We start from the raw sequence: 144179 nt of genomic DNA, 5'->3' as shown, positions 1-144179 counted from the left end.
GCGGATCCATGTAGGGACCCTTCGGAAGTCCGAAGAAACACTTGTGATTGACCTTCCAGACCCTTGATGCAAAAATTATCTTAACACACAAATTAAACCATCTTGTTGTCAAATTGTAGTATAAATGCAAGTAGAGATCGTTCTAAACCGGGGATTAGGAGGGCTTGCTAAAACCTCTAAACTAACTCAAAGACATAAAAACAAAGTTAAAAACGTTTGAATAGACTCAAATGACTCAAAACAGATTCTAAAGATGCAAAACAACTTAAAAACAATCAAAATTGCCTAAAAACACTTACTGGGCAGATTTGACTCTAACACAACTTTGGAGGAAATTTGGGTTCTGACTTGAATCAAAACACTCAAAACACTAACGAAATAGAAATTTAACACTTTGAAACAACAAAGTAAAAGAGGGATTTTGGTTTTGACGAATTCGAAACAAACAAACAACTTATAAAATTAGACAGATTGTAAAGCGAATTTAAGAAATGAGATGATGGATGGATTAGTTAGAGGTCTGTTCTTCGCACATGACACACTTGTACATGAATTGATTTCCAATTGCTTTTCAATAAACTATGATGCTCAACACCCCAGATTAACCGTGATGCACAAATTAACCCTCAGATTTTCCTTTACTCATTGAATTGGATGAATGCATGCGACAACCCAAATCATTCTCTAAAAGTCCCCTATATGAATGCATAATAGAGATACAATCAGAGATCATTACGTTCAATGAAAATCATAAGTGTGGACGAGGCAATTATAACTATGAATGCATGATACAATTGCCAAAAATTCAATTAACGCGATTGTGATAAACAACCTTCACTACTCATGAATATAAACTTGTAATGATTAGGTGAAACTCATTTATATTCTAGCATCTAATTCATGCATGAAAACTAAGTATGCATCCTTAATAAACATACAAGAATCAGTTATGAATAAAATAGATAATTGAATTGCAATCGCAATTGGAAGAAATCAATTCAAATCTCAAGCATGTTCATGGCTTCAAACTTTCCTCTAACTAAATAGGGGTTTAGCCACTCATAATTGCAACAAAATTAGAAAATAACAAAATAGACATTGAAAGCAAGAACGAAGTACACCTAAAACGCTTCAAAGTTCCAAGCTTGAAACGCCAAGGACCTTTGTTTTCACCACCTTGTTGTAGCACAAGTGTCTAAGATGTGTATGGATATATGGATGGAATGGATTTGCACGGCATGGAAAATGGAAATGTATGGAGATGTGTTTGAATGTATGGATGAAATGGAATGGAGCTCAAGGCAAGGGACTTGTGTTTGTGAATGAAGCTCTTTTGATGGATCAAAATTTGTTCTTAGGAAGGGGAATGGTGGATGTATTTATAGACTAAGGAGAGGACCACTTCAATTCCTTGCATGTGTAGTTTGTATGGGTGTGTGATGTCCATGTTTCCCTTTACATTTGCACACACATGACCTCCATCATTTTAGCCACAAAACAAACACATTTTTTGCCATGTTTCTCCTTTACATTTACACACATGTTCTTCATCATTTTAGCCACAAATCAACCCATTTTCTGCCCATGTGTGTGTGTTTCCTTTGCCCATGTGTGTGTGTTTCCTTTGCCCATGTGTATGTGTTTTTCCTTTGCATTTGCACACACATGTTCTTCATTATTTCAGCCAACAATCCACCCATTTTCTTCCCATGCCAAGCCCTCCATGTCGTGCCTTTCTTGTTGTGTGTGTGCTGTCCATGTAGAGTGTGTGTTTGCCCTCCAACCTGTGCAGTTTGCATGTGTGTAGCTGTCCATGTTTCTTTTTTGCATGTGCATTTCCACTTGCTCCAAAGCCAAATGAGTGCAATCATAACCCCATTTGCTGCTGAGTGTTGATGACAAAGCAAAACACAAAACAAGTGTCTTTACTTTCTCATTTTATTAGCCAAATCTGCTTAGCCCTTTTCTGAACCTTTTAGTGTTACAATGCCCATAACTTCTTCTAGAAAAATGATATTAATAATCCGTAAATTTCTCCAGAAAATAGACATCCGTAGCTTTCCAAGAATATAAGGCTCATTCTCTCATTCATTCTAAGCTGTTCGTAACATGCTTCCAAAGTCAGCTAATCTGCACAGGCAGTTTTGACAAATTTGTTACTTAATATCTCACTTGTGCTACTTTTCTTTTCTTTGCTTGATAAATCACACAAAACACAAAAACATAGTAAATAGCTCAAAAATATAAGGAACTAACTAAGAAAAGACAAGTGAATTTTATGTAAAATATATATAAATATGAGCTTATCAACCCTCCAACAATTTGGGCAGGTGCAATGGAGAGGCTTGTTGCCTCCATGGATGTGCAGGCAGCAATGCTTATGACAAAGAAGAAGAAGAGGTTTTTAATTTTTGTTTTAAAAGACCTAGCCAAAACGACAACGTTTTTTAGCTTGGTCATTATGAAAAATTTAAAAACTAAAATATTTTTGTTTTCTCTACAAAGCCCAAGAACCCCGATCTTTTCCAATATCCCCAAATTATATTTAAGAACTCTCAGCCCCAATCGTCGCAACCTTCCAACTTTAAACCCAAGTTACCCTATTCCCCACCACCATTTGCCGTTCCACCGCTTTTAGCTGCCTAATTTAATTTCTTCCAAAGTCATAGAAGTTTTTTAATCCTAGACTCTAGTCCCAACTCCCAATTATAAGATATATGTTACATTAGCAAATTTTATCTTTGTAGAGTCACTAATTGCGTTATGTTGCTGAGGAGAATTTGTTGGTATTACCCTTAAGATTAATCTTGATTTATTCAATGAACCAAATTCAAAAGAAAATAGTGATTTGGAACCAAATTAGTCTAATATATATATATATATATTTGAGCTTTTATGTTGGGATCCCCCGATCTTGAAAACCTGGATCCGCCACTGCTCACAATGGGCTAACAATAATATAGTTCAAATTCACCTTTAGCAAGAATCGAACTTAAAACTCTCACTTATAAATGAAGTGGTTTGGGGTTCTACTGCCTTTGCCATTAATCTGACCCTACAAAAAAAAAAAAAAAAAAAAAAAAGCATCGTTAGAAACGCAGGAGTAGGATTATCTTCCCTTGTAATCCTTTCATTTCCTTCTCCTCTCTCACTCTCCTTTTGTAAGTTTCTCTCTATAAAAAAATCAACACAAGATGTTGACGTGGCTTAATCGTGACCTTTCAAATAAGAAAAAAAAGTAAGCAAGGAAAATTTAGAAGGAGAAAATCTTACTCCAGAAACTCAAGAGCGCAAACCCTGGCAGTAACCTTAGCAAGGGGAAGATATTTTTGTGGGTCTCGAATGCACAAAAATAACCACAAATTTTAATTATTATTATTGTTGTTTTTTTTTTCAGGACAGATTTTAATTATTTTGGATTCATATATTTTTGTATATATTTATTTGTGCATGCAAATTGGAGAAACAGAAATTGAATGCTCAAAGCAACAGATCGTATCGTAAGCTTCTGGCTTTCTCAGAGAATTTCCAACGGGGCTTCACATGCATATGCATTATCCACACGGTAATACGATTGAGTGCTATTTAACGCTGTAATCAAATTAATTATAGTTTAGAAACATAACAATTTGCATATGATGAACAAACTTTCTTTTAACAATTTACATGTGTGTGTATATACATATAAATTGATGCTGATACGTATTAACTTCAAATGTTTTAGAAATTGTCTATGATACTAGCAATTTTATTAAATTTTCAAAAATAAAATTTATAAAAAGAGAAAATATAACTGGTCGCTAAAGTTTTTTTGTGACAACCTGATTTTTCATTGCTAAAGAGATTGTGTTTGGGTTAATATTTGAACATTGGACCTAGATGAAGGAAAGCCTAGGGATGCCAACTAAAAGGGGACTTGCCCGAAGCCCAACACCAAACCCAGAGGCAAATTGAAGTCTTCTCAGCCAAAATGCAAGCCATGTGCTTACTATTGAAGTGACAAATGATGGAGATTAACCCACTACCAGCCAAAGAACACTTTCTAGTGGCATTCTAAGTAAAAAGCTGATGACTCACTACCCTTCAAATGCTTTCGGGCAAGAACAAAGTTACAGCAGTCAAGTTAATTTGCCTATAAAATTAGGAAAAGACCCCAGAGATAAGGACACTTAACCAATCAAACAAACAAACATACAAACTCTGCTCTCAAGTCAAATTTACATCCAAAAGCTGAAATCAACCCAGATTTAGTCCTTTTTAGTGACAAGCTATCTCTTGTCCAGTTTAAAGCTCTGTTATCTCCCTTAGTGGCATAGTATTGATTCCCTTGTGTAAACTTGTTTACCATCCATCCCTTTCTAGCATATAAACCCCTGTTAATTCAAAGAGAAGTGATTGCAAGAGGTTCAACCTTGACAGACAAGGTGAAATCCTGCCCGACACTCTTTGTTTGTTTTTCTAAATTTGCAGATCTATTACTTAATGCATTCTCCAGTATGTGTTCAAGTTATTTCACTTGTTTTCCTACTTTAAGAGTCTCATTTGTATGTGGATCAGGCTAGTTTAATGAATATGTTATCATTAAAAACAATGTAGGACCAAACAAATGACTTAAGGGGATCTGGACCCCTTTCATTCAAACATACAAGACTATTAACTAAAAGTCCTTGTTTACAAGGTAAGAAAAAGAACTTAATGTAGACTTAACCCATCTGCGACAATCCTTTGATATCAAGAAGTCCGAGTAACTTGGGGCACAAGTAATCCACTTAAAACACTCTTGTTCTACATCTGCTATACTGAGATAGTAGTGGCACACCTAGCACTCAGTTAGTTTTGATTGCGAGTCTTAAGGCCTACACCTAAGACCCCATAAAGGCACCTTTCAGAACTAACTTTGTCCTCTTCTTATAGCACATCAACAAGCAAGAGCCCGACTACACATTCAAAGTGTCAATCCCTTGGGGAGATGGCGAGAGCTCTCTTCGTCCTCTGCCTACTCTCTACTCATCGTCTAAGGTCGGGAGACCGAACCAGTTGGCTCCGACAGTGATTTGTCAGACTCATCATTTCTCAAATTTTGGTCTTAACCCCATCTAATAGAGGCTTGGCCAAGATTCCGAACAGAACCTCTCCCCTAATAGTGCACGTTTCTCTCCCCAAATAGTGCACGTTTACTTTTAAAAAATGAAGAAAAGAAGGAAACAACATTGCTTTTTTCTTCTCCTCTCTCTCTCTCTCTCTCTCTCTCTCTCTCTCTCTCTCTCTAAACAACATTGTTTTTTTCTTCTTCTCTCTCTCTCTCTCCCTCCCTCCCTCTCTCTCTCTCTCTCTTTAATGCCGCACATGTAAATAATGCAAGTAAGAGTACCTTTAAGTATTATTAGCATGTCTCTCTAATGCCGCACATGTAAATAATGCAAGTAAGAGTATGTTTAAGTACTATTGGGATGGCTCTGCCAGACTGCCACCGTGTTTGTATTATTGTAAGAATTTTAAACAAGGCAAAAACCGTGCAACAAAACCTTCTAGAATAGTGTTTATGGTACAAACCATATTCTTCAATAGTGTGCTATTAATCTAGTTCCTCATCTCACATCTTCAAAGTTAAATAAAGTTCTTCTATGTACAAGAAATTCGTTCTTTTTAATAGACCGTTAATATAGTGTTCGCGTCGCTAATATTGATAGATAATACATCAATAGCAAAATATATCAACGTTTCATTGACATGTTATAAACATTATGATTACAAAAGTCATCCTTTAACAAAAGAAAAGTCATCATTCATGTATATAATCTATATTTTAAGGAAGAAGGCCAAACTAATGAAACATTTAAGGAAAATTTATACGAACCAATCGATCTTATCTCTAAACCCAACTTAAAAATTTTGTTTACCAAACTTACAATTTTATCCTTAAATTAAATAAGAAAAACAAACTAAAATTCAAAATCCAGCTACCGGCATTAACATCACAACCCCTCCATTTGCTCCGACGAATCCAATCCAAGCTCCGGGGAGACTTATGCAACATCGTTGATTGAAAGCAACAATTCCTTTCCAAATCTTTTTATCGTTCTCCTCCTTCCTCTTCTCTTTACTTTTTATCGTTCTCCCACCATCCCTCTTTTCGATTTCCGACGACCCAACCAACTGCCAATGGTGTCTCCCATGACACAGTGACCACTGCTCTTTTCTCTTCATCCCATGGGTTGTTTTTTTTGTTTTTATGAAATTCTATATATCTACAGTCTATGGACCACGGTGTAATTGTTGAATTCCAACTCAGCATTACCTTTTGGCTATTAAACAAATCAAAAGAAAAAAAAAAGACAACATGATTATGTTTCTTCCTTGTTTTGGGGAGAAAAAAAAAGGGCACTTTGTCTAAAGTTATTTTCTTTGGCATATGTGAAAAGTGACAGGAATGGCTGCAGAAAAACATAGAGCAGCAAATAAAGAAAGGGAGAGAATTGGCTGTTGTGCTCCCACTTGTTGCATTTTGGTAATGAAAGAAACCGAGAGAGAAGCAGAAAAATAAAAGGCAGCAGCCCCATTTTGAAGAGAAGAAGAAGGTGATCTTTTCATTGGTTAGTAATCATCCACCAAAGTAGTTGTTGTTGTAATAGCTTTGAGCTATATGTATAGAGAAGAAATTATTCATTATATTTCTTCCTCTATTTGTTTCTTTGGTGTGTGAGAGCTATTTGGTGTATTGGGTTATTTGGGTTGTGAGATTGCCAACACTTTGTAAACTCCCATTTGGTTGATAGTGGATTATTGGGTGAGCTCATACTGCTCCGATGACGTACTCCAGTTACACTAACTATTGAGGAACCTCGTTAAAATCTTGATGTCTTTTGTATTTTGTTCTTGCATTTTCATTTGATAAATTTCCTGTGGTTTAGCTTGAGTTGGTTCCAACGGGTTTGGTGCTATCCCAGCACAACAGTAATTGGATACCTTGCCTATGAAGGAATCCCATGACATGTTCGTGTAAGAATTTGTTTGTAGCATTTTGCACATTCATCAAAAGGTCAGATTGGGAGGAGGTGAGTTTGACGCAGGAGAATAAGGGAAGAAGAACGCCGAAACTGTAATAATTCATTTTTCTGATTGGGTTTGGGTTCGGTGGTCGGTAATTTAACAATTTTCTCTCTACAGCCATTTTTTTTAGACAAATTTGTAAATATAAAATACACAAAAAATACTATTGGGTGTAGAATAAATAATTAGGTTAGATTAGGTTCGAATAAAATTATCCAACATTAATATACCAAAATGTGTTTCACGAGAAAATTTTATAAGACAATTTTTCTTTAAAAGAAAATTTAATGGTCGATAAATCAAATCAAATTTAAAATAACCCAAGTTGGAGTCACCTTTATTTACTTTCTTTTAATCGTTTAAAATGACAAACGACAAATCAAATTTCTAAACAAGGACAAAGCATCTTATATTTCGAATCAAAATGTTTAAATTAAAAATCATCAAGTTGAAATATGCAAGATGACTTGCAGTCACCTTTATTTATTTTCTTTTAATTGTTTAAAATGACAAACGACAAATCAAATTTGAAATAAGGTTTTTTTTTATCGCAAGTTATCCTTGAAACTGACCCGCACCATCAATATGGTCTCTGAAATTGAAAATCGATTAATGTAGTAGTTAAAAGTTAATGAGGGTCGCAAATCAATGTGGTCAAAAATTCTGTTATATGTTAATGTGTCACATAACTAGTTTCCACAAGTCTAATAAATATTGTCATAATGAATTAAAAATATTTAAATTATAAAACACAATTTTTTTTTTTATATAATTAAAAACTTAAAAAAAAAAGGGAAAAAGGGATTCATCTTCTTCTTTCCCCAAGAACGGAACTCGCAAACAAAAACAAAAAAACAAAAACAAAAACAAAACAAAAACAAAAAAAAAAAAAAAAAAAAAAAAACGCTTGCTTATATATACGAGCATTGAGCACTTGTGGGTATGAACAATCAATCTTAAGTTATAACAAATATGGCACTTACAACATTCTCCTCGCTCTCTCCCTCTTTGGTCTCAACTAGTACTAGGTATCAAAGATTAATCCATCTTCCAAAAGTTCTGCTTCAAAGAACAGTAGGAAAACAACCCTCCTTCCTTTATGTATCAATAAACTCATCACCGTCATCGAAGGTTATCAGTAATCCTCCGGCAGTGCAACGGCGATTCGCTCAATACCATCCGACCATTTGGGATTCCAAACTCATCGACACATTCACCACTCATTACACGGTACGTATACTTCGATCGTTTGCAAGTTGTCATGACTCATTCATACATGAACACATCTTGATCATTTTTTTTGTTGGCTTATTTGTTTTCATCCTTGCGCAGTATGAATTGCATGGGACGCGATTGGATCGTCTAAAGCAGAACGTTACTGAAACGTTGCTGGCAGCATCAACTAGTAGTACTCAAGGCACTACTAGCACTTTATCGATGTTAAAGCTTATCGACTCAATGCAGCGATTGGGAGTGGCCTATCATTTCGAAAAAGAAATCGAAGCAGTTTTAACTAGCCTTGGTTCTTCCAGTACTGCCAGTACATCAAGTGATCTTCACACCGTTGCCTTGCAGTTTCGGATATTACGAGAACATGGTATCCCTATTAGCCCAGGTAAAGCACATAAATTATTTTGTTGCTCACATTTAGTTTTAATTGTTTTCAAAGCGGCACTTAATTAATTGTGAGTTATGGTGACAAAATAATTGAGCAGATGTGTTTAACAAGTTTAAAGCCGGAAACGGAAGATTTGAGGATAGCTTAAGCAAGGACATTGAAGGACTTTTGAGCTTGTATGAAGCCTCACACCTTGGTATGCTTGGGGAAGAGCATGTTTTGGAGGAAGCCAAGAGTTTTAGTGCCAAAAGGTTGAGACAATTATTGGGAACATTGGAGGGTGAAGATGGTTTATTGAAGCAACTAGTTCAGCAATCAATGGAAACCCCCTTACATTGGAGGATGCCGAGGATAGAAGCTCGAAGTTATATTGATTTATACCAAAAGGACGATTCTAGGAACATCGATTTGCTTGAATTAGCCAAATTGGATTATAATCTTGTCCAATCAGTATATCAGAGGGAGATAAAGGAGCTATCAAGGCAAGAAATGTGAACTTTGTTTTCTATTTTTTTCGCAATTTGATTTTATTTTCACACATGGTGGAGGATAGGGTTTGCCCTACTTCCTTTTCTTATCTTCCCACCCCACTTATTTTGTCACCCACTATTAAAAGCAAAATCAATGCGATACTATCTCTACACCCACCTTCATTCCTAAAATAACCTTAATATTTTAAATTCCTAACAATAAATAAAAGATAAAATAACAATTATTTATTTTTTTGTTTGTTTCATCTGCTCATGATTTGTGGAAAAATCATGAATTGGGCCTAGTACTCCTTATCAATGGAAATTTTTTGGTGATACTAATGGAAAACTTGAGATCTCATTTTGTATCCCAGCTGGAGAAGGTTGTAGTGTGTTGGATTTGGACGAGAGAAGATGTCGCGTGCACGGTGTATGGAACAGGCGACACGTTCCAGTCGGGTTGCGTATATGGAGGAGTGGCGCTGGTCGCCTCTTTCCGGATCTGCAGAAGGCAACAAAATATTTAATTTGGAGTGGGTGGAGAAATAAAACATGGATAGCAGCACTCATAATATATATATATATATATATATATATATATATATATATATATATATATATATATATATATATATATATAATGCAACCTCATCCAAACATGTTGGCAAGATAACGACTGCATAAATAGTGCATAAATATACCGCGACCTAATATCCACACACGTTAGTAAAATAACAACCACATATATAGCACACTTAACGTAGGTTCGCCCCCGCCATTTTTTTTTCAATGTTCTGCTTAATTACAATCTTACGTTACAATGCTCAGTTTTTACATTGATGCAGGTGTTTAGTTAAATTAAACTAATTAAGACTTTATATCCAACAAATGCAGGTGGTGGACGGATTTGGATTTTGAACATAAGGCAAATTTTTCGAGAGACAGATTGATGGAGAACTATTTGTGGGCAATGGGAATCAATTATGAGCCCCAATTCTCGAATTGCAGGATTGGCCTCACCAAATTCGTTTGCATATTAACAGTAATTGATGACATGTACGATGTTTATGGATTTTTGGATGAACTTGAGCTGTTTACAGATGCAGTACATAGGTAAGTCATTAATTAAGCACCAAGATGTAATTTATCTTGGTAAAAAAAGTATTTAATGGATGCAATTATATATGTATAATGTGTGATTTGGTTTTTTGTTCCTCTGATTTATTTTTTCTTGTTTAATACAGGTGGAATATGGAGGACACGGAGGAGCTTCCCGAGTACATGAAGCCAATTTATACAGCCTTGCTCAACTTTGGGAATGAAGTAAATGATAACGTATTTAAAAACAACGGTTTAAGCGTCCTCCCCTATATTAAGAAAGAGGTAACTAGCAACAGAAATTGTAGCTGAGTTAATTGGTTAAGAACATCCTTTTTGTACTGGAGGTCGTATTAGACTTGTAGGTCATTGTTGCTAACTAAACAAAAACACTTGACTAGAGCGTGTAGGATAACCAGGGTACGTTTGGCAATAATAAATTAGCAGCATGCAAATTATAAAGATATTGGCTCTGTTATTCTATTTTTCCTATTTTCTTAATTTACGATTTATTTACTATTTTGTGTGTGCGCTTGCGCTTGCAGTGGGTAAATCTTTGTAATTCATATCTGGTAGAGGCACGATGGTTTTACTGTGGATACACACCAACCCTAGAAGAGTACTTAAAGAATGCATGGACTTCAGTGGGTGGTCCTGAGGCAATTCTCCATGCTTATTTGTTGTTGCAAGGACGCAACATAACAAAAAGCTCACTTGACTCCTTTAAGCATGGCTCTCAAATAATATATTGGTCATCTCTAATGACTCGGCTTAGTGATGATTTGGCCACTTCCAAGGTAAATATATACGTGTTATATCAGCTATATGTACATGAGTTGTTTGATAATTATTTTGTATTTTAGTTCTATTTTTTTTAATAAAAATTAAAATTAAAATGGTTATCAAACGGAAAATATGATAATTAGATTCTAATTTTTTTTTTTTTTTTTGGAATTAACTAAGGCTGAGGGTGAGAGAGGTGATGTGGCAAAATCTGTTGAGTGCTGCATGAAAGAAAGAGGCGTATCTGAAGAAGAAGCGCAGGACTACATAAACGAATTGATCTGCTATTCGTGGACGAAGATTAATGAGGAGAGTTCAAAAACTGCCATACCAAAATCAATTGTAAAACTGTCACTGAATATGGCTCGGACTGCTCACTCTATTTTCCAACATGGAGACGGTATTGGAACTTCAATTGGGGTCACCAAAGATCGTTTAATCTCTTTAATTTCTAATCCTATCCCTATCAACACTCACAATTAAGTGACAAAGATTAAATGATGCAATGTAAATAATTATTTGGTAAGTTCATGTGTTTTGTGTATTGATGTTGAGCTAATCTTATGGTTCTAAGTTCTCACTACCATTCTGTGTAGTGATATCAGACATGCAATCTCCACTATAATTTTTTTAAAAGCAAAACGATAATCGTTTTATTACAAGAACTGATATGAACATCAAAGAGAAAATTTTGGAACAAAATTAAAAGGTCTTCAATCCAAAGACCATGTCAACATAAGACACAAAGCCATTATTAAACGATTCATTCCTTGTATTAAATTAATCAATAAAAAAGAAAGATTAGCACATTGTATTAAATTAATCAAAGGAGTAAAAGAAAGATTAGCACTACTATTGTCTCGTATCGAAAGAGTAGTAAAGGGTTTCCGAGTCAGGAGATATGACGTAGCATAAAAGGGATGGATTAGTAAATTAATTTAGGGCCAAATTTTTTTCGTGATCCCTGTGGTGACACAATACTTTCAATGTGACACGCGTGGTGAAAAAGTTGTTAATTAAACCATAGTAGTGAGCTGTGAACACGGAAAATTCCTGAAACTAAAGAGACAAGAACAACGTGCACAAACAAATATTTGTATTTTGATGATTTTGGGTTACAATCTCTCTCAATTTTGATCCTCTGATTCGATCTCCGTAAGGCGTTGATTTGTGGATGTTTCGTTGATCCAAGGGCCGTCGAGGCTTGATCTTGGATGAATTGTTGGAAGTTTCTTCAAGGGGCGGTGGGCTTGATCTTTGAAGGTAGATTTGAGCGGATCTTCAAGGAGCCGTTGGGGCTTGATCTTGAGGATGAGTGTTTCTTCAAGGGCCGTTAAGGCTTGATCTTGAATAACGGTGATGAACGGATCTTCAAGGGGCTTTTGGGCTTGATCTTGAAGAACAGTGATGAACGGATCTTCAAGGGGCTTTTGGGCTTGATCTTGAAGAACAGTTTGGATGTATGGCTTTGTCGACGTTTGCTGATCCAAAGGGCCGTTAGGGCTTGATCTTAGGATGAGCGGATGATGAACGAATGAACACTTTCTTCAAGGGCCGTCGGGGCTTGATCTTGAATTGGTAGATAATTGTTGATTCAAAGGGCCGTTGGGGCTTGATCTTAGGATGAACGATGAACGAAGAACGAAGAACACTTTCTTCAAGGGCCGTCGGGGCTTGATCTTGAATTGGTGGATGATTGTTGATCCAAAGGGGGGCCGTTGGGGCTTGATCTTGGAAGAGCGGATGATGAATGAATGAACACTTTCTTCAAGGGCCGTCGGGGTTTGATCTTGAATTGGTGGATAATTGTTGATCCAAATGGCCGTTGGGGCTTGATCTTGGAAGAACGATGAACGAAGAACAAAGAGAGCTTTCTTGATTCTTCGGGAACCTGAATGCTTGAGGGCTTCGGAGTTTCAGAGCTTCAGAGCTTCAAGAATTTTGCATAATGATTTTGGTTCCCTTGAATGAATGAATTAGCCTTCTATTTATAGAAATTTCCAAGGCCTAATTTTGAATATAATATTCCAGATGAAATAAGTTGTTTCTGCCAGGTGTTGACACGTGTCATGTTTGATGACTTTTCCAACTTATTATGATTTTTTGTTTAGACACACGCTACGTGTAAAATTTATGTAATACATGAGCGTTGAAACTTTAATTTATCGGTTAACATTTATTTACCGAAATTTTGATGTCTACAAATGCCCCCACTTCAAGACGCGTTGTATACATGTGCTTGTCACGTGTAGGAGATGCGTTTTGAAGTCCCTTACTATAGATGTCGATCCAAGGGCCACCGAGGCTTGATCTTGAATTGGGCTGGAGATTTCTTCAAGGGCCGTTGAGGCTTGTTCTTGAACTTTTGTTTGAAATTTCTTCAAAGGCCGTCGAGGCTTGATCTTGAATTGGTGGAAGTTCTTCAAGGGCCGTTGAGGCTTGATCTTGAAGGTTGAAATTGGACCACAAGGAACTTCATGTGGTAGATGATATTTGGCTTTGGTAGTGGATGAATCGACACGTATTTGTTTTTGCGCTTTGTTGACTTTCCACAGCTTTGATCTTGAACTGGATTTGATTCAAGAGTGGTAGACACTTGATCTTGAATCGGACTTGTGATTTCCTCAAAGGCTGTCGAGGCTTGATCTTGAATTTGGCTGGAAGCTTCTTCAAGGGCTGTTAAGGCTTGATTCTTGAAGGTTGACTCGAACACATGGCAAGCAGGCACGAGGTGAAGGTGACGACTTGTTGCTTTGTTCAATCTTTCTAATTTATACCTGAGCAGTTTGGTCAATGGTATGATCTTCAAGATTGATGGGTTATTCTTCCAGTTGGTGACTTGATCTTTAAGGATTTGATTCAAGGGTGGTGAATCGGCACGTGCAGCCCACAACGCCTAGTAAGTCGACCCAAGAATTTGAGGGTCAAAACGAGTTCACCGTCCAAAGTGATTGCAACCCTGATGATATGAGATACTTTTGATTTTGAAAAAGTAGCGGATGACTCAGCACGTGCTTTGTTGCACTTGTCTCCACATGCTTCAAGGTATCATTTTCATTTCCTTTATCTGTTCCTCAGGCAGATGTGGCATCTTCTCGAGTTCTTCATCTCAGACTCTTTCTGCTGAGTTGACTGCGCATGCCGCATTTCCTTATTTGTTTTCCAGGCAGATGTGGCATCTTCTCGAGTTCCTCAGCTCGGACTCCTTCTGCTGAGTTGACTGTGCAGGCCGCATTCTTCTCTGCTTGTTCCTTCTGCACGTTGTCTCCACATGCTGCAAGGTATCATTTTCACTTGCCTTATCTGTTCTACAGGCAGATGTGGTAGCTTCTTTGGAAGTACAGCAGCAGTGGGAGACGAGTACTCGAGAGCAGTGCTAGGTAGGCAATCAGGGAAGGGTTCCAAGCAGTCGGTTCCTTACCCGAGTTTGAGTAGAGGTTCCGGCATATTGTTTTCTTTATCCTTGTCTTTGTAGGTAAGAACAAAGACAAAGGAAATGACAGGGAGAACGCCTGATATGAGATACTCTTGCTTTCTCCCCTGGTGATATGAGATACTTCTGTTTTGGTGTCATTTGTTTGCAGAGGTACCCCAAGGAATAAGGAACATTGAATGACTCGAGAGGCTTCGTTGGGAAAGCATTTTTGGAGATGAAGAAAGGCTCTGTATGTCTGCCTTACTATGGAGGGTGAAGGTGGACAGTTATAGGAAGTTCCTTAATACCTGTAGAGGTACTATTCTTTCACTCGTGTCGGCAACTAACGCGTGATTGAATAGTAAACTTCACGTGCTTTCTCCTTCACCGAAAATCTTCGACAAATTGCCCGTGATTTGAGCAAAGTTGAGTGTGCATATGACAGGTGTTGACGCGGCTGAAAAAGACTGGCGCCTCTTCGATATCTGGGATCAGCGCTTCGACAAATTACCCATGATTTCCGCAAAGCTAATTTTGCGTGTGATGGGTGCTGACAAGTCTGGAAAGGAAGATCGCCCGTGGTTTCCGAGCAAGCCCAGCTTTTGAGAAAGCTAGCACCTCTTCGATTTTTTGAATTGGCCTCTTCGAATTCTGAGCTCGCCTCTTCGATCTCTGAAATCTCGTCGAGTGCTGATTTTTTATAGAGGCACGCTGTTTGTTTCAAAGCACACTTGAATTTTCGCTTGTGAAAACTCCCTTCTTGCACTTCTAAGATCTTGATTTGTCCGATCTTTTCTTTCGTCAACACTTTGAAAATGTCTGGACCCTCCGACAGTCGTTTTGACTTGAATCTTGGTGAAGAGGCAGTCCCGCCTTCTCCAGACAACATATGGCGCCCATCCTTCATATCCCCTACTGGTCCTCTTACCGTTGGGGATTCGGTGGTGAAGAATGATATGACCGCTGCGGTGGTGGCCCGAAACCTTGTCACTCCCAGAGATAACAGACTACTTTCCAAACGGTCTGATGAGTTGGCTGTTAAGGATTCTCTGGCTCTCAGTGTGCAGTGTGCTGGTTTTGTGTCTAATATGGCTCAACGCCAATTTGCTCGAACCCATCAAGTTGAATCATTGGCGACTGAAGTGACGAGTCTCAAACAGGAGATTAGAGGGCTCAAGCAGGAGAATAAACAATTGCATAAACTCACACATAGCTATGCAACAAACATGAAGAGGAAGATTGACCAAATGCAGGAATCTGATGGTTAGATTTTACTTGATCATCAGAGGTTTGTGGGTTTGTTCCAGCAGCATTTGCCTTCGTCTTCTGGGGCTGTACAGCGTAATGAAGCTCCAAATGATCAACCTTCGGTGCCTCCTCCTCCTGGGGTTCCGCCGAGTGATGAAGCTTCAAACAGTCAACCTCCGGCGCCTCTTCTTCCTAGAGCTTTGCCGAGTGTTGAGGCGCCACCTGATCGTCCTTGAAGATTCCCTCTTGTAAATTTGATTTGATTGATTTTTTTTTTTTAGGTATGTATAATGCAAATTTATGTAAAATTTCCAAAAATAAAATGGACTTTTATTTCTCTTAATGCTTTTTTTTTTGCTGTATATATATATATATATATATATTATACACACACACATATCTATATATATATATACACATACATATATATATACATACATATATATATATATATATATTTTCACGTGGAGTGATCCACCATCCCAAAACCCATTTTCCCTTTGCTTTTTGCATGGTGCTAGCCACCAAGAATCCACCTTCTCTTTTTTTATTTTATTTTATTATTTTATTTTATTTTATTTTATTTTTTTCGTCTGCTTTCACATGGTGCTTGATCCACCATTCCCCTTTTTTCACGTGGTGCCAGATGCACCACCACCTCCTCTTTTTTTTTCTGTATAAATTTGGGTGATGGGTAGAGGAATTTGCAGGAAAGGAGCAAGGAGGCCGAAAAGATGGTGCTTCGAGCTTCACGACCGGCTAGTCGTTTGACGGCGATCTTTGAAGTTCTTTGTTATCATGGTGGTCATAATGACGAGCTCGAGGGAGGCCAGGAGCTGCAGTGAAAGGAGTCAATGCCGAGAGCGCAGAATGTAAGGCGTCGAGCTTCATGATCGGCTAGTCGTTTGACGGCGATCATTGAAGTTCTTCGTCGCTTGTGATCATGGTGGCCAGAATGCACTGCCGTTGCTGTTTTCCTGCGAAGATGAGGATGCACTGTTGCCTAAGGACGAGCCGACATGTTGCTGTGCCTTGTAGAGGAAAAGATGAAGTAGCTGCAGTCCCGCAACCCCCTTGCTTCGTTCATATTCGCCGTCAACCGTTTCACGCACACCATGCATGTGTCGCAGTTGCCGCCGCATTTTACCAGCAGAGTGGAGGGCACGGAAAGCTTTCATGGAGGGCAGGAGAGGAAGTGAGAGGTGGAAGAGAGTCACGGCGGAGAAGAGCTGCTGGTGGCACCAATGCTAAGGATGGTGCGGATTGTTGATGACAGCAGATGTGTAGCAGCTCAACCCTTTGAAGGCATACTGAAGGAAAAGATCTTGGAGTTGGAGTTGTCTCTGAAGCTGGACTTCTCCATTGCCTTCTTGTTCAGAGCGTGCGACGAGTTCTTGCAGGAAGTCCCGGCCTTGAAGTAGACGAGCTTGAGGTCGTCGGCAGATTGGAGGAGGATGTAGAGCTGGAGGAAGAGAGCGAGGAGACAGTGGGGGAAAAGCTGATGATGTTTTGAAGAAAAAGCTTGGACCTTTCTTGTTTGTTTCCGTTGCTTCTGCACTTTGTGGTACTCGACCCGACTCGAATCAGGCGAGATGAACGGGTTGAAGTGGTGGGTTTGGGGGGAGACGCGCCGAGAAGCTGGTGATCGCGCAGCTGCTGTGGTGGAGTCATAGCCCCTGGTGTGTCCGAGTTCCATGTGTTGCTGCCTCTTACCCTGTTGAGACAGCTCCAGCACACCAGAGTACTGACTGCTAAGCGGCTGCGAATTTTGACCGAGATCTGGAAGCATCCTGTGTGAGCTGCTACCATTTTCATTTCCTTCGAAACCCCACGAAGTGATTGGAGGTTGCAGAATGAGGGACTGGTTGAGTCGGAGTCGAAGCTTGAGTCGGAGTCTCTTCGCTGGGCAGAAAGAAAGGGAGAGCTGAGTGGTGATGAAGAGAAGACGATCTAGGAGGGCTTCGAACTGCTCCTTTCGTTCTTCCTGATCATCTCTTGCATTGTATCCAGGAACTCTCATGTAATTGTTGTACCATCTGGATTCTAGCTTGAGGTCCGTGAGCTCGCCGGACCTGGATTTGGGTGCCCTCTGGGTGCCCTTTGGGTGTCCCGAAGTTCCACAGAGACGGAGGGAGAGGGAGGAGAGATTCACGAGGGCGGTAGTGTTGTTGCGCCGTCATCGAGGTGGCTCTGGTACCGCGTTATGTGGGTGTGGGTTCGATCGGTGAGAGAGGGAGATCCGAGAGAGTGCGAGAGATGAGAGTTAGCTGAGAGGTCGGCAAAGGATTAGTTAGCATTTGGTCACCCATTCGCCGATCGAGTTGACATGTCAGCTGTAATGGGAAGTGGCAACATGCCTTCTGAATTGACGAGGTAGGCCTCTGCTCCGGTTCTCCAGTCATCACCCAGTCGCCATTCATCAGCGTCTCAAGCGCAGACTGGGTCTCTTGCGCTTCTGCTGAATCTGCTGTCGCTGCTTCTCGGCGAGCTCATCATCCACTGCTGCGGCGGCGGCTGCTGGTACTGCTGCTGTGGATCTGACGGAATTTGTTGTGGTACCAATCCTCCTGATGGTTACTGCATCATGGTGAAGAAAGGCGGGTGTTTGGGTATGGCGATAAAGGCGTCCTCGTGAAGGAAGAGGGAGGACTGCGGCGCGGTTTGGGAAAACCGATAACCTGAATCCCGAATTGGGTCTGAGAGAGCTGGGCATGGACTGATGCCTTTTGTTGCTGCTGGAGCTTGGTGTTGGGCCGAGACATATATATATATATATGTTTCCCCTTTTTTTTTTTTTTAATACATAATAACATATGTATTCTTTTTTTTTCTTTTTTTTTTTTAAGAAATTGTATCTCTTTTTTTTTTCTTTTTTTTTTCTTTCTTTTTTTTTCTAAATACATAATAACATATGTATTCAATTTTTTTTATTTTTTTTTCGAAGAAACTGTAATTTAATTTTGTACAAAGAAAATTGCAAATTTTCTTAACAAAATAAATTTGTAATAAAATTGACCTTCTTTAATAAAACATTTATTCTTTTTTATTTTGATGTGACTAAACTCGAAAAATTGAACATTCGAGCTACCTACGTACCCCTCCAAAGAAGAGATCAAGTCGTAACGTAGTGCAAATACATACATATTTTTTGGTATTTTCTTTTTGTGCCGTTTGCAGTTTAGGCTCGTGCAGGCAAGGAGCATTTGTTGTCGCCTTTTATGCTCGTGCAGACCAGGAGCTTAGTGCCATGCAGTTTAGGCTCGTGCAGGCGAGGAGCCTTGTGTCTTGCAGTTTAGGCTCTTGCAGACAAAGAGCTTTGTGTCTTGCAGTTTAGGCTTTTGCAGACAAGGAGCTTTGTGTCTGTCAAACAATCTTGGAGAGGTTTTCCTTGCAATTTTCATAGCAAGGAGTCTTGACCGAGTGATTGAAGAAGTCTTCAGGAAAGAAATCACGCATCGTGATGGGGATGGACGATCTATGTGTCGAAATTTCAATATCTTCAACACGTTCAAGTTGCTTTGAAGGTTGACAAGAGCTGCTTTGCCCCCTTTCCGATTGGCGGACTTGTGGATGAGACGTATGCTTCTTGTGCAATTTCTTAGGAGTGACTTGAGTCCATCCCTCAACTTTGCTTGTCTTGGAGGATGCCCCCAACGGTTGAAGTGAAAACTTTGAGTCGGAAGAGCCAAAAGTGATGGTGGTATAGTTTGACTTCACCACATCGTCAAGATCTAGCTCGATGATTCCTTTCTGAGCCAGCTTCATGATGAGATCTTTCAGCACGAAGCACTTTTTTGTCGGATGACTGATGAAGCGGTGGAATTTACAGTATCTTGGACTGTCGGTACGATTCATCTAAAGGGCCGTCGGGGCTTGATCTTGAATTGGTGGATAATTGTTGATCCAAAGGGCCGTTGGGGCTTGATCTTGGAAGAACGATGAACGAAGAACGAAGAGAGCTTTCTTGATTCTTCGGGAACCTGGATGCTTGAGGGCTTCGGAGTTTCAGAGCTTCAGAGCTTCAAGAAGTTTGCATAATGATTTTGGTTCCCTTGAATGAATGAATTAGCCTTCTATTTATAGAAATTTCCAAGGCCTAATTTTGAATATAATATTCCATATGAAATAAGTCGTTTCTGCCAGGTGTTGACACGTGTCCTGTTTGATGACTTTTCCAACTTATTTTGATTTTTTGTTTAGACACACGCTACGTGTAAAATTTATGTAATACATGAGCGTTGAAACTTTAATTTATCGGTCAACATTTATTTACCGAAATTTCGATGTCTACATAAGCCTTGTTAGCAATTGAGGTCCAATCCAAACTTCTGTTAGTCTTTCGTTAAATAAACTTATGTGACACCTATAAAACCATGTCAATGGTTAAGAGAAGAGGTGAATGTGAAGTCGCGCCTGATTTCTTAGGTATGATTTCGTTTGGAAATCCTAATACTTTTAATAAACTATTTTTTTTTTCATTGCCAACACGTCTTTAATCATGAGTTAGAGACTTAGTCTTATTTGAATTTTAATTCTTCTATCAATTTGTACCAATCTGCATATATGCCTTTCAATTTTGTCTTTAATTGGTAGTGTGGTTTGATGCAGGCCGTAGTCTTGCAGTACACAACCTTTCAATGCACCTTGGAGACCTCCTGGAATGACCTCTGCAATATCATCAAATGCTAAAAATACTTGGAGACCTTCTGGAATGGCCCTAATGCACAACATGCACAATCAACAGATGAAAAAGCACAATACCTTGCAAAAAAAATGATAATAATAATGATGAAGTGAAGGGAATTGATTTTGTTTTGTGAAAAACTAGATTATTTGTTTATGTTTTGGAAAACATTTTTAATGACTTTTTGTTATGATGAACCACACTATATTGTGAAAGAAATACTTTTGTCTTTGTTGTTATTTTTTATTTTTTATTTTTTGGGTTGGATATATGTTTTTGTCATTAGTGTGCAAAATACATTATGGTATAAGAAATGATGAAGTAATTTTTTATTTCGTGAATGGTTAATGTAAATTATATCCCTCTTTGTTTCAATTTGCTTTGTATACAGGAATCAGATACCAACTCACAAGAGAAACAAGTGTATGTCATAACTCGCTCAGAAAAAACACACATATACGGTATACCTAAGTCATGCTAGATGTCCATGGAATATGATGTAATTTGGATTGAAATGATGAATTTCACTCATCCACGTGATAGTCATATGAGTTTATTTAATGAAACACTAACGAAAGTTTGGATTTGGACTTCAATTGCTAACATGACTCACCACGGAGGTTTAATTAATAACTTTTTCATCACAAATGTCACATTGAAAATACCGGACCATCATAGGGACCAAGAAAAAAATTTGGCCTTAATTTAGCAAAGAACAAGGCAACAATCCTTATATCATGGCTGAATGAAACTAATTAAACTATTAGACAGTCGATGCGGTGGCAGATATGTAATAAGCTACACAAAACAGCCCATGAACAAAACACAAGATGCCTCCAATCGACAGAAAATGGTGGTGTGTGAAGCCACATGATGCTCTTGACTTGTGGTTTGACCAAGTCCCTATCACCAGCATGGACAATCCAACGGCCAAAATTATCCTACTCATCAACGACGCCCATATATATTTAGAACATAAAAATTAACAATTATTTTAATTTTAGTTTTTGGTATCTACACAAATTGAAATTACTGAAGACGAAATGATTATCAATTAACTCTTAAGCAATTAACCTAATCATTGATTATAGACATGTACCAAGTGAAGACGAGGCATGCCATTGAGAGTTGCTTGTTAGGAGGAGCCTTTTGGAGTTCATCCTGAGAACAAATGCAATTGCATCCACCAAGCAAGTTGGCAACAACATGTGCAAGAACCAAAAGTCCAGCTGCAGCTAACCCTAGCTTGAATGCTTCATGGCTTGGTTCTCTGCACTCAAAAATCCAGAGTCTCAAGTGTTTCACCTGTTGCAAGCAACAATATTATATATGAACAAAATATTTGAAATTAAACATTCCCTAAAATTGTGAGTATAGTGCTCAAAATGAACTTTAAAAGCGACGTTAAAGCATTCACTCATGCGCAACCGAGATCTTGTTTTTTACTACCATCCCGTATGACAATCATACTGAACAATCTCTCATAGAGGAGCCTGCCTCGCCATCTGTCACCACCCCCACATATGCCACAAGGACCTGGCTTCTCTGCCCTCCCGCTTCCCATACACTCTCATCCTCTTCTATTTGTGCGGTCACGGTTAAGTCATGTTAACATTTTATATTACTATTGTTTTTTGTCTTATTATCTTCATAAAAAATCAATATAAAATGTTGATGTAGCTTAACCGTGACCACACAAAATAGAAAAGAATGAAAATGTATGGAAAGTGGGAGGGCAGAGAAGCCAAGTCCATGCCACAAGGTGAATCTCTGTGTAATTTCGGAACCTTTTTTACTTTTTAAGTTTTAATAACAAAGGAGATTTTGGAACCATTGAAAATTTGGCTATTCACCAATAATTATTAGGGAACTTTAACGAAAAGCACCTGGTACTGTTCACTTTAACGAAAAACCACATTTTTACACTAAAAAGTCAATCATGGTACTATTCACTTTACCCTTTATTTTGTCCTTATCATTAAAACTCAAAGTTTTCAAGCCATTTTCATTAGTTTTCTATGCCCTCCTATGTACCAATAATTGCTTGGTCATCCAATATATTATCAGGTAGTGATTTTCACATTGTTTTTTAGTCTACACTTTTCTTTTCATTTTCGTATCCATTAGGGAGCTAATTCTCACACACTATTTTTAGCCGGGTAATGCTAGAGAAACTAAATTTCTAAACCAAATTTTATAAACCAAATGATGTGAATGTTGATGATTGTATTTTACTTAAGTGTTTATTAATATACGTGCTTATTTCTTATTGATGATAAATCATTTAGTTTACAAATTTAGTTCAAAATTTTGGTCTTTCTAGCATTACTCTTTTTGCCTCTCACAAGCCCCTCTTTATTTCCATTTAGTGGATTGAATAAATCAAACACAAATAACATATAAAATTAAACAAGGGTGTGTGAGCGGGGAAAATTGATGCTTTTATCATTTCTCTTTCATTAATCTTCATTGAATTGATTCCATCCAATAGTTGAATAGAAACTAGAAATGAAATGAGATGTCTGAGTGCAAAAATTATTTTCCATTAATAATTTTAGGACATTCACCAATTTTATTTTTTTCTGTCGAATTAGGACATTCATATTCATATTATCTATAGAAAGGCAGTAAAAATACTCCAAGTATTTTGACACAAGTCCTAAATTTAGGACATTCATGTTCATATACTCTATACTCTATAGTGACTCTTTAACTTTTCTGAAATTGGGGGGGTATTCCCTTTCATTTTAGGTCGGTAGGGGATTATTCCATTTTAGGATAGGAAGAAGCAATTGAATTTGAATCAGGAAAAGTTGGTCTCTGCAGGTGTGTATATGGGTCTTTACGATCCACTCAAATCTGCAAATTCATGTCCTACAGGATAGAGACTCTTTGGGTCATCTTGGGCCTACTTTCATATTCATCTGGACCCCGACCTGATGGACGTTACACTTCAATGGTCTCTCCAATTTTTTGTGGATATTCATAGGACGTGAATTTTTTTTTTTTTTTTTAACAAATGATATTATTTATATTAAGGCACTATTGAAGTCAATGTGGGGGCATTAGCATCCTTGATCCCAGTAGGTTTAAATTTATCCATTTGAAAATTTTTCTGACCCATATGGCTGCAAGCAGCATCAGATGAAATATTGGGCATCGAATATTGTATATAAGTAGCAGCATATGAAATATTATAGAATATCCATAATTTTCTATTAGTTAATTCCAAATTCCATTGGACATTGGATATAATTTTCCATTAGTTCATTAACTTAGTTCCATTAGTCAAACACTGAACAGAGCCGAATTAGGTGTTCTTTTTTTTTTTTTTTTTTTCTGCTTATAGTTTTGGTTGAGTCAGTGGATCTGATCAAACTTATATTATGTGGTTGAGTTAGTTCGTCTTGCTCAATTTTATCCAAACATGGAGCTCATACTTCTTGAAGATGAACTTAAAAATAATATTTCTGAAATGCGTTTACATAATGAATTTTCTATGTTGAAAGGAATTAGTAGTCTTTCACAAAAGTTGGAGGAGACAAAGAGGAATAGACATAGACCTGACAATTTCTTACACTACCCGTTAACACGACACAAAAATAACGGGTTTCAGGTCAACATGATAACTAATTGGGTCGTTATCTGGTCACACAAGAAGAACCCGTTAATAACGGGTCCTTAACAGGTTTACACAAAGGTGACAAGCGGGTAACCCGATTCGACAGGTTAAGAAAAAGTTATTTTGATGATTTTATGTTTCTAAACTACTAAAAAAACTTACTATAAAATATAGTAGCCATAGTGTATATGTATATATTATATATTATATATGTATTATTGTATTATTATTCTATATAAAATTAAAAAATTTAAGTTTTATTTATTTTTATAGTATACTATAGGGAAAGAGTGAGATTAAAAAAATATATAAAACACATTAAAAATAAAAGTAGCAAGTAATTAAAAAATACCAAACACATTACAAAATTATAATAATTAATTTATAAGTGCAAAAAATATGAAAAAATATGCAAACGCTCGTGATCGTATCCTCTAGCTTTGAGCCTGGGTATATCGTCGTTTGAATTTTTTAAAACCATACAAACTCTCATGAATAGTATTTTTAAGGGAGTTCAAAATAAATAAAATTCATGATTATTAATGTACAAGTCTGAAAAAAGTCCCCTTATTTTGCATATCTTTGAACATTTAATATTTTGCAGTAATGTACTAATGTTTTTTCATTAGGTTCTATTTTTGGAGTATGTAATACTGTCACAGCCCGTCCCAAATTATTTTATCGCCAGTGTGAAATGTCTATTTTGCCCTTGGACGTTGAGATGCGTCATGTGTTTTGAGTTTTGGATGTGGACCAAATAGGTTAGGTTCCTAAGTTTTTGGACCCAACTAGAACCAAATTTTTCCTAGTTTTGGTTGGTGACAAACTGGACCACACACTCACACACACACCCTTACTCGTTGACCTCTCTCTCTCCTCCCTCTCTCGGATTTTCTTACCATTTCTGTACAACCTATACGGACAACCATCAAAACCCTTTCAAACTTCACGGATCGAGGTTGTGATTGGTGTTTTTGGACTCCTTGCTAGCTTAGGAGTCAAATAGTGGTGGTGGTTGGACGTGAAAACCTCAAAAACCCGAGAACTAAGAATCTCATATTTTGAGTATTGTTCATGCAGTCGTGATCGTGGCCTTTTCTTCGAGTTTTAAGGTTCTAGGAAGCTTTAGGATGTCTTCACGAAGCTTGGGGAATAAAGTTGGAGTGTTTTAGACGTCGAGAAGCTTAGTTCAACGAGTTTCAAATTTGGCCAGATTATCGAGGTTTCTCCGGCGAGATTCCATGGATTTTAAGGCTTAAAATTGGTAAGGTTTTGTTCTACTCGTTGTAAGCTTCATTTTGGTTTAAGTTTCATGAATTTTGGTTGAGAAATGAAAAAGATATTGAGTTTTAAGATTTTCCAGTTTTCGGCGATCGCAGCGGCACCAGCGCTGGACTCCAACGAACTAAGGAAGAATAAGGAGAATATTCCATCAAAGTTGACGGAATATTCTAACGCCGTCAGGTAATTCTAACAGTATATGCTTATATTTAACGGAATATTCTCTAACGCCGTTAGGGAATCCATTTGGTGTGCCAAGCACGTGCCTGCGCGTGAGCCGCGTGTCTGGCCGTGCCTTGGCCAGCGTGTGAGAGCGCGTGGGTGGTCGGAAATTTTTTCTAAAAATATGTGGATGTTTCTGAGGTTGAGTAGGTCATTGTGGTTTATTCAAATACCCCATTTAAGCAATGTATGAGAAGTTATTTCCTAGTTTTGTATATGTGCTCTAAATAATGTTTATTTAGTTATTTCGCATATAGGTGAAACCTATCCTGAGGACGAGCGCCATCAATCGAGGCTCGGGGGTTACGACCCTTCGACATACCAATAAGTGGGCTTTTGGTTTTCCGTATATACCTATATACTTGAGATTTTTCCCAGAAAACAAATTTGAATAATTATACGTTTTGAAATGCCATGCAAAGTATCTGCCTATTTTATTTATGCATTAGTAGTTGCATATATTTATGATTGGTGCTGCGGACGCACATGTAAGTACCAGGTAAGTTCATAAATTAAAGATATGAGATTACTTCAGTTATGCGAGATATGATGTGATGTATTGAGAGCTCATAAACCTGCACCCCAGTGTTAGTGCTCCCGCCAGAGTTAGGGTACAATCCTTCACTTGATGTTCACCTCCCACACCATATGCTCACCTTGGATCCAAGTTAGGTGCACAGGCTTGTCGTACAAACCACTTTAGGTGGTTCCAACTAGTAAATGGCCGCCGATCATTCGCACAGCCTTCACGTGATCGTAGCACTAGAACATATTCATTTTACACCTAGTCTTGTCGTATAGACCACTTTAAATGGTTCCGACTCGTGTGCAAGATTTGATACGATTGGGATTGGTTATGAGCTATAGATTCAGCCATGCAAGTCACGTTAGGTGGATATGGCTGATATGATGTCTGGCATTGATACATTTTAATTGGATTACTTATAGCATTTCATTGAGATACTTTGGCATGGTATATTTCTATGAATTTTCATCCTAAGCATGATTTCTGATATAGCATATATTATATTTTCTAGGAAATTATACAGGTTTTACGGCGAGGTATTAGAATTTTTAAGAAATGAAATGATTTTGAAAAGCTTTATTTTTGCCCACTCACACTTTATGTTTTGCGCCCCTCCAGGTTTTAGGTAGAAGTGCTTTGGTGGCTCACTAGGATTTCAACGGTGGTTCTAACAAAACATCATAAATGTAGGATAACCCTTAGGTGTTGTATAATTAGTACTTGTCCTGCTTGACTGCATTTAGGCTATTTATGCTCTGGTTGTGTATTTCACACTTAATCTCGCATTAGCACTTTCTCCTAGCTAGTATTGCTGGTAACTTGGTCCTTATTTATTCGTATTTCTTTATGTTGAAGCACAAAACCGGAGGTCTTGGAACAACGTAAATCCGACTGTGAATCTGCAAGAAAGTAAAGGACACAAGATGTATCGTGGTTCACCCCAATGTTTGTGCTACGTCCACACTGATGTTGATTGTATTTTTCTGTATGAATGTATAGATTACAAGCGTGAGAGGGAGTCCCCCAGAGAAAAAGAGGGTTCGAGAGAGCTTTTCTGTAAGGATGAAAGCTCTGAATATGAGAGCCTCTGTTTAGGGATGTGAGGCTTGAGGATTGTGAGGGTGAGGAGTCCCTTTTATAGACTAATGGCTCCTCACTTATTACATATTTGCCCCTTCATTTATTACATAATTACATTTGAGTCTCGCTTCCGCAAATGAGCCTCATGAAAAATACTCAGGGGACTTAACCCATTATTCATGTATTAAGGTGCGAGCCCTTATTCTATAAAAGGGACTCCCTCACCATCATTAGAGAGCATCGCTGCCTGCTGAGCAACCGTCTCGCCGCGAGCATCACTCCTAACCCATCACTTATGTATTGTAGAGCGAGCCCTTATTCTATAAAAGGGACTCCCTCACCATCATTAGAGAGCATCGCCGCCTGCTGAGCAACCGTCTCACCGCGAGCCTCAACTCTAGCCCATCACTTATGTATTAAGGAGCGAACCTTTATTCTATAAAATGGACTCCCTCACTATCATTAGATAGCATCAAATCTAGCTTATCATTCATGTATTGAGGAGCGAGCCCTTATTCTATAAAAGGGACTCCCTCACCTTCAACGCCATAAGTCGAGCCAACCAAAGAAACATAAGCCACAAACCGAGCAGTCTCGCAACATGTGCTACTTCTAGTTGAGCATCATTTCAGATTGAGCACCGCCTCATATCAAGTATCAGTTCTAAACGACATCTAGTTACTTCGACCCACACATGGACTGAATTTCAAGTCTCCAGCCTGATAGTAATTTATAACGCACCACAAAGTAGCACACAATAATCCTATTAATTTTCCTTATTAACACTAAGATTTGTCAATTGTAGCATATGAAAATAAGGGTCTTTCCCGCAGAAGATTGTTTTATCCAAATACTTAAAAATGTCACAAAAACAGGGTGGCTGTCTCCACTGACCAGCCACCGAACAATAATTATTAAACTAACTTACACTTATCCAAATGCAACGAAATTTTATACTCATAAACTAGACACACAGTACGACAGTCTCACAAATTTTTGGGATTTTTGGAGTTGATTTTCTATTTAAATTAAATCGTACAAAAACAGTACAGAAACAGATTTTAAATAATACCAATAGATTTTAATTCACAAGTTAAGAAAACGAGTTAGGGGACATGTTATCCACCACCAAATAATCATGTAAGTATGTTATGTTTCATTCAAATCCCTTTTATTTCCGGATGAAGATGCTCAAGTTGGCTCACTGTTAGAACTCAACCTATTACTCTTTCTTACGTAGTATGTTAAGAGAATGGCGTTTTCAACTTAACTTAGTCCCTAGCATGCAATCTAGAATGGTGTGTTCATAGATTTAACAAGTAGAAATCATTAAGAATAAAAAGAGTTTGAGTCATCACAAGGCATCGTAAGTACTGGCGTTGTCTTACTTATCCTAGAAATCGGTTCACATGTTAACCACAATTAACAAGTGCTACTCTAGAACATATGTAGGTCCTCATTCAACAAGGGCAGGCAGACATATATTCATAGCATTAAAATCCTAAATATGCTCACTATGTATGCATCCATAGAAACACATAAAGAATTTATCAATGACATAAGTAGTGAAACAATTTTCATCCTTTCATAAAAGTCATTCAAACAAAATATCACAACATACTTACAATCATATTCGGGGCTTCAAAACAGCCCCTATCTACTAAAAATTAGTTACACATAATTATCAAATTAAACCAAAAGTAAAGCATGAGTTTGAGAAGACAAAACCAAGAAAAATAGAGTGGAGTTTTGCTCTCTGCCGTGCTTCTTTCTCTCTGCGCCCTGCCTCGCACCTCTGCTCTCTGTGCTCTATCACTTCCTCTTCTGCCCGTCAGTCTCTCCCTTTGCTTCTTTTATTTTTTTTTTATCTCTAACAGTTTTTTTTTTCTTTCGTTTCTGTTCTCTCCGTCTTCTCTCTTGTCCGAGTCTTTTTATTCATGTGAGCTGCCTTGCTGCAAGAGGCAGCTTTCCTTTTCTTTATTTTCTTCCACGCTGCCAAGCAGCTGTTATTCCGCACCTTTCACGTTCCCTGCACCTTGCTTCTGCTGCTTCTGCCCCCGTCCTCTTCCTTTTCTGCGCCTCACGTCAGTTCTCTTCTCTCCCTCACGCTGCCAAGGCAGCTTTTCTCTTCTTTTTTTTATATCTTTCTCCTGCAGTCCGAGTGCTCCCCTATTTCTTTTGCTTTTATGCTTCTTCTTCCATCCCATTATTCTTCTTTTCCTTTTCTTATTCCTTCCACTCTTCCTTTTATTCTTTCTTTTGTTTTGTTTTTGTATTCCTTCTTTTCTTTTTGCTGAGCCTCACACTGCAAGAGAATAACAAAAGTTCTTTTTCTGCTGCCCAAGGGCAGCTGCACTGCTCTTTTGCTTTCACATGCACGTTTTCTGCCTTTTGCTTTCATCGAAAACCTGCAAATGCAACCTCATAAAATAAACTGGCAGAAGGAATAAGAAATCATGGCCAACTTATAAAAAGAATGTTACACATTAATACTGAAGGTTAGAAATTAATGAAATACAAGACCCTTAACAAACTCAAAGAAATTAATGAAATACAAGACCCTTAACACAATGTAAGGTAAAATGCCACAATTTTAACACAAAAACATCACAAAGACTTTAGAAATGGATGATATAAATGCATGAAATATATGAGTGATCAAATACCCCCAAACTTACATTTTTGCTAGTCCTCGAGCAAAACAAAGAAAACATGAAAAAGTAATAACATGAAAAACATTAGTTTCCTCCTATGTGACCCTCATAGAATTTTATTCAAGAAAACAAATCATCAAGAACCATAGCTAGCATCAAGGAACTAACCCAAGTTCATCTTCCTTATTCAAATATTAGCAGTAATCTTTGAATCATCCTTGAAGTGTAGTGTGTGAGATAGCCATGCTAATGCAATTTCAAAATTTTTATATTTTTAAAATCATCATATGCAAACTAGCAACCTTCTCACGGGATATACACTCAATCACACATGTGTTTAGTTTAAATGGGTTTCGCTCAAAGAATCAAATGTGAAATTTCTACCATAAGCTTGCATAAAGATCTCATCTCCACAATCGTAATTGCAAAACTTAAATCAAGAGGACTTTTATTGGATGTAATGAGGTTTAGGGAGAGGGTTATTGAAATGAAAGAATAGGTAAACACAAGTTCCAAGCTACATTACAAGCAATTCTTTTTTTTAGATTTATAAGAACTCAACATTTCCAACGATTCTTTTAGCACCTCCAACCACACCCTTAAACTGAAACTTGAACAACTTTTTATTTTCTTTGTGTACAATCTTTCTTTTTCTTTTTTTTTTTTTTTTTTTTTTTTTTTTTTTTTTATATATACAAACATGAAATACCCCCACACTTATTCTTTTGCCAAACACCTTCAAAGTACTTCATAAACGTTTCTCATAAGACAATCTCGCATTGCTCGCTTGGAAAGGGTAAGGAAAAAAATGTTTCAGGTACAAGGGTAGACATATCTGGTGATAAGAAATAGAAAAGCTCAACATACACGGCTCAAATTGGCAATCTAATGATATCATTTTTCTTTGGGAACATTATTTGGGCCATAGTGGTAAACCTAATGCCTCTATCATTTCCAAATTCATGCAATCAATGACAAACATTTCGAAAGATCGTTACGCAAGTTCTAGAGATTTATCTCACATAAGTTCATCACACATGAAAGAATAGGAGTGTATGAAAAATGCACACACTTTCAATAGGCTCAAAAACTCACATAGGATGTATATGGTCACTAAATTCACATATGAAGCTTTAAGTCATGCTTTAGTTTCACATCAACAAGGCTATGTGCATTTGGTTTTTCAAAGATGATCAAACATGTACAAAACTAACAAGAGAATTATGAATTTCACAAAACACATGTTAACTAAGTTCTTGATGATCATGGTTCAAATTTGATCCAATTATATCATTGGGTCGGGAAACTAACAAAAATCTAATTTAAAACAATAAGGGAAACAAGACAATATTTTTGGATTTTTAAATTTTCCGATTTTTTAAAATTTTTTTTTTTATTTTTTTAAAAGAAAACAAAACTAATTAAGAAAACAAAAAGCAACAACATGGAAACAAATGAAACTTGTTCGTAGTTGAAGGTACAAAAAATTTCAATTTGGTCATTTTTTATACTCTTTACCCCCAAACTTAAACCGGACATTGTCCCCAATGTCAGAAAACACTATAATGCAAATAAAAATAAAATAAATAAATAATAAGAAACAAAATAAAGCAATTGGACTGAAAACTTCCCTAGTTTGCAGTAAAACCAAGCGATGACCCCCCAAGCTAAAATTCTGCAATCAACTTCAAAGGTGGAAATAACCAAAAGTTCCTGCAAAGAAAAGAAATAATTCAGTTAAGTAACGCAAAATGTAAATTAAGAAATTGCAAACGAAAAATTGAAAATCACGATAAAAGACAATGAAAAGAACTAATAAGTGATCATTGGTCGTGCTTGTTGACTTTCCACAGCTTTCCTCTTGAACGGGGTGACACTTAGCTTTTTACTTGCAAGTGATGATTTGATGATATTGTACGGCGAAGCTTTGCTCTTTGGTGATGTTGCAGTTCCTTATTTGTTCTCCAAGCAGATGTGGCAGCTTCTCTAGTTCTTCATCTCAGACTCCTTCTGCTGGGATGATTGTGCAAGCTGCATTCTTCTCTGCTTGTTTCTTCGGCACATTGTCTCCACATGCTGCTGGTATCATTTTCGCTTGCCTTATCTGTTCTTCAGGTAGATGTGGCAGCTTCTTTGGAAGTACATCAGCAGTGGAAGACGAGTACTCGAGAGCAATTTCTCCATGTCCTGCAGGTTAGAACAAAGACAAGGAAAAGAACATGGAGAATGCATGATATGAGATACTCTTGCTTTCAACCTTTATGATATGAAATACTTTTGCTCTGGATGGGTTGTTTGCAGGGGTATCCCAGGGAATGAGGAATACAGAGTGACTCGAGAGGGTTCTTTGGGAATGCATTCTCGGAGATGAAGAAGTGCTGAGAGGGTGTGCCTTTGCTGTGGAAGGCGAAGGTAGATACTTATAGGACTTTTCTTCACAACCGGAACTATTCCCTCACTCATTGTCGGCAGCCGGTGGATGGATGAATAGTACAAATTACGCGCTTTCTGACAAAGCAGCCCGTAATTTCTGCAAAGCTGCCAGTTGCATGTGACGAGTGACAACACGTCTGGACAATTTGATCTTTTGAAATCCGGGGTTCGGCTCGTGGTTTCTGAGCAAGCCCATTTTTTGAGAAATGAAACGCCTCTTTTGAGAAAAGAATCCGGCTTTTGAGAAATGAGCCCCGACTCTTCGATTTGCGAGAGGACGCCTCTCTGAGGAGCGCCTCTTTGATTTCTTCTTTTTATAGAGGCGTTAATTTTGTTCCACAACACACTTGAGCTCCCTCCTGTAAACACTCCCTCCTTGCACTTCCAAAATCTTAATCAGCCCGACTCTCTTCTTTCTTCACCACCTCTGAAAAATGTCTGGCCCTTCCGATCGTCGTTTTGACTTGAACATTGGTGAAGAGGCAGCTCCGCCTTCACCAGACAACATATGGCGCCCATCTTTCATATCCCCTACCGGTCCCCTTACCGTGGGGGATTCGATGATGAAAAATGACATGACCGCCGCGGTGGTGGCCCGGAACCTTGTCACCCCCAGAGATAACAGACTGCTCGCTAGACGGTCTGATGAATTGGCGGTTAAGGAGTCTCTGGCTCTTAGCGTGCAGTGTGCGGGTTCTGTGTCCAACATGGCCCAACGCCTATTTGCTCGAACCCGTCACGTTGAATCGTTGGTGGCTGAAATACAGAGTCTCAAAGATGAGGTTAGAGGACTCAAGCATGAAAATAAACAATTGCACAAGCTTGCACACAATTATGCCACAAACATGAAGAGGAAAATTGACCAGCTGCAGGAAAATGATGGTCAGATTTTACTTGATCACCGGAGGTTTGTGGGCTTGTTCCAACCGCATCTGCCTTCGTCTTCTGGGGCTATACCTCGTAGTGAAGCTCCAAATGATCAACCTCTGATGCCTCCTCCTTCTGTGGCCCCGCCGACTGCTGAAGCTCCGCCGACTACTGAAGTTCCTCCTAAGCAGCCTATGTGAAGACTCCCTCTTGTATTTATCTGCTTAATGTTCCTTTTTTTTTTTTATGAATGTACAAGTACTTTGCAAGAAGTTGTGGTAGAGATTGCAACATCATTACCTGCATAACGGAACAAAAGTAGGACTTAAACACACAAACCAGAAAACAAGAGAAAAACAGAACAAGAACATTTAAAATTATTCAAAATAAAGATGAAAGATAAAAAGCTTGGGTTGCCTCCCAAGAAGCGCTTTCTTTAACGTCTTGCAGCCGGACGATGCCTCCAGTAATCATCCAAAGGGAACTGGTTCTTGGAGAGGTACAACCTCCACATCATGCTCGGCAAAAGGCTCGTAATATGGCTTGAGTCTATGCCCATTCACTTTGAACACGTTTACGGTCTTCGTACTTCGGATTTCCACTGCACCATGAGGAAAAATATTAGTTACAACAAATGGACCAATCCATCGAGAACGAAGCTTACCTGGAAATAATCGAAGGCGAGAATTAAATAGAAGAACTTTCTGTCCAATGACAAAGTTCTTCCCTAAGATCATCTTATCATGAAATGCCTTTGATTTCTCCTTGTATATTCGACTTGACTCGTACGCATCATTCCGGATTTCGTCTAACTCATTTAATTGAAGCTTCCTTTGCTTCCCGGCAACACTCATGTCCATGTTGTAGGCTTTGATCGCCCAATAAGCTTTGTGCTCTAACTCTACTGGAAGACGGCATGGTTTCCCATAAATTAACCGAAATGGGGACATTCCAATAGGAGTCTTATAGGCAGTCCTATAAGCCCACAATGCATCGTTCAAGCGCATGCTCCAATCCTTCCTACTAGGACTCACAGTTTTCTCCAAAATTTGCTTCACCTCACGATTTGATACTTCTGCTTGACCGCTAGTTTGCGGATGATAAGGTGTAGACACCTTATGTGTGACATTGTACTTCCTAAGCAACGCTTCAAATGTTCGATTGCAAAAATGACTCCCTCCATCGCTAATGATTGCTCTAGGTATTCCAAATCTTGCAAAGATGTTACTCTTAATAAAATCTGAAACAACTTTTGAATCATTAGTTTTGGTGGCTTTTGCTTCCACCCATTTAGAAACATAATCCACAGCCAATAAAATGTACAGAAAACCATTTGAAGATGGAAAAGGTCCCATGAAATCAATGCCCCACACATCAAAGATCTCAACAACCAAAATAGGGGTTTGTGGCATTTGATTTCTTGGGCCCAAGTTACCTGTTCGTTGACAACGATCACATGTTGCACAAAACTCATACGCATCCCTAAACAGACTCGGCCAATAAAATCCACTCTCTAGCACCTTAAGTGCTGTCCTCTTTGCTCCAAAATGGCCACCACATGCATAAGAATGACAAAAAGTTAGAATAGATTTAAACTCAGATTCGGGGACACACCTTCTAATTAATTGATCAGTGCAATATTTCCACAAATAAGGATCATCCCACTCGTAGTATTTGGCGGTTTTGACAAGCTTATCTTTCTGAGCACGTGTAAAATCATCCGGAATCTTTTTGATGACCTTGTAATTGATAATATCTGCATACCAAGGGTCAGTAATCTTTAATGAAAACAATTGCTCATCCGGAAAACTCTCACTTAAAGGGATGAGATCTTCCTCTGTGTTTGAATGCACAAATCGGCTAAGATGATCTGCTACAACATTCTCACTCCCTTTTTTATCCTTGATCTCTAAGTCAAACTCTTGAAGTAGAAGTATCCATCGAATGAGTCGAGGTTTTGCATCCTTTTTTGTGAGTAGATACTTTAATGCTGCATGGTCAGAAAACACAATAATTTTAGTCCCAATCAGATAAGATCGAAATTTTTCTAAAGCGAATACAACAGCTAAAAACTCCTTCTCTGTTGTTGAATAATTCAACTGGGCATCATTAAGTGTCCGGGATGCATAATAAATGACATGAGGCACTTTGTTGACACGTTGCCCTAGAACTGCTCCGACTGCATAGTCTGAAGCATCGCACATCAACTCAAAAGGTAAACTCCAATCTGGTGGCATGATCACAGGAGCTGTGGATAACAACTCCTTAAGCTTGTTGAATGCTACCACACACTCTTTATTCATATCAAATGATACATCCTTTTGAAGCAAACGACACAACGGTCTAGAAATCTTTGAGAAGTCCTTCATAAACCTGCGGTAAAAACCTGCATGTCCCAGAAAAGAACGAACCTCCCTGACAGTAGTAGGGAGAGGTAAAGAACTAACAAGTTCTGCTTTAGACTTATCCACTTCAATTCCCTTTTCAGATATGATATGCCCTAGAACTAATCCATGAGAAACCATGAAATGACATTTTTCCCAATTTAAGACCAGATTAGTTTCTTGGCAACGTTTTAAAACTAGGGACAGATTATGTAGACATGTATCAAAAGAATCACCATAAACAGAAAAATCATCCATGAACACTTCAATTATTTTCTCAATCATATCAGAAAAGATACTCACCATACACCTTTGAAATGTGGCAGGTGCGTTGCAAAGTCCAAACGGCATCCTTCGATATGCAAATGTACCAAATGGACATGTGAAAGTCGTCTTTTCTTGATCCTCTGGAGCAACTGCAATTTGATTATATCCAGAATAGCCATCAAGAAAACAATAATGAGAATGACCAGCTAACCTTTCTAACATTTGATCAATGAATGGGACTGGAAAATGATCCTTGCGTGTGGTGTTGTTTATCTTCCGATAGTCTGTACAAACTCTCCAACTATTTTGCACACGTGTAGGCACTAGCTCATTAGCTTCATTCTTAACAACTGTGACTCCTGATCGCTTTGGAACTACGTGAACAGGGCTCACCCACTTGCTGTCTGAAATAGGATATATGATGCCAACATCAAGAAGTTTGATAACCTCTTTCTTGACGACCTCCATCATGAGAGGGTTTAAACGCCGTTGAGCTTCCCTTGTTGGTTTTGCACCTTCCTCCAACAGAATCTTATGCATACATGTAGCTGGATTTATACCTTTGATATCTGTAATGCTCCAAGCTATCGCAGTTTTATGATCCTTCAGTACCCGGATCAGTTTCTCCATCTCCTCTGCTGTGAGTTGTGATGATATGATGACTGGTAATGTTTCTTCCTCTCCCAAAAATGCATACTTCAAATATTCAGGAATCGATTTAAGCTCTAATTTTGGTGCCTGAATCACAGAAGGAAGATTTTTTTTGTTAGAAATAGGAAGAGAAATAAAATAGGCAGAAGATTTACCGTGAATTGGTGAAAGAGACTCAAGATCTGCCATAGTCTGAATTAATTCTTCATCAATGTGCTCGAAAGTATTAAGCTTTTCATGTGTAATGCTATGCACTAACACCTTTTCTAAATTACCTTGTCCCACACTTTCATTAAAACAATCCTGCACAAAATAGTCAAACGCATCAATAGAGAAACAAGATTCAAAATCATTAGGGTACCTCATAGCATCGAAGATTCTGAATTTGACAATTTCTCCATCAATTTCCATGGTCAAGGTACCATCATAGACGTCAATCTTTGTACGTGCCGTTCTAAGGAATGGTCTTCCCAATATAAGAGGAAGTGCAGTAGGCATAGGGTCATGTTCCATCTCAAGAACAAAAAAATCAGCAGGAAAAATAAGCTCATTCACTTGCACAAGTACATCCTCCAATAAGCCTTTCGGATATCTATTTGAACGGTCTGCCAACTGGATTATTACCTTTGTTTCCTTCAACTCTCCAAGGTTCAATGATTCATACACTGAATATGGCATCAGATTGATGGATGCCCCCAAATCACACAATGCTCTCCCAAACTCTTTCCCTCCAATTACACATGGAATGGTAAAGCTACCGGCATCCTTCAACTTTGGTGGTAGCTTCCTTTGCAAAACAGCTGATGCTTCCTCACTTAATGCCACAGTTTCTTGATCATTGAATCTCCTCTTGTTTGTACAAAGCTCTTTAAGGAACTTTGCATACTTGGGCACTTGTTTTATGGCATCTAAAAGAGGTAAGTTCACTTGGACTTTTCGGAAAGTATCCAAGATTTCCTTATCAGTTTGCTCTTTCTTTGACTTCATAAACCTGCGAGGGAAAGGAATAGGGACACATGAGTTAAATGAATTTTGAATTTCTTTTCTTACAGTATTAGAATTTTTTTTATTTAATTCAACTGCTTTAGAAGACTTTTCAATTTCTGTTGAAGCTTCATCTTGCTCAAGATTTTTGGTTTGTAACTCCCCTTGTTGCATCCTTGGATGCTCAAAAACTTCTTTTCCACTCCTTAAAGTCATAGCATTTAACTGCTCCGCATTTGGATTGGTCACAGTTTGGCTTGGTAACCTTCCTGGTTGGTGTTGTTGCCCCATCAAACTTGCTAACTGACTCATTTGGCGCTCAAGGTTTTCAATTGCTTTGTCTGTTTTCTGTTGATGAGATTGAGTAGAGTTAGCTAAAGAAGCAATTAAATCCTCAAGAGACTTACTTGGAGCTTGTTGTTGTTGAGGCTGAAATGGTGCATGTGGTCTTGCTTGAAAGAAGCCAGGTGGACGGTTATAATTGTTAGGAACAGATTGTCCATTGTCTTGATTGTTCCATTTTAAGTGTGGATGATCGCGCCATCCTGCATTATAGTTGTTGGAATATGGATCATACTTTTGCCTTTGTTGCCCTTGAAATCCTCCTAATGCATTAGCTTGCTCAAGACCACCTTGATCCATCAACGAAGGGCACATGTCCGTGACATGTCCCATCATTGAACATACACCACACACTTGTTTTGGAGCCACAATAACCTGTTGCACAAGATTAGTCAAGTTAGCTAATTGTAATTCAATACTAGAATTAGCACTTACCTCGTTAACTTTCTTAAAAGGTAGCTCATCTCTCCCTCCAAATTGTCGTGTGTTGCCAGCAATGTTCTTTAATAATGCCTTAGCATTTATTGGTGTCTTGTCCATGAATGCTCCTCCACTGGCTGCATCAAGCATTATACGATCAGTACCACATAATCCTTCATAAAAATACTGTATTAAAAGATGCTCTGAAATTTGATGATTAGGACAAGATGCAACCAAATGTGTGAATCGCTCATAGTAATCTCCAAAGGGCTCTCCATGTTGTTGTCGGATTGCACATATGTCTTTCCTTATGCTTGCAGCTTTGGTGGCTGGAAAATATTGCTCCAAGAATGCTTGCTTCACCTGGTTCCAGGTGTTCATTGATCCCGGAGGTAAATTGTAAAGCCACTCCTTTGCCTTAGCTTCTAATGTAAATGGGAATGCTCTCAACTTGACTTGCTCCTCATTCACATTTGCTGGTCTCATTCCTGAGCATACTACATGAAACTCCATAAGATGCTTGTTGGCATCCTCTGTTGAGAACCCATGGAACTTAGGCAAATAGTGAATCATGCCGGACTTGAGCTCACATCCTCCTTCGTCATTTGGATATGTGATGCACAATGGTTGTTGATCCGTGTTTGGCGTTGCCAACTCCCTCAGAGTACGGTTGTCAGCCATGTCTCATTGTGGTTTTTCCTCCTTTATTGAACTAAAATGTGGTGGAGACGATGATGATGGTACGGACACCAATGCTTGATTCTGTTTGATTTCTCCTCGAACCTTTCGAAGTATTTGTTCAGGCTCAGGATTGTAGGGAGCTATATCAATGCTTTCGGACCTTCGAGTTTGCATATACTACAAAAAGTACCTGAAATAAACCCAAAACCAAAAACACTAAATAGACAAGAAATAGAAAATAATACAAATAAATAAAAATAAAAATAAAAATAAAATATAAGCAATCAGAAATAACAATCCCCGGCGACACGGCGCCAAAAATTTGATAGTAATTTATAACGCACCACAAAGTAGCACACAATAATCCTATTAATTTTCCTTATTAACACTAAGATTTGTCAATTGTAGCATATGAAAATAAGGGTCTTTCCCGCAGAAGATTGTTTTATCCAAATACTTAAAAATGTCACAAAAACAGGGTGGCTGTCTCCACTGACCAGCCACCGAACAATAATTATTAAACTAACTTACACTTATCCAAATGCAACGATACTCATAAACTAGACACACAGTACGACAGTCTCACAAATTTTTGGGATTTTTGGAGTTGATTTTCTATTTAAATTAAATCGTACAAAAACAGTACAGAAACAGATTTTAAATAATACCAATAGATTTTAATTCACAAGTTAAGAAAACGAGTTAGGGGACATGTTATCCACCACCAAATAATCATGTAAGTATGTTATGTTTCATTCAAATCCCTTTTATTTCCGGATGAAGATGCTCAAGTTGGCTCACTGTTAGAACTCAACCTATTACTCTTTCTTACGTAGTATGTTAAGAGAATGGCGTTTTCAACTTAACTTAGTCCCTAGCATGCAATCTAGAATGGTGTGTTCATAGATTTAACAAGTAGAAATCATTAAGAATAAAAAGAGTTTGAGTCATCACAAGGCATCGTAAGTACTGGCGTTGTCTTACTTATCCTAGAAATCGGTTCACATGTTAACCACAATTAACAAGTGCTACTCTAGAACATATGTAGGTCCTCATTCAACAAGGGCAGGCAGACATATATTCATAGCATTAAAATCCTAAATATGCTCACTATGTATGCATCCATAGAAACACATAAAGAATTTATCAATGACATAAGTAGTGAAACAATTTTCATCCTTTCATAAAAGTCATTCAAACAAAATATCACAACATACTTACAATCATATTCGGGGCTTCAAAACAGCCCCTATCTACTAAAAATTAGTTACACATAATTATCAAATTAAACCAAAAGTAAAGCATGAGTTTGAGAAGACAAAACCAAGAAAAATAGAGTGGAGTTTTGCTCTCTGCCGTGCTTCTTTCTCTCTGCGCCCTGCCTCGCACCTCTGCTCTCTGTGCTCTATCACTTCCTCTTCTGCCCGTCAGTCTCTCCCTTTGCTTCTTTTATTTTTTTTTTATCTCTAACAGTTTTTTTTTTCTTTCGTTTCTGTTCTCTCCGTCTTCTCTCTTGTCCGAGTCTTTTTATTCATGCGAGCTGCCTTGCTGCAAGAGGCAGCTTTCCTTTTCTTTATTTTCTTCCACGCTGCCAAGCAGCTGTTATTCCGCACCTTTCACGTTCCCTGCACCTTGCTTCTGCTGCTTCTGCCCCCGTCCTCTTCCTTTTCTGCGCCTCACGTCAGTTCTCTTCTCTCCCTCACGCTGCCAAGGCAGCTTTTCTCTTCTTTTTTTTATATCTTTCTCCTGCAGTCCGAGTGCTCCCCTATTTCTTTTGCTTTTATGCTTCTTCTTCCATCCCATTATTCTTCTTTTCCTTTTCTTATTCCTTCCACTCTTCCTTTTATTCTTTCTTTTGTTTTGTTTTTGTATTCCTTCTTTTCTTTTTGCTGAGCCTCACACTGCAAGAGAATAACAAAAGTTCTTTTTCTGCTGCCCAAGGGCAGCTGCACTGCTCTTTTGCTTTCACATGCACGTTTTCTGCCTTTTGCTTTCATCGAAAACCTGCAAATGCAACCTCATAAAATAAACTGGCAGAAGGAATAAGAAATCATGGCCAACTTATAAAAAGAATGTTACACATTAATACTGAAGGTTAGAAATTAATGAAATACAAGACCCTTAACAAACTCAAAGAAATTAATGAAATACAAGACCCTTAACACAATGTAAGGTAAAATGCCACAATTTTAACACAAAAACATCACAAAGACTTTAGAAATGGATGATATAAATGCATGAAATATATGAGTGATCACAGCCAAAAGACTCTTTTGACTGAAAACTTTGGGTACTACTGTTTGTACCATACTTAGGGCCTCTGTATTTAGACCTCATATAAATACTCGGGGGACTCAAATGTAATTATGTAATAAATGAATGGGCAAATATGTAATAAGAGATGAGCCCTTATTCTATAAAATGACTATTTACTCTCCTCATTGGGAGAGGCCAAAATCTTAGGCTATGGGAAGAGAGCACACAGAAAATAGGCAAGAGAGCACACTGCCTCTAGCCTTCTTGTATATTCATCATTCAGAGTGAAACAATATCAACATCAGTGTGGATGTAGCCCAAACATTAGGGTGAATCATGATACATCCTGTGTTCTTTACTTTCTTGTAGATTCACGATCTGGTTTACATTGTTCCAATACCCCTCCAGTTTGTGCATCAACATTTGGCGCCGTTTGTGAGAATCGAGATGAAAAGCTATGTTGGTTTTCTTTCATTTTTTCACCTCCACTGTAAATCTGTAAAAAAAAACCCAAAATACACCGAAAAACGTCCCACCATTTTCTTTGAGAAGCAGAATCAGTACCTCCGGCCTGCTTCCTTCTCTTCCAAGAACCACCAGCTAAACTGTCGTACACACTTTAAACCTCCAACTTCAACCCCCCTCTCTTCTCTGTTCTTTCTCTCTCTACCTTACTCTCTGTAACTCTGATTTCTCTCTCTACCACACTCTTTGTCTCAGAGTGTCCTTAAACCGTTTGGAAACTCGCTCGCTGGCGGCTCGCTCATTCATATCGCCTCCTTCTGTTTCGTTAGTTCATTCTTTTAGTGCGTTTGGCTATGGCGAACGAGATTGTGGTGGGGTCTGCTGATTTACCCGTGAAAATGGCTAGGGAGGAAAAAGAAAACGACGCGGAAATTGCTGCTTCAGCAGTGTCCATGGAGACTGACGGTGGCAAAGAGTCAGATTATGTCTCTACTGTTATTCCCGACTGGTTCTCTGAGATTAGCCCAATGTGGTTAGACTCCAGACATCGTTCAGAAGAACCAGAGGAATAAGAACAAGCCAACTGGGTTTTCTCCAAACCTTCCAAAGAACCCTGTGTCAGGGGCAAACAGGGGATTCTCTAATGCCATTGATGGGTGTTATGAGAAATAGGCTTTTACCCTGACTAATGGATCTGAGGTTGATGTGGGTAAAGCAGCAGGCTTTAGTTCTCCATTAGCCAAGAATGAGGTTTCTTCTGTTCCTCTGTCGCCAAATCTAGCAGCTCAGTTGGAGAAGAAAAACACTCAGGCCTCTGAGCATGCTGCTGCTTCTCCTTCTTGCAAGTCCGTTAATCTCACTCTCCTCCACTTCACCACCGACTATCTCTCTCTACAGCGTCGGCAGTAGCAGCACTACCACCTTTAAATTCTCTGCCTTTCAACCGAGGTCGGCCAAGCTCTCTTGTCTTAGTATGAGCTCACTCCACCGCAACCCTTTCAGAGTTTCGATTGGTATAAAGAAGGAGTTCGTGGTAATGAAGGGTAAGAGGAGGGGATCGAGTGCGATGTGTTACACTTACGCTACACCTCTCTGTATCAACATCTTCCAATTTATCTCCATCATTTCTAGTACGGTTCTATTGCTTGCAAAAGGGACTGCTGTTCAGAAATCATTTCTTGTTCCCTTATTTCTTCTACAAGCGCCGGCTGCTGTCATCTTATGGATTAAAGGTGAATATGGTATCTGGGCTGCATTCCTAACCCTTCTTGTCCGTCTCTTCTTATTTATTCCCGGTTTTATTCAATTTACCAGTGGGGATAAACCCATTTCTTGTAATCTACCCTTCTTTCTCGTAATCTACTCACCGTTGAGGACGAAAGGGGTTTGGATCAGATGCATGCAAGCACAGGTGGGTTGATGACCTCCAAAGAAGTGGTTACAGAGCTCATGAGTGATGACCTCCAAAGATGCTTTTTACAAATAGACAGCAGCGCAGATACAGAGACAGAGACAGAGACAGAGGCGCAGTGGAAAGAGAAAAGAAAAAGCAAAAGGATGTCTGGAAATGGAGTGGGAAACAAAAGCAGAAAGCAAAAAGTAAAAGCAGAAAGCAAAAGAAGATAAAAAGAAGCAGACATAATTGCGGTGGTGATAACATGTAGAAAAGGGAATTATGGGTGGGACCCATTGAGCAGAGGGTCGGATTTATTTTTAAATGATGTGATTTATTTTTCTTATCTTTCGGAGACATATGTATAACTCCATCAGAAAGTAATCATAAAAAATAAAAATAAAAGGCAAGCCCAAAATAATGGGCTGGAATGTTATGTGGAGGGCGAAGGCCCATATGCCCAAAAGAGTCAGACCCTCTATTATCACCAACCAGGTGATCAAAAGTACGTTCAGTACTACAAAAAATTATTTGGCAGTCTGCAAGTGATCAAAAGTACGTCCAGTATTACAAAAAATTATTTGGCAGCCTGCCGCTATTATCACCAACCAGGTGATCAAAAATACGTCCAGTACTCCAAAATTATTCGGCAGTCTATCGCTATTATCACTAACCAGGTGATCAAAAGTACGTCCAGTACTCCAAAAACTATTCGGCAGCCTGCTGTTATTATCACTAACTAGGTGATCAAAAGTACGTCCAGTACTCCAAAATTATACATGAGCATCACTCATGTCAATCATACATAAATGTTCATGAGCATCACTCATATCAATCATGAGCATCACTCATGTCAATCATACATAAATGTTCATGAGCATCACTCATGTCAATCATACATAAACATTCATGACCATCATTCATGTCAACATTCATGAGCATCACTCATGTCAACATCCATGAGCATCACTCATGTCAGTCAACATAAAACATTCATGAGCATCACTCATGTCAATCAGCTTCGAAAGCTTCATTTACAGAGCTCCAACTTCAAAAGCTTCATTTACAAAAGCCCTAGCTTCAAAGCTTCACTTGCAAAGCTTCACCTACAAAGATTCAGTGCAGGGTATACAAATACCGCCTCCGAACAACCACCATTTCGGCCCATACATGGATTCAATTTGAAGTCTCCAGCTAATAGACTCTATTGACTGAAGACTTGGGGGACTACACTATGTACCATATATTGGGCTTCCGCAACTGGGCCTCATGAAAAATACTTGGGGGACTTAACCCATTATTTATGTATTGAGGAGCGAGCCCTTATTCTATAAAAGGGACTCCCTCACCATCATTAGAGAGCATCGCCGCCTGTTAAGTAACCGCCTTGCCGCGAGCATCACTCATAACTCATCACTTATGTATTTAGGAGTGAGCCCTTATTCTATAAAAGGGACTCCCTCACCATCATTAGAGAGCATTGCCATCTGCTGAGCAACCACCTCACCGCGAGCCTCAACTCTAGCCCATCACTTATGTATTGAAGAGCGAGCCCTTATTCTATAAAAAAGACTCCCTCACCATCATTAGAGAGCATCAACTCTAGCCCATCATTCATGTGTTTAAGAGCAAGCCCTTATTCTATAAAAGAGACTCCCTCACCTTCAACGCCACAAGCCGAGCCAACTAAGGCAACATAAGCCACAAACCGAGCAGCCTCGCAACATGTGCTACTTCTAGTTGAGCATCATTTCAGATTGAGCATCGCCTCATATCGAGTATTAGTTCTAGACGACATCTAGTTACTTCGGCCTACACATGGACTGAATTTCAAGTCTCCAGCCAAAAGATTCTTTTGACTGAAAACTTGGGGGATTACTGTTTGTACCATACTTAGGGCCTCCGTATTTAGACCTCATATAAATACTCTGGGGACTCAAATATAATTATGTAATAAATGAAGGGGCAAATATGTAATAAGTGAAGAGCCCTTAGTCTATAAAAGGGACTCCTCACCCTCACAATCCTCAAGCCTTACATCCCCAAACAGAGGCTCTCATATTCAAAGCTCTCATCCTCACAGAGAAGCTCTCTCAAACCCTCTCTTTCTCTGGGGGACTCCCCCTCACGCTTGTAATTCATACATTCATACAGAGAAATACAATCAACATCAGTGTGGACGTAGCCCAAACATTGGGGTAAACCACGATACATCTTGTGTCCTTTACTTTCTTGCAAATTCACGGTCGGATTTATGTTGTTCCAAGACCTCCGGTTTTGTGCATCAACAATTTATATCAATTTTGCTTCCGCATTGTGCACATGGTTACGTCACTCTTACGTAACGGCCAGCATGCCCTGATTTAGGTCGAGATGTGTCAAATACTTGAAAGACAAATATATATTTTTTTATGTTTTGAAGTAATATATATGTGACAATATAATATGCATATACTAATTTAGTATTATGTTTTCCATTTTTGTTTGTCAAATTATATTTTTCATTTTCATTATTTATTGATTTAAAATATATTTTCTTTAATTGGTAACGGGTTGGGTCATATTACTTGATAATATTAACAGGTCGATTTCGGCTCGGGCTATATTACCTGCTTACTTTAATGAGTGTCACACAACACGACTCGTTAAGATATCAGATATGTCACGAAAACGACACGAACATGAAAAACACGACACAAATGTCAAGTCTAGACAGTACCCCTTGGTGTACTTGCTAGTGAAATTAGCAATAACTTTACCCGTTGCGACACTTCCGTTGAAAGAGTTTTTTGGTGATACAAGCGTGAGTGATGAATGGTTGAGTGATAGTTTGGTCGTATACATTGAGAATGATATATTTGATTCTATTGATAATGATGGTGTGATACAACATTTCCAAAATATGAAACACGTCGTGGACAATTATAAATGGAAGTATGATCAATTTTGAAAGCTATTTTTTGACCTCCATCGTTGTAAATTCTTAGCTCCGCCATTGTATTAAAGGCTTAAGGGAGTAGGCTAAGCCTCACAATGGGCTAGTAATAATGTTGTTCAAATTTGCCTTTATAGAGAATTGATCATAATACCTCTCACATACAAATAAAAAAAAATACTACTAAACTATAGTATTAAATGGTTAGGACATGATTATTAGATGAGAAAATCTTCGGTAGCGGCGTCACATGATTGGAATTGTGCGACCACTTAATAGCAAGAAAATAAAGCATTTGGTTCTTCTTCCAAACCGTAAATTTTCCAAATTACAATATTAAAGTACTTTTTTCATTGGTGTTCTCTGTTTCCCCTGTCCCTAGATATAGACTATAGCTATGGTTAACTGTCACCTTCTCTCCTAATATTATAATGGCCTTAATTCCAACCAGCACTCTGTTCCAAAAGGATCACTCACTGACCAAAACTCTGACTAATTTCATCAAAAAAGGTTAGAGACAAATCAGACTAAATTTAAAAAACAAAAGAGACCAACTTTAGAAATCAAGGCGATTAGACGCAGATAACCCAATATTAAGCAGCAGTAATCATGATTAGTGGAGTTGGTTTTACTTAGTAGGAGAGAATGATAATCAATGGAGCTATGGGGACGGTGGAGATGATTTGGAGGCGGTGGAGGACCCCATTTTGTGGCTGAATCGGCGGCTGATTTGATCCAACTGCTCCACCGAAAACACACAGCAGCCGCGGGAGTACATGACGGTCTGAGCAGAAGGGGAGTTGAGCAGAACCTGCAGAAGCTGGTTGCGGCTCAGCCTCTCCAGCTTGCCGCCGACGCTACTGGTAGCAAAGGAAGTGGTGGGCGGAGTAAGGACGGGCATGGTTTGGAGCGCGGAGAGCTGAGCCTGGAGGAACTGGATGTACTTGTAGGCCTCTCCGTAAGTGGTGGCGGAGTCCATTTTCTTGTCCCAGGGTAGGAGCTTCTGCAGGCAGCGAGTCTTGTCGCTCAGCCTCTGCCTCCGCTCGCGAGCGAGAGCACTGCCGGGTAGGGACGGGGATGGGGTTGTAATCCTTCTCTTAGTTTTAACCTGCGGCGCCGGAGGAGGAGGGGGAGTAGGAGCGTTGGCGTGTGATGAAGATTGAGAAGCAGAGGAGGTTCGGAAGCCATAGTTGTTAAGAGGTGGGAACAGAGGGGCGTTGTTGAAATGGGGTAGAGGAGGATGAGGATGGAAATGTTGGGTGGCGACGGCGGCGGCGAAAGAAGCTGACGGGTAGCAGAAGTGATGAGAGCCGACGAATCGGGGGCGTTTGTAGGGTGATGAGGAAGATGAAGAACATGGGAAATAGTTAGATGGGTCGAGAGGAAGGAGATCTGGCAAGTGCTGGAAGATGGAGGAGTAGTGGTTGGATTCATTGTCGTGGTGCTGGAGATGACGCGGCGGAGGAGGAGAGAAATGGGTGGTGGGCAGCAAGTTGAGATCAGGTGGGTAATCGTAAAATGTTGGGGTTGGGAAGTAGTCTTGGTAGTTGGAAATTGGTTCGTGTTTAGCCAACCTCAGGACTTGGGAGTAGTCCAAGGCGGCGGCGGTGGCGGGGCTAACATTGGTGAATGTGTCTTGAGCGAAATCGGAGTAGGGTAGGGGTTTTAGAGACGGGGGTGACGGCAGCATTGGGCTTTGGAGGTGGTGAGGGGCGGAGGTGGTGGTGGGGAGGAAGGACTGGAAGGTGATACCGGAGGACATGATGGCGTTGAAGGTGGCCTCCTCCTCATCCCAACCAGTAGTGACACAAGCAGTGGCCTTCTCTCCACCTCCGTCAGCTCTGCCCGACAATGACCGAATTGCCCTCCGCAGCTCTGTCTCAGTCTCATCCATTTCTCTCTCTCCTCTCAACAGTGTTCCTGTGCGAATGTGAGAATATATGATCAGAGGGACGTTACGAGGAAGGCGTAGGGAAGGGACACGTGGCGCCCGGGGAGTGGCGATCATGCAGTAAGGCGGCTGGTGAGGTCAGGGTCCGTACACAGACCACACAGACCACTCTGCGTCTCCTGCCCCGTTTGTCGACCTTTTTGTCCATTTTCGATTCCGTATCCTCTCTCTCTCTCTCTCTCTCTCTCTCTCTCTCTCACTCTCCCCTCTTTCTCTCTCATCACTCGCGTTTCGGGCGATTCCATTTCTTCGAGTACGGACATTTTGCCACGGAAAGGGCGTGAGGGGCATTTGCTTTGCTCTTTGGGAGGGAAACAGATAGGGGTGGTTTCGGGATTTTACGGAGACAATTTCTGATTAGCGTACGGGTCGATGTTGGGCGTGGGATGTATTAATTTTTTTTCAAACGAACATTCAACAAAATTCAAACTTAATACCTCTCATTTACAAATAAAGAATAATGCCACTAGACCGTAGTATTGAGTGGCAACGAACATTCAACAATTAATATGTTTGATTTATATTAATTTACAAAATATAAATAAAAACTATCAAGTATCTAAAATTTTCGTTTGGAATTCAATAGCGCAACGGGATTTGAGCATTTCTTGAGAGGGCTTCAACATTGCCCGTGGAAGTCTCGACAGGTTAATTTAAACAACTCGTGATGTGGCGAGCAAAAGTTTCTTGAGCAACAAGAATTTAAAGACCAGTAAGGGTACATTTGTTGCACCGGACTGTCTCGGACTGGACTAGCTTCAGGGACTAAGCTAGATTGGCTTAGACTAGACTAAGCTGGACTAACTTAGTGAAGCGTTTGGTGCAGTGTCTGACTAAAAAGCAGGATAATAAAAACAATACTATCATCAATTTGGTGTTTGCTCAGACTAGGACTACATTATTGTTCTATTTTAATTTCTTTTTTTATTAAAGATATTATTAAAATTAATAATATTGGATGAGAGTGAGACTCAATAAAAAATACATGATTAAAGAGTAGCATTATTCCAAACATCAATATAACAAAGTGTTCTCCCAACAATCGACAGGGTTCAGGATGCTTTTCTTAATTATTCACCTTTGGTTTAAAGTTGTAGATTAAAGTTAAAGGTGTTGGTAAATACTTGTATTTGAGTAGAACGAAAATTGATGTCTAACAAGTTCAAATTTTTACTCAATTGTGAAATAATTACTTGGAATTGCTCTTGTATGTATAAGCCAATTTCAGTCCATACCGTGAAAATTGCATTCAATCCCAAGACCACAATGATGCGAGGCACAATGACAAATGGATAGCTGCGCATTGATCATTGCTACATTTGGATTCCTACACGTAAATTGACTTGCTCCAACTAGTTTGAATAAAACTAGTAACAATATGCAAAAGGAAGAGATCATGAACAATTTATGCATTCCATTTGTATATTAAACTAAGCAATTAAAATGTCTTCCCTCACAACGGAGCAAGTCAGTTAGTCAATTCCATGTGCACTAGTGCTAATCCAATGAAAGGAAAAACAAATGAGAGAGGGAAAGGTCACCAATTTAATCAAACTGTTGAATGTTCCAACTAGGACAAATGAAAGATCCCAATACTACATTAACTCTGGAAAATAACTAACTGCCTCAATCATCCGAGCTATATTTACTCAATTCAAGAACTACAACAAAGGCGCAACAAAACAACTCTTTATCCTTTAAGAGGAGACAACTTCCAACTCAATTCCATTTTAGATCAAGTATGCTAAATTGTGGCTAGGGCGGGATGCTCACACTGTAGGCAACACCAGGAGTCCACATGTACAAACGAGAACTTCCTGTGCAAAAAATAGGACGAGCGCACGTAGGATCCTAAATTGTTGCACGAATAAGATATTTCTGCACCAAGTTAGCAACGAGTTCAAGATGGCGTATGTGACATGTCCCATATCCAAAGAATGCTTGGCATGCTATCAGAACCATATCAACTACAATAGCCAAACTCATAGCTAAGATAGCTTTCCTTGTACAAAAAAGAATGTGAAAGAGTAGTGCTGTAATTCATCATTTTTCTTTTCAAACAAAAATCTTCACGGTCTGAGTTACTCGACAAAATTGATCCCAAAATACTTGACCATTGAAGACCAAACGCCAAAACACACTAATTTCCTCCACATATGAAGACCAACATCACAACCCCAAACATTCCATCTTGGCTACATTCAAAAGAATTTTCAGATTCATTCATACAAGGAAAACAAATAAAGACCTAAAGTTTAACACAATAAGCAGATTGATACCATAGATTTGTGATGTTTCCACGTGACAAAAACCTGAACAAGTATGATTGCACAATACTCAAATAACTCATTCAAGGACCTTCAATTGACCAGTGATATATTGTGGTCTAAGTAACTTATTTAAGAACTTTAATTGGGGTTATCCACTTCTAGAAAAGTAAGGCGCTGGTGATGGATTATGGTCAAAATCAAACCATAGCCTCTTTCAAAAGTGACGACAAGGAAACAAAGTAGCAAAAACAAAGCAAAAATCACAAATCAAGCCAAGTAATTGACCATAAATTAATAAATTAATCCAAATTAACGTAATTTTATCAAACCCATTAACACAAACCTGATTAACAAGCTGGTAAGGCTGGAAAAGGGGGACGGTGTTAGAGCTACGGGTCAAGGCTTTGCTGCCATTTTTAGAGTTGCATCACGAGTTTGAAATTGAACAAAAAAAATACAAGAAATGAAATAAATTAACCTACACAACTTCTCGACATTATTGAATCAAGGACGGTGAGTGCGAGATCTTCCTTGGAGGTGGATCGGAGGACGACTAGAGTTGGACAGACAACGGTAAGAGCGGGATCTTCCTCAGTTCAAAATTCTAGGTTCAAGGTGAGGAGAAAGGGAGAAAGTGGTGGTGGGCTGGTGGTATGGTCTCGCTGGAGTTGGCGAGTTGTGGTGTGATGGTGGTTGTCGGTGCTTAAGAGAATAGAGAGCAAGAGAGATAAGAGCATGATGAGGACGGAGTAGATGAGGTCTTAGCAATCTCATGGGTATCGGGGGGTCTAGCCAAGAACTCCTAGCGAAGGAGTTTGTCCTTGCGAGTCCCTCTTAGTCTCATTAAAGATAATCCTAGTACAAAACAAACACTAGATTGGACTAATTGTTAGTCCAGTCTAGTCCAGTACCACTTAGTGAGGGCAAGCAAACACCCCTTAAAAGTACTAGTAATCCTACACGTCAGACAAACCTAACAACAATGACGTCATTATTCAACTTACCAATAAAAAAAGTAGGGTTAATCTCAGTTTACTACTTTGAAGTTTCGTGGTTTTCAACATTTGCTACATGAAGTTTGTTTCTTCCCAAAATCATACCTCAAGTCTTAATTTTGGGACTATTAATTGATGACATGGCGCTCACGTGGACAATAAATGAACGCCACGTGTCAATATAGCCCCACTTCAATATTAAAAAAAATTAAAAAAATACAAAAAACAAAAAACAAAAAACCCCACCTGTCTTCTACCTCTCCCCTCCCTTATTCCCTCTACAACCCGCACCCTTTCCCCCAAAACCAGTCTCCCCCAAGCTCACTTCAACCACCAAAACCAGTTTCACCCAACCTTCCTCCTCCAACCTGCAACCCACACCCTCTCCCCCAACTTTCCTTCACCACCAAGACCAGTCTCCCCCAACCCGCACCCTTATTCCCTCAGATCCAAGCTCACTCCCGCGCTTCTTCTTCCCTCAAATCAAAACCAGAGTTTCACATAAATTAATACCACCAAAAAAATGATAATTCTTGTTTTTTCAGAAAAGAAAATTGGGTCAATGTTGGAAAATTAAAATTTGTAAACCCAACGAATCAAATGAGCAAAAAAATGAAACCAGAGCTTAATTTATAAGTTCTAATTAACCCCCAAAACAATAACACACAGTTAAATTAGATATGTTTACAATTGGCTATTCACAAATAAACCCTTTTTAATCCAGCAATTTCCTCACATAAAAAAGCAAATTAAATTGATTAAAAAGGAGAGATTAAAGAAATGCAAGGGACTTACGGGATGGATAAGAAGAAAAAGGACCTGGTTGGAATTTTCAAAGGAGATGGCAGATTGCAGGTTACAGAGGGAAGAAGAAGCACAGGAGTGAGCTTGGATCTGAGGGAAGAAGGAAGGGAGGGTGCGGGTTGGGGGAGACTAGTTTTGGTGGTGAAGGAAAGTTGGGGGAGACGGTGCGGGTTGCAGGTTGGAGGAGGAAGGTTGGGGGAGACTGGTTTTTGGGGAGAGGGTGCGGGTTGCAAAGGGAAGAAGGAAGGGGGGTTGGGGGAGGTAGAAGGCGGGTGGGTTTTTTTTTTAATTTTTTAATATTGAAATGGGAACGTGACGTTCAGTTATTGTCCACGTGAACGTCATATCATCGGTTAACAGAAGTTCTAATAGTAAACTTAATGGATGTATGAAATTGTCCCAAAATTAAGACTTGAGGTATGATTGTGTGATGAAAAAAACTTTATGTACCAAATGTTAAAAATCACAAAACTTCATGATAGTAAACTGAGATTAACGCAAAAAAGTATAAACCAAATAAGGACTTATCAATTATTGAATACGCAAGGGTTAGTAGGGGAGTCTTTACAAGCATGTTGCTGGTTCAGGTCCCAAGATCAGTCAACGTGGCGACGAACCATTTGACATTATTCAGAAATATAGAGATGTGAGATTATAAGTGGGTTAACCAACCTCCATCTTCGTTGATTCGTGTTCTCAAAATGACAGATTATCCTACCCTTCTTAGTTTCTTGTAATTAATAGTGTAGGGGCCGACGTCTTAGCATTTTTCCATAAGCACAAGAGAACGTAAGTGAGCCAGTCAAATTTCCTTGATAAAACGAGTGGCCATTGGATTGTGAGCATAGGGCCCGACATTAGAGAATACAATTGCTGCAAGTAACTTGGGACAGAAGAAAAGTAAGAAACAAAAACAAGAGCTAATGGATTTGGCTACTTCTCTACCTTCATTTCTCTCTAAAATTACAAGTGGACGACAACAAATGTTCTACTGCTATATAATGGATTACAAATTACAAAGCTGAAAAACCTGTACACAAGAATGGGGGAAGCGGCACGACGAACCGCTGTTTTGGAATGATTACCAACTCCCCACATTGAACGGGGCAGCCGTAAATTTAAAATCGAGAAATCATTCCGAAACAACTGAAACTGAAAAAAAGAAGACAGAGTTAGGTTCAGTAATCCCGCTGCCAGTTCCGACACTTGCAAAACTTCATCGATCCCACATAGCCTGAAATATCGCGGGTCTGTGCTTTAACCAATGCACCATCTCCCTGTCCAAATGAGATTTATTCACAACAGCGTCTAGCATCGGACTGGCGATAACTTTTGGAGAGTTACTGAACGACCATATTCGATCCTTAGGCCAAGGTCTCTGCGGCTGCTTCTCCTGAAAAAGCATTGGAATATATGAGCAACGCCATAAAAAGAACCTAAAGGCATAAATATATGAAAAACCGCAACTCACCATCCTCGCTAGCATAAACTTTACTGTTCTTGGGCCATAAACACGCTGTCGTGAAGGTTTCTGAACCTTGGCATAGAAGGAACTGAAGTCTGGTAACGACAAGCAACCCCTACTTGCTCTTGCCAGGCTACAATCCGGCTCTGCACTAGTCTGGCTATACCAAAAAATCAGCTGCCCTAAACAATAATTCTCCCCATACATCTTGCAATACTCCTGAAAACCTGATCCCAGCGTCTCAGTGTACTTGGGGCCTAGGTCAAGTGGACTAATGAATACTGGTGGCGAAGTTACAGTTTTGTATTCCTGAAGAGAGTAAAATGAAGCACGTTTCAGATTCAAATAGCAGAATTACAAATCAATTGGAAAACTTTTTAGAGGTTCTCATTAGAAAGACATACCCGTATTCTAATAAAACACCGTGTGTAAGCATAAATATGGATCAAGTCAGCAGCAGCATCGTTTCTAGACTTGTATGTACAAGGAAGATTCCGGACTTCATCTCTCAACCTACGAAAACAAAAAGAATCCCATAAAGTTGGAATCATTTACAGAGTCAAAACCTAGCATAAGAAAATTAACTCAAGTGCATGTTACTCACCATAATAAAGATCTCTTAAGTTCTTTCCATATGTCATCCGAACCTGATGGATCACGAGCAAGGATCTTCATCCGTAGATCATTTAGCAAGTTTTCCTCCACATGAGGAGCCATGCTCTGAAGAAGCTCCTGTACAAGTGATCCTTCTCCCTTCCATAGAAAGGAAACAGCCTCTTCAGGACTTAACCTTTCCAGCGGAGGTGGAGCATCCTTGGGGTTGCCAAAAGCGCATTTCATAACATACCTCACCTGTAGATATCATTGAACATATCTTTATACAGTGCAATAGTATATAAAAAAACGACCACTTATTTATAGCAGAGAAATTCACCTTGTCAAGAGTTACAGCCAAATTCTGAAGCCTTTGGTTGTACACGCCCTCAGCCTATCATGCAAAAAGAAATGGTAAGCCAGGATTAACCACAAAAGACATGAATCACATGATACTAAACACACACATATAGATTAGTCAAAAAAATTTACCTGAACCTCAGCATCACTTTTCTCAACCTCAAGGAAAATATCTGAAAAGTACTTCCTCTTTTCTTCCAAATTGTGCTTTAAAATCTCCTCAGGAAGCTTTGTTCTTTCAAAATTTATAAACCTCACCTTCGACCAAAATGAAAGGGAATGAAAATAAATGATAGTTGATTTCAATAATTACTAAAAAGGAAACACTAACGCAGCAGAAAAACAACATACCAAGCGAGCTGAATATGCAATCACCCAATCTGGCAACCCACCCAGCAAGCAACTGCCTAAACCAGCCCTTCCCAACTCAAGATAGTCCTCCTCAGATACTGAATTTAACTCACAAGCCTCCAGCATTAACTGATGACGATCAAGAGCTCCATGCCACTCTTTCAGCACCTGATCAATGGACAATAATCCAGTTAATAAAACAAAAATGACTTTAAAAATAAAGTAGAAGAATACCCATAGGAGGACTTCCTGTCTTTGGGCACCGAGATTGCAAGGTTGAAAAAGAAATAACTTAGTTCCCCTCAAGAGGAATCTGAGCCTCTAAGAATTAAGTGCATCCATTATTTTTCTCTAACCTTTTGAAAAGCACCTTCGCCTGTCAAATTTAAGTAGCTTCCCCGGCAAACTTGGCTGCCACACAAACAAACTGATGCTTCGTATTCTTCCTTACTCTGTCACAAATCAGATGAGCACAACTGTTTACATGTGTTGTCATGTAAATTGTAATTTAGTATACACAGGGCCAATAGGAAAAAGAGTCACCTCTGTAACGGAATTGTAATCGAATGTCACCTCCTCACCATATTGAATTTTTTGTACAGTGTAGATTCCAATTTGGTAACGACCATCTACAGCAGTAACTCTGTATTCAACAAACACTATATGTTATAGAACTAGCAGGAAAAATTCAAGTAAATTTTGCAATTACAAAGCAACACTAGATTATTACAGGTACTTCTGTCCAATATAAGTTAAAGCCTTCTTGTCATCAACATATAAGCCTTCAACACACAGAATGAAGCCACACCCATATCCTGATTATAAACATCAAAATTTTATCCCAACTTCTCATATATTGGTCTCCAGAGCTAAGCAAAAAAGAACTATTGTTTATCAAGTGCGGATACAGCCATTCAAATTCCAGCAATAAAGATCTGGAAAGGCATGTTCTGACAACCAAACATTAAATGCTCCTCAAATCATAATTACAAACCAACACACAAAGGTAACAATAGTACACCATTAGCAACAAAGTAACAGTAGCACACCATTAGCAACAAACCACCAAAAAAAAAAAAACAACTATATGAAGCACAATCTTTACAGAGATATGATAGCTTAAATGAAAAATATGTGAATTTATAACTAGCAAGGTGACTCTGTTATGTACACTGATAAGTTGAATTGAAAGTCCTGCCTAACATAACTAAAACAACAGAACTTACTTTGCTTCGCAATTAGGTCGGCATGAGTGACAAATTCTACTTGCATAGTTTGCCTTATGCATGGCATCCACAACGACTAGATCATACCCATCGGCATCACCCTGCCAAATAACAATGAATGATCAGATGCTAATCCATAAAGCATGCATATAACTATGTGTGAACTTGTGCAAGCGAAAAGCACCTTGGGTCTTTCAAGATAAATGTTGTAAAACTCTGGAGCTGGATCTTTATTATTCTTCTGCAAAGATCGAATCCCGTCTTGCTTCTCGAACCATTTCCAAACAGGATAAACCTATTTTACATTAAGTGTAGATATTAGCCAATCACAAGATCAAAAAACAGTTACTTTTACATGACGTTTAAGATAAAAAATTGCACAACGGTATAAGATAAGCCAGCATCATATAAAATATGGGATGATTAAATGACTGAGAAAACAACTCCACAAACAAAATGGAGCCATACCTCCCCCAAAAATTCCACAACAAAATCTTCTTCTCCAAAGCCGCCTTCTTTGTTGCAAACGACACCAAGCCCCTGATCATCATATCAAATTAACAATTACACAAGATTGAATAGTCATCCTCCTAATGGCTTGACATAAATCCAGGTAGTAACATGTCAATAGGGCGTGGGGCAAAAAGTTCACCTTTCTATATGCCACATACTTATCATCATGTCGGCTCTCTATGGCCTTCAAAATAGCCTGACACATCCTAACAGTTCGCACATCACCATCCTCCTCAGCACCGTTTAGGATTTCTTCAACAACAGGATGCAAGGGAACCATCATGGGAGTATTTCCACTCCCAGTGTACCGCCTGACTTGCTTATTCAATGTGCGAAGGAGCACATCTTCGATAAACATATGCTTCTCCGCAAGAGGCCAGTCGAACTCCTCTGGCATGGAGTCAAGTAAAAGATTGTGGCTATAAGGATCAATTCCATAAACTTCTTGCTCTATAACTTCATCTCCAAGCATTTTCCTTGGCTTGTAATCCTTTACTTCAGGAAGCTCCATATCCGACTCCTCAATTCCATTCTTCTGAGAATTAAGTTTCTCAACATAATCATCTGGTAAAGATACCTGCATCTTCCGTTTCACATCCTCCTCATTGGATACAATAACATATTCCTCAATAACTTCATATTTCCTCGTAACAGGAGGAACCAAGCTTGATTTTGTCATGCGAGCACCCCACTCCCGATCATCAGTCATAGAATCAAAACCCTCATCAGGTGTAGAGCTTCCATCTGCTCTTGACTGCCCAGTTTGACTTTGTGACCTCACTTCGGAGTCACTTTCTGTATCTGAAGAAGTACTATCACTATTGCTCTTGCTATATTCAGAAGACTTGTCCATATCATCAGAGGTTTCACTTTCTGAATCCATAGATTTTTTATTCAATCTGGATAAACGCCTTCTGATTTCTCGATCAGATGCATACTCTCCATAATCCAAACTACCATTCACAGTGCCATTACTCCTATTCGAGTACTTCCTTTCAGGTGCTACTTTATTGATCTTCTTTCTACACTTGGAGGATGAAGAGAACCCTGCAAATGTATCATCTTCCCATGACTTAATCAGCTCATCTCTTTCATTAGAAGACTTAGTAGCCACTTCTAAACGTGTAGCAAGTTGAATAAACAATGTTATAATGTGATTCATGTCTCCAGCATCCCCCCGATTCTTTGCTCTGCACACAGAAAATAATATGAGAGAGAAACTTCTATGATATGGACATTCGACTAAACCAGAAAAATAAGGTAGAACTTACTTTATTGCATCCCTGCACATTCGACTGATATCCTCCTTGACAGAACTCAATCCTCGGCGTATGTAATGACCATTTCTCATTTTATCCTGAATTTCAGCAACCTGGATAAGAAAAGGAGGTAACAAAGTTTCAGAACATATTTGTACAAAATTGAATGTAAACACAAAGGAAAAAAAGGGAATCAAATCTAAATGCAAGACAAAGATTAAACAACAACAACAACAACAAAGCCTTTTCTCACTAAGTGGGGTCGGCTATATGACTCCCAGTACCTTGGGCACAAAGAAATCATAGGGATTGTCTTTCATGATATCCTTCAGACTTGAAGCAACAAATTCCTCAATCTTCTTGTAACCGTGTTCAGATTTCTTAATGGACAACCGCCTCATGCGAGCATCCCTAGATAGAATGGATGAGGACCGTCTAGCATCAAATAGTTTTGAACGTTTGTACAAACTTCCCCGGAATGATAGATTTGCAGTTTCTCTCTTATCCACACTATCAAAGTACACTTTCAGTTCACTAAAATCATCCATATCATTGCCTAGAACCTTACTTCTAGAAACAGATGAAGATTTCTCACTGATCTGCTTTAGACTCCTAATTTTCGAGTAGGATTCCTCAAATATCTTCGTACCAGATGAACTTCGGCTCTTAATCCAGTTCAGATTCTGAAACTTGATGACCAACTCGCCAAACTGGTTGCAGCCTCTGATATCTATGGTAGATAAACAAGGAAGTGAACTAAGGATCTCTTCAAGAGTGCGGGGGGTGATGTTGGTGCAACCAATCAGAACCATAGAGTTAATCTTTTCTTTACCATAACCACTCTGCAATTAAAGAATTACATTAGATTTAAGAGGATGTACATAGATTCCTACTGTTCTGTGATGCCAAAAAAATAGCAAAACCTACCATAATGTTCACAATCGCTGAATCAGTGCAGTTAGGACCCAAGGATGAAAAATCGACCTGTCTTGAAATATCCTTATAAAACATGACAGCAGCTCTCCAGTGCTTACAGGTCAAAGAAGCAAAGGAAAGGGAATTCATGTCTAATCTCAGAAAATGAAAGACTCGTGCCAGCACTTGCCCGTCTAATAAACCCCAGCTTCCCATCTCTGAGCCATAACTCCCACTATTTTCTCTGTAGAAAGAAGCATCACCACATAGATCCTCAAATGTAGACTCATCCTTTTCAACTGTTAGCAAATCATCTCCCATGTCATAGTCTTCTTCACTTTCATCAATCAGCAACCGGGCTCTTTTGGCATTACGTGCATCACCATCTGCGAACACCAAAGTTCAAGTTGAAGGGAAATCAAACCAAAAAAATAAAATAAGAAAGATTGAGGTCAAGGAAAAGAGAAGAAAGAGGGCGAATGGACTTTAAATTAAATAGATCATACCTGTTTTCCAGTACATTTGCTTCTCCACCTCTTTCTTTGGCTGCTTTGCATTAATCCATGGATCTAGAACATCATTTATGGCCGCAGCAAACTCCCGGCTTTTGTAAGATTTCATCACCAGTTCATGAAGCTTTCCGCACGTATAACCAATGAATTGAGGATGCAGGTTGTGCAACCAACTCGACTTTGAGCTCGATTCTTCAAATAAAGCATTTTTAGATTGTGAAGGAGCAGGTCCTGAAGTATCACTAGATCTTGTGTTCTTCTCATGCTGATTCATATGAGTAGCTTCAGAAGTCTCTGCAGCAGATGTCACAGGAACCCAGACTTTATCAAATTTCCGGAAAACACTACTATGTTTTAAGATCACTCCTTGATCAACCAAGACCTGTAGCTCAGAAAATGATGAAGGTCCTTGTTCGTGCCCAGCACCATCCAGGTAGTACCAGTCACCCAAGTGCAATTTCAATTCATCGACTGTGCAAATACGGTCTTTGTTGGTGTTAATAGACGTAATGCATTTTGAAGAGCCCTGTGACCGTCGTTCACCAACTGGTTTCAACTGGGTGTCACCTTCTCCCGATGATCTCTTCCCATCACTACCTGAAGAATATGACCGAGAAGACCTTGACGTGTACCTCTCCATACCACGGGCTTTTATGCGAGGCTCAGAAACAAATGAACCATGGTCTTTAACCACGCATGCATTTATCCTTACTACCGGAAGCATAGTTCCTTTTATGACAGTAGGCTTAACTTGAGTTGTTCTGCTCACGCCACTACAATCATTTATCTCACCTGGACATGAAAAACCCCAAGTAGGTAGATCAAGTCTTCTACTTTGCGAAGGATAATACAATTCATCTTTTCTATGCCATCGAGGGTCTTCATAACCAGACTTTGGCATCTGGCATAATGGGAAACCATAATTGACAACAAATTTCTTCCTAGAAGACCTCTCTTGTGAAGCTTCTTCATTCCTCTTCCAATCACCACCCTTGCATGACCACCGATCAGAAAACCATTCATCAGAATCACCACAAGCAAAACCAGCGTCCTTGTCAGAAGGTGCAGTCAGCCAGATTTCTGCAGCTTCCTTTATTTTAATGTCAGAATAGCCGGGTTCCTCGGTTTTCTGATCATACAGTTCAGCATCGTGGCCTTGACTGAAACCTATACGTGCCAATAGATGCACAAGTAAAATACTTCTCGTAAATAGAAATACAATTTTTAACATCAATTTCACATACTATTTAAATTTCATATTCTATATTGTCTGAACATCAACTTGACATACTATTTAACTCTCCAAAAAACTAAGAAACCAATGTAAACCAATATGTACCTGCAGTGTTTTCCCATCCATCTCGTTGTGCATATTCAAATGACATTTGCAGAACTTCTGCATAACGACAAAAATAAAAGAGGACAAAAAATAAGATATCTCCACACAAAAAAATAAAATGAAGGTGTAATTTCATTTGTTACCGCACAACAGCAAAAAAATCAAATTTCAATAAAAAAAAGGTCTTTTAGCCAAAATGATCCCTAAGATTAGCATAACTCCTCACTTTGGTCCCTAAGATTTGAAATCAATATAAGTGGTCCTGAGATCATCAATCATTTTAGTTTTGGATGAAAAATTATGTTAAATAAGGATAAAAAGACAAAATTACCCTCAATTTAATAAACAATAGATCAAAATGATTCTATAGAAATTGAGGGTATTTTTATCATTTTACCCTTATTTTATTGATATTGTTAACGGAATGACCAAAATGATTGACACAAACTCATGGACCAATTCTATCGATTTCAAATCTTAGAATGCAAATCTCTGAGACCATCTTGGCTAAAAATCCAAAAAATAATACAAATCGGATAAAACACACCTCCCACAGCTTCAAGCTCCCTGCCAGGAATAACCGCAAAACCCTCCATCAGAGCTCCAACCCTTTCTTCAATATGGAGATCTTCTAAAGGCTCAGAAGCAGCTCCACCAACATCTGCGCCAAATCCTGGCGGCAGCAAAGTGATTGCTGTGTCCTTCCCACTCTGAGCATCATATTGCGCAGTATCTCCAGTATCTGCCAATAGATTACCAGGAGCTTCTGGAGGGCTTACTAGTCGAGTTATAGAGTCTGATACAAGGGATGGGAAATGTATGGTCACCAGTGGTGAAACTGCATTTTCAACAGTTACCCACCTATCACTATCCGAGTGCTTGACCATGTGGTCAGACACAAGAGCCCCTTCTTCAACAAGTGCTTTAAGCTCACACAATTTTGAAGGTCCACGTTCCACACCATAATAATCGAGGTAAAACCATTTCCCGGCGGATGAATCAGCAATTACCGGGACATGTGGTGGTGTATCACATATATCCATATCTTCTTCCATCGAAAGCAGCTCTTCAGGAGGGGCTACACTGATATGAGAATTTTCGGTGCAATTTACACTTGGAATTTGAGACGGTTCTTCTTTGTGAGACTCACAGTTGGAATTTGTCTCCACAGATACATTAACATCAGGCACAGTGCTTCTATCTAGAGATTCTTTAGCAGTCGAATGTGAGTCTTTTCCACAGGGATCCTTCTGCACCGGTTTATCTTCTTGCCCCCTATTACCGTGATGGGAGTTGCGCCTTTCACTTGCTCCACTTTTTCGACTTGTGTCTCGATGATTATTAGGTCTACTCCGATCATGAGGGGACCGTTCCAAATAATTTGGAGTGCGATTCCTGCGGTCATGGTATCGAGGTCGATCGTGTGGAGACAGACTCCGGTTCCTGTGATCGTATTGATGGCTCCTGTCATATGGAGATCTCTCGCGACCATAAGGTGATCTCTCTCGTCCATATGGTGATCTCTCGCGCCTGAATGGTGATTTCACGCGGCCATGTGGTGATCTCTCCCGGCCATGTGGTGATTTCTCACGGCCATGTGGTGATTTCTCACGACTATACGGTGATTTTTCACGAACATACGGTGATCTCTCACGGCCATGCGGTGATTTCTCCCGACCATATGGAAACCTCTCATGGACATATGGAGATCTTTCACGGCGCAATGGGCTTCTGTCCCGGTGATCAAAATAACGGGCCCGATCATGTGGGGATCGCTCAGAATGACCTGGAAGTCCAGGACTTCTCCCATGCCTGTCATAAACTACCCTGGAAGACAAAGTAGATTCATAAGGCCTGGAGGAGTACTTGTCTGCTGCAACTCTTGATGATGAAGGATTCCGATAAGACCTCTCCACAGAACTGCGTGAATAATGCTCAGGGTGGGCAGAGCGATTGGTGTCATCAGAAACCCTACGAAATTTTGCACCTGGATAATCCCCATAGTCTCCATAATTCTTTCGCTCACCGATACTTGTATCAGTACCAAACCTTTTTAACCGATTAATAGAAGGGTAGTCTCTGGGGTGGCACTTACCATTGCTGTACTCATTTCTGTACGCACTGTCCTCATCAACAATTTTGGAACTGATCCTCGTATTCCTGTCAAGGCCACTCTCCCACCTGGCAATACTCTTGATCTGCTGGCTTCCACTTCTATTTTCTTTCCTTCTAAAAGGGTCATCATTTGAATACTTCCCCGAAGGTGGCGTACGCTCACGATCAAATTTCCAGCTCCTGTCCTTACCAATATCATACCTGCGGAATTTACTGGGAGTGTAGTCATCTCTGGCCCCTTCCCCTTTCTGCCATCTATCTGGAATGAACTCACCTTTCTCAATATCATCCTTGGGAGGTCTCCAGGACCCGAATTCGGCTTCGACTTTTCTGCTCCTCTCTGGAACAACCTCTCCTTTCTCTATGTCCCCTCTTCGCCATTTCCCTGAAAGGAACTCTGCTTTCTCCACCTCACTTCTCCTGCACTTCTCACCAACAATCTCTCCCTTCTCAATCTCACTTCTTCTCGACTTCTCTGGCACAAATTCACCATTCTCTTCTTCAACTTTGGGCCACTTCAAAGTCCCCAATTCACCCTCTTCCACTTCCTCCTTCTCCTCAGCAATTTCACCATTCTCAGCTTCCTTAGTCGCACTGCTAGCACCTTTATCCAATCCCAGTTCACTTTTTTCGGACTCCACGTTCTTTGAAGACACAGGGTTCTTGACAACTTTCTTCTTGGGCTTCATTACCTTCACTATCTTCTTCTTCTTAACCGTCTTGGAATTGAATCCATTGTTACCGTTCTTGCCTCCGCAAACAGTAGTCTTCTCCTGAATTGGAAACCTGTCCATGATATTATGCTGCAAAGGCATGCATGTGACGCCTCCATCGCCCATGGAAATCCCAACCGTTTGCACCCAGTCCCAAAGCCCTAACTGTCCCCTTCCCCGGGGCTATGGATGCTCATGCTGCAATTCGCTTCAACTGGGTCTTCCTCTCCTCAATCAGCGCTCCAACCGAAAACCCTATTTCCAAAAATTCAACAAACGAATCAATACAAACCCAATGTAGGGTTTCAATATCGAACACAACGCGTACATAAAGAAACAAAAAATCGAAGAAAACCCCAGAATTCCAACAGCTCCGCAAATCAAAACCCTAACCCAGGAAGTTTACAAAACAAACGAAATCGAAAGGGGGAAATTACCGAGAAAATTGACGAGCTGAATGAATAGATCGGCGAGAAAATCTTAGCTTGACGAAGCGAAGAAGCGTGCGAAATGAAAGAGACTTGACGAAGACAGATCGACAAATTGCAAGAAATTGAGAGCTCGAAGGCCAATCTCTCTCTCTCTCTCTCTCTCTCTCTCTCTCTCTCTGTATCTCTGAGTCTGTCTCTCTCTGTTCGTTCCTCTCTCTTGTTGTTGCTGTTCTTGGTCTGAAAGACGAAACCTTCGTGGTATTATTTATTTATTTATTTATTTCTTTTCGTTTTATTCATTTTTCCCTTTGGGCTTGTGCTTCGATTGCGAGAGAAGTCTTGAAATTACAATAATGGCCTTGGGGTGTTCCACGTAGAAATGGACTCGCTCGAGTTCGTAGTTTCAATATCACAAAAAGGTCCACTTGAATTGTGATTCGTCTTTAGGGTTGGTTCGGAACGGGATTCCGAACTGAAAATAAAATTCTGAATTTCGAACCGATTCCTTTTGAGACAAGATTTCGAAAACACATCATAGAAAATAAGACAGTTTGGTATGTTAATAAAACATATAAAGAAAATAAGACAAAAGAAAATCAAACTAATGCGTTTTTGTACCTTTGACACTAAGTACACAACTGAATAACATAATAAAAGTAACTCAAATAAGATCATTCTTGTATACATTACTATATTTTTATATAAAAATAAGCTTATAACTCAAGGAATTAACAATATTTACTCGCGCAGAAAATTGGTTTCCAACAAGTCAGTTGCATTAGTTCGTATCCCATAGATTTGTTACGAAACACCCTCCTCCTACACCTATGAAGATTAATCAAGACGATCCAAAATTAAATTACATGATTAAGCATATGCATTAAGAACGACAATGATGCATAAGTTCGGATAAGTCTATGTAATTACATGTGAAGGGTGTAGTTGTCATTGTGGGTGAATGGTGGGGTCCACGTTGGGATAGGGACTTATTTTTGGTAAACGTGGTTTTGGCGCTCAACTGAACTTGAGCAAAAAATAATTTTACGAGGCAAATTGCACAACGTGGAGGGAGATTAGGGCTAATTAAAAGGGCTCGTTTCCAAAATCTAGGGATTTTGTCAGGTGTTAAAGTAATTTAAGCCCGAAATACGGAACAGTATGTTATATGTTTCATATAAGTGGGTAAAAGTTCTATCTTTTAAGTATTTCTATTTGTATAATAACTAATGTATGTGATCATATTTCAAGTACACTAAAAAAATCTTTACAATTGGAGGTTTTGAGTTCGTAACCCGCTGCTGGTGTGGAAACCAAACTTGTGGCTAGAAAGAGGTAGAAATGCCTTTATGAGTCTTCTGGCCTTCGAAATGAGTAAATAACTGTAGCTTGTCACCAGTTATTTCCCTTAAAAAACAAAAAAAACAAAAATCCACGTTGGATTTATCTCCCTCTAAGACTGTAGATTGGTTACCAGTAAAATAGTTAAAAGATAAAAAATCATTGGTTGCTTGAATCTTTACAATTTTGTTGCTTCTTGTGGTGAATATTTGATCAGATTCTTTATTGGGTACTCACGAGGCACACAGAGTTGTGCAAGATTCTGCCAGTAAGTATCATGGACCCAAAACTAAACTCTAAAGCCCAAATAATTGAAGCTCAAAGCCCAAAGCCTCTCCAACAATCTGGTTTTCATGGAGAAAACAGATAAGCGGCTATTTCAAACTAATTAAGAACACTGCAGTTCAGTTAGTTAAACTTGGATATTGCTTCTTGTTAGGGCTAGGGGTGAGTTCGGTTTCTTAGAATCGGTTTTTGTCAAAATGAAAATCAAAGCGAAATTACTATTTAGCTCAGTTCGATTCAGTTTATGTAAATTATATTTCGGTTTGGTTTGATTTTCAATTTTTTTTTCCAAAACAAAATTAAAAACTCTTTTTAACCTAAAAATTCAAGATAAAATAAAGAAAAAATGATCTAGGTAATAAGATTTTCACATGTTTGGCCCAAAAAGTTGAGTTTTCCTAACCTTGGATTGAAATTAGTGACACGTCCCGACCCTGATATTCTCTGAATACCCGGATAGGCACGTGTTGGCCAACACCCGAGGGTGATGGAAGCCATTTATTGATTACAAGAGTAATGATTAAGAGGAAATATTCATGAATAAACATTAGATCTAGAAGTAATAAACAAAATTTAAGGAAGTGTCTAGAGTGCACATAACACATTCTAAAACAAGATTCATAAAAGGAAAGATCATTACAAGATATCACACAAGTGAGTGATAGATTGCTACTAGTAGGGGAATGCCTCGTACGTCGTGTCGTAGTCCTCGTTTCTAAGACCTGAATGGGGGCGCAAAGCAAAGGTGAGTGAACCAAGTTCATATATACAATAATAATAAAACAGTTATCAAGATACTAACCCCCCACAGTTTATATAAAGAAAACTACTAGTATAATAAATTATGGTTTTACTGAAAACCCTAGCATGCCAAAAATATCTTAACAGACATCGTAGAATACAAAATATCAAACGTCTCACAGATCGTCTCGTAATGTGATGTACTACTAGTAAGATCACTGAATAAATAAATAAATATATATATATATATATATATATATCTCCCGGTCCTATGCCAGCACTGTGGTCTTTACGCCCGTAGCCAAAGATTACCAACTCCCCGCCCAATGCCTGCTCCGTGTCCCTCAGCCCGTAGCTAGGGATTATTTTTCCTGGCCTATCTGCCAACACCAGATCATCGCCCCATGCGGCATAGTGTCCACTAGGTATGCACAAATAGTTACGCCTCTAAAAAATAACCACTTTATAGTATAAAGTCATCCATTGTCTATACTATAAATAGGGGTTTCTAAAATATGTTCTAGCATCCTATCGTCATCCATCAGATAGTCTACCAGCTCATGATTTTTATAGAAAATACGATATTTTAAAATATAGCTCAATATAGGCCAACAATTAATTTCTCACCAAAAACACGAGACGAAAAATCAACATATTCAATAAACATGCTTAACATAAAAATCAGTTCATAAACTCGTAAGGCATGCATTTAATTTATGCAATTGAACTATAAAATCATGTCATTTTAGAAGGGGTCCACTCACAGATTCTCCTTAACAGTAGAGTTGTGCGGATAAGGATTAAGAATTTCCTCACTAGCAACTTCACCTAAGCACAAAAATGTAATAAATAAATAAAAGGATTTTCTAAAGGATTTGGGCTTGAATTAACCAAAATAAAGGATTTGGGTTGAATGGGTTAAGGTTTAATGGGTTTTAGGATCCTAAGGTTTTTGGGTTAAAAGGGTTTAGGGTGAAGAAGAGTGGTTTAGGCTTAAACCCAAACCCATACTCACACACACACGCCATCATACATATACATACACACACGTGCACATGCTTACACACACACACACACACACACACCACACATGCACAGACACACAATACACACACGTATCACATAACACACACACGCAACCCACACACATGCACGACCCACTTTCACATACACACAACTCACACACATGCACGACCCATGTAGGGCACAGCCCACATGCCAAATAATCAGAAGGGAAATGGGCTGGTTCAAGTAAGGGCTGAGGCCAGTGGGTGATTAGAGAAGCCTAATGGCCTGGTGTCTTTGGGTGTAGTCAGGGAAAAACACCGAAGCTGTTATAGCTCCGATCGACGACAAACGTTTAAATAACAATCAAACCAAGTACCAAATTGAAGAGGAAAAATAGCTAAAATGATGGGAACGGAATTATACTACTTATAGTCTCAACTGTGGTCGAGAATGGCAAGGTGGATCACGTAACTCGCCGGGTTTTGGAAAACAAAAATATAAGGTATGCTGATTAGAACCTCCCATTGAAATGAGAATAACTCAACAAAACATACTAGAGAAGAGCACTCGCCTGAGTTCGAGTTTCAGAGGTTTGAAGCTCTCGGCTTTAATGGCATAACACACATAGGTGTTCTCCCAATGCATGCAGGGTTATAACTGTGTTCCTCAAGCTCCAAGGATTCTATCTATGAGGTTAAAATGTTGGTTCTGATTAGTTTTCAGAGAGAGAGAAAACAAAAGCTCTCGGAGCTCTAAAGTATATGAGGGTTCCCGTGAGAGTGAGAGAGAGGTTTGAGATGGAAAGTGTTTCGGGAAGAGAGGGAAGAGAAGAGAGTTAGAGAGTTGCCACATGGCAGTTTAGGATAAAAAAAAAGGAATCTGGATCAACGACTAGGATTAAAAGAGATAAAGGGCTAAATTGATAGATTTAAAAATGTTATAGGGGAAAAACAGAAATAAAATGGAAATATGGGGGTGGTTGTAACATTAGACTATTAGTTGGCTTAGAATTGGGCTTGAAAAATGAATAACCAACATAAATAAATAAATCCAGTTTGGTTTTTGTACCACAAAAATCGAAATTGACAATTTTTTTGTTTCGGCTGGGTTTTCAATCCATTTGGTTTATTTATTTATTATTATTATTTTACTTCAGTTTGATATTTGGACCTTTTTTTTCTTTTCCAGTTTTCGATTTTTAGAGCCTAGCCCTATTGCTTGCCAATGAAAAATAACTTGTTTCAACTACTATACATGACATTCTGTTATTGATTTTATATGTCACAGTGCTATTTTCAGGAGTGTAGATAAGTCTCTCTTCTATAAGTTGACATATATGAAGATCATGGTCTTTAACATCACAAATAGGAGAACCTTAAATTTTCAAACTTTCAGCAATCAACTAACTAAACTGGAGTTTCGTTTAACACAATGGATTGCTCGCGTGAAGAATACAACTATCTCATAATCCAAGCGCGCTCATCAAAACTCAATTCTAGTTGTTAATACATGCATGCTGCACAATGCATCAGCGGTCCAATTAAACTACGGGGAAATGGAATAAAAATAAAATATCTGTTCTAAATCTCCACACATAGTAAATGGAATTTCATGTTATTTTCATCAAGAACAAAATTTAACAAAACAAAATATGGCATGATAACGAAGCAAAACAAATAACAAAGCATTAACCGTATAGACTTTACACGAGTCAAACAACAATTTGCCAATTGTGTTTATGACAATGGTTGAAGAAAAATTAGAAGGGTGATTCATTCGTCTCAATTCCAACCTGCATTGCTCTTCCCTCAATAGATGAGAGCCATTTGTTTTAGATTTCAATTAATGCCACACATTCGTGCTCTTTGACACAACATTTGTGTCATTTAGAGCAAATAACTCAAATAAGTATCACGTATTCTTGAACTCAAATATTATAGTGTTGCACCCAATATACAGAAAAACGATAAAAAGAACAAAAAAAAAAAAAAAAATCATGTGGCGTTCAGTGGCCTCATTTTTCACGTGGGTTGGTATGTAGTAGTCAACCAACTTTTGATGTGGCAATTGATCCAGTGGCGCCATCTATTCATCTACAAATATATATATAAGGTTTGGCAAGCTGAGATGAGCACCTTGAGCCCTGCTATATCTTCAAAGACTTATAAACGGTGGCTAATGATGATGACAACATTACTTAACGCACCATACAGTTACTCCATGATCCATATGCTGTGCATAATTGAACTGAATTTTACTGCACTATGGTAAAAGTTGGAGAAGAAGGCTTCAAAAGCAAGAGATTCTCTCTTGCAACCATGTATAATCTTAATGATATCATTCGTTTAATAAACCTTTACTACATGTTTAAAAAACATACTACCGATCCAATATATTTATCTCGAGTTCAAAAAGTGAACCACAGGTGTAATATTTCTTACGTGAGCAGTCTCTGATTACAAGGCATCCAATGTACCCAACAAGAACAAAACTAAACATACAAACCACCTCTTCCTCCATCAAAAACAAGGGAAAACCAAACCCTAGATGCCTTATATATTTGTCGAATCTTATTGCCATGTAATATAAAGTGTAAAAGATTAAAGCAATCAATTAAAAAAAATACTGTTTTGCCAAATTAAGAGAATAATATACAATCTTTGGATACTGTTTTTAGTCTGTGCAAGCCATGAAAATACAAATGGTTCTAATTCTAAAGAAAATAAATCCATCGATCATCTAGCAATACAGTAAATTTATAATTAACTTCGATAATATATATTTATCAACAAAAAGCATTTAGAAATAGTACTGATCATCACTCATCAGAACATGGACGGCGTTGTTGAAAAAGTTGCGGGTATCATCATAGGTACGTTGTTTCTCCTGATGAAAATATTGATTACAAATGCACAAATTAAACTTCCATAAATTAAAAATTCTACACACACACACACACACACTAAGGGTGCGTTTGTTTCACCTTCTTAAGTGGGACTGGACTAGCTAGGATTATTGTCCCATGTTTGGTAAGCTTAGGGACTAACTTAAGTGGGACTAGCCCGGACTCGTGTGGACTATCTCCCTCACTAGGTCATCTTAGCGAAGCACCCCGAAAACCACGGGATTGCTAAGACCTGCTTCATCTCCTTTGCGCTGCTTGGTGTCCTCCCTCTGCGAAGACCTTGCTTCGTCTGCGTTGCGTCCTTTATCCAACGAGATCACAACACCACACCAAGGCCATTCCCTCATTTCGAATCTGAGAGAACTATGGCGATATTCTCGGCGACCCGACCAAATTGCAGCTGCATAGAGCTCCAACAATGACTTCTGTGCTGCAAACCTCCAAGGAATGTTCCGCTCTCGCCGTCGTCTGATTCCTCTGAGCTCGCCTAGGTCCTCTCTGTTACCCAGTACTCAAATCCTCAAATTCAATTCAAACATGCAAATTTGCAGAAGAATCTTCAATTTTTTGCAGAAGGGGTGTCTGTGTGCAGAAGGGGTTAGTGGGTTCGGAAAAGGAGCGGACTTGAGTAGCTGCTTGGAAGCCATTAGGAGCCCGGAGGTTAAGGAGGATAAAAAGGAGAGTTTGCGGAAAGGCCGATGGAGAAGAAGATGCATGTCTCCTGGAACTGGGTTCCGAGTCTTGTTTGTGGAGTTTCAACTCGGCTGGGTTTCCATGGCGGAAAGAAAAAGAGGGAAGAGGGTAAGGTTTTTGACACTTGGGTCACAGACACAGAGAAGGGTTTTGGATTTGGATGTTAGGATTTGGATTTTACAGCAAATGTTGACGTTGGGGTTCAATTTTTTTGTATTTGTATAAAATTTTGTTATTATCCTGATTCTTAGTCCGAGACTGCACCAAACGCTTATTAAGTTAGTCCAGCTTAGTCTAGTCTAAGCCAGTCCAGTTTAGTCCCTGAAGCTAATTTAGTTCGAAACAGTCCGGTGTAACAAATGCATCCTAAACGCCTAACTATGTGGTTAATTCCCTTTGTGTCTTTTTTACTGTTCATTCACCATTGTTCTTCCGTTTTTCCCCTTCTTTGTTTCTGTGATCACTGTTTATTATAGTGTGATTCCGTTTTTACCGTTGTTTTGTCAATGATGGACACGAGTTGCTGATGGTGGACGCATGTTCGCTCTCAGATTTCTCGACCTCTCTCTCTCTCGAAGATTCCAGTAAACCTTTCTGTTTCCTTCTGTGCAGGTTTCTCGAGTTCTCTCTCTAAAATTCAATCTCTCTCCAAAATTTCATACTTCTCCTTCAAACCAGTTTCTCTCTTTAGAACTCCCTCGCCGCTGCTTTCTTTCTTTCACGTTCTTGATGAAAACGACTCACTTCCTAGCTTCTCTGTCACTTCCATGTCCGTCGTCAGTGGGTATTATAAGCTCACGGAGCTCTCGGTTTTGTTCATTTCTTTTTGGGTACCCCAAATGCTCCGTTTAGTTGCTGAGAGACTGAGAAAAAGGGATTGAATCACTTGGTTGGTTTTTCGATGAGCAAACAGAACTGGGTTCTGTTGTGTTTTTATCGTGACTGATGGAAATTTGGTGTCTTTGGTTCGAATCTGCAGCACCCAAGAGGAAAATACCGCGACCCGTGAAATACGACAACGAGAACCCGGCGGTTCAAAACAATCCCATTTCTTCTACGGCCAAAGTGGTGGCTGATCAGCCTGCTAAGGTTGAGACTTCCTGTCCGAATTTGGAAAAAAAAAACCCAGGATCTCTAGCTGAAAATGGCAGGTCTTCGTGTGATTTACCCCACTCTCAAGCTGTTCCGGCATCGCTGGAGGCTCAGCGGGAGTCAATTAGGCCGGAGAGCAACGCGGTGTCGAAGTCAAGGCTAGTGAACGATGAATCGGAGAGTTGAAATGTTAAAACAAGCAAGGAGAAGCCTCAATCTCCCAAGAAGGAACCTACTGGCATCAGATTGGATGATAAACGTGAAGAAATCACACTGACCAAATCGTGATAAAATACAGAGGTAACAAGAAAAACCCATGAATCTTCTTCTTTCACAGTACAATTTTAATTCAAATTCAGCACGGTTTAACCCTTTTTTTTTTAGTTGTTTCAAAGATGTGAAGTTGGTGAAAATCAGAACCCCAATCTATCAACCCCTCAAATGAACCAAGCTAAGGCCACGAAGGCAACACTCAAATCAAGCACAGAGAAGAAGCAACCAATTGAGAGCACAACGCCGAACAATGAGGTTCTTCCAAAGCTGAGAAGCACGCTGTCTGCAAGGAATATTATGCTTGGTCCCAATTATGATGAGGAAATTAGCAAGACTCTGGTTTGCCTTTATTAGATTTCTGTTGAAAGGTTGAGTTCAATGAAGAAATATGTATTTGGATTAGGCTGTGCTCAGGTGATTTTTTTTTCATATTCGTTTCGGCCTGACACTCCACAGTTACGTCGAATCCTTATGAAAATGAATCCAGAACGAAATCGTGCTAAAGCTAGGGTGTCACCTGTAAATGGCGCGCTGTGTGGCCCGAGCACAGTGATAAGTGAGCAAGGGTCGCTGTATCTCCATCGGCACCCGGATGCAGTGTTAAATGAGCAAGGGGGCCATAGAAACTTCTTTTCGAACGACTCCACTCAAAGTTGTTTGGGAGCATATGCTCCTATCAACTTTGCACAGGACACACAAAAAAGTACTTTGATCCTATTGCATGGGGGAGGATGAAGAAGCTAGGACAGAAGGGTAGAGTTCAAGAGAGTAGAATGCGTTTAGGAACGTGGAATATAGGAACCTTAACGGGAAAATCTATGGAAATAGTGGAAGTTATGGTGAGGAGAAGGATAAATATTATGTGCCTACAAGAAACTAGGTGGGTTGGTCTTAAGGCAAAGGATGTAGAAAACTCAGGGTTTAAACTTTGGTATTCGGGCACAAATAGAACGAGAAACGGTGTTGGCATCATCGTGGACAAAACCTTGACACAAGATGTTGTAGATGTCAAGAGGGTAGGAGATAGAATCATGGCAATCAAGATTGTAATAGGACAAGAAATCATCAATGTCATTAGTGCGTACGCACCTCAAGTAAGGTTGGATACGAGTTCGAATGAGAAATTTTGGGAAGACCTTGGAGACTTGGTGCAAGGAATTGCCCAGACGGAGAAGTTATTTATAGGAGGAGATTTAAATGGACACGTGGGCAGGGAGACAAGCAACTATAGAGGTTTCCATGGTGGCCATGGTTTTGGGGAGAGAAACGAGGATGGGGAAGCTATCTTGGATTTTGCAATGGCATATGATCTATTCTTAGCCAACACCTTCTTTAAGAAGAGAGAAGAACATGTGATCACTTACAAAAGTGGGTCGTCAAAAACACAAATAGATTTTCTTCTAATGAGGAAAGGGGATCGTATAACTTGTAAGGATTGCAAAGTTATACCGGGAGAGAGCTTGGCTAATCAACATCGCTTGTTGGTGATGGATGTACATATCAAAAGAGTGAGAAAAAAGAACAAGACTTGGAAGTGCCCAATGACTAGATGGTGGAATCTAAAAGGAGAAAAACAAGTCATTTTCAAAGAGAAAGTAATCACCCAGTGTGAGTGGGATAGAGAGGGGGAAGCTAGCCAAATGTGGGATTTCATGGCTAGTTGTATCCGAAAAGTAGCAAAAGAGGTATTAGGAGAGTCCAAGGGCTTTGCCCCACACCAAAAGGAATCTTGGTGGTGGAATAAGGAGGTACAAACAAAGGTGAAGGCTAAGAAGGAATGTTGTAAAGCCTTATACAAGGACATGACCGATGAAAATGGTGAAAGGTATAGAAGAGCGAAGCAAGAGGCGAAGAAAGCTGTGAGAGAAGCTAAGTTAGCGGCTTATGACGACATGTATAAGCGACTAGATACCAAAGAAGGAGAGTTAGATATCTATAAACTAGCTAGAGTAGGGGAAAAGAAGACAAGAGACCTAAACCAAGTGAGGTGTATCAAGGATGAGGATGGAAAGGTTCTTGCTACAGAGAATGCGGTCAAAGACAGATGGAGAGGTTATTTTCATAATCTTTTCAATTAAGGACATGAAAGGAGTACTTCTTTAGGGGAGTTGAGTAACTCAGAAGAGTGTAGAAACTACTCATTTTATCGTCGAATCAGGAAGGAAGAAGTGGTTGTAGCTTTGAAGAAGATGAAGCATAGAAAAGCAGTGGGCCAGACGATATACCGATCGAAGTGTGGAAAGTCTTGGGAGAGACAGGTATAACATGGCTCACTGACCTTTTCAATAGGATTTTGAAAATGAAGAAGATGCCAACTGAGTGGCGAAAGAGCACTTTGGTGCCTATCTACAAGAATAAGGGCGACGTACAAAATTGCATGAACTATAGGGGTATTAAGCTAATGAGTCATACAATGAAGCTCTGGGAGAGAGTCATTGAGTATAGATTGAGGCAAGAGACACGGGTTTCGAACAACCAATTCGGGTTCATGCCAGGGCGCTCAACCATGGAGGCAATCTATCTCTTACGAAGATTGATGGAAAGATATAGAGATGGGAAAAATGATTTACACATGGTCTTTATAGATTTGGAAAAAGCGTATGATAAGGTCCCAAGAGACATTCGTTGGAGGATTTTAGAAAAGAAAGGAGTACGAGTAGCATATATCCAAGCTATAAAGGATATGTATGAAGGAGCAAAGACTGCCGTAAGAACTCAAGAAGGACAAACCAAAAGCTTCCCTATAACTGTAGGATTACATCAAGGCTCATCCTTAAATCCTTACCTTTTTGCGTTGGTAATGGATGAGTTAACAGGACATATTCAAGATGATATTCCTTAGTGTATGCTTTTTGCAGACGATATAGTGTTGATAGATGAAACTCAAGAAGGGGTAAATGCAAAACTTAACCTTTGGAGAGAAGTGTTGGAATCTAAAGGTCTTCGCCTAAGCCGATCAAAGACAGAATATATGGAGTGCAAGTTCAGTGCAAATGGAAGCCAAAATGAGTTAGGGGTGAGGATCGAAGATTAGGAAATACCAAAGAGCGATCGTTTTCGCTACTTAGGATCTATCTTGCAAAAGAATGGAGAATTAGATGGAGATCTCAACCATAGAATACAAGCTGGATGGATGAAGTGGAAGAGTGCATCCGACGTGTTGTGTGACCGCCGTATGCCACTAAAGCTCAAGGGAAAATTTTATAGGACGACAATAAGGCCGGCAATGCTGTATGGCACAGAATGTTGGGCGGTGAAGCATCAACACGTACACAAAATGGGTGTAGCGGAGATGAGGATGCTTCGTTGGATATGTAGGCACACGAGAAAGGATAAGATTAGGAATGAGGATATCCGAGGTAAAGTAGGAGTAGCCGAAATTGTAGGAAAATTGAGAGAAAATCGGTTACGATGGTTTGGACATGTGCAAAGAAGGCCTACTGACGCTCCGGTTAGAAGATGCGACTACGGGACAGAGGTTCAGAGCCGGAGGGGTAGAGGAAGACCTAGGAAAACTTTGGAAGAGACTCTAAAAAAAGACTTAGAGTATTTGGATCTAACGGATGACATGACACAGAACCGAGCACAATGACGTTCTAAGATTCATATAGCCGACCCCACTCAGTGAAGAAGGCTTTGGTGTATTTTTAACACAATACGTTGAAATGAAGCAAAGCTTATTTATTGATATCTCCGATAAGTTATAAATATGTACATATACATGAGTCAAAATAAACAAACAAGAAGGAGTCTTCATAAAGGTTGCTTAGGAGAAGTCTCAGCAGTCGGTAGAGCCCCAGAAAGAGAAGGCATCGGAGGGGGATTATTCGGAGCCTCAGTACCGGACAGAACCTTAGAAGGAGGAGGCATCGAAGGTTGATCATTTGGAGCTTCATTACGCGGTACAGCCCAGAAGACGAAGGCAATAAATGCCTTTGGAACATACCCACAAATCGTTGATGATCAAGTAAAACCTGACCATCAGATTCCTTCATCTGGTCAAGCTTCCTCTTCATGTTTGTAGCATAGTTATGTGCGAGCTGGTGCAACTGTTTATTCTCATGCTTGAGCCCTCTAATCTCCTGTTTGAGACTCATCACTTCAGCCGCCAATGATTCAACTTGGCGGGTTCGAGCAAATAGGCGTTGGGCCATATTAGACACAGAACCTGCACACTGAACACTTAGAGCCAGATAATCCTTAACAGCCAACTCATCAGACCGTTTGGAAAGTAGTCTATTATCTTTGGGAGTGAGAATGTTCCTGGCCACCACCGCAGCAGTCATATCATTCTTCATCACGAAATCCCCAACGGTAAGAGGACCAGTAGGGGATAAGAAGGATGGGCGCCATATGTTGTTTAGAGAAGGTGTGGCTGCCTCTTCAACGAGGTTCAAGTCAAAACGACGGTCGGAGAGGCCAGACATTTTCAAAGGTGTTGAAGAGAGAAGAGGTCAGATAAATCAAGATCTTAAAAGTGCAAGAAGGGAGCGTCTACTGGTGAAGATTCAAGTGTGCTTTGGAACTTAATGCCATCCTCTATAAAAATCTGCACTCGACGGAGTTTCAGAAATCGAAAAGGCGCCTGCTCAGAAATTGAAGAGGCGTTTGCTTTCTCAAAAGCTGGGCTGCTCAGAGACCACGAGGACCGATCTCAGAAATCGAAGAGGCGTTTGCTTTCTCAAAAGCTAGGTTGCTCAAAGACCACAAAGGCCGATCTCAGAAATCGAAAAGGCGCTTGCTTTCTCAAAAGCTGGGCTGCTAAGAGACCACGAGGGCCGATCTCAGAAATCAAAGAGGCACCTGCTTGTTTCAGCCTTGTCAGCACCTGTCCCATGCACACTCAGCTTTGCTGAAATTACGGGCATTCTGTTGAAGATTTCTGGTGAAGTAGAAAGCACGTGAATCTTACTGTTCAATCATCCACTTTCCATACGCACCATCAGCTCATGGGTACCACAGATAACTTTGCCAAAGATCTCTGACAAAGTTTAGACACGTGAAACTTGCAGCTCCCACTACATCGCTATGACCAAGAAGAGTAAAAGAATAACAAAAAAACAGCACTAACAAAGTTTAGACACATAAATTTTGAAGGTCTAGCTACCATATTATTACCCACAAAGGTAAAGGAACAACACCGCTGCTGGATAATTGGAAAGTCCCTGTGTGTCAACCTCTGTGCTCTGTGGCAAGGTAGACTAGCAAACATGCCCAACCTTTACTTACATTCGAGAAAACCCTTCCAACAAGATTGCTTGCTCCAAAATCGAAGAGGCACCGTCCTCCGAATCTCGAGAGCCAGACTCCCAACATGATTACTTTCTCAAAAATCGAAGAGACACCGCTCTCCAAATCTCGAGAGCCAGACTCCCAGCAGGTTGCTCTTTAAAAAATCGAAGAGGCACCGTTCTCCGAATCTCGAGAGCCAGATCCCCGACAAGATTGCTTGTACGAAAACCAAAGAGGCACCGCTTTCTCAACTTCGAGAGCCAGATCTCATTGGATAAAGCTTGTTTGTAATCTTCACACGCAACATCAGTTTTCCAGATACCACAGACCACTTTTTCAAAGTGCTTAGACACACGTGAAACTGGCAGCTCCCACTACCGTGCTATGACCAAGCAGGGTAAAGGAATAGCATTACTAGTTGTTGTTAGGGAAACTCCTATATATGTCGACCTTCATCCTCAACGGACAGGCAGACCTGTTAAAATGCTCAACTCTTCCTCATATCTGAGAGGGCACCCCCAACGAAGCCTCTTGAAATACTCAGCTTTCTTTCATCCCGATAATACCTCTACAAACAAGCTACACCAGAGCAAGAATATCTCATATCATCAGGGTTAAAAGCAAGAGTATCCCATATCATGCTTTTTCCCTGTCTTTTCCTTTGGCCTTGTTCTTACCTGCAAGACAAGGAGAAAGAGAGCAATCAGTCAGCACTTGGAATCAAGCTTCCAGTCAGGAACTGACTGCCTGGAACCCCTTACCTGATTACTTACCTGGCATTGCTCTCGAGTACTCATCTTTAAATCTTATGCTTCCAGAGAAGATACCACATCTGCCTGAGGAACAGATAGGGAAAGTGTGAAGGATACAAGGAAGCATGTGGAGACAAGCGTAACAGAACACGTGCCGATACATCCACTACTTTGTCAACAGCAAAAGTATCCCATATCAGCAGGGTCGAACGTACTCTAGATTTGATGGACTTGTTTTGACCCTCAAATTCTTCAGTCGGCTTTATACTCTGGAGGAAACCAGAAAATCCTCTAGCCCAGTTCAAGAATAAGCCTGTGGAAAGTTACTTCTCATATCATCTATTCTCATTTTCTTCTCTTTATCCTTCATGTTGCCTGCAAGATAGGGAGAATGAGAACAATCAGCCGGAACTCGAAATCAAACTTCTGATCTGGGACTGATTGCTTGGAGCTCTGATTGCTTACCTTGTCTGTCACCTCTTTCAGCAGATCCCCTAGCTCGGCGACTTGGGGGACTCCTACTACATGGTTTGTATCGCGCTTGACCAAGCTTGAAACTACAAGTAAGCTTCAAGTGAAATTGATACATTAACTTGTGCATTTCCACCAGTTAAAGATATCACCCATATGTCATTTGTACTAAATCATTCACTTGTACTCACTAAAGGAGAGCTTGAACCTATGTACTTGCGTAAACCCTTCACAATTAATGAGAACTCCTCTACTCCGTGGATGTAGCCAATCTTGGTGAACCATGTACATCTTGTGTTTGCTTTCCTGTCTCCATCCATTTACATACTTATCCACACTAATGACCAGAGCAATCTAGCGAAGATCACAAACTTAATACTTTCTGTTGTACCAAAGTCCTCACTGATTTTGTGCATCAACAATCCTTAAGTTATTACCTTTTTGCGTTGGTAATGGATAAGTTAACAGGACATACTCAAGATGATATTCCTTGGTGTATGCTTTTCGCACACGATATAATGTTGATAGATGAAACTCAGGAGGGGTAAATGCGACGCTTAACCTTTGGAGAGAAGTGTTGGAATCTAAAGGTCTTCACCTAAGCCGATCAAAGACATAATATATGGAGTGCAAGTTCATTGCAAATGGAGGCCAAAATGAGTTAGGGGTGAGGATCGGAGATCAGGAAATACCAAAGAGTGACCGTTTTTGCTACGTAGGATCTTTCTTGCAAAAGAACGGAGAATTAGATGGAGATCTCAACCATAGAATATAAGCTGGATGGATGAAGTGGAAGAGTGCATCCGGCGTGTTGTGTGACTGTCGTAGGACACTAAAGCTCAAGGGAAAATTTTATAGGACGACAATAAGGTCGGCGATGCTATATGGCACAGAATGTTGGGCGGTGAAGCATCAACACGTACACAAAATGAGTTTGGACATGTACAAAGAAGGCCTACTGATGCTCCGGTTCGAAGATGTGACTACGGGATAGAGGTTCAGGGCCGAAGGGGTAGAGGAAGACCTAGGAAAACTTTGGAAGAGACCCTAAGAAAAGACTTAGAGTACTTGGATCTAACGGAGGACATGATACAAAACCGAGCGCAATGGCGTTCTAGGATTCATATAGCCGACCCCACTTAGCGGGAAAATGCTTTGTTGTTGTTGTTGTTGTTGTTATTATTCGTTTCGGCCTGGCCATTAGTAAGATTTTCTATATTAGTAGTGAGAAACAAGCTTCTACCAGTTTGTTAATATGGATTTTCTTTGTCATTTCAATGTAGTCATAAGCTAGGTTTAAGCCTTGAATTGGTTTCTTTGTAGCTGCCTGGCTGGATGTGCATTTAACTGCTTAAAATCTGTTTGTTTTCTGATGTTTTCTTCAAAATTTTGTGTGTGATACAGTAAAGCTTTTGCCAACTGAATCTAAACAAAAGCTTAACAAATTATAGGTGACAAAAAGCTTTTAATATGAAATTACACTACTACATAGTAGTATTTGATCAACATATAATACATTTTCTTTCAACAATGATGCAGAATGGTTGGTGTTGGAGTTGGAAATAAGTCGGCATTTGTCCTTGCACCAGAAAGTAAGTATTATTCCAAGAAGCTGAAAAGGAATCAGTGGCTAACAAAGTCAGTGGCAATTGATCAAAGAATGATATTGATCCTTGGTGGTTGAATCTTCCTTATGCTCTGGTATATCATGGAATTTTTCTTAGTTTTCTATCTTTACTATACTTTTTTCGAAGTTGTCCTGCCTGTGTGACAATTGGACTTTGCTGCAGGGTCCTTTGGTACAAAAGAGTTTCAACAGCTGGGCAGTTACAACGGTCATTGAGTACTTCCATCTGCTTCCTTATGCTGCGATTTTGTGAGACTGATATCCCAGGTGTGTGTTTTATCTTCATATGCTTGACATTTTTATTTAGTTTTGATAAATAATCAACTAGAAACACAATTCAGTTGGACGAATTCTGCATTGTGACATACATGACATTCGGTTATGCTCTGTTTGCGATTAAGGATGTTTGTTATGTTTTCCCCTATTTACATTAATACTGTGAAACATTGAGTAAAAATCAATTTAGCGGAACTATATACCGGTAAAGATGTGCATATTAATCCTGTCTAAAGTAAAATTTAGAAATCTGGCATAGTGAAAACCAATAGAGAAAATGAAAAACCAACTTAATTTTGTGAATTTGATTTGGTGCCTACAAATGAAATCTGGCATATTGAAATTTTGTAGAGTTAGATTATGACAAATTTTCATTAATCTTTAGATTTTCATTCATATGCAACTTAGTGTGATTCAATTCATAAGTGATCCAATTCTGTTTTTAATTTCCTTCTTTTAATTTTTACCTCTACGTTGTCGTAGAAAACGAAGGAGACATCATTAACGAAGTTACAAATTTGGGTGTATTTAGTGAAACAAAACTGGATTGTTTAACTTTGTAAAATTGTACGCATAAAACAATGTCTGGGGTAGAGCCATAACTTTTGAAAAACAATCCTTAAGAATGGCACACCCATATTTCCAATTTTTTGTCATGTAATATATGAATGTAAATAGCACTTCCTTAACACATGGACATGGATGTAATATATGTATATAAACACCACTCTTTGGCACATATATTTTTTGAGACTTCTGCATATTCAATTATGTTTTCAAACACCGCAGCAACGCGCGGATACACTTGCTAGTGTATATCGATATGTTAAATATATATATATATATATATATATATGTGTGTGTGTGTGTGTGTGTGTGTGTGTGTGTATAACCTGAAGAAAAATCAAACACACTGTAATAATATATTTACCTGGAGCAGTACTGAAAATCATTACTAGAAGTATAACTGAAACTTGGAGCTATGGTCTTTGGACGAGGACCTTTGGCTGATGCCATCTTCTCAGACTGAAGGTTACCCTCATAGCCTGAAACAACCCCATCCTCTGAGATTGTAACAAGAGCTGGCTTCCATTGATGACCACTTCCAGATTTGGAGCTTCTCCCATGGGTTGATCTCGTCATCCGATCTCGGGTTCGCGACGACGATGAGCGGTAACACGATCCCAACTCCAATAGGAACTTCATTATTCTGGTTAGGTTTGGCTCGGGAGAAAACTCAAGTATATATGCCCTGTGATTTTGTCAAGGTATGACATTTAATCGGTTTTTTTAGCTTGTATTTATAGGGAGAGAGAAAAGGTTAGGATTTGTGACGCTGACGTGCAGTGTCTATTTTCTGAAATCTTAATGGATTTTATGTTATTGTGTTGAGTTGTCATCTTATCTGCGTAATCTGAAAGGGTCAAGGGGTCCTAATACGTTTGGTTTGCCTAATCCAATTGTTAATTACACCTTCCACAGGTACTGTGCACCTCTTAATTGCTACTTATTAGTAATTACAATGAACAATGAAGCTAATGTGGAAATCCGTTGACGTAATACTTATTCCTTAACTATCGTTACGTACTATATTAACGAGAAGATTCCACAACATTAAGTTAAAGATTAACTTGATTATTATTTTTATTTTGCTTCTTAATATCTTTAAAATTGTTGTAAAGAAAAAATAATTAATTCGAGAGAAAATTAAGGAGTTTTTATCAGAAAATTTCATGATTAAAAATTTCCTCCATTACAAGGATTATTGTCCCTTTCTAGATTCTTCCCCATCAAGTATACAAAGAGAACACTCATCTAGTTGATAATTGCTCATCACATTATCTTTTTATGTCTTTGAGGCGTCTACCGTTACATTTTTTTTATTGTCAATTAATTTTAGAGAATTTTAACGAAAAACTCATGGTACTGTTTATTTTAACAAAATCATATTTTTATACTAAAAAGTCAATCATAGTACTATTCAGTTTACTCTTTATTTTTTCCTTATCCTTAAAACTCAAAGTTAACATTTTTCATTAGTTTTCCCTTAATTTTATAATGAAACTCCAAATTCCTTCAACTTTTAATAACTTTTTTGAATTGTTTTAGTCTTGCGATCAGTTAGTCTCTATTTGTTTGGGCTTCAACCCTACTCATTTAAAGGAAATTTCAGCACAAATACCGTATTGTTGGAATATAAAGTATTTAATTTTTATGATTTAAGTACCTAAAACTCCCTAACATTTTGGTGTGATTTCAAACTAGTCCCAACCTTTTCAAACATCTCAAAAGAGTATAGGAAATATCACTTCTGTTAAGTCCCAAGAGAGTGGTTATCAATTTTTAATAAATAAAAGACGGTCAATGAGTTTTGTTTCAATCTGTTTGTTGGTGCTAATGATGGAGAGGGGAATGATAAGGGAGTTTGAGAAGGAGAGAGGAATTTTAGAGTGTTGAGACTAATTTAACCATGAATATCACGTCATTAATTTGAGATTTGTCCAGACCATAAAAAAATATGACCAAGAATGCCACATAAGCACTTAACGGTTCCCTTAACTTGGGACTAAATCAAAGTGATATGTCCTATACGTTGATTTTTTTTTTTTTTTGAAATGTTTGAAAATGTTGAAACTAATTTGAAATTATACCAAAAGTTACTAGAATTTGCACATTGCAACAAAACTTGGTGACCACCCACCCAAATTGTTGTTGGGCCCCTATCTGCACATTGAAATCTTGTTGGTCTACCAATGGTTGGCATGGGCCTTATAGATTTAAGGCCGAACATAGTGGTTGAAGAAGAAAGAGTTATCTATGTCGACAAAAAAATAAAAATTAATATCTATGAAAAGTAAATGAATAAAATGCCACTCTATGGAGGGAACCACCGACACTTCTCCACCACAAAATGTTGATCGGAAAAGAATAGAGTGATGGTCTATCGTATTGCACTGATCATCGCATCCTACACAACAACAATGGTAGTTTGCATTTTTTTTTATCAAAGATTTTATTCCTAAAAACGAGAGCCTCAAGGAAAAACGAATATGAAAGATTGTCCCTCCCAACCTCCAAGTCTTGTTGGCTTAATTGGTCGAGCTTAAATATGAGGACGAATGCATGCATGTTTAAATGTGTCGTCTGTCTGTCGAAGGGCTTCATTCATTAACGTAACAAATGTGAGTTAATCAATTGACAAAGGTAGTATGCATGCTCTCTTGTTCTTACATTTGAACCACATATTTGTATATTAGAATGTCCAATTTATCAATACTTGACTCATTTTGATAGTGAAACGCTAAACCCACAATCAAGATTCAAAATGATTGGGTTTAGCGTTTTACTATCAAAATGAGTCAAGTACTAATATTTTCCTCAACTTAACTACATGCTACATCAATCGATGCAAAGATCTATCACGTAAGTCATTGGTTTGGGTGGCGGGGTCATTGTTTACAATTGGAACAGTTAGAGTCAGGTTAGGTCGGATTTTACTCTAATATCATGAAGAAAGTTGAGGCGCCGTCATAAAATTAATTGGTAATATTTTTTTTCTTCATAAATTGGCAATATATGATAGTCCAACTCCTTCTCCCTTATAACACACACACACACACACACACACACACACACACACACACACACACATATATATATATATATATATATATATATATATAATTACCTTAATTATTTTATGTGAGATTCACATCCTCAACAAGAAAACCTAATAATTGAGAGACTACATATTAGATTGATGGGTAGGGTGAAAATCACTATGCGTAGATGAGTTATATTTCACATAAATTAAGCAAGCAGAATAGCCTAATTGTTTTGACGTGGCATAAATGTCGTCTTACCCTACTGAATTATCTTTTCAAGGCACATACATTACCATCTTCTTCAATCGTTTCACTACAAACAGAATAGAGTTCGAGAGTTCTGGGTATTCTTTCTCTTCATGGTTCTCATCATATGGCTGGTTGGGGTTGGAATAACCTGCACATCGCATTTTGTGATCATTAAGCACATGTTCTCCACAGGTAATCTATAACGTACTAATAAAAAACACATGTTATAACATAAATGAATCGATAACGTACCACATGACAATATAACTGTTTTTAATTCTTTAATTAGTTTAAAATTTTAATTAGTTTCTACATAATATCGACTATAGACCAAACAAAGTAAAAAAAGTTTAGAGTCGATGGAGACGAGACGTACGTTACACTTTCACATAATACAATTCCCTTTACCCTAGCCTGTAAAGGAACCATGTGAAATCTAAATCACAAGATTTTCGTCGGATTGTCAAAGTAAAGTGAGAGTGACATGTCTCTTATACATGTACAGCAGCCGGCAGTCTAGCCACAGCCCCAGTACAGCTTTTCCAGCAACAAATTATTCCGGAGAAAAATATGTAACTGATTTTCATGAATCATCATCGATGGTTCAAACCAGAATCGAAATAACTCCATTGTTTTCTTTTTGTAGTTTTCTTACCGTCTAAATGCATGAAGAATACATATAATGGTCTCAGCACTAATACGTACGTCCTCTATCATAATTATTGGTATCTATTTATAATGACTGAATTTCTTTGGTTGTCCTTATAGCATGCACGATCAGAAGCAGGCAACTGAGTTGTGGATGTCAATTAGGATAGTGTTGTTCACACACTTATTTTTATTTCTCCCTCATCTTTGTTAATTTTTTGCCATGGATTTTGTCCAATTCATTTGATCCAATGACTAAAAATTGAGAGGGATGTGTGAGAAGTAAAAATGGATGTGTGGATAGTACTACCATCAAATAAATGTGCAAATAAGTCAACTATGTTGTGGCCTAAATTTAATTGAAGAAGAAAGTGAGTGCGGCAACATAGAGAGGAAAAAGAGAGGTGTAGGGGAAATTTTGTATGTGTCTTTTCCTCTTAACTTGCATTTATTTTTAGTAATTAAACATAATGGGTTTACTTACACGTAAGAAAACCTAAGATTTTCTAGAATACATATAGTAATCCTAAATACAATCTACTAGGAATTATTACACAATCACACATGTGCTATGATCCATACTACAACAAATTAAGATCTACCAAAAACATAAAATTAAACAACTATATGTAGAGAGACTTGTACACTACTACCGAATTCAACATTTGATATCAAATTTAATGGCGAGTGACAATGTATTTTCCGGTCACCAAAAAACAAATAGAACGAGACAATTAGTTTGACACACATATACTTGTATACGTATGTTTGTGTATGTATATATATAAAACCTAAATGATCTTATATAATTCATAGTTTGATAACATAATAAAATAAATTATTCTCTGTTTGAAAATTTAATTTATAGTTAAGTATTATACTACACGTAATTAAAGATGAAGAACGACCCGAGTAGGGTAAGTACATAGTTATTCTTCTTGGTTACTGTCAACCCTAGCGAGTCATTATATATATACAATCCATGCATTTTAGTATTTTCTAGGGTTTCCCTCTGTTCAAACACTGCAAAGGACAAACCCTTTTCAGCCTAAATAAGCTTGTTTTGTTTTTTGCACCTTCCCCCTCGTGGAATTCCATCCCTTTACTCTCAATCAATCATTGAGCAACAATTCCTTTTTTTTTATTCATTGCCGTTTTTAAATAAAGACTAGCATTTTTCAAGGGTTTATGCAAATATTCCATTGTCTTTAACCCTTATGGGAGTGACATCTATGTGAGATAATCAAATTTTGTCCTTGTGGGAAGAGGTCTAATTTGTTTTTTCCCCTGGCTTCACTTGGCGCAAGAAACCAAGTTGAACTCTCATATGCATCGTGTATACAAGTGGAAGGAATGGGTAAACCATCACAAAACTCAAAGGCAAATCCATACTAATTCAATTTTAATGTTAAATTAATGTTGTGGTTTGTCATAAATCATACTGCATGAACACTAATTCGACAAAAGACTGGCCGGCGAAGACAGCTTCTTTAACCTACTCTTTACTCTCTTCAACAGAAGTGGCCACAATAACTAGTCTCTTAAGAAAATGAAAGGGTGCGAAGTAATAATTAGCAATATGCCAAATTTGGTTGGAAAGTTAGCCCTAGCAGAGCTCCATCTATGCAAATTCATTAGATTGTTTTGATTATAGTGTGAGTAGTCGTAAATTAGCAATACCAACATAAGATATAATTTGGATTATATGAATTGACTCAGTTCCTAATACTACGTGCTTGACGATATCAATAATTTGCAATGTGTGAGTATCACACTACTCTTGTATGCTCTATCTTGATAAATTTCACTAATTCATCTGACACTACCATGTAATTCATTTTTTTTAATCTGAGTATGCCTCGAAATTGAGATCTCATTCATTAAAAGGGAGAGAAAACTTGTAGCCAGTAGATCAGAGATCGTTACAAACTCATGTAATTCATCTCTCACATAATTATTCTTGTTCTTATAGACTTTTCCGGATCCTTTAGCTAGCTCACTCTATATCATTTAACATACCACTAAATTTCACATGTATGCAACTTATTTAATTTGTACGGAGAATTCAAGAGAAATGTCAATCTACAATCATACGTGCAGCTAATTATCAATGTACTCTTGTCATGTTATTATGAATCTGAAAGTCCTTTTGCATATACACTATATTTATGTATGGATAATTAGGGATATATCTTCTCTCTCTAGTCTCTTAGTATATATATGGTTTCCAGTAGCAGATGAGCTATAGCTCTCAACTCTTTGCTTCTGTGCATGTCTCAGAGACAGAAACACACCTAATACACAAAAGCCATGGACAGCTTTCCATTAGCCAAATACCTCCCATATTTCTCTTGAACCTAGAAACTCGCATATACCAACAAGATAAAACCCTAGCTCTTCATCAATCCCATCCACCGATCTTCGCCGGACGCTTGTCTGACACCCCAAGTATCTCTTTCCCCTCTTCCTCCCCCCTGAAACTCCTAATTTGTCACATACCTCCAATAATCAGCAGCCATGAAAACTGAAGTTCGAGGAAGCATTACCTCCATTTCTCTCCAAAATCCAAGTACTGCTCTCTTCAACACCTCTCAGGGCACGTCCCTCACCGGTGCGCTTACCGGGTGTCTCGGAAGCCTCGACGGGGCATGTATTGAGAAGCTACTACTTCACTGTGCAAGTGCCCTAGAGAGCAATGATGTGACCTTGGCTCAACAAGTGATGTGGGTGCTCAACAATGTTGCCTCTTCTGTTGGTGACCCTAACCAAAGGCTCACCTCATGGATCTTGAGGGCACTAATTTCAAGAGCCTCAAAGGTTTGCCCTACACCTATGAATTTTAATGGAAGCAGTAGCACTAGTACCATTCCGAGTAGGTTGATGTCGGTGACCGAGCTAGCCGGGTATGTTGATCTAATCCCATGGCACCGATTCGGATACTGTGCATCAAATAGTGCAATTTTTAAGGCAATTCAAGGGTGCCCAAAAGTTCATATCTTAGATTTTAGTATCACTCATTGTATGCAATGGCCTACTTTAATAGATGCATTGGCCAAAAGGCCTGAGGGTCCTCCTTTGCTTAGAGTCTCTGTGCCTAATTGGAGGCCACAAGTCCCTCCTTTGCTCAATGTTTCAAGCGAAGAAGTTGGTCTTCGTTTGGGGAATTTCTCTAGGTTTAGAGATGTCCCTTTTGAGTTCAATGTGATTGAAAACTCATCCTCTTTGGAATTGCTAGTTACCTCTGAATTAAACCCTTCCTCACTAGACCTCCGGGAAGATGAGGTTTTGGTTGTGAATTGTCAAAATTGGTTACGCTATCTTTCCGATGAGCCACGTGGTACCCCTGGCCATCAAGATGGTTCGATGCGCAACACTTTCCTTAACACGATTAGATCCCTTAACCCTAGAATCATAGTTGTGGTAGATGAAGATTCTGATCTTAGTGCACCAAGTCTTACCTCAAGAATAACAACTTGTTTTAATTATCTTTGGATACCCTTTGATTCCTTGGATACATTCTTGCCCAAAGATAGTACCCAAAGGATGGATTATGAATCTGATGTTGGTCACAAAATTGAAAACATTATTGGTTTTGAAGGGCACAAAAGAATAGAGAGGTTGGAGTCAGGTGTCACAATGTCACAAAGATTGAGAAACATTGGTTTTTCAAGTACTATATTTTGTGAAGAGACTGCTAGGGAAGTGAAGGCCTTGCTAGATGAACATGCAAGTGGTTGGGGCATGAAACGTGAAGAAGATATGTTGGTGCTCACATGGAAGGGACACAACTCAGTTTTTGCCACAGCTTGGGTCCCAAATCCAAATGGGTTGCTAATTGAGGATTAACTCAGTGTTAATTTGTGTGGCCTGAAGTGATTTCCGTACTCTCGTTTACTCATTCTACATTCTCCTTGGTTTTGTCCCTTGATTCTCTTATGAGTGCAGAAAAAGAAACAAGGAGTGTGAAAACCATTTCCTCTATTAAACATGTTACCATGCCAGTGAAGTTACTGCAGTGGTCCAGGAGATTAAAGGAGAGGCAATGAAATGACAAAGCTCTTCGTGGTTGCTTTTTCCTCTTCGTCAAAAAGCTGCAAATGAGCACAAGACAAAAAGGAAAACGGCAGGCATTTTGTGGAAAAATAAATTTCACGAGCACTTTGTATTGAAGCTTTAGCTAGCTATGATCTATCACATGAAAGGCAAAAGAGAGACATGTTCTTGTCTGTTGTATTGCATTAGACAAAATCTAGCACTTTATGCAGGCTTTTGTTCCATATGGCTACGTGCTGTGAAATTAACTTTTATAGCGTTTTATTTGATCATTAATAATGTAATTTCCCACAAGAATTGCTATTTCTGGTACTATTTCACACTAGAAGTGGAAAAGTGAAAGGAATGGCTTGGTGGCTAGTTCTTTTCTTACTCAAGTTTCAATAAGATCAACTTGTGTTAAATGAAAACATCATGTAACCCTAGAAGTATTGGTAGTACATCCAGTTACTATTTGCGGCTCAAGTGAGATAATCGTTCACGCATGTGCGGGTAACTATCAGTAGTCGATAAGTGTGGACAAACACCTGTAAGCTCTTATAGTTTGAACTTAATGAGTAATATAAGAATATAGGCTAGCGCACATATATGAACGAAAGTGTGCAAGTGTAAAAAGAGAAATCAAACAAGGACCACCACGCCTTTTTATTTCATGGGTAAACATCATTGTTCTTGATCCTCGAATCAAAATGACCGCAATCCAAATGCCTCGTATTAATTTGTTATCGTTAGTACCTATTTCGTGTCTCAACTAGTTAGACTCATGCTCCTTGAATCCTGATTACATGAACAATTTCAATTCAAACATGGGTTTGATTCACACTCCATGTTCTGAGAAATATTTACCATCCGAAAAGAGGAGTTTTAGTAACTTGTTGAGTTTCAAAGACACTATATTCACTAAAAGGGTCTTGCAACTAAAAATCTAGAATGTATGAGTTAGTGACAATGGAAACATGATGTTGCGAATTGCATCCCCGCACAACGACATTGTGCGCCTGATAGGGATTTTACTACACACGTGAGCGGACTAAAAACTCCTATAATACTTGCAAGAATTACAAGGTTGTTGTAGTATAAACGGATCTCGCAAGGTCGTTCTCCATAGGGATTATTAAAGAATTGGAAACAAATCAAATTTCATTTAATTATTGTAAAGTAGAAATTGAGATGATTGATTTTATAACCTACTTAAATTAAAAAACGAATTTAATTAATAAAAGTAAATTAATCTGCAATATTAAAGCTGAAAGAAAATGAACTAGTTTTGGAGAAATCAAATTAAGAAAGCACACTAGGGTTCCACCATCACCTAGCAATCCTATGAACTTTTACCAATTACTTATGATCTACACATGCCACTTTGAAGGTTAGATTTTCCTAATTCATATTCTACTTGGAACCTCCAACATAGAACGTATATCTAACATGCAACCCGTCCGGACGTTCAGATCAAATCTAAACATGAAAGACTCATTATGCTTTATGAAAACACTTTGAGAAACCATGCAACCCTTAAGATGTGGTGTTCATCTTAAGTGAAATTATAATTATTAACACAAGAAGCCAGCGTCAATTTCAGGGAACATTCCGACCAAAATTGCATCAAATTACTTTTTTAAAGATCCTAATGGTGATCAGGCATTAAGACAATTAAATAGTTTTAATCCCGGTGATTAATAGTTCAAAGTATGCATGCAATCAATCATAAGCAATTAAATAAAAATCACATACTCATGCTAAGGCTCAAGGCTTCGCCCTAGCAAAAAGAATTAGTTACGCATATTCATAATTGAAATCATAGAAAATATTATTAAGAAAATGATTGAAAACACCTTAAAGTAGAAAATCTCTAAGAACCCTAGCAATTCTCTCTGTCTCCAAAGTTGCATAAAAGAGAGCGTAGTCCCCAAAAAAAATAAAGAACGGCCAAGCAATATATTTGCTTAGCCATCCACAAACCCTAAAACATAGGTCTCTTATTCTAATTAGGAAACTAAGAAAAATAATAAAATATCTTAGAAAATAAAACCCTAATTAAACTAGGGGAATCTGCCAAGTATTTGTCCAGCCAGGTTTTAACCTCAGATCTCCTCCAAATCGGGCCCAAGATAGCTTGTTTTAAAGATTAGGATGTTCTGAACACATCTCCAGAAGGCCACGAAACTATCCGATGTCATCTTAGGCTCCAAAAACGCAATTTAAGCCCAGAAACGTCATTTTCCAGCACCGCACGTTGTTCATTTAATTTATCGCTAGAAAATAACCGCTTGGTGGAAAAATCCCAAATTTTGATACGATCAAGCTAAGTGACTCACGAATGTCCTCCAACTGGAATTACTTCAAAAATCATCCATTTGGTCCTGTTTTTCTCCAGATGAAGTCGAAAATCCTATATTGAAAATACAATTCAAAGCATCAAAATTCTTCCAAAATATTAACCAAAATATACTAAGAATAGGGTAAAATATATAATATAAAATCTACTCATCGGCGCCCCTTATCATTCTCGCGTGGTGTTTGCAACTATTTTCTTTTAGTTCAAACTGGGTAGACGGTCTGCTTTTTATTTCTGATGGAGCTTCAAGTATGTGTAAAAGTTTACCAAACTATATTTATTAATGGGTTTACAAAACTTTTGTGTCAGCATCTAAGTATTCTTTTTCTTTTTTTTAAATAAATCTTCTAAGACTATTCTATTCTAGGGAAGTATAGATTTGAAATCAAACGCCACGATCAATTTTTTTTTTTCTTTTGTAAAATCAGAATTTATTAGGAGAGAAAAAAACAAAAATAGAAGAAAGAAAAGGAAAAATAACTAAAACACTAGCAGTTCAAAAGGAACTGCGAACAGCTACAACACGAGCCGAGTAAAATCCCTCAGAAGAACAGCACGCAGGCTTCAAGGAGAGACATTCACTCCAGGAGGTCTCCACACCATAAAAATATGCAAGTTATCAAGGCTTTTGGTCCATGCAAATCAATTTACTTCTAATAATATCTATGATAGATTTGACGATCATCATGGGGAGTTTGGACTCATTTGTGAAAATTCTATTATTCTTCTCCCTTCACTTAAGATGAACTTTTACCAATTACTTATGATCTACACATGCCACTTTGAAGGTTAGATTTTCCTAATTCATATTCTACTTGGAACCTCCAACATAGAACGTATATCTAACATGCAACCCGTCCGGACGTTCAGATCAAATCTAAACATGAAAGACTCATTATGCTTTATGAAAACACTTTGAGAAACCATGCAACCCTTAAGATGTGGTGTTCATCTTAAGTGAAATTATAATTATTAACACAAGAAGCCAGCGTCAATTTCAGGGAACATTCCGACCAAAATTGCATCAAATTACTTTTTTAAAGATCCTAATGGTGATCAGGCATTAAGACAATTAAATAGTTTTAATCCCGGTGATTAATAGTTCAAAGTATGCATGCAATCAATCATAAGCAATTAAATAAAAATCACATACTCATGCTAAGGCTCAAGGCTTCGCCCTAGCAAAAAGAATTAGTTACGCATATTCATAATTGAAATCATAGAAAATATTATTAAGAAAATGATTGAAAACACCTTAAAGTAGAAAATCTCTAAGAACCCTAGCAATTCTCTCTGTCTCCAAAGTTGCATAAAAGAGAGCGTAGTCCCCAAAAAAAATAAAGAACGGCCAAGCAATATATTTGCTTAGCCATCCACAAACCCTAAAACATAGGTCTCTTATTCTAATTAGGAAACTAAGAAAAATAATAAAATATCTTAGAAAATAAAACCCTAATTAAACTAGGGGAATCTGCCAAGTATTTGTCCAGCCAGGTTTTAACCTCAGATCTCCTCCAAATCGGGCCCAAGATAGCTTGTTTTAAAGATTAGGATGTTCTGAACACATCTCCAGAAGGCCACGAAACTATCCGAGGTCATCTTAGGCTCCAAAAACGCAATTTAAGCCCAGAAACGTCATTTTCCAGCACCGCACGTTGTTCATTTAATTTATCGCTAGAAAATAACCGCTTGGTGGAAAAATCCCAAATTTTGATACGATCAAGCTAAGTGACTCACGAATGTCCTCCAACTGGAATTACTTCAAAAATCATCCATTTGGTCCTGTTTTTCTCCAGATGAAGTCGAAAATCCTATATTGAAAATACAATTCAAAGCATCAAAATTCTTCCAAAATATTAACCAAAATATACTAAGAATAGGGTAAAATATATAATATAAAATCTACTCATCGGCGCCCCTTATCATTCTCGCGTGGTGTTTGCAACTATTTTCTTTTAGTTCAAACTGGGTAGACGGTCTGCTTTTTATTTCTGATGGAGCTTCAAGTATGTGTAAAAGTTTACCAAACTATATTTATTAATGGGTTTACAAAACTTTTGTGTCAGCATCTAAGTATTCTTTTTCTTTTTTTTAAATAAATCTTCTAAGACTATTCTATTCTAGGGAAGTATAGATTTGAAATCAAACGCCACGATCAATTTTTTTTTTTCTTTTGTAAAATCAGAATTTATTAGGAGAGAAAAAAACAAAAATAGAAGAAAGAAAAGGAAAAATAACTAAAACACTAGCAGTTCAAAAGGAACTGCGAACAGCTACAACACGAGCCGAGTAAAATCCCTCGGAAGAACAGCACGCAGGCTTCAAGGAGAGACATTCACTCCAGGAGGTCTCCACACCATAAAAATATGCAAGTTATCAAGGCTTTTGGTCCATGCAAATCAATTTACTTCTAATAATATCTATGATAGATTTGACGATCATCATGGGGAGTTTGGACTCATTTGTGAAAATTCTATTATTCTTCTCCCTTCACATATGGTAAACAGGAACAACCAAACAAGTCTTCTTTGTCAAGATAGAGAGATAATTTCCACGCTATTAAAAAGAAAACCCATCCAATAAAATCTTGCCAAGAAAGCCCAAGACAAATCTCCCCACACTTTGCCATCAAACGTCTATCAATTTGCCTATCACACATTTACAACACTGAAATACCGTTCAAACTAAAATATGGGGTTTGAATTACTAAAAATAAATTGGTTACATGGCCAGGAGTTGGAATTTGATTCTCTCATTGTCATTGACCGAAAAAGAATTTGATTCTCTAGGTCCTCTCTTGTATAATATTTGCTGCATTTATTTCTACTCTTTAGTTTAATGGAAAGAAAAAAAAACTATAATTTAAGGAAAATGAATAATAGTTAAGAATATAAGAATATAAATAATAATTAAGAAAAAGAAATCCGACCTGCCGGATTCGAACCAGCGACCTAAGGATGGCTGAGAGCATATTCACCCACTACAGTCCTCCGCTCTACCAACTGAGCTAAGGTCGGATTACTGGTAAAAGTAGTACCCGATATTTATATCGATATATACAATAAGTTTTTGGGCCCTTACGAATCCTACAATAGTGGGCCCTATTAAATTGTATGTTGGTGAAAGATTATTGCAAAAAAAGTTGGTAATTTTGAATGTAATGAGATGAAATTGAAGTTTCCATATTGGTGTGTTTTTTCCTTTGTGTCAAATAAAGTGGGAGAACATATTGGAGGAAAAAGTTTGAGATGTGGACGTTTTGGCTACACAATTTAGCATTTCCCTTATGAGATTGTAGGAAACTAAAAAGTTGTATGGCAAAGAGTTTGTGTAGTTTGTCTCATTTGACTCATAAAGCTTGTGAGCAACTCATATAATTTTACGAGTCATCTCGAGTTTGGTTCAAGCTTAGTTTGTTCGTTAAAGTTTGGTTTATAAAAATTAAACATTTGGATCTTATATTTAAAATAAAATAGGCATAAAATTTATATTAGTGTAGTTAAAATCCAAAAAATGTGCGGCGACTCAAACTAAAACTCGAATTTGTTTCACAATTGAACGTAACAACACCACCCAATAAGCTCGAGGTTCGTTCACAAACGAATCGGGCCGAGCCTAAAAATTCATTTGAGTCGAGTTTGAGCATTTAGATATACGAATTTTATTCAATAGGACCCACTACATATAAGTGGGGTCCTCCGAACCCACCCCTAATAAAATGTCCAAATAGCATCCCACCAAAACAAAATAAATAATTAGAAAGGAAATCTGACATGGTCCCAATGTACAATTAACAAATCCTTGCTAGAAAGGGAAGTTTAACGCAATTAATAAAAGTACTGGATACGGGAGAGAAGTAACGGGTGCATTGCACCGCACATATACAGAGAGACTTGCAGCTATCAACGTGGAATAAAAACCAAAGGGAGGGAGGGAAAGCAGCAGCCAGCAACACAAAGCTTCACTTCCAAAACCTAATGGTCCTCCCCCCAAACCCCAAAAGGAATAATCCCAATTTCAGCATTAATAATTAGACAACTTTAACGAAAAACTCACAGTACTGTTCATTTTAACGAAAAACCATATTTTTACGTTAAAAGATCAATAATGGTACTATTTACTTTACCTTATATTTTATTCTTATTGTTAAAACTTAAAGTTTTCAAACCATTTTCATTAGTTTTCTTTAATAATTATCCATTAATAGCATACACTTTCACCTAATAAATAAATAAATAAATAAATAAATTTCCTAAGCTTATAGATGCATTTTCTCTGGGAATGTCATAATTAGGCTAGTGGTATACTGATAGTAACACACACTTCAACTGCTCTCTCTTCTCTAAAAATCCCAGTTGAGAACCACCACATTTTTTTGGTCACTAAAGTCCCTAACTCTTTCCCTTTGTCTTCTTCCCCATTGAGAATATGGATTTGTGTCCCCTTCGTCCTCGTCCTCGTCCTCCTCCCTCCTCCCTCCTCCCCATTTGGCCTCCTCACCTCTCTGTCTCTGTCTCTGCTGCACCATTAAAAAGATTACTTCTTTTGCCCTTCTGATTGCATTTCCCACTAAATAACTCTTGATTTGAAGTGGGTTTTTGTTTTTAACCTTTTTATTCAGTTTGTTATGGAAGTTCATTGTGATCTTGAAGTTGATGTCAATGGGGAAGAGTCTTTCATGGTGGACAAGGTAATAATTCCGTGCTTGGCAAATTGTTTCAACTCCATTTTTTACAGAAAAGTTCCATATTTTTCTATCTGGGTTACTCTCCATTTTATCCATCATGCCTGATGGATTGCAAAGATTTTCCCTTTTTTAATGGAAAAATCCCATTTTTTCTTTTGTCCAAATGTAGTTTTGTGATAACATTTTGTGCTTGAATTGTGAAGTTTTACTGATGAACTTTGTAAATTTCGTACGTTCTCTGGTACATTTGATCTGGGTTACTTTCCAGTTTATCCACCATGGCTGATGGATTGCAAAGATTCACCCATTCCCCCCACCATTTGATTCAAACACCTATACTGCATTGATGTGGGTCACGAACTCATGGCTGCCTTAGCCTTTTCTTCTTCTGGTTCTGTCTTTTTATTAAACAAGTTGCACGCCTTTTTCATTTTCTTCATTCTCTCTCATTTATTGCTGCTGTTATGGGCACTTCTTTTGAGATGGACTCTGAAAGTGAGAGGGTGTTACTGTCATGGGGTGATTGGCAGACATAGCCCTCAACGGTCACCACAATTTATTGCATATAACGACCTCTTTGCTTTCTTTGGTACCTTCTGGTGCAGAACGTAGATTCCCACATTTTATTGTACAGTATATTGTTTCTTTTCCAATTCAATGTCTTCATTCTTTTGGTGGGTTTTCTGCATTCTGGAATTTGTTCCGGGGTTTTGTGTTTATTGAGTTTCTTGTTTACTTGCTAGATAAGAAGCCGAAGATCTTGGTAACATTGTTCTCTGTAATTTACTGTTCTTGTTTTTACCTACTTTTTAATGGCTTTCAGCAAATGGTGTTAATTCTGGTTTTTCTGACCATTTTTGCAGAGAATTCTTGCCTCCTACTCTGGCAAATTGAGCAAATTACTTGGAAAATCAAAAGCCTCCTCAAGAAATCTTAAAGTGGTATTCCATGACTTTCCGGGAGGAGCGGAGAGTTTCAAGCTGATTTCAAGGTTTTGTTACAACAATGGCAGCATTTACATAACTCCTTCCAACATTTCCCTCCTTTACTGCGCTGCGCAGTTCATGGAAATGAACAATTCTGTCGCCAGAAAACATAATTTGTTAGAAAAAGCGGAGAAATCATTTCAAGATATCAGGTATTGGTCATGGTCTGAGCTTTTGACGGCTTTGAAGCAGTGCCAGGATTTGCTTCCGGTTGCGAATTCTTTGAGTCTAGTTGAGAAATGCTTGGATACCCTCATTACGAGATTGCCTTTGACAAGCGAAGCAAGTCCTTGTCCTTCGACTTCATCCCCCGATAGCTCCGGTATTCGGTTTTCATGTGATACTAGAAGCACTGAGAGTTTGAAAACTAGCTTCTCTCGCACACCCTGGTGGTTCGAGGATCTTCTAGTTTTAGGTCCAAATTTGGTTGAAATGCTTGTCAAGGCCATGGTTTCGCGAAAACTCGATCATGTTATCATTAGTAGGTTCCTCTTTTATTACCAGAAATCGAAGTTTTACACGGTCAAATCCGATACAAAGCGCACCATTGCTGAAACGGTCATTGAGATGCTGTATATGCTTGATCAGAGCTGTGTTTCATGCAAGAGCTTATTCGGGATTCTTCGAGTTTCGCTGAATTTTAACTTAAACAGAAGTATCAGGAATAAGTTGGAGAATATGATTGGTTCACAGCTAGATCAAGCAACATTGGACAATTTGCTTGTTCCATCCCCACAAGGAATCAATTACTTGTATGATGTCAGTCTTGTTCTAAGGTTTTTGAAATCATTTCTGCGTGATGGAGGAACCTGTCAAGCCTCTCCAATCCGATTAAGGAAAGTTTCTGGCTTGATTGATTTGTATATAGCAGAAGTAGCCCCAGATCCTTGTTTGAAGCCTTCAAAGTTTCTGGCTTTAGCTATAGCCCTGCCAGATTCGGCAAGAGACTCCTATGATGAGCTCTACCATGCCATAGACATGTATCTACAGGTATTGGATTCGTCTCAAGGAAATCTTTGTTCTTGTAACTTTTGTTTCGATTACTTATGATCCAAGAATTCACATAGCCCATTTGGAGAAAACTAACATCATTGAGCATATTTTGAACTTGTTTTTTATCTGCTTTGTCATAGGTGCACGCAGGATTGTCCGAAGACAAAAAGATGAAAATATGTTGTGTACTGAACTATGAGAAGCTCTCGGCAGAGACTTGCATACACCTTTCAAAGAACACAAAATTTCCATCAAAATCTGCAGTCCAAGCTCTTGTCTCTCAGCAATCCAAGCTCAAAAAGTTACTCCAAACACCCAACAACTTTAATTCCCATGCCACCTCCCCTTATAGCGCCACTACTGAGGCAAAAAATTGGGGATTAAGGAAAGATGATGCCAACGAACAACATGTGCTTTATGCCGGAAAACTCGGTCTCTCAACTGACAACGAGAAGCTCAGAGCACATGTGCAAGGCATGCAATGCAGGGTCATGGAATTGGAGAAAGTTTGCAAGAAAATGCAATCTCAAATGGCAAAGTTTACAAAATCGAAAGCATCAAGCCACAGCCATACAAGATCTTTGCCCAAACTTTGTTCATGATACAAGTTTTGCATTTCATTCCATTAGTTTTAAGCATTATCTTATATTTGTACAGCTCAAGGAAATTGTTTGTTTTTATTGGATATAAGTCAACAATTTGTGATATAATTATATATGCTAATAAATAATAAATGCGAATAGAAAAATTAACAAAGTATGAACCAAACAAAAATATAAAACAGACAACTTGAAAATCGAGGCTTGCGTACTGCAATGCCCTTGAAACATAAATTATGTCCCTACTCAGTGCTTATAGTTCTACGAATGTCTGCTTCACTAGGATTCAACGATCAAGTTAGAATTCCAGCACCGAAAAACTTAACTTCTGGCAAATTTTTGTGTGGTTCTCTCAGTAAGAAGGTTTAGGAATGTAGAAGAAGAATTTGACATTTTTTGTGTTCTAAATGCCATGCAGATAGATGTATATATAGTGGGATTATGCATGTTCGCAACAGGTATGAGAATGAGATGTGACTATTGGAAGACATCTCTTTAGAGGGGTGCTGTGCTCTCTGCGTTTTTTTTATTTCAGACTTCATCTGAAAAGATGAGTCTGTTCAAATAAATAATAATTTAATTAAATTTGAAATTAATTAAAGAATTTAATTTTTAGAGCCCAATGCCCATCTTTTGATAATTAATTATATATTAATTATCAATTAATTAGTACACCTTAAAACCCAGCCCTAAGGGTGAGTCCAATTTTAGTCTCCAATGCCTATCACTCAAATCATTTTCTATAAGGGACAAAACCTTATAAAGTGAGGAAACGTTTTGGGAATGACCAATGTGGAACAATGAAATTTCTACTCAAAATTTCCAACAGTTTTTTCTTCTTATTTTTTATGTGCTTTTAGCAGATTTTTCTTTCTTTGCTTCATAACTAAAGTTGTTTCAGTTAGAGAGATTGTAAAATCTTTGGTTGTACAGTTACAGAAAGAGAACTTCTGTTGATTCATTTCTTTTTTATTGATGGTCCCTCTGCTACTTTCCTATAGTGCTCTGGGTAGATGGGACTAAATGCAAGGTTAAGTCATTTTCTTCCAGTCACTCTCACGCTTCTGGAATGCAAGCTGGCAACCATATATTCTGCATGAACATATGAGGGTGAGGTGAATGAAAGCTGAACATATTTCATGAAATACTATTCTGTATTGAGCTACCAGATTTTGCACATGAACTAGAGCAGTTTGTTCATACCACCTGGGAGAGGAGAGATAATGACACATTATCAGTTACTTTCCAATACTTTTTTACAAAAAAGTATATAGACACAATATATATTATATATGCAATCGAGATGTCGACAATATAAACATCTCAATAGTCGATAACGTGTCGATATTGAGTGGTCGGACATGCCACGTGATCAGACAGCTTGACTTCAATTTTTTTCACCAAAAATATATTATATCATCACGTGAGCGATGAGTTCCCTTAGGGCCATGGACTCAGAGAGATGACGATATCTGAAAGTTTCTGTTAGTGAAATAGCCCCTCTTTGCCTAATCAACGTATCGTTGTCACCACCATTACTCAAGAGTATGATATATCAAAAGTTGAGTGTAGTTGCTATTGACTTGCCCTAAAAACAATGGAAGTATTAAGTATACAAATTTTACCACGTGGTCCACTTATATACTGCAAATCTTAACAATTATTTTCTCCTTAGATTCCTCAACAGTCTTCACCTAATTAACCAATTGCCAAACCCACAATTCCATGAGATTTTGATTAAGAAATTGTAACTACAATGTAGGTCAATATTTTACAAAATACAATATATATTTATTGACGTGATCTGTGAGGAAAATGATGCCTTGGTAACAACTTGATCAGCTGCTCACTTCTATAATTCTTTTGGGTTGATGATCCCTAGCAGTCAGAAGTATGGTTCAAAACCGTGCATTTTTGTGCTTTATATGAACTAATAAAGGGGCACATCATATTTGATGAAGGATAGAATGCACATCAAATTTGATGAAGGATAAAATTTTGGTACATCAGATTTTATGAAGTTTTGATATCGGACATTTTTTTTCTATACAATTGTATCAGGAGAAAAAGGGATTCAATTTGAGACTTAAAGTGGATGAGTAAATTCTTAACGAGTTATAATCTCTTGAATTATAATATTGTTACAATTTAAGATTTAATAAAAGCTACTTAACTTAGTCATATCTTGTGGTTTATTGTTTAACGAGAGAGAGGAGATTCGAAGTTATGAGGATGCGGAAAGTTGTCCCTCATCGGAAAGTTTAAGTAACATTTGTATGGACTTATAAGGAGTTAGACTACTTCACCCATTGTCATTTGATTGTCGAGTGGAATCTCAATTTTTCTTTTGTGGTAGTAGAGCAAATTAGTTCATCTATAAAACTCGATGGTTGCACGTACGCCAAGTAAAATTGTGCTCTTGTTTGACTTGAACGTGGCCGCACGTGGAATATGTATAAAAAAATTAAGCAATTTTGCGCATAAACATATAATGAAATTGATATAGATGGAACTCTAACTTCTTTCATAATATGTAACATTCTTTTGAATACGAGCAAAAAAAATACTACTACACTAAAGATTAATAGTTGATCAGATTTACATAACGTAATATGCAGGATTACTATTCACGTTGGACATGAATTGTGTGGTCAATGGTGTTATGGGTAGGTTGTCCTGGTCAACCTCTCAAATCTTGATGAAACCAAGATGACATATCATGTGAATGAAAAGACAAAATCCCACAAAAGCCTTTTACTTAAACGCCACTTTTCCTCTACTGCTACTTCCCAAGCCTTTCAACTTTTCTTGGGTTTAATTATAAATCAACCAGAATTATAATACACGGACATGGGAGTTTCAATGAAGAAAACTGACTTTTTCAGTGTTGTTATTTCATTGCACGTACATGGATACCTTTCCATGGAAGCAACACATCTTGACTAGATTTCGTGAAACAATGTTGAGAATGAAGTCCGCATTAATAAAAAGAGAGACTTTTATAAGCTTATAAGAGGTTGGATTATTCTCTTTATTGTCAATTGGTTTTATAGTAACACCTCAACTTTCTTCAAGCAGTCTATTTAATAAAAAAATAAAAATCATTATAATCCTTGAACAAAGGTCACTTTCAGATTAAAACCTTGTCAAGTAAAAGAAATTTAACTCTAGTCTTTGACATTCAATTGAATTTTCAAATATCAATTAGGTTGTACTTATTATTGAGTTTTTTTTTTGGTATGTAGGTTATTTATTGATTCCTATAAACAATTAAAATGTAATATATTACTGATACTTATTATTAAGTTAGCATAATAAGAAAGTCATATGTTTTCATCTATTCTTTCTTGTGCTTAAATTTCACCCAACATATGGATATGTCCATTTACATATCGAACATTCATACTGAAACTTATGTACAAATTTGTATCGATACGTTGCAATACTATGGTACTTATGCTTACGTATGAATATTTCTGTACCTATTTTTTATTTTTTATTTTTTATTGTTTTTTGTATTGATGTTGATTTTGCTCATGTAAGTTTGTTGGCGCTCATAAGTATTGAATTTGTTTTTTTTTTAATTATAAGAATTTGAATTTTGAAGACAATTTTATTTATTAATATGATTGGACCCAAAAAAATAAAAATACCTTAATTACGGATGGGTGGAGAATTTATGATAAGTTTGTAAATAATATATGTGTTACTTAAATATGGTAAGCTTTTGAAATAGAAACTTAAATTATATTTATAAAATCATTGAGGTTAAAATCTAAGAAGAATCTTTATTAAGGCTCTAAAATTTAAAAACCCCTTTAATAAAATTGTAAGATTGTTTTGACAACTTTGACAACAAATTTCTCGTAAGATTATTTGAAACAAGCGATAATGGAGAGAAAATAATCAAACACAAAAAGCTGATACATGATAATTAAATACAATGCACAAAATATTTATGAATCTGTGAAAGAAGCTGAGGTTCGATTATTCACTCTTAGATCCGGGCCTCCTTGCCCATACCAGTTATTCCTTCGTGAATAGTAGTGTTAGCTCCACCCCCAGTTTGCATGGCTCACTTGTGCTAATAATCCTTTGGTAGTGCAAATATCTGATCCATTAATCATGGAAGAATTTTTAATGGTTATGCTTAAGAACGCAAGGCCTCATCCCATTACCATCCATGAAAACTTTTGAGGACATTGGATTAATTACATCTAATTAATGTTCTCTGTTTATTAGATTAATGTACGAGTATAATCAAGACACCATCAAGAACGGGCGTGTTAAGAAAATTGAGAACGAACATATAAAAAGAAATTTAAAGAATGGGCAGATTGGCAAAAGTAAGAACGAAGGAACCAAAATAAATTTGGTTCATTTCTCCATTTATGCATGTCAACTTTGTGTAGAAACCATGTTAATATTCTCTGTATTGTTCCAATTTTATCAGATGTCCTCTCTAGGACAAGCTTTAATTGTTGGACAATATTGACCACTAAAAAGTGGTGTCATTCTACCATTTAATACTACGGTCCAATGACATTCCTCTTCACTTGTAAGTGAGAGGTTTTAAGTTTGGTTTTTGCCAAAGGCGAATTTGAATCGCATTGTTATGGCTAGCCTAGTATAAGACTTAACTCACTCTCCTACCCAATTAATGTTAGATAATATCGTTTGTTAAAAAAAAAAACAGCGTTATTCTTTAGTTTGTTGGACCCCAAGCCAATCACTAAAAAACATTCAGTACTTGAGCCTTTGTATGCAAATAAAAAAAGAGTAATTGTGTATGCACTCAAGTTTTGTTTCTCAACACATTTTTTTTCTTTGGAACTTAACTTGTAAACTTCTAAAGGGAGAAAAAAAAATACTCGTAACTTCTTTTAACCTCTTTGGACACTTCACTTCTTAACTTCTAAACATAACCGTACTAAACTTAAAAAAAAAAAAACAGTGTTATTCTTTAGTTTGTCGGGCCCCAAGCCCAATCACTAAGGCTTCGTTTGGCACACCGTATAAGACATCGGATTGTACTATATAATACGAAACAGGTGTTTGGTGGGTTTTGGACTAAATAAGCACCGGATTATTAATCCGGCCCCACCATTTTTTATACCCCTTACGCCCGCTTGCTTATCCCGTCCAATTCCTTGGTATTATTTAGTCGGGTTCATGAACTTCACGCTAAAGCAAAACTAACTGCTCCAACCATCTTGCCATCTGCTTCTACACATCAGAAACTCCTTCTCAACTAAGGTATTCCTTCTCTCCCTCTTTCTCCATCCCCACCTCCAATTAGCATCAAGCAAATTTTGAACGGAAAACCAGAGATGGCAGATCGAATCCAAATCACGCCGTTCCTGTTGTGGAGAGACATTATCTAAGTTTTTGGCTTAATTGTTATTTGATTTTGATGATGTTCGGTGATTAAACTCAAAACTGGAAAAGATTTCATCTGGGTTTTGGTTTCAATGGATTAAAAACTCAAAACTGGGTTTTTTTATTTCACCTGCATTTTTGGCTGCACACTCCCTTGTAAAGCATGGACATGGACATGGACTTTCTGCTTGCTGGGTGAGCAAGCTCTGATCAATAATTTGGAGATTTGCTTCTGCAAATTTGATTGGTTGGTGGATGAAAGAAAAGGAAGACGATGATGGTGACGAAAGAATTGATGATTTTTTATTTAATTTTGATTTTTTTTTTTGGATTGTGAACTTTCATTTTTAAAAACACATTTGTAATTTTTTTTTTGAATTATCAATTTAAAAATATTATTAACAAGTACCAAACACATAAATAAAAGTACCAAACACAGTATAAATAATACGGTCATTAGTCTGACATTCACCAAACGCCCGACTAATTTAGTCAGTACTATCCGATGACTATTTATCCTATCCGACTGAAATAGTCAGTACAGTCCGAGCTGCCAAACAAGGCCTAAAAAACATTTAGTACTTGGGCATTTGTATGCAAATAAAAAATGAGTAATTGTATATGCACTCCAAGTTTTGTTTCTGAACACATTTTTTTTTTTTTGGAACTTAACTTCTAAACTTCTAAAGAGGAAAAAAAAAAAAAAAAACTCGTAACTTCTTTTTAACTTCTTTGGACACTTAACTTCTTAACTTATAAACCTAACCTTACCAAACTTCTAAAAATACTCTTACTTCTTTTACTTTTTAAAATTTAATTTTTCTCTGGACACACATTTATAAATATTATTACCCAAATTATATGTCTACTTATATACAGGGAGACGTATAACTTAGGTAATGTATATTAATCTAGTGATCTTGCTAATGATTTGTCAAATTTTTTATTGATATGCAATACCACCCAAACCCACATCTTTTGTATATACTTGTATAACAAGTAAATGGATTTTATGTATTTAACATCGTCCAATCACATTTTTTGGTATATATTAGTAAAACCAGTCAAATGATTTTTTTAAGAATTTAACACCAAAAAATATTGGAGCTTTGAAAGCTTAAATATTAATTATCACATGACTTTTAGATTAAATACAAACGTTTGTCTAATACATAATGAAAAATCAAACAAGAAACTATTATAAATTCCACTGTGTTAGTGGCTAATAACCATCCAGCATATATAGATGTCTGTGTTATGTCATTAAATGGGATCGATAATCACTGATAGGATTCGATTCTTTGCTCTTGTGTCTGGAGCTCCATGCCCATCACCATATTGATATATGCATTGGGAAATCCGAGCAAGGTTTCTTGCTGCTTTTACAAACTGCTCAGTAAATGGAGTAGCAGCAGCTCCATCTTTGTTCAGCTTCTTCCAACTATTTTCAACCAAATTACTTATATATTGACGAGCAGATTCCTCAGAAATATGTAGACTGCCACGCATCATGCATGAGATTGAGTTCGCAGTTTCTCCTCTCTCCACTTCTGCCTGCAGTGTGGAAACAAATTAATATATAGAATAGTAAGAGTTTTCAACCCTCCCCTTAATAATTATAAAAAAAAAAAAAAAAAAAAAAAACATACTGCCGAAGTACTCAAATCATTGGAAAGCCGGAAAATAAGAGATGGCCAATGCAAGAGACTATGGTGATTCTCTAAGCATTCAAGTGCTTGCTTTGTGATCTTTGGGTTGAGGAGAAAATATGTATGAACTAAGAACACCACCGCTGAGACTGATATCCATGCATTGTCAATATATTCTTCAAATGTGGGTGTGTGCTTGTTATAACTGTGGAGCCAAAAATAATCACAAGGCGACGCGTGGATTTTTGACAAAAAAAGACAAAACTACCCTTGAGGTATACCGAGATTCCTACGTGCAATCAGCAGACAATTATCCTTTAACCAAGTCAAAAGTGCCCAAAATATGTATCAACTTAAAACCTAATTTATTCATATATTTCCCATTTCATTATTTAGCTAATCAATTAGCTAAATAATATACTTATTCCTTTCATATTTCCTAAAATTGACTAATTAAGGGATTAATTACCTAATCAATCCCTTAATTATCAACTAAACCTCTAAATTATAACCAAAAACCCACTAGGGCCGGCCATACCCTTTATTTTCTGTTTGTTGCTGCCATTTTCTCCCCCTTTTTATGACATTCAAATAGCTAGTTAATTAGGTTATTACTATTTGCTAATTAACTAGCCAATTATTTCCATAACTCCCCAAAATAACTAGCCCATTATCTCCATAACCCCCCAAAATAAATCACCATTTCCTCTCCTATAAATTGGGTCCCATTTTCACAAAACACTAGTTCCAATTCTCTTACAAAAAATCCCAAATATTCTAAACACTATTTCTCTCTAAAATTCTAACTTTGGCATCGGAGGTTCTTCGGCCAAAGCCCCCCCCATTCATCGTGGGCGCGTGAGGCTCTTGGCCTTAACCTAAGGTGCTAGTTGTTTTGTAGGTGCAAAATCGTCCAAGATCGAAGAGGAGAAAATTTGCATCCACAATAACACCACGTTGTCTCCTTTAGAAATGCTTTGTACAAATCAGCCCACTGAGATGTATAGAATTCAAAAGATTGCACTTAATTAATATTGAAAACTGAAGTTATAATTTAATTGGAGAACAAAATGATATTACTAATGTAGAAAGAAAAAAATTGACTACTTTGTACATATTCTCTAGTACAGTAATAGTTAGATTGTGTGTCAATAAGGTGGTTAATTTTATATGTCTAAGTAGCATTATATATATATATATATATATATATATCATATATATCATATATATCATATATATATATATATATTTTTTGATATATGATATATGAATGTAATGTACATACCACTTTTGTGACATAAGGGAGGACATTTTCTCCTTGCTTCTTTAGAGTGTCATAAATCATCTTATTCCCTGTGTTATAAAGAGCTAGAAAACAAAGCTTCATGTAATCTGGAAGATTTTCTACAGCTTTGATATCCCATCTGAGTAGCACAAGTACGCAATGGAATGCCATAAGTAACTCTGAATTAAATGCATATTCAAAAGTAAATGATTGTATATTGACTGTCTTTTTAATTTCTAACCTTTCAACAGCAGAAGTAAAAAGCTCTAGTTCATCCAGAGTACCATAAACATCATAGACATCATCAATGGTGGTTACTAGAGCAGCCACTTTTGTCAGCTCTTTCCTGACATGACTGTGTTGAGGTTCAAAGATGATTCCAACCGACCAAAAAAAGCACTCCATCAATCTGTCTCTGGTGAAGCTCAACTTTTCGGCTAAGCCCATATCCACCCACCACCTAAATGAAAGATTAATGAAGCAAACACTAATTGAATTAGGATAATGCTTATGCTCGTAAATATATAATTACCTTGATGGTTTAAAACATGTATATAGTTGTACTCTGAGTGCTGTGTTTGATTCTCTATTCTCAAATATTGCACGTATAAGAGGAAAAATAATCACCCTGATACTTCTTGAAGATCCCTTTGGAGTGTGCATTGCACCCTGTTAAAATCTCGCTTGGCAATTTCAAGTAGCACCTTATTTGCATCTGGCCTTTTACTGTGTGCCTCAATATACCATCTAGATTCTAATCTTTGCATTCTATGGTGCAGTGGAAGTTCCAGTGCATGACTCACTTGTTCTCCTAGTCCATTGGTAACATTAAGTCCACTGAGGTTCTTGAGGTAATTTGTTGAGAATGCAAGGCCCTCATCCAAGAGGCTCTCTCCTTTCTTTGGAGGATTTTAGAGAAGAAAGGAGTACGAGTAGCATATATCCAAGCTATAAAGCATATGTATGAAGGAGCAAAGACTGCCGTAAAAACTCATGAAGGACAAACCGAAAGCTTTCCCATAACTGTAGGATTACATCAAGGCTCATCCTTAAGTCCTTACCTTTTTGCGTTGGTAATGGATGAGTTAACAGGACATATTCAAGATGATATTCCTTGGTGTATGCTTTTCGCAGACGATATAGTGTTGATAGATGAAACTCAGGAAGGGGTAAATGCAAAGCTTAACCTTTGGAGAGAAGTGTTGGAATCTAAAGGTCTTCGCCTAAGCCGATCAAAGACAGAATATATGGAGTGCAAGTTCAGTGCAAATGGAGGCCAAAACGAGTTAGGGGTGAGGATCGGAGATCAAGAAATACCAAAGAGCGACCGTTTTCGTTACCTAGGATCTATCTTGCAAAAGAACGGAGAATTAGATGGAGATCTCAACCATAGAATACAAGCTGGATGGATGAAGTGGAAGAGTGCATCCGGCGTGTTGTGTGACCGCCGTATGCCACTGAAGCTCAAGGGAAAATTTTATAGGACGGCAATAAGGCCGGCGATGCTGTATGGCACAAAATGTTGGGCGGTGAAACATCAACACGTACACAAAATGGGTGTAGCGGAGATGAGGATGCTTCGTTGGATGTGTGGGCACACGAGAAAGGATAAGATTAGGAATGAGGATATCCGGGGTAAAGTAGGAGTAGCCGAAATTGAAGGAAAGATGAGAGAAAATCGGTTACGGTGGTTTGGACATGTGCAAAGAAGGCCTACTGACGCTCCGATTAGAAGATGCGACTATGTGACAGAGGTTCAGGGCCGAAGGGGTAGAGGAAGACCTAGGAAAACTTTGGAAGAGACTCTAAGAAAAGACTTAGAGTACTTGGATCTAACGAAGGACATGACACAGGATCGAGCACAATGGCGTTCTAAGATTCATATAGCCGATCCCACTCAGTGACTTGGATTTTCCAAGTCTCCAACCGAGAAGTTTTCCTCACTCGGGAAATTAACGGAACACTACCCCAACCTACATGCTCCACTCAGAAAGCTTCAACTTACAAGCTTCAACAAAAGAAAATTCAAAGAACTTAGCGAAGAAGGCTTTGGTGTATTTAACACAATACGTTGAAATGAAGGAAAGCTTATTTATTGATATCCCCGATAAGCTACAAATATGTACATATACATGAGTCAAAATAAACACACAAGAGGGAGCCTTCACAAAGGTTGCTTAGGAGAAGTCTCAGCAGTCGGTAGAGCCCCAGAAAGAGAAGGCACCGGAGGGGGATCATTTGGAGCCTCAGTACTGGACAGAACCCTAGAAGGAGGAGGCATCAGAGGTTGATCATTTGGAGCTTCATTACGCGGTACAGCCCCAGAAGACGAAGGCAATAAATGCCTTTGGAACAAACCCACAAATCTCTGATGATCAAGTAAAACCTGACCATCAGTTTCCTTCATCTGGTCAAGCTTCCTCTTCATGTTTGTAGCATAGTCATGTGCGAGCCGGTGCAACTGTTTATTCTCATGCTTGAGCCCCCTAATCTCCTGTTTAAGACTCATCACTTCAGCCGCCAATGATTCAACTTGGCGGGTTCGAGCAAATAGGCATTGGGCCATATTAGACACAGAACCTGCACACTGAACACTGAGAGCCAGCGAATCCTTAACAGCTAACTCATCAGACCGTTTGGAAAGTAGTCTGTTATCTTTGGGAGTGAGAAGGTTCCTGGCCACCACCGCAGCGGTCATATCATTCTTCATCACGGAATCCCCAACGGTAAGAGGACCAGTAGGGGAGACGAAAGATGGGCGCCATATGTTGTCTGGAGAAGGCGGGGCTGCCTCTTCAACAAGGTTCAAGTCAAAACGACGGTCGGAGGGGCCAGACATTTTCAAAGGTGTTGAAGAGAGAAGAGGTCGGACAAATCAAGATCTTAGAAGTGCAAGAATGAAGCTTCTACTGGTGGAGATTCAAGTGTGCTTTGGAACTTAATGCCAGCCCCTATAAAAATCTGCACTCGACGGAGCTTCAGAAATCGAAGAGGCGTTTGCTTTCTCAAAAGCTGGGCTGCTTAGAGATCACGAGGGTTGATCTCAGAAATCGAAGAGGCGTTTGCTTTCTCAAAAGTTGGGCTGCTCAAAGACCACGAAGGCCGATCTCATAAATCGAAGAGGCGCTCGCTTTCTCAAAAGCTGGGCTACCCAGAGACCACGAGGGCCGATCTCAGAAATCGAAGAGGCACCTACTTTTTCAGCCTTGTCAGCACCTGTCACACGCACACTCAGCTTTGCGGAAATTATAGGCATTCTGTCAAAGACTTCTGGGGAAGTAGAAAACACATGAATTTTACTGTTCAATCACCCACTTCCCACACGCAACAATAGCTCATGGGTACCACAAATAACTTTGCCAAAGTTCTCTGCCAAAGTTGAGCACGTGAAGCTTGCAGCTCCCACTACATCGCTCTGACCAAGAAGGGTAAAAGAATAGCAATTTTAACACTCCCAACAAGATTGCTTGCTCCAAAATCGAAGAGGCACCGCCCTCCAAATCTCGAGAGCCAGACTCCCAACATGATTACTTTCTCAAAAATCGAAGAGACACTGCTCCTCGAATCTCGAGAGCCAGACCCCCAGCATGATTACTTTCTCAAAAATCGATGAGGCATCGTTCTCCGAATCAATCGAAGAGGCGCTCGCTTTCTCAAAAGCTAGGCTGCTCAGAGACCACGAGGGCCGATCTCAGAAATCGAAGAGGCACCTACTTTTCTAGCCTTGTCAGCACCTGTCACACGCACACTCAGCTTTGCAGAAATTATGGGCATTCTGTCGAAGACTTCTGGTGAAGTAGAAAGCACATGAATCTTACTGTTCAATCACCCACTTCCCACACGCAACAATAGCTCATGGGTACCACAGATAACTTTGCCAAAGTTCTCTGTCAAAGTTGAGCACGTGAAGCTTGCAGCTCCCACTACATTGCTCTGACCAAGAAAGGTAAAAGAATAGCAAAGAAACAGCACTAACAAAGTTTAGACACATAAATTTTGAAGGTCTAGCTACCATATTATTACCCACAAGGGTAAAGGAACAGTACCACTGCTGGATAATTGAAAAGTCCCTGTGTGTCAACCTCTGTGCTTCGTGGCAAGGTAGACTAGCAAACATGCCCAACCTTTACTCACATTCGAGAAAACACTCCCAACAAGATTGCTTGCTCCAAAATCGAAGAGGCACCGTCCTCCGAATCTCGAGAGCCAGACTCCCAACATGACTACTTTCTCAAAATCGAAGAGAGGGTAAAGGAACAGTACCATTGCTGGATAATTGGAAAGTCCCTGTGTGTCAACCTTTGTGCTTCGTGGCAAGGTAGACTAGCAAACATGCCCAACCTTTACTCACATTCGAGACAACACTCCCAACAAGATTGCTTGCTCCAAAATCGAAAAGGCACCGCCCTCCGAATCTCGAGAGCCAGACTCCCAACATGATTACTTCCTCAAAAATCGAAGAGACACTGCTCTCCGAATCTCAAGAGTCAGACCCCCAGCATGATTGCTTTCTCAAAAATCGAAGAGGCATCGTTCTCCGAATCTCAAGAGCCAGATACCACAGACCACTTTTTCAAAGTGCTCTGACAGAGTTAAAACATGTGAAACTGGCAGCTCCCACTACCGTGCTATGACCAAGCAAGGTAAAGGAATAGCATTACTACTTGTTGTTAGGGAGACTCCTATATATGTCGACCTCCATCCCCAACGGACAGGCAGACCTGCAAAAATGCTCAACCCTTCATCATATCTGAGAGGGCACTCCCAACGAAGCCTTTCGAAATATTCAGCTTTCTTTCCCCCCGATAATACCTCTGCAAACAAGCTATACTAGAGCAAGAATATCTCATATCATCAGGGTTAAAAGCAAGAGTATCCCATATCATGCTTTTTCCCTGTCTTTTCTTTTGGCCTTGTTTTTACCTGCAAGACAAGGAGAAAGAGAGCAATCAGTCAGCACTTGGAATCAAGCTTCCAGCCAGGAACTGACTGCCTGGAACCCCTTACCTGATTACTTACCTGGCATTGCTCTCGAGTACTCATCTTCAACATCTTATGTTTCCAGGGAAGATTCCGCATCTGCTTGAGGAACAGATAGGGCAAGTGCGAAGGATACAAGGAAGCATGTGGAGACAAGCGTAACAGCACACGTGCCGATACATCCATTACTCTGTCAAAAGCAAAAGTATCCCATATCAGCAGGGTGGAACGTACTCTAGATTTGATGGACTTGTTTTGACCCTCAAATTCTTCAGTCGGCCTTATACTCTGGAGGAAACCAGAAAACCCTCCAGCTCAGTTCAAGAATAAGCCTGTGGAAAGTTACTTCTTCAAAAGCAAAAGTATCTCATATCATCTCTTCTCATTTTTCTTCTCTTTATCCTTCATGCTGCTGCAAGATGGGGAGAAGGTGAACAATCAGTCGGAGCTCTGATTGCTTACCTTGTCTGTCACCTCTTTCAGCAGACCCCCTAGCTCGGCGACTTGGGGGACTCCTACTACATGGTTTGTATCGCGCTTGACCAAGCCTGAAACTACAAGTAAGCTTCAAGTGAAATTGATACATTACCTTGTGCATCTCCACCAGTTAAAGATACCACCCCTGGATGGAGGAAGAGTACTTCTAGAGAAGATGCCACATCTACCTATGAGACGGATAAGGCAAGTCAAGACGACACCACACTCCGATACTTAGAAGTTTCGTGATTACGAGATCATTCTCCCACAATATTTCCTAATGTCATTTGTACTAAATCATTCACTTGTACTCACTAAAGGAGAGCTTGAACCTATGTACTTGTGTAAACCCTTCACAATTAATGAGAACTCTTCTATTCCGTGGACGTAGCCAATCTGGGTGAACCACGTACATCTTGTGTTTGCTTTCCTATCTTTATCCATTTATATACTTATCCACACTAATGATCGGAGCAATCTAGCGAAGATCACAAAAAGCGACCGTTTTCGCTACCTAGGATCTATCTTGCAAGAGAACGGAGAATTAGATGGAGATCTCAACCATAGAATACGAGCTGGATGGAAAGAGTGCATCCGGCGTGTTGTGTGACCGTCGTAGGCCACTGAAGCTCAAGGGAAAATTTTATAGGACGGCAATAAGGCCAGCGATGTTGTATGGCACAGAATGTTGGGTGGTGAAGCATCAACACGTACACAAAATGGGTGTAGCGGAGATGAGGATGCTTCGTGGGATGTGTGGGCACACGAGAAAGGATAAGATTGGGAATGAGGATATCCGAGGTAAAGTAGGAGTAGCCGAAATTGTAGGAAAGATGAGAGAAAATCGGCTCCGGTGATTTGGACATGTGCAAAGAAGGCCGACTGACGCTCCGGTTCGAAGATGTGACTACGGGACAGAGGTTCAGGGCCGAAGGGGTAGAGGAAGACCTAGGAAAACTTTGGAAGAGACTCTAAGAAAAGACTTAGAGTACTTGGATCTAACGGAGGACATGACACAAAACCGAGCGCAATGGCGTTCTAGGATTCATATAGCCGACCCCACTTAGTGGGAAAAGGCTTTGTTGTTGTTGTTGTTGTTGTATACAGACTCAACATTCCTTTTACATCCTTGCAAAGCCATGCCTTGAAACTTCCATCTGAGTTGCATACATCTGAGTTGCATACAAGTTATGACTAGAAGTACATTTGAAAGTTTTATGTCTAATGTCTTTATTTGTAGATTGTCTATCATCTATAACAATAAATAACAAAAAACTCACGTATTACATACCTTGGGAGACCTGAAACCCATGTTGTCTAAGGAGCCTGAAGCTGAGAGCGGTGAGGTGGAGACTCTGGTATGTTCCTTGGCCATCACTATTGTTCAATATTTTATTAAAGGCTATTCTTATGTCATTTTCTAAGTGATATCCCAAACCTAACCGTTGGATATCATCAATGAACTCAAGTGCAGTCAGCGTGTTGATATCTGTAGACATCGAAATTTCGAAATTTTCGTGTTCATAATATCATTATCATCATTTTCATTGTAATCAATCATATGCTTCACTTTCTCCTCTAGGAACTTCCACCCATCTTTGTATACTTTGTCCTACAAAAGTAATTAAGTGTAAGCAATACATCTTGATAAAACTTGTATCATATATACTGCAATTCCAAAGTCAGTCTAATGGCCTACGACTAATTACTTTGGTATTGTATTCAATTTAACTATATGCATGTGCAATTCAATATGTATAGGCAAAAGGCCTCATTTCAATACTTATAGACCCATTCAACATAGAACAAAATTTTACGTTATGAGGATTGTGATCAATCTTCAAGGACCGAACAAAAGGCCAAAATGAACACCTAAGAGGGAAACAAATGTTGTCCTAATTAAAATCATATATAATCCCTAATCGATCAATCACCTGCAGGGGGTTGTCATCAATCTTCAAAGACTGAACAAAATCGTAACTCCATATGCTTGGCTTGTAGGTGCCAGGGCATCGAAGAGGCGTGTTATTATGCATCACTGAAACTACTTGAATGTATATGCCTGTGAATGATTTGATATCTATCAAAAGTTTGGACCTATATATAGGCAGTGATACCGCGTATATATGCTACTGCAGGTTCGATGCATCTTCTCAAGGTTTAGCTTTTAATGTCAGATTATATGATATTTCAATTGTTTATGTATTATACATCTTCACTTTGTCCCACGTGACATTTAATATTTCTACAATAGTAAAGATAATATATCAATCCAAAGGCTCTAGAACAACATACTCGGTTAGGTACTTTACCAACCCTAATTGTGGAGTTTTTCTTAGTTAGTAGTATATACTGATATCCATGTGATTATGATAAAATATTGACAAGAAATAATCTTCAAAGTAGAGTGTAGCCTAATTACATGATTGACATAGAGAACAAAGAAAAAATAATATAATAAAATAATAGAAATCTACACTTCACATTTTCAAACCACAGTTAAATTACCTCTCCTCCATTATTGATGAGTCTTTCCTCTATTGTAGAGATGATACAAATTTAATAAGTATAACATTACTCAAATATTACAGTTGATATGTAGAAATAGATTCGTGAGAGATAAATTCTCATGCCTTATCATAAGGACGAGATATGAATTTTTATTTATTTTTTTATATTTGGAAGTAATGGGAATGAAACAAGGAACTACCACCTTTTTGAGATATAATAGGTATTTTGAATTATTAATGAGGGTAGGTTTGTCATATAAAAAAAGTTATCAATGGTTTGTATTGGTTTCCCTTGAGTGAGAAAATGATTTTCCAAGGTGGATGGAGGGCATCACTTTTCCCTCTATTTTCACACGGCCAAGGCAGTCGTTTCCCAAGCATGAACGTACCAAATATGGAGATGCAACAACTTCCCATTCTCAAGCCCATTTTCCCACAAAACAAACACAGCCGAAAAGGAAAAGCATTTTCATTGAAACAAGTTCATTTTTACAAGAAATATATGGATTTTATTCCAAATAATTTTCACACTCTATTTCTTGCCTCTTGCCTTCTTTTTGTTAGATCAAGAAATTTGGTGTGAGATCAAGAAATTTGGTGCATTCACCCAAAAAAAAGAAGGAAACTTGGTGTATAGTTGTGGTATGCATATTGATATTTTAGTCATGGTAGTGATTTTTTCACGCCGTTTTCTCCTTATTCATTAATTTTCTTTTTGTTCATTCAATAGGCTAAATGGGTATGCGAATATCACTTTTTTTTTGAATTTATAGAACGATCTCTACATTAGGAAATTTGGACTAAGTCAAACAATGAGCTAGCCAGAATTAAGTATTGATGAACTTGTCATTTATGAGGATCGAGTGAAGTCATTTCACTTATAAATAAATAAAAATGCTCATAAATATAAAAAGTAAAAGAACTGTCATTTAATAATATGTTTTAGTTATATTCTTTTTATTTTATTTCCGAGATTGTAAAATATTTGGTTGTAAGATAACTTCCGTGGAGTCATTTTTTAATGGATTGTCCTCTGGTAATTCCACTAGTGCTCTGGATTGATAGGAATAAATAAAGGTTTAAGTCATTTTCATTCAGTCATTTATATTTCATACTTTGTTTTGATCTTTCATTTCACACTCACTTTTCCCATTGAGCTACCATATTTTGCACAGGACGTTATCAGTTGCCTTCCACTTAATATTTTTAAAACATCAATAACTACTTAATTGAAGTAAATAAATAATCGGTACACTTGTCATCAAGCATCCTCGCCCACGAGTTTTCCCATCAGAAATATCTCACGTTATTTCATAATGTTGGTCAGGTGACTAAGGAGCAAGGACATATGAATATGTGGGCCTTGGCCCTCGGGACTCACTTGTTTGAGTTGAAAATGAAAATAAAAGGTTTATGACAAATATAAGAATTTTTTACAAATATTATTTTAATTATTTATTTTTCTCTATAAGAAGGTATTTATAAGATTACAAATAAGTAATATTACGAAATAAATCAAAACAACCATTTGTCAATAAGACAAGAAAACTTGGACCAAATCAAATCATATCAAACTTAATTAAATCGTATAAAATCACTAATTAAATCATATCCCTAAATACTTTCCTTTTTATTTTCCAACACCCCGTCAAACTCATGGTGTGAAATCATGAGTTTGCCAAGAAGAAAATCTTCATTGATACGCTAAAACTAATGCCAATCTTTTCAAAAGCTCAACAAATTACAACCAGTCAGAACTAATGTCTCTTATTGAATGCCTAGTTGGAACTATACCAATCTTTTTAAAAGCCCAACTAGAACAAATCATAATCATCGGAATTAACGCCACTTTTTGAAAGCCTAACGAGAACAAACATCTCTTTTTGAAAGCCTAACTAGAACAAACTAACACTAATCTTTTCAAAAGCCCAATTGGAACTCATGTCTTTTTTCGAAAGTCCGATAAATAAATCTCTTGATATGATGGAACTAACGCCTCCTTTTGAAAGTTCAATTGGAACAAACGCTAATCTTTCGAAAGTCCAATTGAAACTAATGCTTCGTTTCAAAAGCCCTAATACCAAGTTTTTTTTTTCTTCAATTTTTTGTTTCATCCTTCTTGTATATTTTCTTCCTGAAACTCATAATCAAACTAAATAAAAAAATAAATAAAACAAAACCCAAAAGTCTTCGTCATAGGAAACGTATCCTACCTTGACAAAACTTTTGTTTTTCTTCCAATCTCTTCTCCAAGGCAACGGAACCACAACTTTTTTCTTTCCTTTTTTTTTTCTTCATGGTAGCAGAAACTTCTTCTTCTTTGTTTCACAATAGTAGACAATTTTCACCCTCAAGTTCATGACCTGTGGGTGCACAAAGAAAATTGGCTTCGTGCACCCATAGGAAAGCGCTCACAACAAAGTTCAACCAAGAATCGAACTCTGCTCTTATACTAAGTTGAAAATAAAGGGTTTAAGACAAATATAAGAATTCTCTACAATCTCACAATTCTCAAATACTACTTCAATTCTTTATTCTTCTTCATAAGAAGGTATTTATAAGATTACAAAAGAGCAATACTAGGAAATAAATCAAAACAATCATTTGTCAACCAGACAATGAAACTAGACCAAATCAAATCATATCAAACTTAATTAAATCATATCCCTAAATTTCATTTTTATTTTCCAACAGTTTAGCTGTTGTTGCTAGAGATTATAATAGGCTTATTGTACACAAATTTATTAATTATGTTATCGACGTTGTAGAAGAAAATGTTATCGACTTTATTTACTAATTCTATGTTATCATCTTTGTATAATAGGCGTATTAGACCATATTTTATAAACCACATTATGTCTCGGTTGATGGTAAAACAATATATATATGATTAGTTCTTGGATAAACTTACATTAATATATTGCATGAACTATCCGGTTTTTTAATTATTGGGCTTTCGGTTAGTGCACTTTCCTTTCTCTTTTTTTTTTTTTTTTTTTTTTTTTTTTTGCTTAAAAAGGTGAGACAACTAGTGATAAACCACAATTATCTACCACCTCCGGGGGTTCCTTTCTCTCATTTTTTTTTCCTTAAAAAAACGGAGACAACTGGTGGCAAGCCACGGTTATCCACCACCTCTAGGTGCCGGGAAGACTCATAGAGGCATTTCAGCCTCCCCCTAGCCACAAGTCTGGCTTCCACACCAGTAGTGGGTTTCGAACCCGAGACCTCTAGTTTTAAGGAAGCCTCGTAATCAGTCTTTTACCACCAAACCACCAACTCGTGGTTTTTTTCTTATTAAAAGGGAGACAAATGGTGGCAAGCCACATTTATCCATCCATTCCGGGGGCTGGGAAGACTCACAGAGGCATTTCAACCTCTTCTTGGCCACAAGTCTGGTTTCCACACCAACATCGGGTTTCGAACCCGAGACCTCTAGTTTGTAGTTTTAAGGAAGCCTCGTAATCTGCCCTTTACCACTAGGTCACTAGCTCGTGGTTTGTATTTTCCTTTCTTTTAAATCATTTCTAGATAAACGCCAAAGAAGTGCTTTTAACTTGTTCGAGTCAAGAACATCATCAAATGGTACTGCTGTAATTAGTCAAAATTTAGTACAGGGATGCCCTACATATGTTGCCCAGCAACTCTAGGCGTTGCCACTTTCAAATGATTTGAAATCTTTCTGCAAACTAAACGTTTATATGGTTAGATTCAGTCCCTAAAAGTTAAAAATGAGTGTTATAAGATTTGAGAAATGTGGGGTGTATAAAAAAAGGGTAGGTTGCATGTACAAAATATAAGGTGTATATTGAGAATGTGGGGTGTGGGGGTATTATGGGAAAGTATGCGGGATGTATTAACATAAATTTTAAGTGAAAAAGCAAATGTGGAATGTGTTGATGCACAAAACCGGATGGTCTTGGAACAACGTAAATCCGACCGTGAATCTGCAAGTAATGTAAATGACACAAGAGTTATCGTGGTTCACCCCAAGGTTTGGGCTACGTCCACACTGATTGTATTATATTTCTCTGAGAAGTGAGGGGGAGAGAGAGCTCTGGAAGTGAGAGCGTTGAAAGGGCTGAGAAGGCTCCAGAAATGGCCTTTGAGAGTGAGAGTGAGGCCCCCCCCCAATTGTGAGGGTGAGGGGTCCTTTTATAGAATAAGGACTCCTCACTTTATTACATATTTGCCCCTTCCTTTATCCCATAATTACATTTAAGTCCCCTGAGTATTTGTACGAGATCTAAATACGAGGCCCTAAATATGGTATAAACAGTAGTCCCCCAAGTCTTCAGTCAAGAGAGTCTTTTGGCTGGAGACTTGAAATTCAGTCCATGTGTGGGCCGAAGTAACTAGATGTCGTCTTGAACTGGTACTTGATATGAGGCGGTGCTTAAAGTGAAATGATGCTCAACTATAAGTAGCACATGTTGCGAGGCCGCTTTGCTTGTAGCTTGTGTTGCCTTGGTTGGCTCGACTTGTGGCGTTTGAAGGTGAGGGAGTCCCTTTTATAGAATAAGGGATCTCTCCTCAATACATAAGTGATGGGTTAGAGTTGATGCTCGCAGTGAGACGGTTGCTCAGTAGGCGGCGATGCTCTCTAATGGTGGTGAGGGAGTCCCTTTTATAAACTAAGGGCTCGCTCCTCAATACATAAGTGATGGGCTAAGTCCCCCAAGTATTTTTCATGAGTGCTCTCTAAAAGTGAAGGAGTCCCTTTTATAGAATAAGGGCTCGCTCCTCAATACATAAGTGATGGGCTAGAGTCTCCCAAGTATTTTTATGAGTGCTCTCTAAAAGTGAAGGAGTCCCTTTTTATAGAATAAGGGCTCGCTCCTCAATACATAAGTGATGGGCTAGAGTCTCCCAAGTATTTTTATGAGGCCCAGTTGAGGCCCAATATATGGTACATAATGTAGTCCCCCAAGTCTTCGGTCAATAGAGTCTGTTGGCTGGAGACTTCAAATTGAATCCATGTATGGGCCGAAGTGGCGGTTGTTCGGAGGCGGTATTTGTATACCCTGCACTGAAGCTTTGTAAGTGAAGCTTTGCAAGTGAAGCTTTGAAGCTATAGCTCTGTAAATGAAGTCTTTGAAGCTAGAGCTCTTGTAAATGAAGCTTTTGAAGCTAGAGCTCTGTAAATGAAGCTTTTGAAGCTAGAGCTCTTGTAAATGAAGCTTTTGAAGCTAGAGCTCTGTAAATGAAGTCTTTGAAGCTGATTGACATGAGTGATGCTCATGAATGTTTATGTTTGATTGACATGAGTGATGCTCATGGATGTTAACATGAGTGATGCTCATGAATGTTAACATGAGTGATGCTCATGAATGTTTATGTATGATTGGATGAGTGATGCTCATGAATGTTTATGTATGATTGACATGAGTAATGCTCATGTATGACTTGAAGTACTGGGCGTACTTTTGATCACCTGGTTGGTGGTAATAGCGGCGAGTTGCCGAATAATTGTGGAGTACTGGGTGTACTTTTGATCACCTGGTTGGTGGTAATAACGGCGGGTTGCCGAATAATTGCGGAGTACTGGGCGTACTTTTGATGACCTGGTTGGTGCTATTTCAGGCCTATGGGCCTTTGCCCTCCACAACATGTCAGCCCATTTGTTTTGGGCTTTTCCTTTTTTTTTTTTTTTTTTTTTTTTTTTTTTTGTTTTTTGTTTTTTGTTTTTTTTGTTTTTTTGTTTTTTTTTTTTTTTTTTTGACCCTTTGATGGGGTTTATATATATTACCCTCTGATGGGGTTTATACAGATGTCTCCGAAAGATAATAAAAATAAATTACATCATTCGGGTGGGGTGTTTATTACTTGTTTTTGCAGTGTTTTTCTGCTGCACTCTCTTCTTCTTTTCTCTTTTTCTTTTCTGCTTTACTTTTGCTTTTGTTTCTGTCTTCTTTTCTCTTTTGTAATTATCTCAGTGGGTAGCCATATTTTCTGCTTTGCTCTTTTCCACCGCAAATCTCATGTTGAAAGGGTAGCCATGCTTTCTGCTTTTCTTTATCTCCGCACCTTTGTTGCTTTTGACTTGCTTGAACCGACGAATATGACTCATTGGTGACAGCTTGCACCTCTTTTGCTTTTGTCTTTCTTTTTTGCTTTTGTTTCTGCAGATGTCGTAGATGGCATTATTGTCAAGCAACACAGATACATTGGTGTGCTCCAGCAGAGAATAGGTTGAGAGAACGCTGTTGTAAGGCTCCACCACAGATGTAGAAACCTGGGGAAAAGGGTACACCGTGGATCCTAGCTTGGATTTCTTTGGATTTCTTTGGTGTAGATCCATCATTGAGTTCACCAGGCTTGCAGGTCCACACACCACACTTTGTCCGCATTAAACATTTTGTGGTTCCACACTTTTGGATTACTCCAACCATAGACAGATGATTGAGCACCGCAGCGAATAAGACGCGGAGAGAGATAATCATCTGACACAAAATAATAAATAAATGAGAACCAGAGAGAGATTCGGTTTCTTCTCTTTCGCGGCGAAGCACTCCATCGAAGACCGGAACTTGTGGTTGCTGCTACGGCCTTCACTCTTACTCCGGTGAAGAAACTCCTTCAGAAAAACCCACCTTCCTCTGCACCGATGACGACCGCGATGACGAAGCTGAAACCGAAGGAGTAGTACTGGTCAACGTTTTTCATAGTGGTGGTCCTGGACGATAATCAGGTGGTAAGGCTCGAAGTACGGCCGCCACATCTCCAAGAAGTCCAGATTTCGAATCGTAGGGATCACGATGTCGAGCTCGTCTGGGAAGTTTCTGCAAAAGTCCCTATCTTGAAGGTCTGATCCTCGCTGAAAGGCTTGGTCCGTGTGGGGCCCGTGCAAACCCTGGTCCGTGTGGAGTGAGACAGGGAAGGTAAGCCAGCCATATTGCTCTAGAATTTTGACGATCCCTCTCGTAATCTCCCTCCACGACATGCAAACCAAAACGCAAGCAATCACATCCCTCCGAGCAGGCCAAGAAGTCTCACTAGCTTCAACGCGTTGGACTATGTCGAGAAGCAACTCCGGGGGCAAGTTTGCCCACTTGGTTTGCTCAACTGATGCAGGTGATGACAATATATGTTTCTGGGTAATGTGACATTTCGCACGGCGACGCGTGTGCTTCCTCTCTTCCCCTCCTCTTCTTGATTTATTCCTCTTGTCATCTCTCATCTCGAATAACTCGTTAAACACGTTTCTGAATTGCAGCGCTCACTAGACTAGTATTTCCACAACAACTATGATCACAGTTCAAATGTCGTAGATGATACTTTTCGTGATTTCGCAAATCCCGGATGAGGAATGGATAGAGATGTTTTTTCTGCCCTTCCTCCTATTTCACCCATCTGCAACTGGTGAGTCTGCTTCTTCAATTGCCACATCGGTTCCTTCGCCGTAAACGGAGATATTCTCGCCGGGAAAACTAGAGTCGCGACAGAACTCGCAGTTTCAATTTTTCAGGAAACAGGGACTGTATGTGGTTTTGTTGGGAGGTTCGGTGAGAACTTGAGCTACTGGTTTGAACTGGAGAAGTAGAGCTCAGTGAGGACCATGACTCGGGTTTAGAAGTCAACGGGGACCGAGCCGTGGCGCGACCAAGCTGAGCCGAGCGGAGAAAGGACTCGGAACTGTTGAGTCAGAGGGTTGCTGACGACGAGTAACTGGGTTGACTCGGGCGGGTCGTCGGCGAGCTGGGTCGAGAAGACCTTTTCGAACGAGATGCTGAGGTAGAGCTCCGGAGCCTTGAATTGCAATTAGGGCGAATAGGCGTAGCGGTGAGTCTGCTTCTTCAATTGCCACATCGGTTCCTTCGCCGTAAACGGAGATATTCTCGCCGGGAAAACTAGAGTCGCGACAGAACTCGCAGTTTCAATTTTTCAGGAAACAGGGACTGTATGTGGTTTTGTTGGGAGGTTCAGTGAGAACTTGAGCTACTGGTTTGAACTGGAGAAGTAGAGCTCAGTGAGGACCATGACTCGGGTTTAGAAGTCAACGGGGACCGAGCCGTGGCGCGACCAAGCTGAGCCGAGCGGAGAAAGGACTCGGAACTGTTGAGTCAGAGGGTTGCTGACGACGAGTAACTGGGTTGACTCGGGCGGGTCGTCGGCGAGCTGGGTCGAGAAGACCTTTTCGAACGAGATGCTGAGGTAGAGCTCCGGAGCCTTGAATTGCAATTAGGGCGAATAGGCGTAGCTGTTCACTCTATTGGCCAGTGAGGGACTGAGTTTCACTCTGAGAGAAAGAAAGAGAAAGACTTAGCCTTGATGCCTACTGAGAGATATTGATCTCTACATAAATCACAGAGAGAGATCTGGCCCTTGATGTTTACAGAGGACCAAAACTGAGTGCTGGAGAGAGAGAGAAAGATGAGTGATTTTGAGATCTGGATCTTTTCTGTTTCTAGGTTTTTGCAAATTTTTGCAGATTCACGGTGGTGAGATTTGATGAAAAAATGAAAGAGAACCGACATGATTTTTTGTGTCGTTTCCCACAGACGGCGCCAAATGTTGATGCACAAAACCGGATGGTCTTGGAACAACGTAAATCCGACCGTGAATCTGCAAGTAATGTAAATGACACAAGAGTTATCGTGGTTCACCCCAAGGTTTGGGCTACGTCCACACTGATTGTATTATATTTCTCTGAGAAGTGAGGGGGAGAGAGAGCTCTGGAAGTGAGAGCGTTGAAAGGGCTGAGAAGGCTCCAGAAATGGCCTTTGAGAGTGAGAGTGAGGCCCCCCCCCAATTGTGAGGGTGAGGGGTCCTTTTATAGAATAAGGACTCCTCACTTTATTACATATTTGCCCCTTCCTTTATCCCATAATTACATTTAAGTCCCCTGAGTATTTGTACGAGATCTAAATACGAGGCCCTAAATATGGTATAAACAGAATGTATGAAGTATATATGGTTTATTCAACAATTTATGGAGTGTTACTATAATAAGCCTTATTATAAATATTTCATTGATTATGTCCCATAGAAAAATTGACCATTGATATATGACTAGTTAGTAAAGATTTTATTTATCTTTGGCTAAATATTTCGTTTCATACTTTGTTGTGATCTTTCATTTCATACTTACATTTCTCACTAAGCTACCATATTCTGCACATGAACTAGGAGAATGATAATGACCTTATCAGTTGCTTTTCACTTAATATTTTTAAATATCATTAACTACTTAATTGGTAATATAACCAACATAGTGCTATCTACATACTCCAAATTACTTCTCATACACCCTTATTAATTTCTATCTGTTGATCTTCTTCAATTCATCCGATCCGACGGCCGAAAATTTAAAAGGTGTGTGAGAAGTAAAATGGGGTGTGTGGATATCACATTCCGATCAATAATTGATACACTTGTCATTAAGCGGCCTCGACCAGGAGATTCTCCCATCAGAAATATCTCACATTATTTTATCATATTGATCACGTGACTAATGAGTTCCATAAGGACATATATTATATATCTTGGGTGTCTCCTGACTATGTTGACTAAGGTTTATCCGAATATGTTGATAGGGCTTTTCAATTAATGATATGGTCAGAGTCTAGCTGCTAACTGTGTGATTAAGGTTTGTTGAACTAAGATGATGTCCATCAGAATTGGTTGTTAAGCTTTATCATTTATTTTGCCCACGATATTTTTCATGATTTACTTAGGCCATCTCCAACTGATGGCTGGCCAGAGGGCTCGTTTTAGCCATCTGGCCCTCCAAGATTATCCAAGATATTAATATTTTAATGAACAGTACAGGGCCATATTTGCCTCCGTCTCCAAACGAGGGCCAGAGGGCCAGAGGGCTCGTTTTAGCCCTGTCACAAAAAACCGTCTCCAACCGAGGGCCAAAGGGCCATAGGGCCAAACATAATTTATTATTTAAAAACTACAACTTAATTTTATTTAAAAATCATGTTGGTTAGTGTTGTATAATTTTTATGTTGGTTAATGTTATTTAATGTTGTTTCATATTGTTTAATGTTGTTTCATGTTACTTAATTTAATTTAATGTTGTATAATGGTTTAGGAAGTTATAGGAAAAAAAATAGAATTTAAAAAAAATATGAAACAAATTTTGTGAAATAGAAGTTATAGGAAAAAAATGGAATTTAAAAAAAATATGAAACAAATTTTGTAAAATAGAAGTTATATGAAAAAAATATGAACCAAATTTTGTAAAATACAAGTTATAGGAAAAAAATAGAATTAAAAAAATTGAAACAAATTTTGTAAAATAGAAGTTATAGGAAGTTATAGAAAAAAAAAAGAAAAAAAAAGGTTTAAATTCATAAAAAAAAAAAAAGGTTTACAACGGCTAGTGGCGCTAGCCGTTGGAAGTTTAAATTCAAATTGTTATTTCTGTCGGTTATAACCGACAGAAATAATATATATTATATATATTATATTATTTCTGTCGATTATAACCGACAGAAATGAGAAACATTAAAAAAAAAAATAGCCAGCCCGGGGCTGGCTGGCTGGCCGAAAGCAGCCAGCCCTCCAGCCCTCTCCGATCCCGTGGGGCCCTCCCAGATTCCCAAGCCCTCTGGCCTAGCCTTCGGTTGGAGACGGTTTTAGGGCTATTTTCGGCCTTCTGGCCCTCTGGACCCTTCGGTTGGAGATGGCCTTACATGCTTGGGTCTTGGCCTTTGAGATTCACTTGTTTGGCTGCTGTTTCTGTTGGAATTAGGGATTGAGAAAAATGTATACATACTTATACACGAATTTATTAACTATGTTATCAACTTTGGACCTATATAACTAGAACAATTCCCCTTATAATATGATGAATAGAGTTGTATTAAAAAAAATATTAGGAAGACCATATTTTATAAACTATATAATATAGCGGTTGACGGTTGGATACCTTATTTAGTGATTTAAATAAGGAATCTAATTATCAACTTCCACATCATATGGTTTACAAAATATGGTTGGTAAATGATTTCTCTAGCCCTTTGTTTTATATTTTTAGGGCGGAGAATAGTTTTGTACTTTGAAGAGTAATAATATGATGATCCTGTACTCGGAGCAAGAACTCTTTTGAGGCTCTGGTGATGCAGCATATAAGAATGAGTGGAGCATACTGTGGTGATACTCCACGCTTTGAATTTGGAGGATGTTGTTTCTTGGGTCCTCCAGTGCCAACATGATTCAGGTTTTTACTTTATATTAATTTTTAGTTAGACAACATTACAATGTTCTTTTGATCTTCATTGTTTGCTTGGTGAGTTGTCGGCGTGTTGATATTGTCATCATCGTAATCACATATGCTTTACTTTCTCAAGGAACTTCCACCCATATTTATATACTTCATCCTACAATAGTAATTGTAAGTAAAAAAAATGTACGTTTCTTGATAATACTTGCATTATATACTGATTTACTGGCTTAAGACTAATTACTTACATTGATATTGTCTTCAATTTAATCACATGTACAGTTCAATTTTTGTGGGTAAACAGTCTCAATTCAATTAGTTATTGACCTGTATAATAGAAAGAGAATTCTACTTCATGAGATTTCTGATGTAGGAAATGTTTCAGCAGCATAAATTTTTAGGTAGTGCAATCCACACATCTATTTTTGCTTCTCACATGTCTCTCAATTTTTGATTGTCGGATCAAATAAATTGAAGAGTATCAAATGCTAAAATTAACAACGGTGTGTGGGAGGTAAAAATTGATTTGTGAATAGCATTATTCGATCTTTTTTCAGATTTTCTTTTTAACATTGCAGTATGAGGAAAATTTATTGATATTAAAAATAAAAGTTACAGTTAATCAGGGGGACAAAAATCTTAAAAGAAAAGCTACACCTAAATAAGGGGGACAAACAGATTACCCTTCATAAAACAAGAAACCAGGAGGAAACAAAAATTTGACCACTCCTTAAACTTGAAGAAAAGACAAAGAACCAAAACCTCTCTAAAAGACAATCTACAAACAATATTCGAAACAAATTACCTCAAATGAAAAAATAAAGTCCAAATCAGGTGCCAAGTCTCACCATGTAAAACAACTATTTATTACACCAATTAGCAAAAGAATACGCCAAACCATTTTCATCACTGAAAATGTGTGAAAAACGAAAGCGCAAGCGAGTAATATACCATAAGCAATTTGCCCAAGAAACTTTGAAAAACTATGGGACATCCATAAAGTGAGCTCATAAAAACGATGGACGACATACATAGAATTTGTCTCTAACCAAATTTAATGCCACTGCTTATCCCACAAAAATCTGAGCAACAATTTGTACTTGGATAAGAAAATGAGCAAGCAAATGCCGCTAAGAAAAGACCATTGGAATCACGAAAAACACCACTACTGCCCACATGATCATTCAATTTACAAGATGGATATTTGTTATCCTTAATCTATCCCAAGGCAAGCGGACGCCAAAACACAAGCACAAAACTAAGAGCATCCAAAGAAAGAGATGAAATTTCTAACAAAGAGAATATAAGGAATCGATGCACAACCAATGAAAGAAGAAAAAGCAATAGAAGCTGATTCCCTCAATTGCCTTAAAAGATTACTTTGGGATGAGTTAATGCTATAACTTTTTGTTATAAAACCTGATCAGGTTCCCTTCTTGCCAAAGTGACCAAAATAAATTGCGAGTAACAAAGGACCAATATTTTCGAACAAACTTGGAAACTTATGAGACCAAAGAACCATAAAAACATCTTAAATGGACGTCAAGGACCATAAGGCTTGTCAAAAAGAATGAAAATCCATTTTCATAAGGAAACGGTGTGAGGACAATGCAGAATAAGATGACCACATGGTTCCCAAGTATAGTGAGAAAAAAAAACACAATATGAAGGCCACTCCCCGTTGTTGCAATAAATCATTAGTAAACAATCGCCCATGACAAGCTTTCCAAGCTACTAAGCTCTTACGTGGTTTAATAGATTGATGTCATTACCATTTTGGCCCTTTTTTTACGTGGAGTATGAGAAGAGAAATAATGAAAAGCCTCATCAGCTGAAATACTACTCGACCATGAACCTGTCCAAAATAAGAAATCCTCTATATGCATAATCGTCAACGAAATCTTTTGAATATTTTTCGAAAGATGAGAAAAGAGGAAGTAAAGGCACTTGGAAGAGACCACTTTGAATCTTGAATAAAATAATTAACCTTGGAGTTTAAAGGAATTATGTCAACCTCATTAATATTAGAGAGCAAGATAACTACCAGGAAGACCTCACGAGGGCGAGGGACGAATTGAGGCTAGAGAGGCGAGCTAAGGCCGAAGTGGACCAGACCTTGGCGGACCCCTGAGCATCTAATGGACGAAATTTTGGATTTGGAAGCAGAATAAGAAGAAGAGTCCGACTTCGATGACGACCCAGCACCCGATGCATCCGGAGAGTCTTCAACCACTGTCAAGGAAATTAAAGGAAGTCGCAAAAAGTGACCAACCTTAAAGTTTCATGGCCAAGACCGGGGTCTGTCCCTTCCGTGATTCAAGATTTGTTTTAATACAAATTTCTTTTTGTTTCTTCTTCGTTTAATTATGGAAAAATTCGAATCCGATAAATCTCTCTAAAGTAAACAAATTTTATAGGAGAAATACGTGACAGATAAACATTACTTTCAAACTTAGCATTCATAAAGTATTCTCATCACCATATCCAAAGTACCGCATTACTCCAATATCAGGAATTAAACATTATATCCATAAGAAAACTTTTGCTCTGCATTTATTGAAACACATTTATCGGATTAAGAATTTCAAGTCATATCTGAAAGCAACTTGTAAACAAGGGATGATTCTTCTATTCCTTGCTCTAGTTCTTGGGCCAAGGGCTTCAATACCTGAAATGTGGTGCCAAGGAAATGGGTTATTCCTAGACCCAATTGCGTGTCCGTTTCTAATGAATCTTAAATGAAAGTTCTTTGTAGACTTGGTCATTCTTCTTAGTATTCAAAACTCTGATGACCGATTCGTATGGCATTATGAAGTCAATGGAACATTCTTCGTGAAGTCAGCCTATCATGTGGCGAGGGAGTGGATCAATACTGCCTTCACTTGCCAACCGGGGTCATCATCTGAGGTGCCCCTTCCTCTCTTTGCGCGTCCATTTGGAAAGCTAAGGTTCCACCAAAGATCCATTTGAATTTTTGGAAACTCTGCAGGGATATTGTCCCTACGAATGCTAACCTCTCCATGAAACACATCACATGTGATCTGCTATACGTCATGTGCAATCACTAAGAAGAGTCCACAGTGTAAGAACTTAACCACAGATCATTGACATGTCAATTGAATTACCTACACTCACTATAACCAAGAATTAAGATTGCCGTGAACATACCTGCAGAATTCGAAGTCGAAGAAGCCATAGCAGCTCCATAACCAATCAATCTTCTCCTCTCTACAAAACAAAAGTGCTCTCTGAACAATAGGTATTCAGTGCAAGATGAGCAGCTTATTTGCAAGAGCAGTGAATGAGGTTATATATAGTATTAATCCAACTCATTCTCCTATTAGAACTCGTGTGGAACAAACCTTATCATACTACAATTGTATAAAACCAATCTGTGTAGAATCCAAATCCTTCACACAATGTAGTACCAAAAATACTTATAATCCTACAAGGAAAATGATTCATTCTAGCATATTGCCAAGACAATTCCAAACAAGAATTCATTCAATATTTTAGCTAACCCTCAATCATGTTTCATACTCATACTCTAACACACTATCCATATCCTCTGTGACTCTCATTTTTCCTGGTGTGCGAGGCTATCATCCCCTCTTGGCTCTTCCCACCTTCTATTCTTGGGCATCGGATCTTGCGACTTCTCTCCCCAAGGACAAGTTTGAAATGTTTATGGCCATATGCTGGAGTATATGGAATTGCAAAAATTCTATGTTGTGGAATGGGACATGTGACCCACCAAATAACTCGATCTCTCTCGCTGTGTCGTGGTGGTAGGTGTTTGTGAAGTGTAACTTTGATCTGCCTTGTAACCAGAGTCTAATTCCCCCCCCCCCTCCCCCCCCCCCCCTTCCCCCCCCCCCCCCAATGGTCTCTTCCCCCTAGTCACCTGAAATTTAATTTTGATGGTGCCTAGAATCGTAATTGTTGTCTGGAGGGTGTGGGCATCATCGTCATAGATGGGAGAGGTATCTTCGTGGCAGCTGCCTGCAAAAACTTCAGTAATGTCACATCTTCTCTTTTGGCAGAAGCTCTTGCAGCTAGAGAATGCGTGGTTTGGACGTCAATTACAGGTTCAATAATTTATTATTTGAAGATGATTCTCTTCATATCACTGGGGCTTTGCAATGTCCTTTAATCAACCTGTCATCGATTGGTCACATCATTGAGGATACGTAGGCGCTGCTCACTGCGATCACTGAATACATTTGTACCCACGTCTGATGCCAAGCCAACAATATTGCTCATCGTCTAGCTCGCTATAGTATATCCATCGGTAGTAGTTGTCAATGGTTGTATTCTTCCCTTCCCTTCAATTTTAGACCTCTTTGTTGAGGATTCTCTGTAAATGGGCAAGGGGTTTCTTTTTGTTCTTTCTACCGAGATTATACTGACTTTATTGGTTATTGGCTTCTTTGGCCTTTGCCCCTACCGAATATACTATTGTCTTTTTTTCTTTCTACCGGGAATATACTATTGTCTTTTATGAAAAAAAAGGTAGGTGTTAGTATACAAATTAAAGTACTTTCCAGATTAAAGCCTTATTCTATAATTTAGACAAATTTTGTGTAATCGTTTGTAACAATAAATAACAAAAACTTCACGTCTTACATACCTTAGGAGACCTCAAACTCATGTTGTTTAAGGAGTCTGAAGCTTAGAACTGTGAGGTGGAGGCTCTGGTATGTTCCCTGGCCATCAATGTTATTCAATATTTTATATGTTGGAGAGTTGACTTCTTGTAATTAGGTTATTTGATATTTCTTTCCTTGTAAATCACTCTTGTACATTATATATTTTCCTCGTTGGTGAGAAGAATGATATTAGGAAATTAAACCCCAAAATAAGTCATAATTAGCATGGTATCAGAGCAGAGATCCTAGGATTTCTGCTCTGCCCGTTTCCTCAAGCATACTCGGCCCTCCTATGGAGAACTTACCACCACTCCACAGTGGAAACAACCTCATCTTAACCGATTCTACTCCTACACTAAACACTATAACCCTAAACACTACTACCCTAACCGACCCTACCATGAATCCTACCCCACCTATACCGCAAGTTGTTACACAGATTGTCCATCATGATTCGTCTACTACTTAGATTGGCATCAAACTCAATGGTGCTAATTATGGAGCTTGGTCTCAGATTGTTGAGATGTTTGTTGCTGGAAAAGACAAGTTGAGCTACTTGTTTGGGAGTGATCCCCAACCACGTATCGACGATTCGACCTTCACCAAATGGTGTACGGAGAACGCTATTGTGAAGGGTTGGCTCATCAACTCTATGGAACCCAATTTGATTGGGTACTTTCTTCGAATATCGACAGTAAAGGAAGTGTAGGATGCGGTTGCTCGCACGTATTATGACGGCTTCGATATATCTCAAGTCTATGATCTTACTTGCAAGGCCTCTCGCATGAGGCAAGATGGATGACTGGTGGAGACATACTATAGTGATCTTCAATCTTTGTGGCAGGAGATTGATTATCATCGACCTAATCCAATGAAGTGCGGTACTAATATTGAAATTTTTAATAAAATTGTTCAAACGAATCGTGTGTACACTTTGCTTGTAGGATTGGATGAGATGTTTGATAAAATTCGTAGTGATATTCTACAAACTGAGCCCATTCCTTCTGTCGAACAAACTTTTGCCTATGTTCGCCGGGAGGGAATGCGACAAGCTGTGATAAATACCGGAGGACAGCTGTTAAGTGGGGCAGCCATGGTGGCTCAGCCTGCCACACGAGCCGTAACTCCACCTCGTCCTCGCGCCCCTAATAAGTCACCTGCACGAGCTCAGGACTGTAACCCTAAGCTACTGCCCCGAGCCTAACACAAGGCTTGCTCTTTGCTACTAGGACAGCCTCACAGCCTACCACGGGTCCCCTTCCTCGTCGTCCTAAACCACCCGTCCCGGCTGGTGGTTGTACTTACTACGGTAGTGAGAAGCATGGTTGTGATAATTGCTTCTAATTGCATGGCTATCTTGACTTATGGGAATAGTTGAAGCTTCAGAAACAACGAGAAACGAGATGAGCAAGCCAATCTCGCCACCTCTATGTTCTAATTATCTTTAATATCTCAAGATGATCCTCCTTCGGTTTCGAGTTCTTCCGACATGTCTCCGGAGTCATCAGGTAACTGTGGTTATGTTTTTAATATGAATAGTGATGCTACTTCATCCAGATAGATCATTGACTCCGGTTCCACAGACCATATGATTTATGATCCCACTGATTTAGCTTGTGATACTGTTCCACTTTGATGTAATATGACAAATGCTAATGGAGTCACCTCACCAGTAACTGGCGCTGGCACCGTGCGCCTCACGCCTACTCTCTCTTTGCCTCATACATTACTTGTACCTTCACTAAAGCATAAATTGATGTCTCCTGGCCAAGTTACTGAACAATTGAACTGTTGTGTGAATGTATCCAAAGTTTTGTCTTATACAGGATATTCTTACGAAGGAGATAATTGGTCATGGTACTAAGAAGGGGGATCTCTATTTTATGGATGATGTCAGTATAGGACGGGTCAATCTCACCCATGGAGCCGTTGATCACAAGAAGCATCAGATATGGTTATGGCATCACCGTTTGGGTCATCCATCTTTTAGTTATTTGCAACATATGTTTCCGGATTTATTTGTTGGTTGTTCAGTTTCAGACTTTAAATATGAGACTTGCATACTCGCAAAGAGTCACCGTGTTACTTATCCGCTGAATTCTAATAAAAGTTTTATTCTTTTTGGTCTTGTTCATTCGGATGTTTGGGGACCATCTCCGATTACTACTTCATCTGGTATTCAATGGTTTGTAACGTTCATAGATGATTGCACACGGATGACATGGTTATATCTTTTTAAGCATAAAAATGATGTTTTTTTCGGCTTTTAAGACCTTCCAGGCAGTGGTTCAAACACAGTTTTCTACTAAAATATGGATTTTGCGTTCTGATAATGGTGATGAATATGTTAATAATGATTTTTCCCATTATTTAACTAATCACAACGGACGAAACTTAAACCGTGTGATCTCCGTTATATTTTTATGGGGTACGGACTCCATTAGAAAGGGTATCGTTGTTACCACCCTCATTCCCGTCTAATGTATGTTACTATGGATGTCACTTTCTTCGAGTCTAAGATGTATTACCCTTCGGATTCTGCCAATCCTTCTCCTCAGGGGGAGACACGACATAACAAGAAGGATTAGACCATGAGTGATACTGTTGATCTTCCGCTTCCACTAGCCAAGCTTATAGCGACTGCGCTGCTAGCCCAGCCAACAACAGCCGTAGTGCTGCTCACAGAATCAACGGCAGGCACGGCAATGTCGTCCTCACCCATAGCACCAATGCTGCCACTTGTCAACTTTGAGAATTCTACTGATACTACTCCCCCTCGTCTCCAAATATAGTACCACCAGATGACCATACCCCTGAGAATATTCCTGAGGTAAGCTCTACTATCCCTGTTGATGATACCATTGTTCCGAATTATCAATTACCTTTCAGGCACAACCAGAGAAAGCCACCCAATCAATATTCATCGGACACAACGAAATGCTCTAAATACCCCATTGCCAACTATGTGTCATCACAGAAGTTATCAGAACCCGGCAAAGCTTTTGTACAACAAATATCCAATGATAGCACACCAAGTTCATTGAATGAGGCATTATTTGACGATCGATGAACTACAATGGAGGAAGAAATGGCTGCATTCCAGAAAAATCAAACGTGGGATTTAGTTCCACTTCCCCGAGGAAAAAAGAGAGTTGGGTGTCAGTGGGTGTACACCATCAAGTACAAAGCTGATGGGTCTGTTGAACGATACAAAGCACGATTGGTGGCTAAGGGACACACTCAGACGTATGGTGTTGATTATACAGAGACATTTGCCATGGTAGCAAAGATTAATACTGTAAGAGTATTGCTTTCATTGTCGGCCAACTTAGATTGGTCGTTACAGCAATTTGATGTGAAAAATGTTTTCTTACATGGTAATCTTAAAGAAGAAGTGTATATGGATATTCCACCTGGTTATGCATCGATTTTACAACCTGGAGTAGTGTGCAAGTTGAATAAAGTATTGTATGAGTTGAAACAATCACCTCAAGCATGGTTTTGTAGGTTCTGGATGGCTATGAGGAAATATGGATTCAGGCAGAGCAATTCCGATCATACACTTTTCTTGAAACGTCGAATGGGGAAATTGACGGCACTTATCATCTATGTGGACGATATGATTGTTACGGGTGACGACAAAGAGGAAATCTCAAGGCTCAAAGATTACCTAGCAACTGAGTTCGAGATGAAAGATCTTGGTGGTTAGAAAGATTTCTTGGGGATAGAAGTAGCTCGATCTAAACAGGGTATATTTCTGTTTCAAAGAAAATATGTTGTAGACTTATTAGCTGAAACCGGAATGCTTGATTGTAAACCAGCTGACATCCCTATAGTCCAAAATCACCATTTTGCCATGCACCCTGATCAAGTTCCCACTAACAGAGATCGTTATCAAAGGTTAGTTGGGAGGTTAATTTATTTATCTCACACTAGGCTTGATATTGCATACGCAATAAGTGTTGTTAGTCAATTTATGCATTTTCCGAGTGAGGCACATATGGGTGCAGTTGAACGCATCATACGATACTTGAAGTCCTCACCGGGTAGAGGCATCATGTTTTCCAAGAATGATCATTGTCGAATAGAGGGTTACACCGATGCAGATTGGGCAGGCAACATTACTGATCGTTGGTCCATATCTGGTTACTTTACATTTGTGGGAGGAAGCTTAATGACTTGGTAGAGTAAGAAACAGAAAGTAGTTGCTTTATCAAGTGCAAATGCGGAATACAGAGGTATGGCAAAAGGAGTATGTGAACTATTATGGCTTCGGAGGTTACTTGGTGAACTCGGGTATACTTCGAATTCTGCCTCGGATTTATTTTGTGATAATAAAGCAGCTATCGATATCTCACACAACCCAATTCAACATGATCGAACAAAACACGTGGAAGTTGACATACACTTCATTAAGGAGAAGTTGGATGGGAATATTATTCAATTCCCGTTCGTTAAGTCAGAGGATCAATTGGCGGATATCTTAACTAAAGATGTTGCAAGTTAAGCGTTCTACAACTCTCTTATCAAGTTGGGCATGAACGACATTTATGCACCAACTTGAGGGGGAGTGTTGGAGAGTTGACTTTTTGTAATTAGTTTAGTTACCTATTTGAGTCCTTGTAATCAGATTGTAATTAGGTTATTTGATGTTTCTTTCCTTGTAAATCACTCTTGTACATTATATATTTTCCTCCTTGGTGAGAAGAATGATATCAAGAAATTAAACCCCAAAATAAGTCCTAATTAGCATTATATAGGGATCTTGTTATGTCCTCAAAATGATATCTCACATCTAACCGTTGGGTGTCATCAATGAACTCGAACGTAGTTAGCGTGTTGATATCATCATCATCGCAAAAAAATCATATACTTAACTTTCTCCTCAAGGAACTTCCACCCATTATTGTATACTTTATTCTACAAAAATAATTAAGTAATACGTCTTGATAAATATGTATCAACAAAAGGCCTCAATTCAATTTAATTACTGTGATACTATTTTCAATTTAATTATGCATGTACAAATCAATATGTATCAACAAAAGGCCTCAATTCAATTATTGTTTACTCATTCAACATAAAATAAAATTTAACGTCATGAGGTTTCTGATGTATGACACGTTCTAATGGAATGAACTTTTTTGGTCTTTTAAATACTAAGCAAAAAGTGCAAATGGACACATAAGAGAGAGAGGGAAGAAAAAGTTGTCGTAATTAAAATCGTATCCCAAACGATCAATCACCTGTAGGGTATTATGATCAATCTTCAAGGACTGAATAAAATCGTAATTCGATATGCTTGACTTGTAGGCACCAGGGCGTCGAAGAGGTGTATTATTATGCATCGAGGAGCAAGGAGGCAACATGCAACAAGCTTTTTTTATTCTATTATAAATGCAACGATAATAGATTCTATAGTTAGAAGAAAAAGGGTTACATCAAAGGTTAGCAGTAAAGCCGACAAAGTCAATCACATTCAGACGAAAGTAAGCTAAGAATGAAATCGGAGAACTCCTTGAATCAGAAACAGTGCACCAAAATCAAATGTAGAGCTTGACAGGCCAGGCGATAAGAAACGCCATTTCCATATGCATGTGAGTTTGATATCGTGTTTATCGTGTTTTCTTGGCTCAGTTGATTTTGATCAAATTCATGCTTTTTGTCGGCATCTCCTAATTGCTAGGACGTGTAGGCCAGTTTATGTGACATTTTATTGAGTTTTTCTTTGTAGCGCATGTAGGCCAGTTTATGTGAAAAATAAGTTGCATGCTTTTTACCGATGAAAAATAAAAATGTGGGACAGGCAAATGAAAAAACGGCATATAAATTTATATGCAATGCATGCATGTATTTGAATTTAGTCACTTTTGATTGACGGGACTATTCAGTGCTCAGTTTATGTTTTTTTTTTTTCACATGTTCTGTGATTAAGTTTTAGTTACTGTCTAAAACATATGTTGATCATCAGCAAAGGCAAAAATATTTGAAGGGACATATGGGCTGTTAGACTAAAGGTTGGTTTGATGTTGCTGTCCTTTAAAAAAAACTACTTCTGTTATGTTGTGAGAATAAGCTTTTTTTTCTGCTTCACGTTTTCTTCCTTTTTTACCCAAAACAGTGAAAATAAGATATTTTTAAGTATTTACCAAATATTTTTTTGAGCTCAGTTTTTTTTTTTTTATACCTATTTTTTTATAAAAGCATCTCAGTACTAAGGGCTGATTTGGTATTGTTATGCTTAAAAAAAAAAAGCTGCTTCTGCTGTGTTGTAAGAATAAGGAGCTGTGAAATAAAGCGGCAGAGTGTTTGGTAAAATTTTTAGTAAAAGTAATTTTGAAAAAAAAAGCAGTATAACAATGTTTGATAAACTTTTATGCAAAACAGTTGTGACGGTGTGACATGATCAAAACCAAGTTTATCTATCTATTACATTTTTTTCCTTTTCTCTTTTCTTTTACTTATTTAGAACGCTCTCTCTCTAGAATCATCTCCATTTTTTTTCTCCTTCCCGTCCAACTGCCTCTCTGTCTCTCTCTTTCTTCACTTTTTCTCTCATCACCAAATTCCAATCTTTTCGCCACTTTCTCCCTCATCATCAAAGATCTTTGGTAGAGATAAAGCTGGGAGGAGCAGAAAAGGGATGATAGAGATGAAGGGAGAAGCTTCCTCCGAGAAATTGGAGAAGCTTCTTAAATTTCGAAGCTGATTTTGTACTACGACGATCTGGTGAAGGTGTTGAAGGACTAGAGGGACATCAACAACTTGGCACAGTGTCTCCAGCATCGCAAGGCCCTCCGCTCCTCCTGCGATTCCGATTTCAATGAAGTCCATAACTCGCTTTGAGGTTTGTTTCCTCACTTGGCTTCTGTTTGTTTCCTGAGAAAATTTCTGACCCAGAAAGTTTTCAGTTAGTTGCTTATACTTTTTTCCACTTTCAAGCAAGCTAAATTATGCCTTAGGTAAATATGGGATTGTATAGTTTAGAAACTTACTTTGCGCACACCCGTAGAGAGCTCCACCTCAAAATGTAGGGTTCTAACCCATTTTTCAGGAAAATGTTTTCTTAAAGAGGGGGGCAAAGGGGTTAGGTTCAATTTGATTTTTTTTTTCTGGTTGATTCTCGTATTTCCCTTGCATAAATGTTTCTCGGAAAGAAGATATTTGGCTGGTGTTGAAGTAGACTATTAGGATTGCCAGAAACTTTCATTAAAGGGTCACTGTTCACCCGTGTTTTAGAGGTTTGCGCAGAAGCTGAAAAGCCAGTTTTTCAAAGCTGTCTTTTGCTGCTTCTGTTTTTTGGCTTTTTTTTTACCTAAAACTGTGAAAAAAAACTGAAGCTAGAAGTTTACCAAACACCAAAAACTTTCCCAACTTTTTTATAAAATCACCTCAACCATAAACCATACCTAAACTGGTAGATGGGGTACCGTAGTGCTCGGTACGTGTTGACCAGAAAATCATGCAACTACGTCTAAACAAATATCACTTCATTACCACGTGTTATCTAAAGACAAATGAGTAGCCAGCAAGATTAGCCTACATGTTTGGATCATTAAACGCTAAAGCGGTGAACACTTGAGCCAAGATTTTTGCTGCTCACTGAGTGCCTATATAAGGGGGATGAATACCTCTTATAAACAGTGGGACACAAAAGAGCAAACAAAGACTAGACTATTACCGAGCGCTTCCTGTTGCCTATCTTCAATATATATAAGAGCACTATAGTGGACGTAACATAATTTTAAGAGGTGAACCATTTAATTCTTGTTGTTAAGTTATTTATAATTTTATTCTCTGGTCCCATCTAGAACGAATTCTACTGGTCTTTGTTGACTTCCCATGTTTTAAGTGTTAACAAAACAAAAAGGTGAAATAAAATAATATAATACATAGTGCCTATTTGGTTTTCCTAGTCCACTGGAGTAACCAAGTTTTTTCATGAGACAAATGAGTAAGCAGCACGTAAGTCAATATAGTACAATATTGCCTTCTGTATTCGCCTGCACCATTAAAGATGTTTACATAATGGTTGTTTTGCCCCTTTCATATGAGGTGAAGAAAACTTGGTGTGTAGGTATCCATGTTGACATTTTAGTGAGGGTATCGAATTTTGCTCTTTGTTTTCTCCTTATGAACTATTTTCTTTTTTATTTTGTTTCTTAGTTTTTCTTTAATTTATTTAATTAAAAAGCTAAAAGAAATATGAGTGCACGGAGAGAAATGAGATGTGAAAATCACTTTATATTTTTAATGTATCCAATGATCTCAAAAAAAAAAAAAAAAATTGCTAGATCATACACTAAGCTAACTATAATCTAAACTGCATATTAATGTAACCCTCTTTGTCAATCAAAAGATGGTAAAAATACGTTTTTGTCTTCTATTACATCAAAAAAGCTAAGGATAGTCAAGTAATTTCATAAAACAAAATTTTGTTGTTTTTTATTTAAGCCTCATGTACAAGTGATATTATCATTTCCTCTTTCCCAACTCCCACGTTTTCTCTCACCCTCTTCCTGTATCCAATTTTAAAAACAAAGTAAAAAATTTCTCAAACATTTTATATGGGCATATTCTAGTTAAGTATTGAACTAGACACAATAGCTACTCATCCACACATAATAGGAGCCAAAATAAAAATTATAGTAGATATTGACAAAAAGAAATTAGAAAAAAAATGTTTAACCGACCAGAAGTCCAAGGCCCAATACAAAATAGAGAAAATAATAGCCCATAATCCCCCTCAGAGAAAAAGCCCAACATATTTCCTACCTCAGGCAAGAATTACAAGTAAACAAAAATTCTCGTTTTTTGGGTTGTGATCGATGATTGATTGTATGAATTTCACTTATGTTAATTGAACAATTTTGTATCAAGTTTGAACTTGTGATTAACTGTATACATAGTTCCATATTAGTGCTTTCAGACTTCTCTTTTCTCTTATTTTCCCATTTTTTTAGCTATATAATTGAATGAATCAAAGATAATCGAGAGAATGAGCGTTGGAATGAGAAAATGAGAGCGTCAAAATCACTGCTCTTTGCTTTTTCTACTTATTTGGAATTTGTCTCTGGCGAAATGTGTTTAGTTTGTAAGTTGCTATTTTGTGTTACCTCACCGTTGACCATCACATTGACCCATTTCTGTTTGCACACGTTGTTAACACAGCTTTGCCTAATTTCGAAGTATAAAAAGATGGGGGAGATTGCAACTCAGAAACATGTTGAATTCATTGTATCGGTCGAAAAGGTCTACTTTTTGTTCAAATAAAGTTTCCATGCTTTCGGTTTGTAGTATGAAGCTAAGAGTTACAATATGAAAACGCTGTACTCAGAGGAAGGATTCTTTTGCTGTGGTGGTGATGGAGCATATAAAAATGAGTGGAGCATACTGGTGTTGAATTCGTAGTGCACTTTGTGTTAAATTTCAGATGCCGGATCCTATTTGCATGCATTTGCATGTATTGATTCATTAAATCATTGATTAATCTGTTATGAAAGACGATATAATTTTATATCAATTTTTTATTTTTGTTGCATTTGTCTCTGTTGATACTAATGACACGATGGCTTAAGTTTTGACTTTTTCAAATTTTTAATATAAGTATAAGTTTTTTAGAGTGTAAAGTAGGCACTAGGCACATATTTTTATTTTTTATAATAAATTCTATTAAATCCGCCTAGGCGCTAGTCTATGCCGTCGACCGATGCCTAGATTTTAATGAATGATCCCTCTAATTCTTGAATCTTGGAGTTAGACCTGATAATTTTTTACACGACCTGTTAACACGACACATAAACGACACGAAAATAATAGGTTTCAGATCAATACAATAATTAATTGGGTCGTTATAGGGTACTATAGGTAAAATAACGGGTTCCCTTTAATTATTTAAACTACTAAAAATACTTACTATAAAATACAATAGCCATAATGGGTGAGTATATATATTGTATATTAATATGTATTATTGTATTATTATTCTATATAAATTTAAAATTTTAAGTATTATTATTTTTTATAGTATACTATTGGCAAAGGGTGAGATCAAAAAAATTATAAAAAACATTAAAATAAAAATATGAAGTAATTTATAAATACCAAACAAATTTGAATGGTTTACAATGTTTGGTTTTTTATGTTTAGTTTATGTGGAAGAGAGTGCTAATGTGGAAAGCCTTAATGAAAACATTGTCAATATAAAGTTTCAATACCATTTCCCTTGTGATTGATGAAAATTGAAGGGTTTTATTGTAAAAAACGTGCAAGGTTTCTCAACCTTGAAACACAACTTCCTTCATCTTGCATATCCTTGAAAATTTGGTATTTTGTAATAATGTACTAATGTTTTTTTTATTAGGCTCCTATTTTGGGGTATGTAATACTTGAAAGAAAAATATTTTTTTTATGTTTTGAAATAATTTTTATGTGACAACGTGGTATGCATATACTAATTTAGTATTATGTTTTCCATATTTCTTGCGTCATATTACTTGATAATATTAACGGGTTGATTTCAGGTAGGGTCACATGACCCATTAAGATAGAGAGTATGTCACAAAAATGACACGAATTTGAAAAACACGACACGAATGACAGATCTACTTGGAATCATTTCAAATTATGTAACTCAGCAGATAGTCACCCTACAGATAACTTCTGTGGAGTCACCTTTTAACGGATGGTCCCTCTGCTAATTCCCATAGTGCTCTGGGTATGTAGGAATAAATACGATACGAGGTTAAGTCAGTTTGTTTCAGTCACTCTCACAGTTCTAGAATGCAAGCAAGTAACCATATATGATGAAGTTATGAATCTGTGCAGTTGATGAGAGAGAGAGAGAAAGCTTGATTTGGGTTGTAAGAAAAATGATTCTCATTACACTTTTCTAATATCTCATTACACAAGGATATATACATCAATAATTATATCCTAGTCAGCAATACATAACCGACTATAGCAAACTTAGCTTAATAGCTAAGCTAAGCACTAATCTAGTGCATTGTGTGCATTACAATCTGGTGGTCCTTCATTCTCCTTAATACACCCCCTCAAGCAGAAGGAAGAAGGGCGAACTGAAAGCTTGAACCGAAGCTGTGCAAATCGATCAGCAGGGAGGGATTTGGTAAAGATATCAGCGAGTTGGAGTAAGGAAGCCACATGATGAACACTGATATGTCCCAGAAGAACCTTTTCGCGGATGTAGTGATAATCGATCTCTACATGTTTAGTACGGGCATGAAATACTGGGTTGAAAGCTAGAGCAATGGCACTCTTGTTATCACAGAAAACACTCGGGGTTTTCAGAAGAGGAAAGGAAATGTCAACCAGAATTTTACAAACCCAACTGAGTTCGGCAGCAGTATGAGCAAGAGAGCGATACTCAGCTTCAGTAGAAGAACGAGCTACTGTACATTGTTTCTTGGCACTCAAGGAGATGAGATTGGGTCCAAGAAACACACAGTATCCACTAGTAGAACGTCTGTCCACAGGGCAACCTGCCCAATCAGCATCAGTCCATGCTGTAAGAATTTGCCGACCTTTGGTAAACCACAACCCGGAGTCAAGGGTACCCTTCAAGTACCGGAGAATCCGTTTGACAGCCTGCAAATGAATAGTCCGGGGAGTATGCATGTACTGATAAACCTGGTTGACTGCAAAAGCCAAATCCGGTCGTGTCCAAGTAAGATATTGAAGGGCACCAACGGTGGAGCGATAAGAAGTAGGATCTATGAGAGGAGAACCAGAGTGATCCAACTTTATGGAACTAACGGGAGTGGTGCAGGGTTTGACCCCAAGCATATCCGTCTTCTTAAGTAAGTCCAAGGCATATTTGGACTGATGAAGAAACAATCCTTTTGCAGATCGGTGAACCTCAATGCCGAGAAAATAATGAATATCACCTAAGTCTTTGACTGGAAATAAGGATTGAAGCTGGGAAATAATGGACTGACAGAGGGCAGGGGAACTTCCAGTGATAATGATATCATCCACATACACTAAGATGAAGGTGATGAAAGAGTCTTTCTTGATGAAGAGACTAGTGTCCAAGGAAGAAGAAGAGAAGCCCAACGAAACCAGTGCACTGTAGAAGGCTTCATACCAAGCTCGGGGAGCTTGTTTGAGTCCATAGAGAGACTGTTTGAGTTTACAAACATGGTGAGGCTTAGACTGATCCACAAAACCAGGAGGTTGAACCATATACACATCTTCTTTGAGATAGCCATGCAGAAAAGCATTACTGACATCTAACTGATGTACAAACCAATCATAGCTCACAGCAAGAGACAAAAGTATTCTGATGGTGGTCGGCTTTGCTACAGGGCTAAAAGTTTCAGAAAAATCGAGGCCTTCTTGTTGATGAAACCCTTTAGCTACCAACCGAGCCTTGTATCGTTCTATTGAACCATCAGCTTTGTGCTTAATTTTGAATACCCATTTACACCCAACTAAATTGTAACTTGGATGAGAAGATATTAATTCCCAAGTACCAGTGGATTGAAGTGCTTGATATTCATCTGTCATGGCTTTTACCCAAGCAGGATGCTTGGAGGCTTGAAGATAAGTGGTAGGGGTCGGAGGAATGATGGTGAGTGGATCAACGGAAGGGGAGAGATGATGCTTAGTGGCTGTAAAGATCTTAGGCTTAGAAATACCGGCTTTGGCTCGGGTAATCATAGGATGGTGGTTGGTTGGGATAGTTGTAGGAGGGGGGACATGAGAAGAAGAAGAGGGAGGAGGGAGGGGTACTGATGAGGAGGAAGGTGAAGATGAGGGATTTTGTAGAATGGCAGGAGGGGTTGGAGGATGATGAATAGGTATAGTAAGAGAAATAGGGTGAGATAATGAAGGAGAAGAAATAGAAGGAGAGGATACAGTAGGAGAAGGTAAAGTGAGAGAGTGCTTGAAAGGGAAAAGAGTTTCATCAAACACCACATGTCTCGAAATGTATAACCTGTTAGTAACCGGATCAAGACAACGGTAACCGCTGTGATTCAAGCTGTATCCCAAGAACACACAAAGTTTACTCTTTGGATCTAACTTACTGGATGAGTAAGGTTGGAGCCAGGGATAGCATGCACACCCAAAAGTCTTCAAGAGATGATATTGAGGTGGAGCTTTGAAGAGTAATTCCCAAGGACTGATAGAAAAAGCCTGAGGAGGAAGGCGATTGATGAGATATACTGCAGTTTGAAAAGCCTCAATCCAGTACTGAGAAGGTAAGCCACTGTGAGATAATAAAGTTCGACCCATTTCAACCACATGTCTATGTTTGCGTTCCGCACATCCATTCTGCTCAGGAGTGTGAGGACAACTCAATTGATGAGTTATGCCTTGAAGATTAAAGAAGCTTTGCAAAGTAGCACTTAAGAACTCACCCCCTGAATCAGATCGCAAATGTTGAACTTTGTTGTCGAAAAGAGTTTGAACTTTGAGAACAAAAGTCTGAAGAACAGAACACACATCGGATTTATAATGCAGTGGATAGAGCCAGCTATATTTAGTGAAATCATCAACTAGTATTAGATAATAGCGATATCCAGTACAAGAAGAGGTAGGGGAAGGACCCCATACATC

The 144179-nt window shown here is 38.4% G+C and overlaps 8 protein-coding genes, 3 long non-coding RNA genes and 2 other non-coding genes across 14 annotated transcripts; 6 read left to right on the top strand and 7 right to left on the bottom strand.

Moving 5' to 3' along the window:
- The first annotated feature begins 7985 nt into the window (after positions 1-7985).
- On the top strand, positions 7986-11563 carry LOC126609635 (probable terpene synthase 9). The gene is made up of 7 exons (XM_050277487.1): positions 7986-8280; positions 8383-8665; positions 8766-9150; positions 10033-10251; positions 10383-10521; positions 10782-11033; positions 11200-11563. Exons 1-7 carry the CDS (start codon positions 8023-8025, stop codon positions 11500-11502), a joined length of 1839 nt encoding a protein of 612 aa, XP_050133444.1. The 5' UTR covers positions 7986-8022; the 3' UTR covers positions 11503-11563.
- Positions 11564-16623: 5060 nt separating this feature from the next.
- Positions 16624-17353, bottom strand: LOC126611679 (uncharacterized). Its single transcript, XM_050280053.1, has 2 exons — positions 17166-17353; positions 16624-16894 (listed from the first exon to the last, which is right to left on the bottom strand). Exons 1-2 carry the CDS (start codon positions 17351-17353, stop codon positions 16624-16626), a joined length of 459 nt encoding a protein of 152 aa, XP_050136010.1.
- A 28787-nt stretch (positions 17354-46140) lies between these two features.
- On the bottom strand, positions 46141-47837 carry LOC126609897 (uncharacterized). Its single transcript, XM_050277829.1, has one exon. The coding sequence runs from the start codon at positions 47835-47837 to the stop codon at positions 46491-46493; it is 1347 nt and encodes a 448-aa protein (XP_050133786.1). The 3' UTR covers positions 46141-46490.
- Positions 47838-49302: 1465 nt separating this feature from the next.
- On the bottom strand, positions 49303-52083 carry LOC126609901 (uncharacterized). The gene is made up of 2 exons (XR_007618320.1): positions 51841-52083; positions 49303-49658 (listed from the first exon to the last, which is right to left on the bottom strand). It is a non-coding gene; the product is annotated as an uncharacterized LOC126609901 (long non-coding RNA).
- A 690-nt stretch (positions 52084-52773) lies between these two features.
- LOC126609895 (histone-lysine N-methyltransferase ATXR3-like) lies at positions 52774-63894 on the bottom strand. The gene is made up of 20 exons (XM_050277826.1): positions 63649-63894; positions 60931-63466; positions 60384-60440; positions 59039-60211; positions 58545-58918; positions 57902-58459; positions 57630-57730; positions 56498-57548; positions 56314-56385; positions 56030-56140; positions 55846-55946; positions 55163-55262; positions 54976-55071; positions 54620-54787; positions 54401-54526; positions 54249-54302; positions 53919-54166; positions 53719-53827; positions 53321-53623; positions 52774-53242 (listed from the first exon to the last, which is right to left on the bottom strand). Exons 2-20 carry the CDS (start codon positions 63335-63337, stop codon positions 53066-53068), a joined length of 7386 nt encoding a protein of 2461 aa, XP_050133783.1. The 5' UTR covers positions 63338-63466; positions 63649-63894; the 3' UTR covers positions 52774-53065.
- An 8814-nt stretch (positions 63895-72708) lies between these two features.
- On the top strand, positions 72709-79855 carry LOC126611737 (uncharacterized). Its single transcript, XM_050280113.1, has 2 exons — positions 72709-73511; positions 79837-79855. The coding sequence occupies exons 1-2, from the start codon at positions 72709-72711 to the stop codon at positions 79853-79855; spliced, it is 822 nt and encodes a 273-aa protein (XP_050136070.1).
- Positions 79856-79969: 114 nt separating this feature from the next.
- Positions 79970-81734, top strand: LOC126609900 (uncharacterized). The gene is made up of 2 exons (XR_007618319.1): positions 79970-80326; positions 81334-81734. It is a non-coding gene; the product is annotated as an uncharacterized LOC126609900 (long non-coding RNA).
- Positions 81735-87054: 5320 nt separating this feature from the next.
- Positions 87055-89205, top strand: LOC126609899 (scarecrow-like protein 32). Its single transcript, XM_050277830.1, has one exon. The coding sequence runs from the start codon at positions 87355-87357 to the stop codon at positions 88681-88683; it is 1329 nt and encodes a 442-aa protein (XP_050133787.1). The 5' UTR covers positions 87055-87354; the 3' UTR covers positions 88684-89205.
- A 4946-nt stretch (positions 89206-94151) lies between these two features.
- Positions 94152-94245, bottom strand: TRNAY-GUA (transfer RNA tyrosine (anticodon GUA)). The gene is made up of 2 exons: positions 94209-94245; positions 94152-94187 (listed from the first exon to the last, which is right to left on the bottom strand). It is a non-coding gene; the product is annotated as a tRNA-Tyr (tRNA).
- Positions 94246-95534: 1289 nt separating this feature from the next.
- LOC126609896 (BTB/POZ domain-containing protein At3g22104) lies at positions 95535-98604 on the top strand. Of its 2 annotated transcripts, none has more exons than XM_050277827.1 (3): positions 95535-95918; positions 96779-97891; positions 98035-98604. In XM_050277827.1, the coding sequence occupies exons 1-3, from the start codon at positions 95856-95858 to the stop codon at positions 98494-98496; spliced, it is 1638 nt and encodes a 545-aa protein (XP_050133784.1). In that variant the 5' UTR covers positions 95535-95855; the 3' UTR covers positions 98497-98604. The 2 variants fall into 2 exon arrangements, with proteins under 2 accessions (XP_050133784.1, XP_050133785.1); XM_050277828.1 differs by lacking the exon at positions 95535-95918 and adding an exon at positions 96032-96678.
- Positions 98605-102859: 4255 nt separating this feature from the next.
- On the bottom strand, positions 102860-102962 carry LOC126612695 (U6 spliceosomal RNA). The gene has a single exon (XR_007619264.1). It is a non-coding gene; the product is annotated as a U6 spliceosomal RNA (small nuclear RNA).
- A 2040-nt stretch (positions 102963-105002) lies between these two features.
- Positions 105003-113638, bottom strand: LOC126611736 (tricyclene synthase EBOS, chloroplastic-like). Its single transcript, XM_050280112.1, has 7 exons — positions 113555-113638; positions 107434-107705; positions 107048-107266; positions 106807-106945; positions 106473-106515; positions 105522-105727; positions 105003-105426 (listed from the first exon to the last, which is right to left on the bottom strand). Exons 1-7 carry the CDS (start codon positions 113636-113638, stop codon positions 105136-105138), a joined length of 1254 nt encoding a protein of 417 aa, XP_050136069.1. The 3' UTR covers positions 105003-105135.
- A 23429-nt stretch (positions 113639-137067) lies between these two features.
- LOC126612184 (uncharacterized) lies at positions 137068-140139 on the top strand. The gene is made up of 2 exons (XR_007618982.1): positions 137068-137445; positions 139770-140139. It is a non-coding gene; the product is annotated as an uncharacterized LOC126612184 (long non-coding RNA).
- The last annotated feature ends 4040 nt before the right edge of the window (positions 140140-144179 follow it).

This window comes from Malus sylvestris, chromosome 17 (assembly GCF_916048215.2).
Source record: "Malus sylvestris chromosome 17, drMalSylv7.2, whole genome shotgun sequence".
Taxonomy (NCBI): Eukaryota; Viridiplantae; Streptophyta; class Magnoliopsida; order Rosales; family Rosaceae; genus Malus; species Malus sylvestris.
Note: the sequence above shows the minus strand (reverse complement) of the source record. Positions and strands in the feature narration are given on the sequence as shown.

What these genes read in the sequence shown, in the direction of transcription:
- LOC126609635 (XM_050277487.1), top strand. Translation starts at nt 8,023, where the DNA reads ATGGCACTTACAACATTCTCCTCGCTCTCTCCCTCTTTGGTCTCAACT. An exon ending in GAGATAAAGGAGCTATCAAG is followed by an intron (nt 9,151 to 10,032) that starts GCAAGAAATGTG and finishes CAACAAATGCAG; the next exon opens with GTGGTGGACGGATTTGGATT. An exon ending in TTTACAGATGCAGTACATAG is followed by an intron (nt 10,252 to 10,382) that starts GTAAGTCATTAA and finishes TGTTTAATACAG; the next exon opens with GTGGAATATGGAGGACACGG.
- LOC126611679 (XM_050280053.1), bottom strand. Translation starts at nt 17,353, where the DNA reads ATGACTCCACCACAGCAGCTGCGCGATCACCAGCTTCTCGGCGCGTCT. An exon ending in ATCAGCTTTTCCCCCACTGT is followed by an intron (nt 16,895 to 17,165) that starts CTCCTCGCTCTC and finishes CTCCGCCGTGAC; the next exon opens with TCTCTTCCACCTCTCACTTC.
- LOC126609897 (XM_050277829.1), bottom strand. Translation starts at nt 47,837, where the DNA reads ATGATCGCCACTCCCCGGGCGCCACGTGTCCCTTCCCTACGCCTTCCT.
- LOC126609895 (XM_050277826.1), bottom strand. Translation starts at nt 63,337, where the DNA reads ATGGGCGATGGAGGCGTCACATGCATGCCTTTGCAGCATAATATCATG. An exon ending in AGTATGTGGCATATAGAAAG is followed by an intron (nt 56,386 to 56,497) that starts GTGAACTTTTTG and finishes TATGATGATCAG; the next exon opens with GGGCTTGGTGTCGTTTGCAA. An exon ending in GGTGTTTTATTAGAATACGG is followed by an intron (nt 53,624 to 53,718) that starts GTATGTCTTTCT and finishes TACTCTCTTCAG; the next exon opens with GAATACAAAACTGTAACTTC.
- LOC126611737 (XM_050280113.1), top strand. Translation starts at nt 72,709, where the DNA reads ATGAAGAAGCTAGGACAGAAGGGTAGAGTTCAAGAGAGTAGAATGCGT.
- LOC126609899 (XM_050277830.1), top strand. Translation starts at nt 87,355, where the DNA reads ATGAAAACTGAAGTTCGAGGAAGCATTACCTCCATTTCTCTCCAAAAT.
- LOC126609896 (XM_050277827.1), top strand. Translation starts at nt 95,856, where the DNA reads ATGGAAGTTCATTGTGATCTTGAAGTTGATGTCAATGGGGAAGAGTCT. An exon ending in AGTCTTTCATGGTGGACAAG is followed by an intron (nt 95,919 to 96,778) that starts GTAATAATTCCG and finishes CCATTTTTGCAG; the next exon opens with AGAATTCTTGCCTCCTACTC. An exon ending in CCATAGACATGTATCTACAG is followed by an intron (nt 97,892 to 98,034) that starts GTATTGGATTCG and finishes GCTTTGTCATAG; the next exon opens with GTGCACGCAGGATTGTCCGA.
- LOC126611736 (XM_050280112.1), bottom strand. Translation starts at nt 113,638, where the DNA reads ATGGCCAAGGAACATACCAGAGTCTCCACCTCACCGCTCTCAGCTTCA. An exon ending in TGGGTTTCAGGTCTCCCAAG is followed by an intron (nt 107,706 to 113,554) that starts GTATGTAATACG and finishes AATCCTCCAAAG; the next exon opens with AAAGGAGAGAGCCTCTTGGA. An exon ending in TTTACTTCTGCTGTTGAAAG is followed by an intron (nt 106,946 to 107,047) that starts GTTAGAAATTAA and finishes TGTGCTACTCAG; the next exon opens with ATGGGATATCAAAGCTGTAG.